This window comes from Suncus etruscus, chromosome 13 (assembly GCF_024139225.1).
Source record: "Suncus etruscus isolate mSunEtr1 chromosome 13, mSunEtr1.pri.cur, whole genome shotgun sequence".
NCBI lineage: Eukaryota > Metazoa > Chordata > Mammalia > Eulipotyphla > Soricidae > Suncus > Suncus etruscus.
Window position 1 is genome coordinate 25,744,856 of NC_064860.1, and position 121,896 is coordinate 25,866,751.

At 42.3% G+C, this 121,896-nt stretch overlaps 3 protein-coding genes, 2 non-coding genes and 1 pseudogene across 5 annotated transcripts; 5 read left to right on the forward strand and 1 right to left on the reverse strand.

Annotated features, from left to right (window-relative positions):
- Positions 1 to 3,346: 3,346 nt before the first annotated feature.
- IQCG (IQ motif containing G) lies at positions 3,347 to 50,243 on the reverse strand. Its single transcript, XM_049785953.1, has 11 exons — positions 50,003 to 50,243; positions 46,244 to 46,269; positions 43,686 to 43,693; positions 42,892 to 43,110; positions 39,076 to 39,204; positions 35,741 to 35,822; positions 20,772 to 20,933; positions 18,855 to 18,929; positions 14,629 to 14,760; positions 13,347 to 13,448; positions 3,347 to 3,481 (listed from the first exon to the last, which is right to left on the reverse strand). Exons 1-11 carry the CDS (start codon positions 50,190 to 50,192, stop codon positions 3,347 to 3,349), a joined length of 1,260 nt encoding a protein of 419 aa, XP_049641910.1. The 5' UTR covers positions 50,193 to 50,243.
- LOC126026268 (HAUS augmin-like complex subunit 2) lies at positions 6,027 to 7,457 on the forward strand (annotated as a pseudogene).
- A 6,409-nt stretch (positions 50,244 to 56,652) lies between the features above and the next one.
- RPL35A (ribosomal protein L35a) lies at positions 56,653 to 61,468 on the forward strand. The gene is made up of 5 exons (XM_049785530.1): positions 56,653 to 56,663; positions 56,846 to 56,902; positions 57,042 to 57,194; positions 59,543 to 59,687; positions 61,381 to 61,468. Exons 1-5 carry the CDS (start codon positions 56,653 to 56,655, stop codon positions 61,402 to 61,404), a joined length of 390 nt encoding a protein of 129 aa, XP_049641487.1. The 3' UTR covers positions 61,405 to 61,468.
- On the forward strand, positions 56,752 to 56,887 carry LOC126026952 (small nucleolar RNA SNORA2/SNORA34 family). The gene has a single exon (XR_007502135.1). It is a non-coding gene; the product is annotated as a small nucleolar RNA SNORA2/SNORA34 family (small nucleolar RNA).
- Positions 61,469 to 67,929: 6,461 nt separating the features above from the next.
- On the forward strand, positions 67,930 to 121,631 carry LMLN (leishmanolysin like peptidase). Its single transcript, XM_049785892.1, has 17 exons — positions 67,930 to 68,151; positions 71,342 to 71,439; positions 72,803 to 72,833; positions 75,121 to 75,203; positions 75,627 to 75,744; positions 76,992 to 77,170; positions 81,924 to 82,029; positions 88,739 to 88,833; positions 92,934 to 93,051; positions 93,546 to 93,653; positions 97,507 to 97,583; positions 101,839 to 101,949; positions 108,416 to 108,548; positions 111,116 to 111,275; positions 115,512 to 115,642; positions 118,914 to 119,124; positions 120,869 to 121,631. Exons 1-17 carry the CDS (start codon positions 67,930 to 67,932, stop codon positions 120,967 to 120,969), a joined length of 2,082 nt encoding a protein of 693 aa, XP_049641849.1. The 3' UTR covers positions 120,970 to 121,631.
- On the forward strand, positions 86,643 to 86,749 carry LOC126026573 (U6 spliceosomal RNA). The gene has a single exon (XR_007501796.1). It is a non-coding gene; the product is annotated as a U6 spliceosomal RNA (small nuclear RNA).
- Positions 121,632 to 121,896: the final 265 nt, after the last annotated feature.

Here is a 121,896-nt window from a genome sequence, read left to right on the forward strand (position 1 = left end):
GAATCTCTAAAACTCAGCAAAGTACAAGACTGTTGTTACATATAACAGGGATCAATCCCAGAAGTTATATAATACAGCATTTGGAATATTTAAAACTGTTCTCATAGAAATTAATGGTCATTTCAGTATTTCAGATTTTACACATAGCATAGAACCTTACTAATGCATTTCTCTTTTAATTCAAAAACATTTACTTGGGTTATTAGGGGAAATTGTGTACACTTTTGACATTGAACAACATCAAATATATAGAATTTCCTTTTCTATGTTAAGATGCAAACACAGGGCCGGAGAGATCGCATGGAGGTAAGGCATTTGCCTTTCATGCAGAAGGTCATTGGTTCAAATCCCGGCATCCCATATGGTCCCCCGAGCCTGCAAGGAGCAATTTCTGAGCATGGAGCCAGGAGTAACCCCTGAGCACTGCCGGGTGTGACCCAAAAACCAAAGGGAAAAAAAGATGTAAACACAAACCACAATGGTTTTATTTGGAAGACTTTTGTATGCAGTGTTTGATGATATGTACCATTCTTAACTAGAAAGAGAATTCTGGTTTAACATTTTGCCTTAATAGACTCCAGTGTAAGATAGAGGTGACTTTGTGACCAGGTAGTTTTTGACTTCTCACCTTAATAGCAACATCCCTGGTGTCAACATAGAGGACAAGTAAAGCCTTAGTACACACACAACCCATCCATGCCGCCTGCCAGCCAGGATCCTGTCAGTCAGCAAGTTCCAGGCTTTCCATTTCCTCTGGTATCCCATGCTCTGAATTCATTCTCTTCTGATCACAGTATTTGGAAACAGCTCAGGGGAAGATGGCTTGGTACTTGGCCAAAACAAAGTTGGAGACTTAGATTTGAATCACTTTTTAAAATAGCTTTTAAAACACAACCTTGCAGGCAATCAAGAGTTTTCTCTTTCTATAGCCCAGCAGTAACTAATGATGTGTGATGAGTGAACTTTTAAAACGTAAGTACTTAAATGGTTAGAGAAATGAAGGAAAATATGACTGTAGAAATCATTTTATATACATATTGCAGTGAGATGGTTTACAGCAAATTGTATTTCTGAAGATGTTGTAAACATGTAATTAAATTTTGTAAAGCATTGTCCTATATTTGTATGTCTGTAAATATGCCTGTTCTAAGTATAAATATGTTGATATCATGTATGTTATTAAACTGCTTGTGTACCACCTTATACATTGATATTCAAATAAAAGTCAACACTTAAAGCATAAAATAAAGGCTGGGTTGAAATTGTCCATACCTAAAACATTGTTTCCTTGACAGGAATATAAGAGTTTGTGGACTAGAGAGATTGTTCAATCTTTAAAACACATGCCAAGCACATTCAGCGTTCAATCCCTGCCACATCACGTTTGCCTCCATTCTCATAAAAAATGAAAGAAGGGAGCTGGAATGGTGGCGCTGAGCGGTAAGGTGTCTGCCTTACCAGCTCTAGCCTAGGACAGACTGAGGTTTGATCCCCAGGTGTCCCATATGGTCCCCCAAGCCAGGAGCGATTTTTGAGCCCATAGCCAGGAGTAACCCCTGAGCGTCACTGGGTAGGGGGGGTGGGGGGGAGGACCATGGAGGTAATACTCAATGGCTGGAGTACATGCATGATACCCTAAGTTTCATCCCTAACATGTGTTTATAGATGTTGCTACATGGTGGTCCAGGCCTGGGCCAAGTGTTAACAGGAAATAGCCCCCACAAGATTGCTGTTATTTGGAATTCATAGGTATAAGACTTAGTTTATTAAATGAATGAAATACATCTGTATAGTGTCTTTCAGATACTGCTAACTGGGTTCACTAGGGCCACTAGGGTCTCAAGACCATTCCAATTGACAAGGTAAGTCTCACCCAGTGGGCATTCTTTTATAGAGGAGGGAGAAAGGTTAATAGCTGCATGTCCAATACTGGTTAGCTTGTCATGAGCTTGTCATGTCTAATGAGATTACACTGAGTAAGCCAGGCAGGTATACACCCCCCCAGGCCTCAGTATTTCCAGACTAATCTATGAGCCTGTGTACTGAAGTGCTTTATGCTTTGGGTTGTAACATCACATTTCTTTTTTGTTATTGTTTTTTGGTTTTTGGGTCACACCCAGCAGCACTCAGGGGTTACTCCTGGCTCTATGCTCAGAAATTGCTCTCCTGGCAGGCTCGGGGGACCATATGGGATGCCGGGATTCGAACCACCGACCTTCTGCGTGCAAGGCAAATGCCTTACCTCCATGCTATCTCTCCGGCCTCACATTATCACGTTTCATTTCACCTTGTTTACACTGTATACCTCTACTTAGTGTAGTGTAGAATAAGATATGTATGCTGTGCATTCTCAGTAGTACCACCACAGACCGCCTCAGTCAAAACACTACAATGATAACATGTATAAATGGTGGAAGGGCATCAGAGAGATGGCTTAATGCCCCTTCTATGCCCAGCACTGCATCATCCCCAATCAACTTGCTATGGAAATGCCCTCTGAGCAACATGCTGACCCCAAAACCAAGTAAAATAAGATGTACAAGAATTAAATTTAGTAGAACCTACTATGTAAAAATTATGCTAGACAATTCAAATACTAAGATACATTTATGGATCATCTGATTTGCTCAGAAAAGAGTTCATTTCACTGCAGTAGAATAAAATGAGAAGCAAAGACATTCCGGAAGTCACGGTCAGGGTTTTTGGTTTGGTTTGGAGGGCCACACCCAGCAGTGCTCAGGGCTTTCTCCTTGGCTCTTTGCTCAAAGAGCACTACTGGCAGTGCTCTTGGATAATTTGCAGTGCTGAGGATGAAACATGCTTTGGCTAAATGCAGATGCACCCGCTTTACCAGCTGAATTATCTCTGGTTCCGTCACTGGTGTTTTCTGAATTTTTTGTTTTGTTTTGTTTTTTGTTTTGGGGCCACACCCTGCGGTGCTCAAGGGTTACTCCTGGCTGTCTGCTCAGAAATAGCTCCTGGCAGGCACGGGGGACCATATGGGACACCAGGATTCGAACCAACCACCTTAGGTTCTGGATCGGCTGCTTGCAAGGCAAACACCGCTGTGCTATCTCTCCGGGCCCCTGAATTTTTTTTTATTTTGTAGTAAATAAAAGCAAGATACACCTTCTCAAGACTCCTGGAAATATTTTTCTTTCTGACAGATTATTTCAAAACACAAAGACATATTGGTGACATAATGCTAATTCAGGATTTGGAAACATGTAACAGGTAAAATGAATTAATCAGGCCTCATCTGCAAAACAACGTACAGGTGAGCTGTCTGGTGGGAAAGGGTACTTCTGTGGTAGTCCTCCCAGTTCCATAGAAAAGACAAGATCAACTATTTCTTGCCTCTTCTTTTGTTCTTTTCTTTGCCTTTACCCTTTTTTTGATTGTTGGCATCTGCCCCCTTTCTAGGCAATCTGAAAGTACCAATCTCCCTCCGGACCATAGTGCCTCGCCACCAGGCTTGAAGCTAGAAGAAAAAAGAAGGAAAGTTAGTATACTTTTTCAACTGTTTTCATGCCACATATAGTCACTGGTTTTTGGTAAAGTGATTTTTGCACAAAAAAGGATCTGGGAGATATGGCAATGGCCACATGCCTACTGGAGAAGCATGGTCCCTTCTGTGCAAAATCCAGAGCAATGCTCAACTAAAAAGGAAGAAGGAAAAACGGGAGTAAAAAGAATTAAAAAAAAAAAAAAAACCTAAGGAGTTAAGAGTTTTCTGTTTAAGTCACGTTTCCCTTTGCATCTAGAACCTTTGTGCCACTGCCCTTCCAGAAGTGCCAGGTTTCCCAAATCTAGTAAGATTTCTATCTAAAAGTCATGTTAGTTACCTGAACCTGGGGGGGGGGGGAAATAAACATACAGGGCCCCAGAGATATGACAGCTGGAAGTGTGTTTTCCTTGCACTTCCCCCACCCACGCTCAATACTTGGCTTTCATACAGGCCTCCATGTCCCACCAAGATAAAGCCTGAGCACAGCAAGGTATGTCCCAAAAACAAAGCAAAAAAAAAAAAAAAAAAAGTAAGCATGGAGCGCAAAGTATATGACAGTCCAGGGAACTTCAGTGGGCATCCAGGGGCGTGCTTTTCGTTTGGTGAAGCATTACTCTTACTTTCAAAAGCATTTATATAAGCCCCATAGAATGTCTTAGTTAGGGGCTGGAGAGATAGCATGGAGGTAAGGCGTTTGCCTTTCATGCAGAAGGACGGTGGTTTGAATCCCGCCATCCCATATGGTCCACTGTGCCAGCAGGGGCGATTTCTGAGCCTAGAGCCAGGAGGAACCCCTGAGCACTGCTGGTGTGACCCAAAAACACAAAAAAGAGTATCTTAGTTAGATGGAACTGCTCAGAAATACAATCAGGTCTACTTTGAAATGAAAGGCATCACAATTGGGATCAGACCCACACAAGAAAAGAAATACTACCTTAGAAACATTCTTTCTGTATATCTAGATATACTTTAAACTTACTTTTTTTTCTTTTTTAGGGGGAAGGGGTTGTGAAATTCTTTTGAACAGAGCTATAATTGACACATAACTATTTTAGTTTCAGGTGTACAACATAATTTGAGGGGCTGGGGCCATTGTACAGCAAATAGGGTGCTTGCCTTGCATGCCGCCAACCGAGGTTCTATTCCAGCAACACATATGATCCAGCAAACACACTAGGAGTAGTCTCTGAGTGCTTGACCTGAGCACTGAGCACTGCTGGGTGTGGCAACACACACACATGCGCACGCACACACACACACCACTGCAAATGATCTGGAAGTAGTTAACAATCATTACAGTTATAAATTTTATTGTGAAATCAAAGTATTGTGCTCTCCTAGCAACTTTTTTTTTTTTTTTGGTTTTTGGGCCCCACCCGGCAGTGCTCAGGGGTTACTCCTGGCTATCTGCTCAGAAATAGCTCCTGGCAGGCACGGGGGACCATATGGGACTCCGGGATTTGAACCAACCACCTTAGGACCTGGATCGGCTGCTTGCAATGCAAACACCGCTGTGCTATCTCTCCGGTCCCACAACTTTCAAATAATAATCAAAACATTACTTTAATCCATCCCTAATAAACATTCCAGAGTACAATTTGCAGGATGGAGACACAGCAGATATTACTCCTGTAGAAAAGGGCAACAATAGTTTCAGTCCAATTGGTGTCACTTTTGTTGTTGTTGTTGTTGTTGTTGTTGTTGTTTTTGGTTTAGCCCAGAGACCCTCAGGAGTTACTACTGGCTCTGTACTCAGAAATTACTCCTGACAGGCTCTGGGGACCATATGGAATGCTGGGGATTGAACCCGGTTCAGCCATGTGCAGGGCAAACAAACACAAATAAAAACACTTCAACATCGTAGTCAGATGGCAAAAGCCAGAGATAGATCAAATTCTAAAAGCAGCAAGGTCACACACACACACACACACACACACACACACACACACACACACACACACAAATCACATACAAAGGAGCATCCTTAAAACTGACAGCAGATTGGACCTTCAGCTTGCTTCTATCTGACATCGTTGGGCGGAAGCCAGGACAGCTGGCATGAGCCTCCCTCTCTTCTTCCTAGGTCCTAGTGAATTTCACACCTGACTTATATAAATGGGTCTACACCACAGTTCTCAAACAAATAAAATTTTGCTCAAAGTTATTTATTTGGTGAAGACGGACAGAAAAGAAAGACCACAACCCTCTCCTAAAACCCTTGCATCTACTAGGGGATCTAGCTACAAAGGCTTATTCCTAGTACAGCATGAACACTAGAAATCCAATGGGGAAACATGTAGAAGCCTACTAAGTGAAAAAAGTATCACAGCAGACATAAATAACATCAGTAAATCCTCAAACAATAATATCTTCATGAGGGTGTTCAACACAGTCAATTGATGGTACAAGTAATCAGAAAAGCTCAAGAAGGTATGAACTGAAATGAGAAAACTACTACAATCAGAAATAAAAGAAATTGATTCAATTTCTGCGCCACCCGGAAAAGCAGGCCGCAGCCATGGCGGTCCTGAACCCCTGGGACACAGTATCGAAGCCAAAGCCAGCTGGGCTGCTACTGAGCCATCTAATGGCATCGGGAATGGTCACCCAGGAGCTGTTTGATATATCTAAGAAACCAGTTGCTTGCTTTAAGAATGTCTCCAGGGGTCGGAGAGATAGCATGGAGATAAGGCATTTGCCTTGCATGCAGAAGGTTGGTGGTTCAAATCCTGGCATATGGTCCTCCAAGCCTGCCAGGAGCGATTTCTGAGCGTAGAGCCAGGAGTAACCCGTGAGCACTGCCAGGTGTGACCCAACCCCCCCCCCAAAATGAATTTCTCCAGGGGCCAGAGCAGAAGTGCAATGGTAGGTAGGTAGGTAGACAGACCTTGGTTCATCCCATATGCGTCCCATATGGTCCCCCAAGCCAGAAGAGATTTCTGAGCACAGAGCCAGGAATAACCCCTGAGCTTCACAGGCGTGCCTCCCCTCAAAAAAAAAAAGAATTTCTCCAGACAACAGTAAATTGCAGATATTGAAGCTGAAATTGACCAGAAAAACCTAGAAATTGAACTACTAAGACTAGAAAAAGACACCATAGATGTTGTTCATCCTTATTTTTGAGCTCAGAAGTGTCATAATTTATAAAGCATGAATAATTATCTGAAAGCAGTACTGAAAGAGAAGAGTCAGGCAAAGACTATTGAAACCCATGTGTCAGGAAAACTTGCCTATTGAAGCTGTTTATCACAGACACATGGTTCATTTATTGGAACTAACAGTAACTTTCATTGAGAGACTGGAATCTCATCTTGAAGCTATTAGAAATATTCCTGGGCCCGGAGAGATAGCACAGCGGCATTGCCTTGCAAGCAGCCGATCCAGGACCAAAGGTGGTTGGTTCGAATCCCGGTGTCCCATATGGTCCCCCGTGCCTGCCAGGAGCTATTTCTGAGCAGACATCCAGGAGTAACCCCTGAGCACCCCGGGTGTGGCCCAAAAAAACAAAAACAAAAAAAAAACACCAAAAAAAAAATTTCCTTATTTTAATAGAAATCTAAAAAAAATAAGCGGGGCTGGCGCAGTGGCGCTAGAGGTAAGGTGTCTGCCTTGCCAGCGCTAGCCTAGGACAGACCGCGGTTCAATCCCTCAGCATCCCATATGGTCCCCCAAGCCAGGAGCGACTTCTGAGCACATAGCCAGGAGTAACCCCTGAGCATTACTGGGTGTGGCCCAAAAACAAACAAACAAAAAAAAGTAAATAAGCAAGGCATTAGCAAAGATAGACATTTTGGTGACTAAAGCAAAAGAGCTGGGAGAGAATATAGTCAAATGGTGAGAACAACAAAATGAAATTTCTTCTTGTATTCCCAACATATTAACTAAAGAGAATCACCCTCATCAATATGTTACAATGACTCCTTTAACATTTACTAAGGTTAATGTTTAAAATATTACTGGGCTTTCCCCCATTCCCCACCCGGCTCCTTAGGGAGGGTGGGGGCTTTGAACTTCCAGCCTCCCAGCTCTTGAAGGTCTCTTTCCTTCCTGGGAGCCTTGAGTCTCTGCCAGCAAGGGGTTTGGCAGGCCTCCGCCATGCCAAAGGCCTTCTTAACCAGGCCTAGGGGAGGTACAGGACGTAGGTGACCTCAGCACCCCTCTACTGCCTTGCTCTGGATCTCCAGGGCTTCCCCTGGGCCACATGCCTGGGCAAGCCAGTGAGGTGGGTCCCTTGGAGGAGCTTGAAGGTTACCCTAGGCTTAACTTGTGGGTGCTGAGAGTTGCTTGGTTGCACTAAAGCAGTCAGTAGTAATTTCTTACCAGTCTGTATGTTCAAAACCACGCGGGGGCTAGTGCCCCCGCACGCACAGGATACATTAATAGTATTCTGTACCCTTGAATTATGTTTTGTTTTTTTTTGTTTTTTTTTTTTTTGTTTTTTTTTTTTTTTTTTTTATTTTGGGCCACACCCGGCGGTGCTCAGGGGTTACTCCTGGCTGTCTGCTCAGAAATAGCTCCTGGCAGGCACGGGGGACCATGTGGGACACCGAGATTCGAACCAACCACCTTTGGTCCTGGATCGGCTGCTTGCAAGGCAAACGCCGCTGTGCTATCTCTCCGGGCCCTGAATTATGTTTTTGTGTATGCAGAATGTCCATTTTGTACTCTGCCCTTTCACACACCCCTACAAAAGCTCATTTTTCTCTTTAACTCTCATACCCCCTACCATCATTACTCCACATTTACCCTTTTTAACTTCAGTACTGCAGAGTCCTAAGTCACAGACCAAAGTGGTGCACTGGAGTTAACACCCCCCAACTATTTCAAAAGGCATAAAATGGACACGTATGTCTTTTCAACATTTTATGTGTGTTTTCTCTAACAGCCATAGCTCTTGCTGAATATTTCCTTATACAGTGATGGTCTTCCCCATTTTTTATCTTTTCTTCTCTTTGTGAACTGTTCAATAGGGAATTTGGTGAAAGATTCCCTCAGTTTAATTCTTTTTTTTTTTTTGGGGGGGGGGGCCACACCCGGCGGTGCTCAGGGGTTATTCTTGGCTGTCTGCTCAGAAATAGCTCCTGGCAGGCACGGGGGACCATATGGGACACCGGGATTCGAACCAACCACCTTTGGTCCTGGATCGGCTGCTTGCAAGGCAAACGCCGCTGTGCTATCTCTCCGGGCCCTCTCTCCGGGCCCTCAGTTTAATTCTTATGTTTGAACCAAGTCACGGGTATTGTTGGAAGTGTTCTTACACCCCCATATGGACCGATAACACCACGTGGCTTTATTTTTTGTTTGCATAGGCACATTAAAACGGGAAAATACTATACATACAAATAAGTTCTTATCTAATAGAGATAGGAACACACAAATCTTGTAGTGCAATGGAACCTCACACCCTGAACATTGACATAATGACCTGGCACAGGCCTCAGAATAATGGGCATTTTCCATTCACCCCTGATCTAGGGAAGCCATCTACAAAACATCCAAGCAATCCTCTACCAGGCAAGACCCTACCGCTGCTCTGACATCAACCTACTCAAAAGAGACTTCCCTTAACACTGAGAAGACTTAACAACAACAACGACCTGCTTACTGGACAGGGCTTTCTGCATTGCCCTTTAATTGTGAGGTGAAATGAGAGGATGCTCCACACCAGCCTGACTTTAATGTAGGATATGCAGATTCCAGGATCATTAATACAGAAACCTGATGCCAACAATAGAGACTGCGTGAAAAATAAAACTGTATTGGCACTACAGACAATGACTTGGATTGAACAAACTAGTTTGCCTGGAGCCTAGAGTTGATCTTACACCAGGAAACTTCAGGGGTAGGGTCTCCTTCAGGGGTAGGCTTTTCCTTTCCATGTCCCCCATATTTTGGTGGGCCTATGCAAACAATATTTGCCACTCTAACACAGTTTTTGCTGTGCTCCTTTGACTCTAAACCTTAAAAAAAAAAGCCACTTAAACTTTTGATGTTAACTTAAACTAATATGCATTTACATGAAAGTGTAAAAAAATACTATGCCTTCAATGTTTAAGGAGTCACATAAATTTCATGGCTTTAGATTACTGTGTGTACTGCCAAGAAATGTTATAATGTATTACAATCTGGGGACTTGTGGACAAAGTAATTGTACATGGGTTCTGTTTTATTTTTCTTAATGTTCTTTGACTGTAAGTTCAAAATTTAGGCGTCAGCAAGGGTATTTCTTCTGAGAACTCTGTTTATGGGTAATTGTCCTTCCACTGTAACTTTACCTTGTCCTCTTTCTTTGCATCATTGTTCTCATAATTAAAAATTTAAAAATTCAGTTAAAAAATAAATAAAATATTAATGACAGGTGATCACAATTGTTTTTGCTTAATTATAATAATAAAATTCATTTCTAAGAGATGAAAAAATAAAAGAAATTAAGAACATGATAGGTGATATAAAAAAATTAGATGCTCTGAACAGCAGAGTAGCAAAAGCTCAGCCATAGACGAAGGGCCTCCAGATAAGGAGGAAATCACTGGGAAATAGCAGAAAGTAGGAAACAGTTTGAAATGAAATAAACAGCATATCAGAGAACTATGGGATGAGTTCAAGAGAAACCATATAAGAATCATCAGAGTCCCTGAAGAACAGAATGACAAATGTGATGAAGAATAGTTAAAGAAAGCATCAATAAGTATTTTGCAGAGTTATAGGAGCTGAGATCCAAGAAACCTTTAGGCCTTTCTTTAGATCCCAGCAAAAATAGACCCAACTAGGAAAACTCCAAGACACACACTATATTCGAAATTGCATAACCCAAAGACATAAAATACAAGATCAAAAAATAACTTACCTACAAAGGAGAGCCTAAAAGATATACAACAGATCAAATGAAATTTTGTGAGCCTGAAGAGTATGGAGGGATATTGTACAAAAACTCAATGAAATGGACACCTCACCAAAAATACTGTATACAGCAAGATATTCATTCATTATGAATTCCACAAGCTGTTGGAATTTATAATCTTGAAACAAATTTGGCAAGAGGCATTAAAAGAGCTTCCCTAATGGACAGGACAAACTTCAAAACTTGTGGCACTGAATATTGCAGTAGTAGTCACATGGTTGCATTCTACTAGATTAAGAAAGATGTATTTACTCTTAGCTTGCTAAGGAATGTTATGCATTTTTATAAATGAATTAACACCTTATTTGTATTAGTTAAAATCACTTGACAATCATCACAAATTAGTTTGTATTGATTTATTTTCTTAAAATGCCATATTCTACTCCTTTGTGTTTTTAGGATCAAGTAAGATGAAATAAATGTTATATTTTTGCCAAGGGGGAGAGGCAGGGAGAAGGGAGGTAATCTGGGGACATTAACAGAGAGAGGGATGATGGTGGTGGGGTTGGTGTTGGAATATTATATGCCTTAAACAACTATTATGAACAACTTTAAAAATCACAGTGTCAGGGCCGGAGAGATAGCATGGAGGTAAGGCCTTCCATGCAGAAGGTCATCAGTTCGAATCCCGGCGTCCCATATGGTCCCCCGTGCCTGGCAGGAGCAATTTCTGAGCATGGAGCCAGGAGTAACCTCTGAGCACTGCCGGGTGTGACCCAAAAACCACAAAAATAAATAAATAAATAAATAAATAAATCACAGTGTTGCCAGAGAGATAGCATGGAGGTAGGGTGTTTGCCTTGCATGCAGAAGGATGGTGGTTTGAATTCCGGTATCTCGTATGGTCCCCTGAGCCTGCCAGGAGCAATTCTGAGTGTAGAGCCAGGAGTAATCCCTGAGCACTGCTGGGTGTGACCCAAAAACAAAACAAAACAAAGAATCACAGTGTCTTAATAAAAATAAAGTAAATAAAAAGAAGATTTATAGGGGGCTGGAGCGATAGCACAGCAATAGGTCGTTTGCCTTGCACTAGCAGTAGGTTGTTTGTCCTGGCTGACCCAGAACGAACCTGGTTCAATCCCTGATGTCCCTGATGTCCCCCAAAGCCAGGAGCAATTTCTGAATGCATAGCCAGGAGTAATCCCTCAGCATCACCGGGTGTGGCCCAAAAACCAAAAAATAAATAAATAAGATGTACAGATTTATCAAACAAAACATCTGAAAGATGAAGACAGTGGTGGGATATAGTAAAAAATAAATATATTAAATGAAGTGAACTCCTCACCAAGTATACCTTACCCAGCCATAGTTGGAATGAGATAAAACTTCAAGAATAAACAACAACTAAGAAATTTCATCCATTTGAAACAAAATTTACAAGAATAATTGAAGGGATTATTCTCAGACATGACAAATCTCACAAACATACCCAGCTTGTACAGAAAGATGGCACAAACTACATTATAACAACCTACTCAATATCAGTGGCATAAAAGCATCAATTTAGAGTGGCAGGATAGATTAAAAATTGAATCCAAATTTCTGTTACCTACAAGAAACATACTTGGCACAGACTCAAAGCCAAAGTTTGAAAGGCAATATTTCAGGCAAATAACCCTCAATAAAAGTCTGGGGTGGGGAAGAAGTACACCAGGTCCAGGGCACTTGCCTTGCATACATCCAACCCAGAGCACTGTCTCTTAGAATTGTTAGGTCTGACTCCAAAATAAAACAAAATAATAGGTGCTCACTTCGCATGAGACAAATCTCAGGCTTAAACACAGCAACACTTATGTATCTGAGTACCACCAAGAGTGATCCCTGATGACTGCTGGATGTTGCCAAAATATCAAGCCAAATAAAATTCCTTTGGCATTGTTTTTATTAAAATAGTTATTGGGAGGCCAGAATGATAGCACAGCAGTAGTACATTTGCCTTGCACATGGCCAACCTGAGACAGACCAGGTTTGATCCCCGGCACCCCATATGGTCCCCCAACCCTGCCAGGAGAGATTTCTGAGCACAGAGCCAGGAGTAATTCCTGAGCACCACAAGGTGTGGCCCAAAAACCAAATGAATAAATAAATAAAATAGTTAACTAAGTTTTTTTTAGCCTACACTTGGCTGTGCTCAGGGATTACTCCTGGCTCTGCATTTAGCTCATTATTAGCAAGGTTTGGAGACTATATGAGGTGCCAAGAATTAAATTCCTGGGCCCGAAGAGATAGCACAGTGGCGTTTGCCTTGCAAGCAGCCGATCCAGGACCAAAGGTGGTTGGTTCGAATCCCGGCGTCCTATATGGTCCCCCGTGCCTGCCAGGAGCTATTTCTGAGCAGACAGCCAGGAGTAACCCCTGAGCAACGCCGGGTGTGGCCCAAAAAACAAAAACAAAAAAAAAAAAAAAAAAAAGAATTAAATTCCTGGTCAACCACATGCAAGGGAATCACTCTACTTACTCTTTCACCCCTAAAATAGTATCTTTAAATTTGATGCAAAAGTGCAAATTGTTTTTGTTTTGGGGCCACATCTGGCAATGCTCAGAGCCTACTCCTGGCTCTGTGCTCTAGGATTGCTTCTGTTGAGGCTCAGAGGGTTCATATGTGGCCCAGAAATGAGCCTGGGCCAGCTGTGATTCAAATTCTATATTTTACTTCAACTGCTGTCTTCACACCACACACACACACACACACACACGCCACTACCACCACCACCACCACACCACACCACACCACACCACACCATGCCCCTAAATTTAAAGTTAAGAACATGTCCTTTTGTATAGTAACTATTTTCCTAGATCACAAACTGGGTTGGCAAATTCCAATAGTAATAGTTCCTGTGCTTTATCACAGAGCTCCCATACTCCATATGTATCTCTCAGTGTTTGGTCAACTGTGGCTCTGAAGAGATCTCAAATTGTAAAATTGAAGTTTACCTTTATGATGCTCTTTAATTCCAGCACATCCCTTTCTCGCTTCTTCCTAAATGTCTCCTTTTCTATACGATCTTCAATGATAACCTGTTCATACTCTCTTATCTTCAATAAGAAGACAGTCACATTAATAATAAGACAGTAGTATCTTGGCTAACCCATGGCCCCATCAGCTCCACACTATTAATATAAAATTATAAAGCATGACAGACTTTAACCAAGGAAAAACTTATTGAGTTCCTATGTAGTAAATATTTATATACTAACTTTATCATTGGTCCCAATTTTTTTCAGGTTTTTTTGTTTGTTGGTTTAGTTTGGTTTGATTTTGGTCACAGCTGACAGTGCTCAGGTGTTACTCCTGGCTCTGCTCTCAGAAATCGCTCCTAACAGGCTCAGGGAACCATAAGGGATGACAAAGATCAAACCCCAGACAGCCATATACAAGGCAAATGCACTGCTGCCGTGCTATTGCTCTGGCCCCCAAGAACCCAGACTTACTTTTAAAATATTTCATGGGGGTGAGGTAGAGATAGTATAGCAGGTAAGGTGCTTGCTTTGTATTCAGCAACCTGAGTTTGATCCCCAGCACCATAGGGTCTCATAAGCACTGCCAGTAGTGGTACCTAAATACCACTAGCATGACCAAAAATCAAAATAAAATAATCTCTCATGGATCAGAGAGATGGCTGAGCACATGCAGAAGCCCAGATTTAATCCCCGGCATGGCTAGGAGTGACCCCTGCCCCTCCCAGCATAAAGCCAGGTGAAACTCCTCAACACCACCAGATGTGCCCCAATTAAGGGAAAAACAAAACCAAACATATATTTTTTTAAATCACTTCAAGGGGTGAGGAAAAAAATTGCTTCAAAATTGTTTTCAAGATCATAAAATAGAAATAATAGTCCAGGGACCAGAGCGATGATAGTACAACAGGTAAAGCATTGTTTGCCTTGCATGCAGCCAACCCAGGTTTGATCCCTGGTATCCCATATGGTCCCCCAAGCCTGCCAGGAGTAACCCCTGAGCACTTCTGGGTTTGGTCCAAAAATAAAAAAAATGAAAACCAAAAAAGCAATAATAGTTTGTATCTCAAGTGCTTGTTTCCAGAGTTTAATAAGACATGAAATTGCAGAGAAGCCCCTGGAGACAATAAGCATCATAGAAGTCATCAGCGTCACTGAAAAAGACACCCCCTCTCAACAGAGACACAACTATTTCTACAACCAAAACAGACTCTAGCATTACCCGGTGCTTGGCTTGCAGAGCCAGCCATGCTCTCACCGTTTTTGCAATTTCCTGAAGGTGTATTAAGTCATTATTCTTTGCCACTTTGAGCGCATTGAGTTCATTTTGTTTCGCTTCTGTGTCCTTATCATATTTCTCCATCCAGAACTCGAGCTTCTCCTCAAGTGTCTATTTGGAGAGAACATTAAAGCATACTTCACTAGGCACACAAAATATCTGCTGGATTAAATCATTAATATACATCGTTCGAAAGCAAGCAACATGTTTCTATAGTGATAGCAATAAGAATCAAGGTTACGTTTGGGGAGGACTAGTATAGTGATGGGAAGCCTGAGGGATTTTCCTAGGGAACCGTACTTGACTCTGTAGTAGAGTGATCACAAATATTCAATAGATCCTCTCTTGGTTTTTTCCTTATAGCCTTTGGGCCATACCCAGCAGAGCACCCAGGACTTCTTGCTGGTTTTGTGTTCAAGGATCACTCTTAGCGGGGCTCAAGGGAGCATATAGGGTGCTGGAAATGGAACACAGGTCAACTGCATGCAAGGCAAGTGCCCTGTCAGCTATATTATCACTCTGGTCCTGTCGGTCTTTATTCTTTGTTTTTTTAATTAAAGAATGTATTTTTTTTAACAAAAAGTCATTGCTGTAAACAGAGAGCATCATCATCATTGTCAACTACCACCACCATAATCACCATTTCTACCATTATCAAAATTGATAAATATGTGTATTTTTAACATCTGAATGCATTTTGTCATTTAAGCCTAGAAACTCTACAAAGATGGGAGCTATCAGGGTCAGAATATATGGGAGAAACTAAAATCCCTGATTCTTAAGTAGAACAGCTGGCAGGGAGAAAAAACTTGGCAAATTCCAGAGGTAGTATTTTAGCTTCATCATGACATTATTTTTGCCCTCAAGGAATTTTATTTATTGTTTAATATTTTGTTACTGAGGTAAGTTTTTTTTTAAATCTTTATTTAATTTTCTTTCTTTCTTTTTTTTTTTTTTTTTTGGTTTTGGGCCACACCCGGCGGTGCTTGGGGGTTACTCCTGGCTATCTGCTCAGAAATAGCTCCTGGCAGGCACGGGGGGACCATATGGGATACCGGGATTCGAACCAACCACCTTTGGTCCTGGATCGGCTGCTTGCAAGGCAAACGCCGCTGTGCTATCTCTCCGGGCCCTTAAATCTTTATTTAAGCACCATGATTACTAGCATGACTGTGGTTGGGTTTTAGTCATAAATAGGCACAACTAGCGGTGCTAGGAAACTATTTGTGGTATCATGGATACAACTGAAGTGGACTATATGCGAGGCAAGTCCCTTACCTTTTACTTTCTTTGGCCCAATGTGTATGTTATTAAGTTAGATCCAAGGGACAGAAAAAGATCTTAACAAGTTTTGCATGCAGGAAGGCTCAGTTTAATCTCTGGTATTATGTGGTCCCGAAGCACCACCAGGAAGCAATCCCAGGTACTGGGCCAGGAGTAATCTCTGAGCATTGCCTACAAACAAACCAAAAAAAAAAAAAAAAAACCACAAGAGGGGGTTCAAAAAATAGTGCAGTGGGTAGGACATTTGTCTCAGACACCATAGCTGACCTAGGTTCAATCTCCCACATCCCATATGGTGTCCCCTGAAAACCGCCAGAAGCCCTGAGCAACACTGGGTGTGGCTCCAAAACAAAAACAAAAACAAAAATAGAAATAAAACAACAAAACACAAAGGGAGGAGAGTCTTCTAGGAATATAGGCAAGTGGGCCGGAGCGATAGCACAGCAGTAGGGCATTTGCCTTGCACGCAGCCAACCCAGGACTGAATTGAATCCTGGCATCCAAATGGTCCCTGAATCTGCCAGGAGCGATTTCTGAGTGCAGAGCCAGGAGTAACCCCTAGGCACTGCTGGGCATGACCCAAAAACCAAAGAAATTATAAAGAAAGGAAGGAAGGAAGGAAGGAAGGAAGGAAGGAAGCAAGGACGGAAGGACGGAAGGAAGGACGGAAGGAAGGAAGGAAGGAAGGAAGGAAGGAAGGAAATATAGGCAGGAAGGAAGGAAATGTAGGGAGGAAAGGAATGGAGATATAGAGAATAAAAGAATAAAGGATAAGTAGAAATTTATGATGAATTGGGTCTGGAGTGTAAGTACTGCAGATAGGCATATATGTACGCATATAAATATACATATATTTGGGTTTGGTGGCCATACCCAGCAATATTCGAGGCGCTGCACTTAGAGAAACTCCTAGCAGAGCTTTGGGGAGCCATATGGGATGTCACGGATCAAATATGAGGCAGTCCTGTACAAGGCCAATGCTCTCCACCTGCTATACTATTGCTCCAGTCTCATTCCAGCCAACATTTAAACAATAAATCATAACCCATAACGATGGTCCCAATTAAGTGGTCATTAAGTGAAAACAGTAGAAAGTCTGAAGGCAAATTGTGTAGGACCAACTCTACACAAACAAATGTGCTAGCATTCTCCAAGCCTCAGTTCCCTCAAGAAATAAAAATAGGGGCCGGGCGGTGGCGCTAAAGGTAAGGTGCCTGCCTTACCTGCGCTAGCCTAGGACGGACCGCGGTTCGATCCCCCGGCGTCCCATATGGTCCCCCAAGCCAGGAGCGACTTCTGAGCACATAGCCAGGAGTAACCCCTGAGCGTCACCGGGTGTGGCCCAAAAACCAAAAAAAAAAAAAAAAAAGAAATAAAAATAGCTAGGGGCTGGAGAGATAGCATGGAGGTAAGGCGTTTGCCTTTCATGCAAGAGGTCATCGGTTCGAATCCCAGCGTCCCATATGGTCCCCCGTGCCTGCCAGGAGCAATTTCTGAGCATGGAGCCAGGAGTAACCCCTGAGCACTGCCGGGAGTGACCCAAAAACCACAAAAAAAAAAAAAAAAAAAAAAAAGAAATAAAAATAGCTATTGATTTCATTGTGGAGCATAGAAGAGAGTTCTATTTTTTTTACGGGGGGGGAGGGGGGAAACCAGTTTGATGTGTGTTACTCCTGGGTTATTCCTGGCTATGCACTCAGAAATCACTCCTAGCTTGGGGGACCGTATGGAACTCCTGGGGATCAAACCGTGACCCGTCCTAGGCTAGTGCTTGCAAGGCAGACAGGACACCTTACCTCTAGTGCCACCACTCTGTCCCGAGAGTTCTCTTCTATGTGTGATTTCCCAAATACAACTGGCTATGGGACCATGGGCCCCAAATCTAAAATCAACAGTGTTATTGAGGATACCTCAGAATTCATGCTCGTATCCATAGCTTATGGCAATGGAAATGGAAAATATTATGAATCTTTTTTTTTTTTTTTTTTTTTTTTTTGGTTTTTGGGCCACACTTGGCGGTGCTCAGGGGTTACTCCTGGCTGTCTGCTCAGAAATAGCTCCTAGCAGGCACGGGGGACCATATGGGACACCGGGATTCGAACCAACCACCTTTGGTCCTGGGTCGGCTGCTTGCAAGGCAAATGCTGCTGTGCTATCTCTCCGGGCCCATATTATGAATCTTTAAAGAATTATAAAATATGTATCTTTCTTTAAAAAAATAGATGTTTTGGGAAGAAATATTTCCTCAGCTGAGAATGTTACTGTAATTTTGAAATTCAGTACATTTGAGCCTGAGAGACAGTGAAGTAGCTTGCCTTGCATGCAGCTGGTCCATGTTCAACATGCCACATGGTCCCTGGAGCCCTACCAGGAGTTGTCCCAGCGCACAGAGCCAGGAGTAAACCCTGTGCACTACTGAGGGTGGCCTTTCAAAACAAAAAACAATACATTTAATTTTAAAATTATGACTATGATGAAATATAAAAAACAAATAGTTTATTAGAAAAGATTATATGATAAAGGCAGGAGACTGAAGTATACCTGTACTCAAATTATACCCTTATATTAATTCTCATGGAGAACTTGGAAAGAAAATATGAGCTTTACCTCATTCATGAGACTGATAGAATTTAGCTTTTCTTTTCTTTATATAAATAATGATCTTTTGATGTCCATGATGTTTTCTAAGTGGAACTTCAAAATCAAAGAATTTTGGCAGGGGCCGGAGAGATATGAAGGTAAGGCGTTTGCCTTGCAATCAGAAGGTCAGTGATTCGAATTCCGGCATCCCATATGGCCCCTCATGCCTGCCAGGAGTGATTTCTGAGCGTAGAGCCAGGAGTAACTCCTGAGCACTGCCAGGTGTGGACCACCCCCCCCCCCCGCAAAAAAAAAAAAAAAAAAGAATTTTGGCAACTGACCTGCTGTTGTTTTCTAAGGAATATTTCAATCTCCTGATGAATCCGGTTCTCTTCTTCAGTTTTCTGCCTCAATTTCTGTGAGAACAATAAACTAGTATCAGGACTTCTTCCCAGTAGGTCTACAGAGTACAGTTGTTGGACACAGTGACAGGAGCCCAGGCTTTCTGCCAGGTGGGACTCCAGCAAGACTAGGCACTTCCCTGGCAGCTCTTCACGAACTAAACCAGAAATCAACCAAGTCGCCAGCATTGTTGGGCCAGTACTGCTCCAGGTGAGACACAAGTAAGAGCCACCCAAAGGGTTATAATCATGGAGCCTCAAAAGTGATTGAAGAGAAGCAATGCTTGAGGTTCTGAGCCTGTGACAGGTCCCCACATACAGAGAAATGTGCCGTCAGAGCTATCCTTGGCAGCAGGCTTTAAAGAAGAGGATCCTGACAGGGGACTTTCCTGTACCCAGACAACATATTCTCTCCCCCAGGTCCTTTGCACCCACCCAGCATCCTTTCAGCATTGACCTTTCCCACCCCCTCCCCCCAGCCAAAAGGTACTCTGTTTCTTTCTCTGAGTCCTTTTCATTGTGACTCTTCTCTGCTCCATAAATTATAGCTGGAATGAATTTCAATTCTCTAGGGCTTTTGTTTGTTTTTCAGTCTCAGGGCCATACTTGTCTGTCCTCGGGTCTAAGTGCTCAGAGGTCACTCACAGTGGTGCTCTTGGAAACTAGGCAGTACTGGGGATCTAACTTAGGTCCCTCTCAAGCTCCAGGCTTTCTTTTTTGTTTGTTTTTTTTTGTTTTGTTTTTGTTTTTTGGGCCACACTCAGTGACACTCAGGGGTTACTCCTGGCTATGCTCTCAGAAATCGCTCTTGGCTTGGGGGACCATATGGGATGCCGGGGGATCAAACCACTGTCTGTCCTAGGTCAGTGTGTGCAAGGAAAACACCCTACCACTTGTGCCACCACTCCAGCCCCATCAAGTTCCAGTCTTTGAACCCTCTTCCTGCCCCTACGTAATGTGAGTTTTGGGTTTTTTTTTGTTTGTTTGTTTGTTTTTTTGGTTTTTGGGTCACACCTGGCAGTGCTCAGGGGTTATTCCTGGCTCCAGGCTCAGAAATTGCTCCTGGCAGGCACAGGGGACCATATGGGGCGCCGGGATTCGAACCGATGACCTCCTGCATGAAAGGCAAATGCCTTACCTCCATGCTATCTCTCCGGCCCCGAGTTTTGGTTTTAAGGTCACGTCCAGGGGTACTCAGGGCTTACTCCCGTTCTGAGCTCAGAGATCAACTTCTGGGGATCAGGAGTTGTGGTACTCAGGATAAAACCAAGATGGGTCATGTGCAAGGAAAGTGCCTTATCTCAGTACTATCTGGTGCAATACTGTCTTTATAAATTGAGGGAAGCAGCAGCAAAGTTTATGGTTACTAAGTACCTTGCTTTGCCCTTTATTTATTAGGAGAAATTAAAAGACGTTTTATCAAACCAGATAAGACCAAAGAAACAAAAGATAAGCAATTTTCAAGTCACTGAAAAAGAAATGGAAGAAACAGCTCATCAGAATCCTTCTTTGCTAATATGCAAGTGTTCAATCTGTTTTATGTTTAAATACATTTTATGTTTAAATTCAAATGTTAAGAGTTTCTGGAGAGAAAAGGAAACAAGAAAACACTCCTTTCTCTCCGCCATTTGCTGTGGCAATAATCAAGAAAGACAGTGCAAAGGCTGTCTACAATGTCCATTTTGGGGCTTGGTTTGTTTTTTGTGTGTGTGTGTTTTCATTTTTTTTTTTTTGATGGGGTGCTGGAGGCCCGGGCCACTCCCAGGAATATTCCAACCAGACAGGCAGTGTGGGCCTCATGATCTCTCTGTGCTCTGCCTTTATAGAGCCTTTTTGGCTCCTAGTAAAGCAGGTTACCTCAATTTCCTCCACTAAGAGCTCCTCAGCTTTGTTACATTTTTTCATTGTTTGGGAAATCTGCAGTTCACTGTTCATTTTCATATAGCGGTTCTCCATGTTGGTTTTTGCCTTCAACTCTTGCAATTGATCCTTGAGGTGAGAAATATATTCATTCTGACTCTGTAGAGAGATGAAGTCAGGATTCTAAATTAAAAACACCTTCGACCTCCTTTTTATTCTGTCAGTGGCTTAAGCATATCTCTATATTATTACATCAGCATGGGACTGAATAATTTTTTCTGCTGTCCCATGACAGAAAAACTGGCCAATGATTACAAAGAGTATAACGAAAACAGGAAATGTAGATTGTTCCGTGATGTTAAGACACTGTCCTAGCATGCTACAGAATTCTCTGTACTCATAGTTTTCCCATCACCATCTCATTTTGGTAGGAGATCACCAGGCTCTAACTTCTCACCCACCCCATCAGCTGCAATGAACTACCCACCAAGCTAGGGAAACTCTCCAAGGATTAACCTAGGAAGGCAGAAACACTAATATCTACTCTACCTGAGACAGCTCCGTTAGTGTTTATAAGATATTAATAAAAAAAGAAAGAAAGAAAGGAAGGAAGGAAGGAAGGAAGGAAGGAAGGAAGGAAGGAAGGAAGGAAGGAAGGAAGGAAGGAAGGAAGGAAGGAAAGAAAGAAAAGAAAAGAAAAGAAAAGAAAAGAAAAGAAAAGAAATTGCTCCTGGTTTGGGGGACCATATGGGACTCCTAGGGAGGGAAGGAAGGAAGGAAGGAAAGAAAGAAAGAAAGAAAGAAAGAAAGAAAGAAAGAAAGAAAGAAAGAAAGAAAGAAAGAAAGAAAGAAAGAAAGAAAGAAAGAAAGAAAGAAAGAAAGAAGAGGAGAGGAGAGGAGAGGAGAGGAGAGGAGAGGAGAGGAGAGGAGAGGAGAGGAGAGGAGAGGAGAGGAGAGGAGAGGAGAGGAGAGGAGAGGAGAGGAGAGGAGAGGAGAGGAGAGGAGAGGAGAGGAGAGGAGAGGAGAGGAGAGGAGAGGAGAGGAGAGGAGAGGAGAGGAGAGGAAGGAAAAGAAATTGCTCCTGGTTTGGGGGACCATATGGGACTCCTAGGGATCAAGCCACTGTTTAAACTAGGTTAGCACTTGCAAGCAAACACCCTACTGGTTGCACCACTGCTCCAGCCCCAGGTTTTATTCTTTTATATCATATTTTTTGTCTAGGACATTTTGATTTACTGCAATTCACATAAACCCCTCTTCCTTCACTGTAGGTTAGAATCAGGTGGCTTAGTCAGGCTGACCTGAAGATATTTCATATGCAATTGCAGTAATATTGGCCCCCCTGTTCCTGTGATATTACAGATGATTATTATCATTATTAAATATAATTAATGGAACTAAGTACTTAGTAATGAAGTTCTAAGCTTTTCAAAGCTAAATTCTCAATATTTGCTTTAACCCACTAACTTAGTAGGCAACTTTATACAGCAGGCCATATTCCAAAGCAATTAATTTTGAATATTTTTTAAAATGTTGTTTTAATGTATAAATATTAATTATCATACCCAAAACAGAAAAAATAGCAAAACTCTAATATTGGTCCTGCTTCTGAATAGCTGAGTAGCAAGAGTAGCTCAAGGTATTCATTCTCCCATAATACAATTTTTTTTTTTTGGGCCACGTCTGGCTGTCTGCTCAGAAATAGCTCCTGGCAGGCACGGGGGACCATATGGGACACCGGGATTCGAACCAACCACCTTTGATCCTGGATCGGCTGCTTGCAAGGCAAACGCCGCTGTGCTATCTCTCCAGTTCCCCATAATACAATTTTTTCCCTTTTGTTTAAACACTTAATTACAAAGTTCTTCATGACTGATGTCGGTATTACAACATACACCACTATTCATACATGCACATTTTCTTACACCAATATCCCCAAGTTCCTTCCCACTCTCCCCCTGTCTGCCTCTGTGTCAGACATTTCACTTCTCTCCTTCTCTTTCTTTTTCTCTTTCACTTTTTCTTTTACTTTCACTTTCTCTTCATCTTTCTTTTTCCTACCCCTGCCTGCCTCTGGGTCAGACATCTCACTTTTCTCTTTCACTTTCTCTTTCTTTTTCCCTTGTAGACATTATGGTTTGCACAATTGATAATGAAGTGGTGCCTATCTCTTTATCACTTTGCAGCACCCAGTTCTTGTCCAAAGTGATAAGTTCCAACTATCATAGACATAGTGGCCCCTTCTCTATCTTTTTTTTTTTTTTTTTTTTGGTTTTTGGGCCACACCCGGTAACGCTCAGGGGTTACTCCTGGCTATGCGCTCAGAAGTTGCTCCTGGCTTGGGGGACCATATGGGACACCGGGGGATCAAACCGCGTTCCGTCCAAGGCTAGCGAAGGCAAGGCAGGCACCTTACCTTTAGCGCCACCACCCGGCCCCCCCCTTCTCTATCTTAAGTGAACTGCTACACTACTTGTGGTGAGCTTCCTATCCTGGACTGGTCCTCCTGGCCCAAATCCTCAAAAAAAAAAAAAAAAAAAAAAAAGAACCAACTGAGATTTTGTTTGCACCTTGCAATACCCAATAGGAGTTCCAGCTCTGAGCTACTGTTTCCAAAGAAAATTTTGTGGGACTTGATATCAACCTTTCTGAGACTGGACTTCATGATCAAAGGAACTTGAACAATGCCACACATTCTGTCTTACTAGAACTAAACAATTTGTCATCTGTAATTTAAAATTCAAGATTCATTTATTTTTTTTAATTAATTAATTTTTTTTGTTTTGATTTTTGGGTCACACCTGGCAGTGCTCAGGGGTTACTCCTGGCTCTATGCTCAGAAATCGCTCCTGGCAGGCTCGGGGGACCATATGGGATGCCTGGATACGAACCACCATCCTTCTGCATGCAAGGCAAATGCCTTACCTCCATGCTATCTCTCCAGCCCCTCAAGATACATTTATTATGTTTTTAAGACATGTACATTATTATCCATCAATTGAGCATACACAATGAATTATAAATGGAGTTATAATTATAAATTAAATTATAACAGTAGAATTAAAAAACTGATTTGGGGCCTAAGAAATAGTACAGGTGTAAGGCACTTGCCTTACATGTACCTGACCCTAATTTGATCTCTGGTACTGTACATGGTTCTCAGCATTGCCAAAAGTGACTCCCTAAGCAGAGAGCTAGAACTTAGCCCTGAGCACCACTGCATGTGACCCAAAACCATGGTCCTCCTCTCTCAACAACAACAAAATAGAATTGAATGTGTGTGAAAACACTTTTCATGTTACAAAGTGCTTGACACTGGGGCCAAAGCAATAGTATAGCAGGTAGGGCACTTGTCTTGCACACAGCTGACCTGGGTTAGATCCTTGGCATCCCATATGGTTTACCATATCAATGCCAGGAATAGTTTCTGAGTGCAGTAGCAGAAGTAATCCACAAACAACTGCCAGGTGTGTAAAAAAAAATGACAAAACAGAACAGAAAATAAAGTACTTGACAATGGTCTATAAATTAATTCATAAAGTATTCAGTACCGGGTGCTTAATCACAGGAGTGGAGTTAGATATTGAATAAAAAGTAAAATATGTCATTCCCCCCTCCCCATACACACACATACTACAATGTATAGTCTTGGAAGTGCAAAGAACAACTAGATGTGGCCCTTCCTGGTGGCCTCCAAGCATTGATGTCATTATGGCTCTTTTGGACCACTGCTGGTTCTGTACTGCACCACATCCAGAGGCCATAGGATGAAACCAGGGCCCAGCTAACCAAGAATCATAGGGAGGGGTCAGAGAAAAAGCACAGTAGGTACAATGTTTACCTTGCAAAAGGCCAACCCAGATTCAATTCCTGGCATTTAGGTTCGATCCCTATTATCCCATATGGCCCCCGAGCATTACCAGGAGTAATTCCTGAGTGCAGAGCCAGGAGTAACTTTGAGCACTGCCAAATGTGACCCAAAAAAAATTTAAAAAAAGAAAAGAAAAAAACCAGGGTTGGAGAGAGATAGCACAGTGGTAGGGTATTTGCCTTGCACGCAGCCAATTCAGGATGAACAGTGGTTTGAATCCCGGGATCCCATATGGTCCCCAGCCAGAAGCAATTTCTGAGTGCAAAGCCAGAAGTAATCCCTGAACGCTGCTGCATGTGGCCCAAAACAAAAACAAAAACAAAAAAAGACCAATGGATCCCCTTGAACATTGCTTGGGATTACTACTCAAAGTTAAAAAAAAAGAAAAATAAATGAAAAGAACTATGTATTGTGTGATTGTGTGTGTGTGTGTGTGTGTGTGTGTGTGTGTGTGTGTTGCTGCTGCTACTACTGATGCCAGGTTTTAAACCCAGGGTTCAAGCATGCTAGATATATGCTTTTCCACCATATGCTGATTCTGTATAATGTAAACAGTTTGAAAGAAAAGGGCAACATGTTATGAGAGAAGATAACAATATTAACCTGCAAATGATATTTTAATATGCACCTGAAGGATGAGCATGTCATCACAAGAGAAGTGAGGTCATGGCCAGGGATGTGGCTCAGCAGGACATTACTTGCCTCACATGTAGGAAGCCCCAGTTCATTTCTGACACTGACACCAAAAAAAAAAAAAAAGTGAGGCCAAGCATATTTCCAAGAAAAAGGAAAAGTCAACACAGTTGAGTCCTGAGACAGCAAAGACCTTGACTATTTGAGGACTGAAAGAAAGCTCTGAGGGCACAGGGGACAGCATATGAGAGGAGAACAAGATAAAGTTAGGAGTGGAGACTAAGAAATAATCGGGCAGAACCCCAGATGCCCTGTTAAGAAGTCCAAGTTGGTATAGTAAGTGACTTGGGAAGATCTGGAAGTATTGAAGTCAGGGTGGAAACATTAGATGATGTGAAAACATTCAAGTGGTCATGTGAACTTCATAGAGGTGATCAGATACAGGCAGACACACAACAAAAATGCCTGGTTTGGGATCCAGGGAGAAAGCTCAGAGGGTAGCAGCACATGCCTAGCAGACACAGCACCAACAGTAAGGCCCCCAAACAAAACAAAAATATCCTTGGCTTCAATTGGAATCTATAATCTCTAAGACTTGCCAATCATATAAGTTGTGTGGAATTAGATCTCAGTAAACATTACAGAAAACAAATGCAGGGGCCAGAGAGATAGCACAGTGGTAGGATGTTTGCCTTGCATGCACCCAACCCAGGAAGGGTAGTGGTTTGAATCCCACCAACCCAGATGGTCCCTGAGCCAGCCACGAGTGATTTCTGAGCACAGAGCACAGAGAGAAAGAAACAAATGCAATAAATCCTACCTAGTATCTAGCATAACCTAAATATTTAATAAATGTTCATTAAGTGAATTTTAAACTGCCTCTTTTGGTTCAATTATATCTTTACTTTTAATGGGTATGTGTTTTTATGTTGTCTGTTTTGGGTGTCTTAATTATATTTTTGTTTGATTTTTTCCAGTTGTACTCATATTTTCATTTTTGGGGGAAAAATAGAGGGTTGCATCACACACCTGGTGGTATCAGCAGCTACTCTTTGTTACTCTTTGCTCAGAGGTCATAACTAGTGGTGTTCAGGGAACCATATGGGGAACTGAACCCAGTTCTCCCATATGCAAGCACATGCTCATCCCTTTGAGTTATTGCTGTCCTTACCCCTAATGTTTTTTGCCAAAATAACGATGAAGTGTTTTGTTTGTTGGGGGAGGGTTTCTTTGTAGTGCACCAAGGATTGAGTTTTGTGTATTAGGGATTAAACCTAGACCTCACATAAGTAAGATAAATGATCTACCATTGGGCTAGATGCTAGGCTGAACCTCAGAAGCTCTGCTTATTAGGTCCAAATATTGATTTTTCTTTTAAAAAATCAGAAATGTGGGGTTAAATTTTTAAAGACTTCTGCAGATGGTGGCTAACATTGGTCTACAATTACACTGTCTCAAGCCAAAGACATCTAATTGTTTTCCCCTTCCTTTGCCTTTGTCATTATGATGACTGGGGATCACACCACCTGTTTGTGATGCCAGCACACAACTGGGTGCTGCATCCTTTCTGTGTATAGTGCTGGCCAGACTTGCCTGTAGTGCTCACACACATGCTTGCAGGGGACACAATCCTGACCTAAGTGCTCACACACCATTAGCTGTGGTGATCAATGAGGGTTTCATACTTTAGTTGCAGTGGAGATCATGCTTTCTATTGAGGGAATAGGAGTGCCAGGTAGAAGTGTGGCTGGGATCATGTTTGAGACATCTGGACAGCAACAGTGATAGAACTTGTGGACTCACACTTGCAAGGCAGGTGTTTCAGCCACTGCAGCCTCTGGTATCTAAGGGTTTTCTGCTGTTGCCATGCTTCTGATGATTCCTATACAGCTGTTCTGCATAAAATTAAGGCTTTCCATGGTTAAAGAGGGCAAAAAAAGAGGAGAATAGAAATACTGATAAGTTAGTGATGATAAGATAGTAAGTCAGGTCAAAATCACAGTCACTGGAGAGATAAAATGCCATTTCATTTTTTATCTTCCCAGCATGCAACAACCAGTCAACCTAGAAGTTAGTGACTTGTAGGCTAAAGGTGTTGAGTTCATACAACACCTTTTAACATTCTCACCAATGCGCCAGAGAGATGGCACAAAGTACTGAACTCAAGTTCTACACTTGTAGGGAAAGAGGGGATGATTTCAATCCCTGGCACCACATGGTCCTCTGCAGAATATTAGGAGTGACTCTGAGCAGAGTGGAAATGGCCTTCTAAGGACCAGCTAGCACATGTCCCAAGGGGAGGTGCCTAATATTAGTGTCTCACTGAGAGAGACCTACCTTCACTGCTGCCCCTTTCAGCACCCTGAGTCCAGAGCTTCCTTCATGATTAAAGCCCAGAGATTGATACAGCACATTTGCAGGCTTCTTTCTTCTTTCTTTCTCTCTTTCTTTCTGCTTTCTTTCTTTCTTTCTTTCTTTCTTTCTTTCTTTCTTTCTTTCTTTCTTTCTTTCTTTCTTTCTTTCTTTCTTTCTTTCTTTCTTTTTCTCTCTTTCTTTCTCTTTCTTTCCTTTCTCTTTCTTTCTCTCTTTCTTTTCTTTTTTCCCTTCTTTCCTTCCTCCCTCCCTCCCCCTCTTCTTTCTTTTTCTTTCTTTCCTTCCTTCCTTCCTTTCTTTCTTTCTTTCTTTCTTTCTTTCTTTCTTTCTTTCTTTCTTTCTTTCTTTCTTTCTTTCTTTCTCTTCTTTCTCTCTCTTTCTTTCTCTTTCTTTCTCTCTCTTTCTTTCTCTTTCTCTTTCTCTCTCTTTCTTTCTTTCTTTCTTTCTTTCTTTCTTTCTTTCTTTCTTTCTTTCTTTCTTTCTTTCTTTCTTTCTTTCTTTCTTTCTTTCTTTCTTTCTTTCTTTCTTTCTTTCTTTCTTTCTTTTCTCTTTCTTTTTCTTTCTTTTTCCTTCCTTCCTTCCCACACCTGGCAGCACACAGGGGTTTCCTGGTTCTGCACTCATAAATCACTCCTAGCAGGCTTTGGGGGGACCATATTCCTTTGGGATGCTGGGAATCAAACCCGGGTCAGTCTTGGATCGGCTGCATGCAAGACAAATTATCCTACCATGGTGCTATCACTCAGGCCCCGGCTTGTTTATTTATGTTTTTATAGTATCACAAACTTATTTTCAAATCCAATATTGCATTGAGATCTGGAGTTCAAGATTTATTTGAATTAATTAAGAATTATTTCATTCAAGAGGAATGATTTAGTCATGGACTGAAGCAGAAGTAGCAGTCTTCCCCACCCCTAAAAATTTGTTTTTAAAAAGAGCAAACCAGGGGCCGGGCGGTGGCGCTGGAGGTAAGGTGCCTGCCTTACCTGCGCTAGCCTAGGAGACGGACCGCGGTTCGATCCCCCGGCGTCCCATATGGTCCCCCAAGCCAGGAGCGACTTCTGAGCGCATATAGCCAGGAGTAACCCCTGAGCGTCACCGGGTGTGGCCCAAAAACCCAAAAAAAAAAAAAAAAAAAAAAAAGAGCAAACCAACAACTATTTGTGATACTATGTCCCTGCTGGTTGCCACAACATTCTTTTTTTTTTTTTTTTTTTTTTTGGTTTTTGGGCCACACCCTGTGACACTCAGGGGTTACTCCTGGCTATGCGCTCAGAAGTTGCTCCTGGCTTCTTGGGGGACCATATGGGACACCGGGGGATCGAACCGCAGTCCGTCCTAGGCTAGCGCAGGCAAGGCAGGCACCTTACCTCCAGCGCCACCGCCCGGCCCCGCCACAACATTCTTGACTGAAAATGGAATGGCAGCAACTGATTTTTATTGTTCCTTAGAGAAGAGTGCTAGTTTGGAATTTGAGGAAGCCACTAGCTGAAGAAACTGAAAATTGTCTTATTACACCTCAGTCTGCCTCTTTGGTTAGATGGAAAAATGAAAATGGAATGTCATCTATGATAAAAGCCACAGGAGAAAAAGAACAGGTCAATGTTGCATTGTCACTTCCCATCTGCAAGTAAGCACACCACTTATCTGCAGCCTGACTAACCTGAGCTCGAGTCTCCCGATCAAACATAAATCTCATCCAGACTTTCAGGCTATAACTTTATTCACTACTTTAATTTCCCCTTTCCTTTTCTCTTCTTCCTTCATTTTTTTGTTTTTTTGTTTGTTTGTTTTGAGTCACACCCGGCAGTGCTCAGGGGTTACTCCTGGCTCTATGCTCAGAAATCGCTCCTGGCAGGCTCGGGGGACCACACAGGATGCCAGGATTTGAACCACCGTCCTTCTGCATGAAAGGCAAACACCCCACCTCCATGCTATCTCTTCTGCCCTATTTTTCCTTCATTTTTTAAAACTATTGTTTTGATTTGGGTTGGATTTCAGGGACCACATCCACATGTGCTCAGGTTTACTCCTGACTGTACACTCAGACATCACTCCTGACAGTTTGGAAGACCATCTGTAGACCCAGGAATCAAACTGTGTGATATACAAGAGTCTTAAAAGATGTACTACTGCTATTTACAATAGCCAGAATCTGGAAACAATCCAAGTGCCCAACAAAAAGAAACGGTGAAATAGGGGCCAGAGAGATAGCATTGAGGTAAGGCATTTGCCTTTCATGCAGAAGGTCATTGGTTCAAATCCCGGCATCCCATATGCCACCCCCCCCCCCCAACCTCGTGCCTGCCAGGAGTGATTTCTGAGCATGGAGCCAGGAATAACCCGAGTGCTGCCAGGTGTGACTCCCAAAACAAACAAACAAACAAAAGAAATGGTGTAATAATGGAACACTATGCAGCTGTTAGGAAAAATAATGTTATGAAATTTGATTATATATGTGTGAATATAAAGATTATTATGTTTAGTGAAATGAGTCAGATGGTGTTGGGTTTTGGCCCCACCCTAATCAATATTCATAACCCACCCTACGGTGTGATCTGGATTATTCCCTACTTGGTATTCCTCTCTCACCCCAGGGTGTGGCCTAGATTTTTCTAAAAGTAGGGGGTCTGAGGAAGGCTCTTATTCTTTCAGTCTTCCTCCATTAAGCTGCTTTCCTTCTTTGGAACAGAAAGCTTGTGTGGTTGGATTCCTGGTTTGAATGTTGGATTTCCTGAACCCGTTCTTGAACCTCTTCACTGTGTGAATTATTTCCTGCGTCAGCATTTGCTTCCAGGCCTGTGTCACACCAGAATCTTGTTTTGGAGCCTAGGACTTTGCTTGTGAGGCCTATTTTAAGATATCAGGCAGTTCCTGGGTAGCAATGCACTGTGTAATAATCGGTAATAGATATGGCCAGAGGTTACTGAATGGAACATCACAGCAGTCCAATGGTGTTGACTGCCCAGATTATAATGGCTACTAAGGTCTTTTGTAGTCTACTCTGGTTGGGGGGGGGGGGGTGTCTGCCTATGCCAGACCTTGCAGTGCCAGAGATCCATCTGGGACACTCTCATGCAAAACATGTGCTCCAGCCCTTTAGCCTTTCTGTTATAGAGTCATCAGTGCTGCTGTCACTCCTTTTCTCTCCAAATGTCAGCAGCTACACTGGCCTTCTTTCAGGTCCTTTTATAGCTGAAATTCTTCAGAAGTTCTGCTTTCACTATCCTGCCAGAATGATCTTCACACATTGAATAAGCTGTGGGTATAGTATAATATAAATCACCCATAAGCCTTGATGAGGAGACAATGTCACCAGAATATAGGGGTATTTTGGGCAGTGCTGGGATTAAACTCAGGCTTCCCACATGCCAAGCATGCTCTCCAGCCCACTGAGTCATCGCTTTGATTTCTTTTATTTTTGTTTCGGAACCACACCCAGCAGTACCCAGGGACTACTCGACTGTGTGCACAGGGGTCACTTTTGGTAGTGGTACTTGGGATACTATGAAGTGCCAGAAATTAAACCAAGGTTGTCTGTGTGGAAGGCAAGAGCTTGACCTGATGGACTATCTCCAGCTCAGTCCTGATTTCTTAATCACTCTTCTGCTATTTGTTAATATAACAGTTATATACTGTTTGTGCTTTACTTAGCCTGAATGCAAGGGCTGAGAATGGTATCCAAGAGGGGTCAGTTTCACAAGATGTTATCACCATGTGGCCACTGCTGTTATCTATAAGAGTTTAAGAAAGTGGAAAGTTGGTGGTGACAAAGGGGAGTGAACAGGCAAAGTGCCAAACCTGAGGTTTCCCCTAATACTGTTTGGTTTGGGAGATTAAAAGATTAAAGAAATATCTGGGGCCAAAGAGATAGCATGGAGGTAAGGCGTTTGTCTTGCATGCAAAAGGTCAGTGGTTCGAATTCTGGCATCCCATAAGGTCCCCTGAGACTGCCAAGAGTGCTTTCTGAGCGTAGAGCCAGGAGTAATCTCTGAGAACTACCAGGTGTGACCCAAAAACAAAAAAAAAAAAAAACAAAAAAAAAACAAAAAAATAAAAAAAAAAATACCTGTTTGAATAGTCAAGGAATTTTTAAACACAGCAGAGTTATTCAGGGAAAAGTGCTAAGAAACTTCCAGAAAAGCTCCTTCATGACTGAGAACACCTATGCACCTCCCAGTAAATGTAAGATTTCTGGAGAAGAAAAATGGCTTTAAAAATATATCTTATGGGGGCCAGAGAGATAGCATGGAGATAAGGCGTTTGCCTTTCATGCAGAAGGTGATCGGTTCAAATCTCGGCATCCCATAGGGTCCCCTGAGCCTGCCAGGAGCGATTTCTGAGCATGGAGCCAGGAGTAACCGCTGAGCACTGCCAGGTGTGACCCCCCCCCAAATATATATATATATATATATATATATATATATATATATATTTATATATATATATTATGGTCACTGGGAAATGGTTGATGGGTAGGGGCTGCCTATGTGAGAGTGTGAGTTGAGCACTCCTGGGAAGCTGGCAGTCAGGGCTGGAAACACATCAGCTCAGCAAGTGGAACTGTTGTCATTGCACCAAAAGGAGGAAAGGGAAATACAAGCATTACATACATATATAAACATTAAGTAAATTGCTAAATAGCAATCAATGTATTGTTTCACATTTGGTTTTTTTTTTTTTTTTTTTTGGTTTTTGGGCCACACCCGGCGATGCTCAGGGGTTACTCCTGGCTGTCTGCTCAGAAATAGCTCCTGGCAGGCACGGGGGACCATATGGGACACCGGGATTCGAACCAACCACCTTTGGTCCTGGATCGGCTGCTTGCAAGGCAAACGCCGCTGTGCTATCTCTCCGGGCCCTCACATTTGTTTTTAAGTCACATCTAGTGAGAGACCTTGAAGTTCTGGGTAGGGATAAAACCCAGGCTTCCCATCATACAAAATGTGTTCCTGCCTTCTGAGCTATCTCTTTGGTCCTAAAATGTTCTGTAAATGTAAGTTACAAGTAGAGGGATAACCAGGACAATGCATTCAAAACCAGTACAAAGGCCCTTTGTTACTGATAAGTAGAGAGGACAGAAAGTAATCTGTTCAAATACCTAAAGAAAAAAATAAAGGCTAGTGACAAATCTACAAATACAGATTCTTCCAACTTTTGTTTTTGTTTGTTTGTTTTGGGGGGGTCACACCCAGCAGCGCTCAGGGGTTACTCCTGGCTCTACACTCAGAAATCACCCCTGGCAGGCACGGGGGACCATATGGGTTGCCGGGATTCAAACCACTGTCCTGCATGAAAGGCAAATGCCTTACTTCCATGCTATCTCGCCGGCCCCCTCTTCCAACTTTTATTTGGGAATCATGAATATTTTCTGAGGCAAAATAAAATAGCAACTTATCCATCTAGACAATGAAAAGCTAATTTTGTAGTTTTTTAAAACTAGTAATACAAAGAGACTATCGAAGGAGGAGGGAGGGGAGAGGTATTAGGAAAGAAGGTGCTTGCCTTGCCCAGGGCCAACCTGGATTCAACACCTATGAACCACATATAGTCTGGAAGCCTTCCAGGAGTGATGTCTAAGCATGGAACCAGATAAAACAGGAAAAAAGGAAGGAAGGAAGGAAGGAAGGAAGGAAGGAAGGAAGGAAGGAAGGAAGGAAGGAAGGAAGGAAGGAAGGAAGGAAGGAAGGAAGGAAGGAAGGGAGGGAGGGAGGGAGGGAGGGAAGGAGGGAGAGAGGGAGGGAGGGAGAAGGGAGGGAGGGAAGGAGGGAGGGAGGGAGTGAAGGAGGGAAGAAAGGAAGAAGGAAGGAGGGAAGGGAGAGAGGGAGGGAAGAAGGAAGAAAGTAAGCAGGAAGGGAGGGAGGGAGGAAGGAAGAAAGAAAGGAAGGGAGGGAGGGAGGAAGGAAGAAAAGAAGGGAGGGAGGGAGGGAGGGAGGAAGGAAGGAAGGAAGGAAGGAAGGAAGGAAGGAAGGAAGGAAGGAAGGAAGGAAGGAAGGAAGGAAGGAAGGAAGGAAGGAAGGAAGGAAGGAAGGAAAAAATGAGGGAGGGAGGGAAGGTCCAGAACGACAGCACAGTGGGTAAGGCATTTGCATGTGGCTAACCTGGCATCCCATATGGTCTCTCGAGCCTGCCAGGAGTAATTTCTGAGTACAGAGCCAGGAGTAACCCCTGAGAGTTGCCAGGTGTGGAGGAGGAGGAGGGAGGTAGAGAAGGAAAAGAAAGAAGAGGAGATGATGATGATGATGATGATGATGATGATGATGATGATGATGATGATGATGATGATGATGATGATGAAATGGAGCTGGGAGTGGAACCCAGGGTATAACAAAGAGAATGTAAGAGCACTGCGCTACCTCTCCAACCTGGAACCTTTCAGTCTTCCCTCCCTTCCCTTCTGCCTGGGGCCTTGCTGTGGGTGTTCAAGTCATATATCACATTCTAAACTTCTAAACTTATCTGTAGAGATAGAATCAGTATTTTGAGTCTGATGATATCACAAGTACATTAAATCTGTTTTATACTAGAAAAAATATATATACATATATGTATATAACACATCTAATCATCAAAGATAAGAACACCATGGTGTTGGAAAAATAGTATAGTGTATAAGACCTTGCACAAGCCAAAACCCGCATCTTATAATGTTCCCTTATCACCACCAGGACTGACTCCTGAGTGTAGAGCCAGGAATAAACCTGGAATATTGCCAGGAAAGTCCCAAAAGACAAAAACAAATTTAAAAATAAGGAGACCTCTCAGTTTTCTTTCTGGAATAATATTAAGAGACTGCTAGTGAAAAGGGAGGAAGGAGTATGTGGTGTGATGTGAACCTCCCTCAGCTTCCTTGGACATGCCTGTACATCTCAGATCAGCTCTCTGGTTACTCTTTTTTAGTCAAGGTACCGCAAGAGAATCAATAATTTAAGGAAAAAAAAAAAAAAGGCCGAAGAGATAGTACAGTACAGCGGGTAGGAGGACGTTTGCCTTGCATGTGGTCAACCCAGGTTCAATCCCTGTATCTCATATGGTCAGAGCCAGGAGTAATCCCTGAGCACTGGTGGGTGTGGCCCCAAAACCCCCTCCAAAAAAGAGAGAGGTAGAGAGAACCAATGATTTTGCATACATAATATTTTTGTTTAAGAAAGATAGCCTCGGGCCTGGAGAGATAGCACAGCAGTGTTTGCCTTGCAAGCAGCCAATCCAGGACCAAAGGTGGTTGGTTCGAATCCCAGTGTCCCATATGGTCCCCCGTGCCTGCCAGGAGCTATTTCTGAGCAGACAGCCAGGAGTAACCCCTGAGCACCACAGGGTGTGGCCCAAAAACCAAAAAAAAAAAAAAAAAAAAAAAAAAGATAGCCTCAGGACGGAGAGATAGTTTGAAGGTAAGGCATTTGCCTTTCATGCTGAAGGATGGCAGTTCAAATACCGGCATCCCATATGGTCCCCTGTGCCTGCCAGGAGCAATTTCTGAGCATAGAGCCAGGAGTAACCCCTGAGCACTGCCAGGTGTGACCCCCCCCCCCAAAAAAAAAAGCCTCAAGAAAGAAAGAAAGAGGGTCCGGAGAGATTGCATGGAGGTAAGGCATTTGCCTTTCATGCAGGAGGTCATCGGTTCGAATCCCGGTGTCCCATATGGTCCCCCGTGCCTGCCAGGAGCAATTTCTGAGCCTGGAGCCAGGAATAACCCCTGAGCACTGCCGGGTGTGACCCAAAACCACAAAAAAGGAAGGAAGGAAGGAAGGAAGGAAGGAAGGAAGGAAGGAAGGAAGGAAGGAAGGAAGGAAGGAAGGAAGGAAGGAAGGAAGGAAGGAAGGAAGGAAGGAAGGAAAGGAAGGAAGGAAGGAAGGAAGGAAGGAAGGAAGGAAGGAAGGAAGGAAGGAAGGAAGGAAGGAAGGAAGGAAGGAAGGAAGGAAGGAAGGAAGGAAGCCTTTATTTAACTGGCTTAGGTCTATGACTTTCAGTATCTCCAAGTAATGGGGTGGGGTGGGGGTGATGGAGGGTGGTGAAGGGGAGATAGGTCCTCCTGGTGGTACTCAGGCTCCACAGTATCAGCAGCACACCAAGGAAGGCAGGTCATTCTTACCTGAATTTCAACCTGCCGCTCTCTTTTGACATTGAGAAGCTGTTTTTGAAGAGATTTTATCTGTTTTCTTCCTTTTTCCTCACTGAGAAAGAGAGAATTTGTGTAGAGTTGTTTATCGAACTTCAGTGTGCACAGGATATTTAAAAGAAATAGATTCCTGAGGTTGGTGAAGTGATAGAGCACCTGCCTTTATTCCCACCCCCCCCTTTTCTTTTTATGAGCCTCCTAAGCAGTGCTTAGGGGATCCTGAAGTCTACTCTGATGATTCTTAGCCAACTAGGTCTACAGTTCAGAGTGACGACCTGAGGATGCAGGGATGACAGAGATGATAGCCCTCAACACCAGTGGTATGAACCCCAAATCAAGAACCTATTCTATTCTGGACATTTTGTACATTCTTTTTCTTTTTTCAAAATTAAGGATCAAATCACATCCCTGGCCTCACTCTGCACAATATTTCCTCACAATGAGGGGGAATCTCCATCAGTATCCCTCTTTCCAGACTAAGAGCTTAGAAAGCCAAAGGAACTTAAGGGAGAAGGCACTTTAGGGAGTGTGACAAGCCAGGAGCCCAGAGCAAGCTCAGAAATCTTTTACCCTGGGACCTCAAGTCTCCCAGTCGGGTCCACTCTTCCCCCCCCCCCCGAGTGTTACAGCCCCCAACATAAAAAAAAAAAGAAATCTTTCACCCTCTGTTTGGAAGATATTTTTATAGATATATTTTTAGATAAGATATTTATTTAAGCACCCTGATTACAAACATGATTGTAGTTGGTTTTCAATCATAGAACACCCCTCTCTTCACCAGTGCAACATTCCCACCACCAATGTCCCCCAACTCTCTCCTCCCCTCACCCCCTGCCTGTATTTGAGACAGGCATTCTACTTCTCTCACTCACTACCATTGTCATGATAGTTGTTAGTACCGTATTTTCCGACGTATAAGACAACTTTTGAAACAAAAAAAAGTCAACCAAAAATCAGGGGTCGTCTTATACACTGAGTATATCCCGAAAAATGTTTCAATATGCTGCTAAATGAAAATTGTCTGAATATTGCCACAAAACGAATTTTCTGACTCGATCCTGCACCAATCATTGCCAGGCTGCTCAGATCCCCTCTCTAACTCAGCCAATCCAAACAGGCTTTTGATGCATGCAAATTAGACAATGTTCTGCCCGAATCTACACTGTAAAAAGCCTGCTCAGATGGGCCAGAGTCAGAGAGGAAGTCTATTACAGTAGAACCTTTGAACCTTTGCTTGTTGTGATTGGCTCACTGTGGTACATACAGTTGCAGCACAGGAACATTCTGTCTTATACAGTGAATATAGGCCTAAAGCTATGTTTTAACTGTAAAATTAGGGGGTCATCTTATACACCGGAAAATACTGTAGTTATTTCTCTAACTGCATTCACCACTCTGTGGTAAGCTTCATATTATGAGCTGATCCTTCCAGCTCTGATCCTTCCTCATCTCTACTGTGCAATACTGCAATAATATAATGTATTTTTCTTTTCTTTTCTTTTCTTTTTTTGGGGGGGCCATACCCATTTGATGGTGAGGGATTACTCCTGGCTATGGTCTATCCTAGGTTAGCGCTTGCAAGGCAGACACCTTACCTCTAGTGCCACCACTCCGGCCCCATCTTTATTTTCCTTAAAACCCACAGATGAGGGGGTAGAGCGGTAGAGCAGCAGTAAGGCGCTTGCCTTGCATGCGGCGGACCCAGGACAGACCTGGGTTCAATCCCAGCGTCCCATATGGTCCCCCTAAGCCAGGATTTCTGAGCACATATCCAGGAGTAACCCCTGAGCGTCACTGGGTGTGGCTCAAAACAAAAAAACACAAAACAAAACAAAACACCACAGATGAGTAAGACTATTCTGTGTCTATCTCTCTCCCTCTGACTTATTTTACTCAGCATAATAGTTCCCAAATCCATGCCGAAAATCCTAACTCGGCTTATACTCAGGTCATACAGGGAGTCTCCAGTCATCTTCTGCCATCTGCTGGAGGGGGCAGTGCTTCAGCTCAGTCTACAAGTCGGGGCTGAGCTGAAATGAACTGTATGCCACTAAACTATTTAACCCACAATATTCTGCGCTTTGTATGAGACTGACAGCAGTGATGATGATATCTGCGAACTCAGTGGTGATGACAATGTCTATGCTGATACCCTCACATCAAATACAGCTGAAGCTCTGTTTGGACATAAAGATGAAGAGAAGGAGGAGGAATCCAGTTTTGAAAGATTTAGCCTTTGTGATTTAGCTTGATTACCTGTTAAGCTACAGTTTTCTACACTTTAAAGTTTTTAAAGTTATTGTTGCTAGTTTACAGTTTTTCTTTAGCAATGAATATTGAAAACCATTTAACCTATTGATTCCTCAATTATTGTAATTGTTTTGGGTATATATTTTTATTTTTGAAGTTTACCAGTGGCTGCTGCATTTTCCACCTTGGCTATACTCAAGTCACTAAGTTTTCCCAGTTTTTAGGATAAAATTAGTCGGGTAGGCTTATACTCGGGTCAGTTTATACTCGAGTATATATGGTAATAATGTCTCAGGGCTGAGAGATGTCTTTTAGAGGGATGAACATATGCTTCGTATGCTAGAGGCTTGGGTTCAGGCCCAGGCACTGCAGTCCCCTAGCACCACCAGAAGCAACTCTCTAAGCACAGATCTGGGAACAGGTCCTAAATAAAAGTGTGTGTGGTCCCCAGTCCCTGCCCCACCCCCAATTACTGTAGGATAGAAAGAACATTGCTATATTGTAGAAATGGATCATTGAGTTCCAGAAATCAAAGTCACTATTCCAACAGAACTAAGTCTAGAACCCAATTTTCTGATTTTTATTTATTGTTACATGAAAGCACAAATTTGATTTTGAAATCAAGGAGTACTGGTAAGAGTTTCATAATATTAAAAAAATAAGGAAGTGGGGCCAGAGCTGTGGCACAGTGGTAGGGCGTTTGCCTTGCATGTGCTAACCTAGGATGGACCAGTGTTTGATTCTCCTGGCATCCCATATGATCCCCTGCTCCTGCCAGGAGTGATTTCTGAGCACAGAGCCAGGAGTAACCCCTGAGAGTCACCAGGTGTGGCCCCCCAAAAAAAGTGGGATCTAAAGTGATAGTATAGCAGGTAGTACCAGATTCTATCCCTGACACCCTGAGACCTATCAGAAGTGTCCACTGAATACAGAGCCAGAAGCAAATTGTAGGCACTGCTGCATATGGTCCCCAAACAAAAGACCATTATATATATATATATATCATTATATATATATGTATGTATATCAAAACAAAGCCAATCTAATATTAGTCTAACCTTGCAATTAAATCATAGAAGTGCACTTTGTTATTCTTTTCTTTGTTCAGTGCCTTCAGGAGACTGGTGAATTGGCCTGAATCATTCAACTCCTGCATGGTGTCATAAACCACATCACTAAAAAATTGCCTAAAAGAAAGAAAAAAAATCATGAGTCAGCAAGCTGTTTACCTATATTCACAAGAGATGGCAGAAGTCACACAAAATTGAGCAGGAAGAGCAAAATTCAGTTGGAATTCTTTCTGAAATGAACAATAGTTGTATATTAGGAAAACTCACTAATAGAATGATAATAAAACTAATGAGGGCAAATACATGTATAAAATAAACACAAGTAGGGGCCGGAGAGATAGCCTGGAGGTAAGGTGTTTGCCTTGCATGAAGAAGGTCGGTTGTTCGAATCCCAGCATCCCATATGGTCCCCCAAGCCTGCCAGGAGCGATTTCTGAGCATAGAGCCAGGAGTAACCCCTGAGCGCTGCCGGGTGTGACTCCCTCTCCCCCCCAAAAAAACAATAAACAAACAAACACAAGTAGAAGAATCTTATTGGTGAATCCAGAGAAACAGCTCTATGGGCTGAGTATAGGCTTTGCATGCAAGATGCTAAATTCAACCTCAGTACTCCTTCAGACCCCCTGAGCACTGCCAGAAGTAAACCTTAAGAACTGCCTGATGTGGTCATCAAACCACAACTAACCCCTCCCCAAATCATATGGCATCACAAAAGGTGGAGAAAAGATACTTTTCAAAATCCAATGCCCACTTTGGTTTGGCAGTGCTCAGGGGTTACTTCTGGCTCTGCACTAGAAATTGCTCCTGGCAGGCTTAAGGTGCCATATGGGATGCCAGGAATCAAACCACCATCTATCCTGGGTTGGCTGCATGCTAGGCAAATGCCCTACCACTATGTTATCTCTCCGGCCCCTCACTTATCATTTTATTTTTTTTATTTTATTTTTTTTTTTTTGGTTTTTGGGTCACACCCGGCAGTGCTCAGGGATTACTCCTGGCTGTCTGCTCAGAAATAGCTCCTGGCAGGCACGGGGGACCATATGGGACACCGGGATTCGAACCAACCACCTTTGGTCCTGGATCGGCTGCTTGCAAGGCAAACACCGCTGTGCTATCTCTCCGGGCCCTCACTTATCATTTTAAAACAAGATAGATAGATAGATAGATAGATAGATAGATAGATAGATAGATAGATAGATAGATAGATAGATAAAGAGAGAGAAGACAAAATAAAAAAAACACACACAACTCAGCAAACTGGAAATAAAATTTGGGGGTGAAGGGGTTGTTCTCAGAAGCTCCTTACTCAGTGCTCAGGAGACCAAGTGGTACCAGAAATAGAACTTGGTCTTCCAATATGCTCTAACCTTTGAACTATCTCTCCAACCTAGAAAAGAACTTCTTTGTATAGAAAGTATACATACTAAGGACTAACAAACATTGAATATACAGCAAGATATTCTGTATCAACATTGAAGAATGTGTAAAACTGTAGTTCATTTAAAAATGCAATGTTTTTGGGGCCGGGCGGTGGCGCTCGAGGTAAGGTGCCTGCCTTACCTGCGCTAGCCTAGGAGACGGACCGCGGTTCGATCCCCCGGCATCCCATATGGTCCCCCAAGCCAGGAGCGACTTCTGAGCGCATAGCCAGGAGTAACCCCTGAGCGTCACCGGGTGTGGCCCAAAAACCAAAAAAAAAAAATAAATAAAAATGCAATGTTTCTGAGCAGACAGCCGGGAGTAACCCCTGAGCACCACTGGGTGTGGCCCAAAAACAAAAACAAACATAAAAATGCAATATAGTGATATTGAAGTGATAGCTGAAGTAGGGCACTTGCTTACACACAGTCGACCTGGGTTCAATTCCCAGCATACAATATGACCCCATACACTCTACCACATGTGTAATTCCTGAACTCAGAGCCAGAAATAGCCCCGATGCATTGCAAGGTGTGCCCTCCAAAAAAAAAGCAACACATAAAATCTAGTAAAAATAGCACAATATGGGGCCCGGAGAGATAGCACAGCGGTGTTTGCCTTGCAAGCAGCCAATCCAGGACCAAAGGTGGTTGGTTCGAATCCCGGTGTCCCATATGGTCCCCGTGCCTGCCAGGAGCTATTTCTGAGCAGACACCCAGGAGTAACCCCTGAGCAACGCTGGGTATGGCCCAAAAACCAAAAAAAAAAAAAAAGAAAGCACAATATGCAAGAAAATAATGAGCATCAAATTAAGAAAATGATTTATTCTGTAGTGAAGAGGGCACTATAATCAGGTTTTTTTTGTTTGGTTGGTTGGTTGGGTTTTTTGTTTATTTGTTTGTTTTTTTGTGGGGTTTTTTTTTTTTTTTTTAGTTTTTGGGTCACACCCAGCGGTGCTCAGGGGTTACTCCTGGCTGTCTGCTCAGAAATAGCTCCTGGCAGGCACGGGGGACCATATGGGACACCGGGATTCGAACCAACCACCTTTGGTCCTGAATTGGCTGCTTGCAAGGCAAACGCCGCTGTGCTATCTCTCCGGGCCCTTTTTTTTTTTTTTTTTTTTTTTTTGCTCTTTGGGCCACACCGGTGATGCTCAGGGGTTACTCCTGGCTATGCACTCAGAAAACGCTACTGGCTTGGGGAGCTCCTGGCTTAGCCATCCTAGGTTTGCACTGTGCAAGGCAAATGCCCTACAGCATGCGCCATTGCTCCAGCCCTGACACAATCAGAAGTTTTAATTATGTATATATTTATTTTTCTCCTAACCTTTTCTTGTTGTGGTTGATATTGTGATTTCTGTGGTTGCACATTTGGCTGTGGAACTTACTCAAAGATTGAATACTCGGCTATAGTACTTGTACCTCCTCGGTTGTGGTGCTCAGGAGACTGCATTTGTGGTGATGAGAACAATAGTCTTGTGAGTGGGTGACTGCACTGACAATGTGGTTAGTGCCAGGGGGGAGTATGGGGTACTAGAGAAATTGAACCTGGGTTGGCCCTGTGCAAGGCAACACCCTACCTGCTCCAGCTCCAAGTCAATCCTCAATTTCTAAGTCTGATCTGTGCCTTTTTAAATATGATCTAAGGCAGGGGTCTCAAACTCAATTTACCTGGGAGCCGCAGGAGGCAAAGTTGGGGTGATCCTTGAGTGCAAAATCAGTAGTAAGCCTTGAACATTGGAGGGTGTGACCCAAACAACTAAAACAAAACAAAACAAAAAAAGATTCCTCTAGGTCAGGGCCACAAAATGTTGTACAGAGGGCCGTTTGTGGCCCATGGACCGCGAGTTTGAGACCCCGGCTCAGAGTAACCCCTGAGCACTGCTGGGTGTGACCCAAAAACAAACAAACAAAAAGACAAAAGCAGGGGCAAGAGAAATAGCACAGCAAGTAGTGTGTTTGCCTTGCACGCAGCCAATTCAGGTTCAAGTTCCAGCATCCCATATGGTCCCCTGAGCCTGACAAGAGTGATTTTTTTTCTTTTTTTTGGGGGGGGGGGGGAAGCAATGTGGATATGCTCCCCCCAAAAGCAAACAAAGACATTACTATTTAATCCTATTATCAATTGGTAATATAATGACCAATCCATTAATAGAACAGTCAGCTACCCTATACCCATTCTTCATTTATATATAAATTATTTGAGCTGAAGTAGGTAATTTCTTTGCATGTGGCCAACTCAGGTTTGATCCCTGGCACCCCATAGTCACTGTACCCACTTTAGGAGTAAGACCTTTTTATGGTGGGATGATCTCCCACAAACAAAAGAAAAAAAAATATATATATATATATATTACTACATCTCCAAATACGTTCTGTTTCTTACCTGTCCATCTGAATTTTCTTAAGTGTTTCCATAGTCAGTATGGCCTGCCTTGTAGGTTTCTTAAAGACAAGCTCTTGCATTTTGTTAACCTCCTTGACAAACTGAACTCCTGCTTTGGTTTCCAACTTAGGTTCTTCTTTAGTGATAAATGGAGTAGCAGGTGTTCTTGAGAATTTTGGAAAAGATGTTTCTGTTCTTTTTTCCTCAAGATTACTTGCTCTGTTTTTTCTCTAAAAGCAATAAAAGTTTTATATAAATATTTTCTCATAAGAAGCTTTAAGTAGTGGCTGGAGTGATAGCATAGCAGGTAGGACACTTGCCTTGCATGCAGCCAACCTGGGTCAATTCCAGCATCACATATGATCCCTGGGCACCATTCCTGAATGCAGAGCTAGGAGAAACCCCTGAGCACTGACAGATGTGGCCCCAAAACAAAACAAAATAAAACTTCAAGTATATATGATAAAAAATATATAGATAGATATATTTTTGGGGGGCCACACCCGGCGCTGCTCAGGGGTTACTCCTGGATGTCTGCTCAGAAATAGCTCCTGGCAGGCACGGGGGACCATATGGGACACCGGGATTCGAACCAACCACCTTTGGTCCTGGATCTGCTGCTTGCAAGGCAAACACCGCTGTGCTATCTCTCCAGACCCCCAAAAATATATTTTATATCAAAGTTTTTTTACATCAAAGTTTTAAAGTAACCAATTGTTTTGTTTTGAGGTCATACAAGGCAGTGTTCAGGGCTTACTCAGGAAATAGATAATGCCTTAGAGGTTTTGGTTCACCTCAAATTCTTTTTGTTTTTTTATACCTACTCCTGCACCCAGCAGTAATTGTTTTTTTTTAATTAATATATTTATTTAAGCATCTTGATTACAAATATGTCTGTATTTGGATTTCAGTCATAAAAAGAACACCCCCTTCACCAGTGCAACCTTCCCACCACAAATGACCCCCATCGACCTCCTCCCTCACCCCCTTCCTCTATTTGAGATGGGCATTCAATTTCTCTCACTTATTACCATTGTCATGATAGTTGTTAGTGAGGTTATTTCTCTAACTGATCTCACCACTCTTTGTGGTAAGCTTCATATTGTGGGCTGGTCCTCCCAGCCTTCATCTCTATTGTTTCTGTATATTACAATAATGTCTCTTATTTTTCTTAAAACCCATAGATGAGGGCTGGAGAGATAGCACAGCAATTGAGTGTTTGCCTTGCAAGCGGCCAACCCAGGATGGACCTGGATTTGATGCCCAGCATCCCATATGGTCCTATGAGCCAGGCAGGAGCAATTTCTGAGCGAAGAGCACTGCTGGGTGTGACCCCAAACCAAAACAAAACAAAACAAAAAAAAAAACAACCGATAGATGAGTGAGACTATTCTGTGTCTATCTCTCTCCCTCTGACTTATTTCACTCAGCACAATAGTTTCTATGTCCATCTGTGTATAGGAAAATTTCATGACTTCATTTTTTTCTGAAGGTTGCAAAGTATTTCATAGTATATATGTACCACCATTTCTCTAGCCAGTCATCTGTTGTTGGGCATCTTGGTTGTGTCCAGATTCTGGCTATTGTGAATAGCGCTGAAATGAATATAGGTATGCAGGATGCATTTATGTATTGTTTTTGTGTTCCTAGCGTATATCCCTCGGAGTGGTATAGCTGGATCATATGGGAGCTCAATTTCCAGTTTTTTGAGGAATCTTCATATTATTTTCCATAAAGGGTGGACTAGAAAGCATTCCCACCAGCAATGAATGAGAGTTCCTTTCTCCCCACATCCCTACCAGCACTCATTGTTTTTGTTGTGATGTGTGCCAGTCTCTGTGGTGTGAGATGGTACCTCATTGTTGGTTTTGTTTGTTTTTGTTTTGGGGTCACACCCAACCTCGATCAGGGGCTACTCTGCACTCAGAAATCACTCCTGGCGGGGCGGAGAGATAGCAGGGAGGCAAGGCATTTGCCTTGCATGCAGAAGGACGGTGGTTCAAATCCCGGTATCCCTGCCTGACAGGAACGATTTCTAAGTGTAGAGCCAGAAGTAGCCCCTGAGCGCTGTCTGGTGTGACCCTCCCCCCACCAAAAAAAAAGAAAACACTCCTGGCAGACTCGGGGGACCATATGGGATGCAGGATTCCAAACACCATCATCCTAGATCGGTTGCATGCAAGGCAAATGCCCTACTGCTGTGCTATCTCTCCGGCCTCCTTATTGTTGTTTTGATTTCTATCTCCCTGATGGTTAGTGATGTGGAGCATTTTTTCTTTTTTTTTTTTTTTTTATGTTTAAAAATCACTCTTTAAAAATAAATCACTCTTGGGTCGAGCGGTGGCGCTAAAGGTAAGGTGCCTGCCTTGCCTGTGCTAGCCTTGGACGGACCGTGGTTCGATCCCCCAGTGTCCCATATGGTCCCCCAAGCCAGGAGCAACTTCTGAGCACATAGCCAGGAGTAACCCCTGAGCGTTACTGGGTGTGGCCCAAAAAAAACAAAATAAATAAATAAATAAATAAATAAATAAATCACTCTTTAATCAATGGACCAGAACATAACAATTAATGTTAGAACTCATGCCTTCTATTAACCCATACAGGTAATCATTTGTTGAAGCAATAGGTCAGACAGAAATTGCCACAATAATGTTTGTTAAAGAGGCTGCTCTTTATAAAATCTCCAGCACCACATTCATCTGAAGGGCAATCTCAGAGAAGGGGACTGATTTTACCATTTTCTTTTTCTTTTCTTTTCTTTTTTTTTGTTTTTGTTTTTGGGCCACACCCAGCGGTGCTCAGGGGTTACTCCTGGCTGTCTGCTCAGAAATAGCTCCTGGCAGGCACGGGGGACCATATGGGACATTGGGGTTCGAACCAACCACCTTAGGTCCTGAATCGGCTGTTTGCAAGGCAAACGCCACTGTGCTATCTCTCCAGTCCCTGATTTTACCATTTTCATCTATCTTGTAATATTTCAGGACAGCTAGTTTAACCTTCTTTCTCTTATGCTTGTTCTTATTGGGAGTGGTGTAAGAATTCTTCCTTTTCTTAGCATCACCCCAAAGTCTCAAAATGAGATGAGTAGACTCATTTTGGATGTTGTAGTCAGATAAAGTACATCCATCTTCAAGTTGTTTGCCAGCAAAGATCAGTCTCTGCTGATCAGGAGGAATTCCTTTCTTGTCCTGGATCTTGGCCTTTACATTTTCTATCATATCTGAAAGCTCAACTTTGAGAGTGATAGTTTTTTGGGTCACACCCGGCAGCGCTCAGGGGTTACTCCTGGCTCTGCTCAGAAATCGCCCCTAGCAGGCTTGGGGACCATATGGGATGGTGGGATTTGAACCACCATCCTTCTGCACGAAAGGCAAACGCCTTACCTCCAGGCTATCTCTCCGCCCCTAAGGGTTTTAACAAAAATGTGCATCTTGGACCTGGGTCCATGATAGATGGTGAAATGGAAAAAAACTGTGGAGCATTTTTTAACGTATCTTTTGGCCATCTGTAGTTCTTCTTTGAGGAATTGTTTGTTCATATCTTCTCCCAATTTTTTGATGGGGTTAAATTTTTTTCTTGTTAAGTTCTATCAGTACCTTGTTTATCTTAGATATTAGCTACTTCTCTGCTGGGTATTGGGCAGATAGTTTCTCCCATTCTGTGGGTAGCCTTTGTATCCTTGTCACTATTTCATTTGAGGTGCAGAAGCTTCTCAGCTTAATATATCTGTTTATATCCACTTCCACTTATTTTTTTGGAAGGTGTCATACCTGGTGAGACTCAGGAGTCACTCCTGGATATGTGCTCAGAAATTGCTCCTGGCTTGGTGAACCATTTGGGATGCTGGGGGATCAAACTGCCACGTACAAGGCAAACACCTTACGATTTATGCCAACACTTCAGCCCCCCTCACTTCCACTTATTTGGACAGTGCTGATTCCTCCTTTAAGATGCCACTGTCATGAAGTATATTGCCTACATTGTTCTTCTATATACCTTATGATTGTGGTTCTGATATAAAGGTCTTTAATCCATTTGGATTTGTCCTTTGAGCTTAGTGTTAGATGAGAGGTCCAAATTTGCTTTTTTGCATGTGGCTGACCAATAGTCCCACCACCACTGGTTGAAGAGGTTTTCTTGCTTCATTTTACATTTCTTGCCCCTTGAATTAAAGATTAATTGTATGTCTGGGGAACATTCTCTGAATACTAAACTCTATTCCACTGATATGAGAGTCTGTCTTTATTCAAATACCATGCTTTTTTAATGACTATTGTTTTGTAGTACAATTTAAAGTTGGGGAAAGTGATGCCTCCCATTTTCTTTATTTTGTTTTTATTGTTGTTGTTGCTGCTGTTTTTGTTTTTGCTTTTTGGGCCACACTTGGTGATGCTCAGGAGTTACTCCTAGCTATATGCTCATAAATTGTTCCTGGCTTCGGGGACGATATGAGATACTGAGGAATCGAACCACAGTTTGTCCTAGGTTAGTGAATGCAAGGCAGACGCCCTACCACTTGTGCCACCACTCCAGCCCCTCTCATCTTCTTTATACTTAGGGTCGCTTTATCTATTCATGGGTGTTTATTGTTCCAAATGAATTTCTATAATGTTTGACCCACTTCTTTGAAGAATGTCATGGGCATCCTTAGAAGAACTGCATTAAATCTGTACAATGCTTTGGGGAATATGGCCATTTTAATGATGTTAACCCTCCCAATCCATGAAAAGGTATGTGTCTCCATTTCCTTGTGTCCTCTTTTATTTCCTAAGCAGTGTTTTGTAGTTTTCTTTGTATAATATAGGTCCTTCACATCCTTAGTTTTGGTGACTCCAAGGTATTTGAGTTTGTGTGGCACTAACTAATGTGAATGTGATAATTTTTTAATGTCCATTTCTTCTCTATCTTATTTCTGTATAAGAAGGCCATTGAGGGGCAGGAATGATAGCTCAGTGACAGGGCATTTGCCTTGCACATGGCCAACCCGGGACAGATCCAGGTTCTACTCCCGACATCCCATATGGTTCGCCTTACCTCCATGCTATCTCTCCAGCCCCAATGTTTACTAATCTTTAATCATAAGTTTTATTCTAAATATTAAATTTGAAAAATATTTATATATAAACAAAAGTTTAAAATACATATTTGTGCATCAGAGAGATATTACAGTGGCTAGAATGCGTGCCTTGGGGCCAGAGACATTAACATTAAAAGGTTTTATTTATTATTATTTTGGGTTTCGGGCCATATCTGATAGTTCTCAGGGGTTATTCTTGATTCTGCCTCAGACATCACTCCTGGAAGAATTCAGAAGACTGTACAGATTGCTGAGGGTAGAACTCAGGTGGATCACATGCAAGGTAAGAGTTCTACCTGCTATATTCTCTCTCTAGCTCCAAATTTGACACACTTTAAGTGTAGTAAAAAATTAACTCTAGGTTTCCAATTTCTTAGCTTTAATTTGTTAATAAGGATATTAATTTGTTACAGAACTTCAATAAAATCCATTAACATCAGTTTAAAAATACCTTCATTTTACAAATAAGAAAACTAAAACCAAGAAAGTAAAATTAATTGCTCAGGGCACATATCTAAATTGAAAAGACCTCATGACTTCAAATTTACTATTTTATTAAAATTTTGTAAAATTAGCAGGCAGTGGGGCCTGAATGATAGTACAGTTGTATGGCATTTGCCTTGCACATGGCTGACTTGGGACAAAACTGCGTTCAGTTCTCATCATCCCATATGATCCCCTGAGTCTGCCAGGAGCAATTTCTGAGCGCAGAGCTAGGAGTAACCCCTGAGTGGCACCAGATGTGGTCCAAAAACAAAGCAAAAAAAAAAAAAAAAAGCAGGTAGTGCACTTGCCTTGCATGCAGCTCAGCTGAGTTTGATCCCCAGAATCCCATATGTTTCTTTGAACACTGCCAGTAGTAATTCCTGAATGTAGAAACAGAAGTAATCTCTCCTAAAATCTGTACCCAAAAAAACCCCCTCCCCAAAACCTGCAAAATTAAATCAGGCATATACTTTGAAACTTTTAATAATAAGATATGATCGCAAACTATGTAATTAATACTACTACTAATAATAAAGTATAAGGAGAGTGAGGCTGGAGAGATAGTAAAAAGGCTAAGGTGGTCAGTCCTGGTCTGATGCTTCAAAACACTATCGAGGATGATCCTTCAACCCCCCCCCCCCAAATTCATATAAAGTAAAATAAAGTTGTAAGGAGATAAAAAATAATTTCTAGTCACAGTAAATATATATTTCTATCAGGGCCAGAGAGAGTATATAGCAGATAAACTGCTTGCATTGCAAGCAAGCTTCTCTGGGTTCAATGACATGTACCCATATAGTCAGTCCTCTAAACCCTGCCAGGAGTGATTCCTGAGCACAGAGTCAGGAGTAAGCCTTGAAATGTTGGGTGTGACCCATAAACCAAGCCAAAAAATAAACAAACAAAAACAAAGAAGCTATCAATAAAGTAATGCTGAAATGGTGTATTGAAAGCCCTGTCCCCACTCACCCTGTGTGACTAGTTTTTAACAAGAGAATAAAATATAGGTGATACAACTCTATGATTGCTGGTCCCCTAAGTATGTATATATTTTTACTTTTCCTTATAAGCTTATATAAATGCCAATTTACCAGAATAAAAGGATACCCTGACTGGTCTTTTCCTTCATCAATTTAGTGTATAGCTTGATAAATTTGCTGCTGTGACCTTGCAGCAAAGATATAAAGGTGTTTTTCCCAAGTTTAATTTAATGGCATAGTTACTATAAATGATGAACAATTAAGAAAGCAAAATTACAAACATGTTTGTAACCATGGTGCTTAAATTATTTTAAAAAATGCAGTGCCTACAAAAACAAAACAAAACAAAATGTGAAGCCAGGGATACAGAGTCAGGTATATATGTCTTGCATTCCGCTAATCCAGTTTGATTCTAGTATCATATATAGTCCTCTCATGCACCTCCAGGAGACCCTGAACAGAGTCAGGAAGTAAATCCTGAGCATTGCCAGGTGTGGCAAAGTCCCACCACTCAAAAAAGAGAAAAGGTGTTAGAGTATATATGAAGAGAGACATACCAAAGGGACACTCTGCCTCTCTTCATAATAAATGGGCATGATGTAGTTCAGAATGGAGAGCTGGTCTGATGTGTCCTCCAGAATGGAGTAGATCCTCTGTAGGTCTGAGAGAGAGAGGGGTTCAGAGTATTCGGGGTCGACCTCTACTTCTGGTTCTTTGGTTGGTTCTTCTCCTCCCACAGAAGCAGGGGGGTTGTCCATTCTTTCCTCTGTTGTGTCAGGATGCCAATCTTCTGGAGTATGATTTGGGTCTTCCATCCAGGCACTAAAGAAAAAGAAAAGAAAAAAAGAAAAAAAGAAAGAAAGAAGGAAAAAGAAAAGGAAAAGAAAATGTTGTCACCCATCAAATATTAAAAAAAGTTCTTAGGATTACAAACTCAGGCAGTCATAGGGTTACACAACAGACCTAAATAAAGAATATAAAGCATGTAAGAGATTTGTAAGCAACTATTTTGTTGTTGTTTTGTTTTGCTTTTTGGGTCACATCTGGCAATTCGCAATTCGCAGGGGTCACTCCTGAATCTACTCCCAGAAATCATTCCTGGCAGTCCTTTGGATCAAACTTAGGTAGGCTATGTGCAAGGTAAGTGCCTTACCTGCTTGATGACCAGGGTCATCAAACTAGGGCTTGTGGGCTACATGTGTCCTACTGAGGACATTAATCTGGCTTGCCGGGTGCTTTTTTTTTTTTTTTTTTTTGTGGTTTTTGGGTCACACCCGGCAGTGCTCAGGGGTTACTCCTGGCTCCATGCTCAGAAATTGCTCCTGGCAGGCACAGGGGACCATATGGGACCCCGGGATTCGAACCGATGACCTTCTGCATGAAAGGCAATCGCCTTACCTCCATGCTATCTCTCCGGCCCCTTGCCGGGTGCTTTTGCCACAGCTGTTTGTCCTGCTTAGCAGCCCACTGGCCCCGGAACACAGTGCACATGTGTGGGATGTGCACCGCACTCTCTGACTCCCCTCCTTTGCCTCTCGACTCCTCTTCAGTCTCTGGAAGGGGTCCTCAAAAGCAGGCCCAACTCCCATCTGAGTACTGGTAAGTTTGCTAATCTAACTTGACTTGTCCTTCATTTTATTTACTAATTTATTTTTTGTTTTTTTTTTTAAGCCACACCCAATGATGCTCAGGGGTTACTCAGAAATCACTCAGTAATCGCTTCTGGCTCAGGGAACCATATTGGACTCTGGGGATTGAACCCAGGTCCATCCTGGGCAGCTACGTGCAAGGCAAACCGCTGTGCTATCACTCTGGGCCCTGTTCTTCATTTCAAATACTGTATTTGTTCCCATTTTGCTTATTTTTACTTCATAATGAGATATGTGCAGTGTGCATAGGAATTTGTTCATAGTTGTTTTTTTTTTTAAATATAGTCTGCCCTCCAATGGTCTGAGGGACAATAAACTTTCTCCCCTGTTGAAAAAGTTTGAAGACTCCTGTGTTATCCTATCACTCCAGGCCCAACTGTTTAATAATGATATATAGTCTGGAACTTCTTTAATTTTCTCCCTGAAGGTCAGAGAAATTCATCAAGGGTGACAACTGCCAGAAACACCTTGGATTTACTAGTGGTTAACTTTGAATTAATTTATGGCTATTTTATTTTATTATTTGTTGTTTTTGTGTTTTATAACTGGCAATGCTTGGGGATTACTGCTGGCACTGCACTCAGGAATTATTCTTGGTGGTGTCCAGGAGACCAGATGAGATGTCGGGGATCAAATTCAGGTTAGCCATGTACAAGGCAAACATCCTACCTGATATACTATTGCTATGGTCCCAGTTTGAATTAATTTCTGGTAGTTGGTCATTCAGTAACCTTTCACTGTTACCTGTTTATTTTTTTTTTGTTGTTGTTGTTTTGTTTTGTTTCGAGCCACAATCAGCAGTACTTGGGTTACTTTTGGTTTGATACTGGGCATATGGTACCCAGAGCCTGGCAGGAGCAATTTCGGAATATAGAGCCAGGAGTATCCCCTGTGTGCCACCCTGGGTGTGGCCCAAAAACAAAAAGCAAAATGAAAAAAAAAAAAAAAAGAAAGAAAGAAAGAAAAAAATGGGGCCGGGCGGTGGCGCTGGAGGTAAGGTGCCTGCCTTGCCTGCGCTAGCCTAGGACGGACCGCGGTTCGATCCCCTGGCGTCCCATATGGTCCCCCAAGAAGCCAGGAGCAACTTCTGAGCGCATAGCCAGGAGTAACCCCTGAGCGTCACAGGGTGTGGCCCAAAAACCAAAAAAAAAAAAAAAAAAAAAAAGAAAGAAAGAAAAAAAAAAAAGAAAAATTCTTAGGTGATGGGTCTGGAAGGTGACTCAGAAGACTGTAAATAAGCCTGTGTTTACACCCCAGAACTTCAGAATGATTATAAGAGTGCCCACATCTTCCAGGTTACACTGTCAGGTGTTACCCAAAATAATAAAATCTGAGAACAAGTTTCTTGGGCTCAGAAGGTATGGCTCATATGCTTTGTACATAGGAGACTCTGAGATTGATCTCCATTCATTCATGCCCCCTCCCACCTCCAGCATTGCTGGTGTGGCCCTAATGATGCCTGAGTTCCTGGAAGTGAATTGATGTCACATGACAAAAAAATTTTTTTGGGGGGCCACACCCGGTAACGCTCAGGGGTTACTCCTGGCTATGCGCTCAGAAGTTGCTCCTAGCTTGGGGGACCATATGGGAAACCGGGGGATCGAACCCCGGTCCGTCCAAGGCTAGCGCAGGCAAGGCAGGCGCACCTTACCTTTAGCGCCACCGCCCGGCCCCGACAAAAATATTTTTGAAAACAAAATGGGGGGGGGGGGCGGAGAGATAGCACAGCAGTGTTTGCCTTGCAAGCAGCCGATCCAGAACCTAAGGTGGTTTGTTCGAATCCCAGTGTCCCATATGGTCCCCCGTGCCTGCCAGGAGCTATTTCTGAGCAGACAGCCAGGAGTAACCCCTGAGCACCGCCGGGTGTGGCCCAAAACCCCACCCCCTAAAAAACAAAAAAACAAAAATGGGACTGGAATATAGTTCAAGTGGTAGAGGCATGAGCAAAGTACTGAGCCTGGTTCCCAGGGCATTGTGACAGTCACTCCAGTGGTCCTCTACTCCCAGTATCCCTGGACAAAACCCCCCAATAAACTAAAATTAGTAACTTGAATTATAGACCCACATGATCTGGCCCCCAATCTGTTCCTCTTCAGACCCACTCGCCTCTGAGATTCTTTTCATTCTCCTGTGGAATCAAGCTCATTTTCAACTCAGAGACCTAGAATATGCAATTTCTTCAGCTTAAACCATTCTTCCCATTATCTTATCACCTGTACAGTCCTATCAATCAATCAATCAAGTAATAACTTCAGCAGCACATTTACTCTACTGAGCCAATTTCCACCATTTTCTGTACCTCAAGAGACTGCAATATATGGAATATATCAAGGGTGATTCCAAAAAGAACTCCAAAATATAAAAGAATGATGTTGGGATTCATTTCCTCAACTTATGCCCTGCCATATTACCTTAGCTATATTCTCTATCCAAGGCCTTGGCTTAGAAAACAAAGGGGGGGGGGCGGAGAGATATCATGGAGGTAAGGCGTTTGCCTTTCATGCAAAAGGTTATCGGTTTGAATCCCGGCGTCCCATATGGTCCCCCGTGCCTGCCAGGAGCAATTTCTGAGCATGGAGCCAGGAGTAACCCCTGAGCACTGCCGAGTGTGACCCACAAACCACACACACACACACAAAAAAAAAAGGAAACAAAGGGGAAAAAAAGACCATGGCTCTTGTCAGACAATCCTCTTCATATTGTTCTCTGGAGGTACAGGTAACTACTTCCCAGGTATCAGAAGCCTACATCACTCTGCCGTAAAGCAGTGTTTTACTCCTGCTTACATCCTTGTAAACTGGCACTTTTATTAAATTCTCCCAACTATGCCAAATGCTTCCTGTCAGAAAAAAAAAGATTAGTAGAATGACTATATGTATACCCTCTCTCTACATAAACTCACAAATAACTGAAGTAAAAGTTTCATAAAATAACTTACCCATAATATATTCAATATAATCAGATCATCTTCAATTCTAATTAAAGAGTATAATAATCATTAGGTATAAATGAGAGATCACCTGTGATTGAAAAGTGACTGTTGGGGCTGGAGAGGTGGCGCTAGAGGTAAGGTGTCTGCCTTGCAAGTGCTAGCCAAGGAAGGACCTCGGTTCGAACCCCCAACCGGGGCAATTTCCGAGCCCTTAGCCAGGAGCAACCCCTGAGCATCAAACGGGGGTGGCCCAAAAAACCAAAAAGAAAAAGAAAAAAAAGAAAAAAAAGTGACTGTTTACACTCCCTTACTTTCCTAAAGAATTCCTTCACAGTTGGTAATGTTTATGTCATCAGTTTCCCTCACCATTGGACTATTAAGTTCCATGAGCATGGAGAAATATTATTCACTACAGTGTACCAAGTTTCAGGCCTGGTGTAATGAGTGAACAAAGAAAGGAAGCTCACATACTTAAAAAATTATTCCTTATCTATGGAATTCTGTAGTTAAGAGGAGATACAAAATTTTTAGCCAACTAGGTTGGTGGTTCAATGTCTGAGGACATGGTACCCATCTGGGTTTCTAATGTCCAAACTCTTGGGACCACCAGTGGGCTTTGTGGTGACCTCTTAGTACTCTTATTGCCACACCTGGTGGTGCTCTGGAGGCCTGTGAATCCAATTTTATTTATTTTTTGAATTCAATTTTAAATGTGATTTCTCTACACACTTCATAATTCTCAGTCATTCATTTTTTTTTCTTTTTTGGGGGGACACATCCAGAAGTGCTCAAAGCTTTACTTCATGACACGCTGTTCATGACACGCATGTTCACATTTGTGTCCATGTGCAAGGAAAGCACACTACCTGCTGCACTATCTCTCCAGTCCTAAATTCACCTTTTAACGTGTAAGATTAATTACACTTGTTTTTTGTAAGTTCGACTAGGATGTCAACTCCCTGATGACAGACATTTAATAATTTGCTAAATAAAAGAATGACTCTAGGGACCAGCGATATAGCACAGCGGTAGGGCGTTTGCCTTGCACACGGTTGGCCCAGGACAGACCTGAGTTCTATCCCCAGCTTCCCATATGGTCCCGAGCCAGGTGCGATTTCTGAGTGTAGAGCCAGGAGTAATCCATGAGCGTCACCAGGTGTGGCCCCAAAACAAACAAACAAAACCAAAAACCAAAAAGAAAGCACTAAGGCCTTTCTTTTTGTTTTCTTTTTCAGAACCTTAGTCACACCAGAGATGCCCAGGACTTACTCCTGGCTCCGTGCTCAGAGATCACTCCTAGGAAGGATGTCAGTGATTAGAACCCAGGTTTTGCTGCATGCAAGGCAAGGTGCAAGCCACCTGCTGTACTTTCCCTCCGGCCCTGCAATAAGACTTTTTCAAGGAGCCTTCCTCACCTTCGAGAGCAATAAAAAGGCAAAAAGTAAGAACTATTTTATCATCCTCTTTTAGGGGATTAAAAAAAAAAAAAAGTAGGCCAAGACTAAGAAAGAAGAAAAAGCTCCTGCTGCTTTTGTGCCACAGGCCTTTCTCTTTCAGGCGAGGACAGAAAGTCTTCACTCTCTCCACTGCAGCGCCTTGAGGGGGAAAGACAACCCGAAGTGGTTGAGACAAATTGCTGGTTGCAGAAGATGAAATAGCCCCTTTAGTACATCTTCCTTTCTCCAACATCAGCACCACTGGACCGGAAACCAAAACTCGGGGTTTCCATGGCAACGCACAACTACCAAGGACCCTGCTTCCTCTTTTAGGTGTCCACAAATTTGCCTTCCTCCGCCTAAAAAAACGCGGTTTTCATTTTACATTGGTGAGAGCAACTTAGTTGTTACTAAGTATGCTCTGACATGTATCTTGCTTATTTATCACAGATGTAAATTCATCACACTTTTATTTTTTCCTTTGGGCGATCGCGGAAGATGCCTAAATTGTGGGCGGGGCCAAGAGGCGCCTCTCCCAGAAGACCGCGCGGCGGGGCCTTCCTGCTCTCTTTCCGCCATCTTGGACTCCCGTGGAGGTGGGTGAAGCCCTGGCGCGGAACTTTGGGTGTAAAATAATGAAGTTAGGAGCGCTTAGATGGTTCAAAGAGGTATCGGTATAGTGCGGAGGCTTTGCCCAGTAAACATTTTTGTGGGTTTTAGTGGTAGGGAAGAGAGGATGGAGGCGATGCGGGGCGGATGGTCCTGGTCCCGAATCCCCGGGAACTGGTGAACCCGGAACCGGGGTTGCGCATGCATCGTGGAACCAGGTAGTGAAATTAATGATTGTTCGCGTGCTGGATCCCTGCGGATATAGTGTCCTCTAGACTGAACTTTTCCCCTTTTTTTGGTTTTTTGGCTTTTGGTTTTTGAGTCACACCTGGAGATGCTTATGGCTTAGCCTGGTTATGACACTAAGTAGGTGTCAGTCATTTCTGGCTGGGCTTGGGACAGGAGTTGGGCTCTCCATCTCTTGCCAGAGCGACTTTATATGAAGTTAAGTGTTCGGATCTAATAACGTGGAAGGATAACAGTATCTTGCCCAACAGATTTGATCAAGAACTATGTGGAAAGTTTGCGTTGCAAAATTTTAAAATGCATTTTTATTTTTTTTTTAAAGGCCCGGACTAATTAGGAGACAGACATGGCTGGAAGGTACGTGGCTTTAAGACTATTTAGTTGCTTTATGCTGGTAGTGATGGTGGTTGAATTTATTAGATAAATAGCTAAATAACTAAGTGTCTTGGCCCTGAATCAAGGCCTGCAGTTTGCTTTCACTGCTGGTTTCAAACAGGAGCCTAAAGAAATCTCTTTCTATGGTCTGTTGACCATTTCAGAATCCGAAAGTGTAATGGTCAATTCGTTAGAAAGAAACATCTGAGATGGGCGCAGAGGTGAGAGGGGGGATTGGATATTCGCTGTCCTGAAGTTTGGTAGAGGTCTTAGCATGTTAAAATACTCTAGCGGTTTCTTGAAGTTAAATTAGATTCTTGAACCAGCTTTATGATCATAATCTGTTTTGTTTGTTTATAGGCTGTGGTCTAAAGCCATTTTTGCTGGCTATAAACGGGGTCTCCGAAACCAGAGGGAACACACAGCTCTTCTTAAAATTGAAGGTGTTTATGCTCGGGATGAAACTGAATTCTATCTGGGCAAGCGATGTGCTTATGTGTACAAAGCAAAGAAGTAAGTTTTTTTTATATTACTAAGCATTTGAGTTTTTGAAAGAATTAAAGATATTTTAATAGGATTGTCACTGGTATTCTATCATGGGTCTTTATGGAACTTAGTGGAAGGCTGCAGTAGGTTGTCACAGAGATTTTGGATTTAGATGTCTTCTGCCTACATGGGAAATTTTGCAGCTAAGATTTGTTTGACAATTGCATGATCTTACGGTTATATGACATAATATGTTCTGAGTGCTTTATGTTTGTTTACTGCAATTATATGTTTCTAACCTGGAGCTGCTCAAGGATTGATTACCCCTAGCTCTACTCTACTTGGGAATCCCTGGTGGATCCAAAGATGGCAGGAACTAGTTAAGACAGTTTGGCCCTACCTGCTGTATCATCTCTTGGGCTCTAATCCTCAATTCATTTTTTGTTGGTTGGGAGGGGTAGGCCATGTCTGGTTATGGTCCCAAAACACTCCTGGCAGCTGGAGTGGGGGGGGAGTATGGAGTACTAGAGAAATTGAACCTGGGTTGGCCTTGTGCAAGGCAAACACCCTACCTGCTCCAGCTCCAAGCCAATCCTCAATTTCTTTTTTTTTTTTTTTTTTTTTGGTTTTTGGGCCACACCCGTTTGATGCTCAGGGGTTACTCCTGGCTATGCGCTCAGAAGTCACTCCTGGCTTGGGGGGACCATATGGGACGCAGGGGGATCGAACCCCGGTCCGTCCTATGCTAGCACTTGCAAGGCAGACACCTTACCTCTAGCGCCACCTTCCCGGCCCCCAATCCTCAATTTCTAAGTCTGATCTGTGCCTTTTTAAATATGATCTAAGGCAGGGGACTCAAACTCAAGATACCTGGGGGCCACAGGAGGCACAATTAGGGTGATCCTTGAGTGTAAAGTCAGTAGTAAGCCTTGAACATTGGGGGGTGTGACCCAAACAACTAAAACAAAACAAAAAAAAGATTCCTTTAGGGCAGGGCCACAAAATGTTGTATGGAGGGCCGCAAACCGCGAGTTTGAGACCCCTGATCTAAGGTTATTTATTTTCAGCTCATGGGGCAGAAATGACTGTTAGCAGGACTCGTTTTGCATACAGGAATCCTGTGTTTGATCCCCAAACACTCCCAGAAACAAAAATAATTGTTACTCATGTGTTCATTTCTCAAGCTCTAACTTACATGTTTGATGAAGTGAAAGCCCAATGCATTGAGGGCTTTTTATACTCTACAACTTGGGTTCTATGTCATCTGCCTTTCTGTAAGCCAGGGACACTATCTGTTAAAGCCAGGGTGTAGGGCCCTGAGCCTGCCAGGAGTGATTGCTGAGCATAGAGCCAGGAGTAACCCCTGACTGAGCTCTGTCGGATGTAAAACCCCCCCCCCCCAAGTTAATGGCTGAGCTTTCGGCATACAATGCTCTGACACCAATCCCTTTGCCAATGTTCATTTCCTGCTGCCAGCTTCTCCAAGGTTATCCTCTCCCATCCTCCTTTCTCCCGACCTCTGCCTCTATGGCACTTTTCTTCACTGCTTTTTTCCTTTTAGGCATGGGATTTCAATACTGGTACTGAAGGTGGGGGGGGTATTATATCATTTTACTTATCAGCATTCTGTTCTTTTCCAGGGTGATCATTTCCAACTATTGTCTTTTTCAGCGTTTTGGGTTTTTGGGTCACACCTGGTGGTGCTCAGAGGTTACTCTTGGTTCTGCGTTCAGAAATAGCTCTCAGTGGGTACTGGGGAAGCATATCGATGCCTGGACTCGAACCACCTGCATCAGCTGCATGCAAGGCAAATGCCCTACTGCTCTGCTATTTCTGTCCTAACTACTCTTCTCTTCATCCTCCATTTCTGTTGTCTTTGGGTATTCTCATTATGATTTTGTTTTTATGTCCTTCGGTGAGTGGGATCATTTTATGTCTGTCTCTCTGACTCACCAGTTTTGATGTGATTATTATCTGACAGTGTGTCTTCAGTTGCTTGTTTTGAGGGAAAAAAATTAAAGAAAAAACTTGGAGGCGTTTAGTATTTGACATGCAGTATATACGTCATTTATTGAACAAAGCACCCTAGACCAAAGTTTAGTGATATTTCCATTTGTGGCCCTCTCCAACTTCTGTTTCCTGTGTCCATCTGTGTCTTCCCCCCCCCTGTTTTTTACTAGTCTCATACTGTGGCCCCCATTTGCATCGTTTTAATTTGGGATATCCTGGGGCTCACCTTGGTGCCCTAGTTGAGATAATTGTCTGCGGGTAACTGGCTTACTGGGTTGAGCACTACTGTTATAGTGATAAGTTGAATCTGTCTACATTGGTTACATTGATTCCCTTGCTTTTTTTCTTAATCTTTTAAAAATCAGCAACACTGTAACTCCTGGTGGCAAACCTAACAAAACCAGAGTGATCTGGGGAAAGGTAACCCGTGCCCATGGAAACAGTGGCATGGTTCGAGCCAAATTCCGAAGCAACCTTCCTGCTAAGGCAATCGGTCATAGAATCCGTGTGGTAAGTACTAGCATTGTGGCTTTATTTTAAAAATCAGCATAAAATATCAGATATAACGGTGCAAACAAAATTAGGGTTGCTCAGACAGTGGGTACAGTGGATAGCCCAAATTCAATCCATGGCATGGAGTAAGCCTTGAAGGCTGTTGGCTGTGAACTTCCAAAACAAACAATCCCCAAAACACTTTGTGTTCAAATGGGGGTTGAGAGATTTTTTAGTGGGGCAAGAATCGATTAGTATAGTCCTGGAGCATTCCTGTGTGGCAAAAGGTTCCAATGAGGGTTTGAGGAGGTAGATCAGATCCTGGTTTCGATTTCTAGTATTGTTTAACCACAATTGCATTAGAGGGTATGTTAAAGGCAGGTGTCATCGTCTTTTTTTTTTTTTTTTAAGTATAGGGAGTACTTTCCTTGTACATGGGCTACCCAGATTTAATCTTTTGCCTCAAACAAGGATGGCGTGCCTTCCCGAACAGTAATTTTTGGGAGGCCTGGGTTCAGTCCCATGGTTTGTTTTGGGCCATACCTAGTGACCTGGCAGGCTTGGGGTGCCAGGGACAGGGTTAGTCCCAGGTAGGCTGTGCATGCAAGGTAAACACTACACTATATTATTTCTTCCACCCAGGTTTAGTCCCATCATGTGCCCCAACCACTGTTGGGTGAAGCACATAAGATTCAGTTTGACTATTCCCATTCTTTTTTGGTTTTTGGGGAACCATATGGGATGCCGGGATTCGAACCATCTTCCTTCTGCATGCAAGGCAAACGTCTTGCCTCCATGCTACCTCTCCGGCCCCTGATTATTCCTATTCTTGTATTTGATGTTTCTAAGAGGGTGTGAAGAGCTAATGGAGGGAGCCTGGGTACTTAAGTGACTGGTTTTCTATAGGAGAAATACTGGACACTAGATCAGTTGCTCGGAAATAATAATTTCCTAGCATCATAAATAATACTTTTATAGACTGTTGTTCAAATAAGTACATTAACCTTAAGTTTGTAAGAAAACCTGATGCCTGTGTTTCTAAGTCAGGAATTTACCCAAATCTGGGCATGGCCATTGTCTCAGGGAAGTAATATACTGTGTAGTCCTGACCAATCTGCAATAGAGGAAGATAATTGGCATTGGGCACAAATTTCAATATACTTTGAAGGTTCCAACTAAGAACATTGCAGCTGAAAACATTGGTTCCTTGTTTGAAAAAAAATTTTCTACTTTAAAAGCTTGTTTAGGTAGAAAAATAGGTTGTTAAAGATGTTTCTTTCCTCACCAGAATATAAGTTGTGTGGCTGAAGAGAGATAGCACAGTGGTAGGATGTTTGCCTTGCACACAGCTGACTCAGAACGAACCTGGGTTCAATTCTAAATATCCCATGTGGTCCCCCTGTCTGCCAGAAGATTTCTGAGCACAGACCAGGAGTAAACCCTGAGTAATACTTGAGTGCTGCCGAGTATGGCCCAAAAACAACAAAAAAGAATACAGAGGTTTAAAGCACTTGTCTTGCATGTATTTGACTCTAGTTCAGTTTGCTTACAGTATACTCTTAAGAGTACCACAGGAAATAAGTAGACCCTAACTTTAAACTCAAATTACGATTTGATGTCTTTTACAGATGAGTTATAGGGACTGTGGGGATTGTATAAATCACTTGTTTGAATAATACATGCTTAATGTATTTATGTATTCTCTTTTCAGATGCTGTACCCCTCAAGGATTTAAGCTTACTGAAAAGTAAATAAATAAAATGTAGATACTTACTTTTCTTGGTTTTTCTTAATGTCTTCAAAAATGCCTTTGTACTTCATTATATGTTTAAAACACTAGTTTGTTACCAAAGAACATTAAAATTACATGTCACGGTCATTACAGAGATCAACTGATAATACATTGATGCTGGCACCTGTCACAGTTTGGTCACGCTTGGCTGTGACTTAGTTAAGACAAATAGGGGCTGGAGTGATGGCACAGTGGAAGGGCATCTGCCTTACATACAGTTGACCTAGGATGACCCAGGACGGACCTCGGTTTGATTCCCAAAGCCAGGAGTGATTTTTGAGTGCATAGCCAGGAGTAATCCTGAGCGCAATCAGGTGTGACCCCAAATTAAAAAAAAAAGACAAATAGTATTGGTAGCCTCCACATATAGAAGAGGTTTTTAAAGCTTAATTATTTGGGTTTTGGCTTTGCTCAGAAATCATTCCTGAGGCTCATAGGGGATGCCAGGGATTGAACCTGTGTCGACTACATGCAAAGCAAACTCCCTACTCACTGCTATCACTCCAGCCCCTTAATTTTATTTTATTTTTGGTTTTTGGGCCACACCCGGTGACGCTCAGGGGTTACTCCTGGCTATGCGCTCAGAAGTCTGCTCCTGGCTTGGGGGACCATATGGGACACCAGGGGATGGAACCACGGTCCGTCCTAGGCAAGGCAGGCACCTTACCTCTAGCGCCACCGCCCGGCCCCCTTAATTTTATTTTTAGTGAAACAAAATGCTTTGGCTTTTATTGAAAGCTTATGCAGGAAGGTGTAGAAGCATAAAAAGGAATACATGTTTAAGAGAAATGCGATTGCTCCAAAGTAGATAAAATAGGAAATATTCAAGGGAGAACACAGGCTTGGGAGAAAGTATCAAAGAAGGCTTTAAGCAAGATGCAATTTGATATTCTAATAGTGCCTTGGAATATTCTGTGCTTGTTCAATATAAATGGCTAGGAAACTGCAACTTTAGTCTTGGAGTTTTAAGACCTGGCTGTGGGGATAAAATGTGCCAAGGAATGAACCTGGATCAGCTAAATTATCATGTGCTTTAAGGAAAGTATTGTGTATGGTTTCATGTTTTATTATTGTATCATGCAGAACATTTTAGCATCACACTAAAGGACTGCAGAATAGCAAGGTGTTTGAACTGAAAACTTACAGGTTTGCAGTATGGCTGTCAGACTGACCCAATATCAAATTGGGGAAGGGGCCTATAAAGGAGATCAAACCCAGGCCTTCATACATGGAAGGCAAGTATTAAAAGTTAAAAAGTTGATAGTTGGGGCTCGAGAGAGGAGAGTGGTAGGGCATTTGCCCTGCATGCAGCTGATCCTGGACAGAAGGTGGTTCAAATCCTGGCATCCCATACGGTCCCCCTTGCCTGCCAGGAGTGTGACCCTGCCAGGCATTGTGCCTGCCAGGTTGTGACCCAAAAACCAAAAAGAAAAAAGATGGTAGTTGAGTTCCAATACCCATCCTTTCACCAGTGTTCATTTCCCAACACTAATTTTCCTGTTCCTGTTCTATTGCTCAACTCCAAGCATACCTTTGGCCGACCTCTTACTCCCCACCCCCATCCTTTTAGCCTTGGTGGTTTACAGTACTGTTGCTGAAGGCATCATACCTATTTCCTTTCAGTTTCCAGTTCTTGTCCAGAGTAATTGCCATCTATTGTCACAGTGACCCCTTATCTGTCCTCCTTGCATTCTCCACTCCCCATCATTTCTGTTTGGGGTAGAGGTATTTTCATACTAAGTTCCAAACAAATGTTACAATTCTATGTCCCTCTAACTCATTTCACTAAGCATGATACTCCATGTCTAAGTATGCAGTCTTATCACTGAACTATGGCAGCTAGCATTCAAACCAATAAAATGACATTGCACAGGAAATAATTTTCTCAAAAGCCCCTTTTACAATATAAAATTCTTAAAGTTGGCTTATGCAGCTGAACTGCATTTGATCCATAGCACAATAAAAATCATCCCAGTACCACCTAGAATGGTCCCCAAATATGGCTAGTTATCACTCAAAGTAAGAGAACTAAAATGGTGTAGGAAAGATGGTACATAATAGTTCCAAGAAAGGTTTTCTTGGACCTGTGGGGGGGTCTCAAGTTTATTTTAAGGACATCAAATTTCATAAAAAAAAAAAAAAACAACCTTGTATTGCCATTTTGGCTAGTAGCAACCCTTTAGAAGTGACCAACATTGACAGTGTGAAAAGGGTTGGAGCTTTGGGTTAACTGGTTCTCTACAAGTTCTGAGTAGTGGCTACATGGCCACAGCAAATAGGAACTTTGGTTTTAGTGTCCTAGGTACATTGATTGGAAAACCAGAGGTCAACAGTAAAGTGCTGATCTCAGTATTTAGAAACAATCACCTGAGTACCCACTTAATTAGCTATTGTGATTAATGAGATATCAAAGCATTTTTGTTTTGGGGCCATATAGAATGCTAGGAATAGCCTGGATAATCAAGCTCTACCTTCTGTACTACTATGTTCCCCCAAATTTTTTTTAATTTTGGGTCACACCTGTTGACGCTCAGGGGTTACTTCTGGTTAAGCGCTCAGAAATTGATTGCCCCTGGCTTGGGGACTGAACCACGGTCCCATCCTAGGTCAGCCATGTGCAAGGCAAGCACCCTTTCACTGCGCCACTGCTTTGGCCCCCGAAAGAAAAATTTTTGGGGGTCACACCCGGCAGCGCTCTGGGGCTACTCCTGGCTCCACGCTCAGAAATCGCCCCTGGCAGGCACAGGGGATCATATGGGATGCCGGGATTCTGCATGAAAGGCAAACACTACCTCCATGCTATCTCTCCGGCCCCAAAAGTAAATATTTTAGCAAAATATTTGAACCTTTGAAGTTTGGGTTAGTGATTGACTTGGGATTTACAAAAATACTTGGAAATGCCATGTGACTAGCATTTTGGTGATGGAGTAAGGGGCTTGCATGTGATTGGCCTGTTTTAACCTTAAACTACTTATGTAGCACTTCCAGGAAAGACTGAACATCACTGAGTGTAGCCCAATTCCAAAATAATTTATTATGAAGCATATAATTTATAGTGGTGCCTTTTACAGTATTTTGGGGTCTAGCGTGGTAGTACAGTGAATAGGGAGTTTGCTTTGCAGGCGGCAGACACAGGTTCAATCAATACCCAGCATCCCATGTGGACCCCAGAGCACAGCCAGGAGTGATCCCCAAGCAGAGCAAGGAGTATGTGAGCACCACGGGTTGAAGCCCAAAAACCAAAACTAGCAAAAAATTCAATGGGCTTTTCAGTAAAACAGATACCATAAGCTTTAGAAATTTTTTTTTTTTTTTTTTTTTTTTTTTTTTTTTTTTTTGGTTTTTGGGCCACACCCGGTGACGCTCAGGGGTTACTCCTGGCTATGCGCTCAGAAGTCGCTCCTGGCTTGGGGGACCATATGGGACGCCGGGGGATCGAACCGCGGTCCGTCTCCTAGGCTAGCGCAGGTAAGGCAGGCACCTTACCTCGAGCGCCACCGCCCGGCCCAGCTTTAGAAATTTTTATCTCAGAACTACCAGGAGTGACCCTCCAACATTCTCCTTACCCATCCACCTCCAAAAAAAATATTGATTATATGCAGGAATGAATCTTCAGTGGTTACCTCTTCCAAAGTTAGGATTCAGGAAATGGTCTCTTGCTTGACTGCAAACACATCCAGAAAGGCAGAATAATCATCCTGGGTAAGGAATAGAGTAAGACCTGATAGTATCTGACACTTAAAGCACATTGTCAATCCAGAAAAGTAGCAGTAGAGTACTTGTCTTCATATTGGAAACGTGGATGTCTGTAACCTGTAACCATCATTGTCACATAAAGTATCATTCAATTGATAAATGATAAGGGTAGTTTATAATGAACAAAAGGAAAAAGTACTGTGAATCCTTAAGATTAAATCCAGTGGCAAAAAAAAAAGGCCCCCCCAAAACCCTAGCCCCTTTGCTATCACTTCAGCACCAATTTACTGATTGTTTTATATATATATTACATATTTATATTTTATTATATTTTTTATATAGCCAGGAATAACCCCTCAGTGTCGCTGGGTGTGGCCCAAAAAGCAAAACAAAAAAATCGATTTGTTTTGGGGCCACATCCATCGCTGCACGGGGGTCACTCCTAGTTCTGTGCTCAGAAATCGTACCTGGCAGGCTCAGGGGACTATGGGATGCCGTGCAAGGCAAATGCCCTACCTCCATGCTATCTCTCTGGCCCTCCCAATATATATATATATTTTTTTATTTATTTATTTTTTGGTTTTTGGGTCACACCCAGCGGTGCTCAGGGGTTACTCCTGGCTGTCTGCTCAGAAATAGCTCCTGGCAGGCACGGGGGACCATGTGGGGCACCGGGATTCGAACCAATCACCTTTGGTCCTGGATCGGCTGCTTGCAAGGCAAACACCGCTGTGCTATCTCTCCGGGCCCCCAATATATTCTTTATTTTTAATTGTATTTGGTTTTGGGGTCACAACGAGCAGGGTTCAGGGCTTACTCCTAGTTCTGCGATCAAGGATCCTTGTCAGTGCTCAGGGGACAATATGCGGTGCAGAAATCCAACCAGGAACTTTTATGCTATCTCTCCTGTTCCTCAATATTTCTTTTATTTCGGGGGGGGGGGGTTGGACCAGGTGTTACTTCTGGTTCTGCACTCAGAAATCGCTCCTGCAGGCTCGAGGGACAATATGGGATGCCGGAAATCGAACCTGGGTCCACCCTGCTGGGGTGGCCGTGTGCAAGGCAAACACCCTACCATTGTGCTATCACTCCGGCTCCTCAATATTCCATTTTAATAGTTTCTCACAGGCTAGTAAATATAAGTAAGTGGGCAAGGCATTATCCAGGCTTTCTTTTTTTCTTTTTTTTTGAGTTTGTTTGATTTTGGGCCACACCCAGTGTGCTCAGGGATCACTCTTGATAGGCTGGGTGGGTGGGGGGTGGGTGGCTAGCTATGTAGAATGCCGGAGATGGAACCAGGGTACTCTGCATGCAAGGCAAGTGCCCTACCCGTTGTGCTATTTCTGTAGCCCACCCTCCCTTCTAGATTAGTATAGCTACAACATTTTTGAGTTTGTCTTTTTGGGTCACACCCTCAAGGGGTTACTCCTGGCTCTGCACTGAGGTATTTATTCCTGAGTACAGCCACAACTTTTTAAAAGAATAAAGGCACGGGCCCGGAGAGATAGGATAGTGGTGTTTGCCTTGCAAGCAGCCCATCCAGGACCAAAGGTGGTTGGTTCGAATCCCGGTGTCCCATATGGTCCCCCGTGCCTGCCAGGAGCCATTTCTGAGTAGACAGCCAGGAGTAACCCCTGAGCAACGCCGGGTGTGGAACAACAACAAAAAAATAAAGGCACATCACTGCCTTTAAATATTTTTTTAAAGTAGTTCATCAGTGGACTTCGAGAGAGTAAAATAAAGCTATATTCCATTCTTCATGCCAAGAAATAGCTCACATCTGTTGTTACCTGATAAGATTGGGAATTCTACATGCACTCCTCTAATGAGGCAGAGACCATGCAAAAAGCAAGGAGTTTTATTATGCAAGCATATGCAGGGCTCTCAATGTGGCCTAACATAAACCAGAGGACGAGAGCCTCGAACCAGATTTAACAAGCCTTTATATATATAGCTTTCAGACAGCGGAAAATAACAGTAGGGTAGTCCATTTCAGGAAGTACTTGACATTTGACATTTGCTCAGTTACATTTTTGCAAGATTTTGCAACAGTTAAAATTTATCTTTTGGTCAAGGGCAAGTTCTTGGGATTTAGGAAGGGGTGGGGTCCAGGGCTTTAAGGGCGAGCCCTCGGGAAGCTGCAGAGAAAAATTATTTTATTTCTTTTACCTTTCCTACCCAGTGGGGGTATCTCTTAGAATCAGGGGTCCTCAAACTTTTTAAACAGGGGGCCAGTTCACTGTCCCTCAGACCATTGGAGGGTCTGACTATAGAAAAAACAAAACTTATGAACGAATTCTTATGCACACTGCATATATCTTATTTTGCAATGAAGAAACAAAACAGATACAAATACAATATGTGGCCCGCGGGCCATAGTTTGAGGACCACTGTTAGATAAACAACACGAATTAAAGGGGTTGATGGATTTGATCCCCAGCATCCCATTTGGTCCCCTGAGCACCGCTGGGTGTGACGCCCCAAACGCAAACCCAAACCCAAAGCACCCCAAAAAACTACTGAAAAGTGGCCTCAGTAAAGATGCCCATTTCCCCATCACCAGCAGCAGCCACTAGTCCCGGGCCTTCCCTCCCAGGACTGCCAAACTAGCTCCCTCCACGCGACGCAGCCGAGTGATGCAACTCTCAAGTTCCGCCTCGCGCGGGTGGCGACGCTGGCCAATCGGAAAGCAGCCCCTGGCGGGCGGCGGCCTCTTATTGGCCCAGCAAGGGTAGGGGCGTGGCTAGTCCGGAGGCGGAGCCTCCGCGCTCCATGGCAACGACGCGGGCCTGGAAGATGGCGGCCGAGTGGGCTGGAGCGGCTGACAGCTGGGCGGCTGCAGGCCCGGGCCCAGGACAGTGGCACTGGAGCGGCTCGTTATGGGTGCGAGGCGTTCTGCTTCTCCTCGGAGGTCTCCGGGCCAGCGCCACACCTATTCCTATCTCCTTGAGCAGTTCTCCTCCTTGCAGGCACCCCGTTCCCTCGGACGCTGAGGTAGGGAGGCAGCAGGCCTGGGGAGGGTCATGCACTTTTATGGAGTGAGAGGATGGTTGGAGGACGCGGGACGGGGCCAGTCTGGACACTCCCCAGGAATGGCATCTGCTTTCCTTTCCGCCTGGATCCAGGAATCGAACCAGGTCCCTTTGGTGTCAGCCATATGCATGGAAAATGCCCCACTGCTGTGTGATCTCTCTGGCCCTGATATCAAGGTTTTAATCCATTTTGATCTGACTTTTGTGCATGGCATTAGAAAGAATTAGTTTATTTCTTTGCATGTGGCTGACCAATTTTCCCAGCATCATTTGTTGAAAAGACTTTGCATGCTCCATGAACCCAGGAAAGCGCACTGACGGACACCCAGGATCACTTCATTTTGCAAAGGTTTGTGCTGAGCTCCAACCCTCAGGCGCTGTTTTTCAAACTTGAGCGTGCCCTGGCGTCACCCACCAGGACTAAATTAAAATGCAGATTGTGGCCAAGTTTCCCAACTCTTGCAATAAATAGGTCTCTCGGTGTTTTCCTCAGAAATTGCCGAGAGCATTCTCAGAGGTCGATGCACCCTGTCCAGTCAAATTCCACCCTGTCAAATTCCAAATTTCCTTTGGGAATCACAGGGCCAAAGACTTGAGCAAGAATGGATAGAGCTGCCCTGCCCTCCCTGAGCGGGTCGGGAGCTTTCCTGGCATGAGACCTATTCAGGTTCTATCCCCAGGACCCCTTATCCTTCTCCAAGCCGTGCCAGGAGTGATTCCTATCCATAGTCAGGAATAAGCTCTGAGCACCGCCAGGTGTGGCTCAAAACCCAAACAAGAAAAATGATAATAATTGCTAGAACTTGGGACCTGAGAGATAGTACAGCTGTTAAGGTATTTGTTAAGTATTTGTAACAGTTAAGGCTGTTAAAGTATGGCAAGCCCGGGTTTGATCCCTGACATCCCATAGGATCCTCTGAGCAAATTCCAGAGTGATTTTTGATTGCAGAGCCAGGAATAACGTGTGAGCATCGCCAGGTAGCCCTCCCCAAGCAGCAGCAACAACAACACCCAAACTTGATAGAACTAAATAAAAAGCATTAGAAGAGTATTGAGTGGTTTTTGAATACAAAATTGAATTCTATTGTCAAGGTACTTCATCACATTACGAAACTTTCCAGGCTCTGAAAGTGCTGAAAGAAGGATTCCAGAAGAGCTGACAAGGCAAGCAGCTTGGGCTTGTCTAGTTCCTTAACCAATAGGTGTCTTACTGAACCCCGCTCTCCCCACAGAATGCTTTCTGCATTCTCACATTGAAGTCTTAGCTCAGTTCTTTTCTGGCACTTAACCAAGTGTTGCTGCCTCGGTTTCAGACCTTTGTAATTGCCTTTGTAATTAAATTGTAATTGTAATTGTAATTGGTGGTGGTTGTGAGATATGGTTTGCGCCTTTGATTTCCTCGATCGCAGGATTTCATTCTTTGAGGATGACAGACACAGTGTGTGTATTCTTGCTTTCATAATTTGAGGTGAGAGACTTGGGCCATCCCAGAAGTGCTGAAGGGCGACCTCTGGTTCTATGCTCAGGGGTCATTCCTGGTGCTGGGGGACCACATGTGGTGCTGGCTTAAATCTGGCAAATTCTTTAACTCCTATATTATTTTGCTTTAACTATAAATTGGCTTTTTTTCGAAACTTTATTTATTGACTGATTCGTTAATTAATTGATTGGTTTCTGGGCCACACACAGCAGCGTTCAGGGGTCATTACTGACTCTGCACTCAGAAATTGCCCCCTGACAGGCTGGGGGACCATATGGGATGCCAGGAATTGAACCAGGTCCCTCTGGGGTCAGCCACGTGCATGAAAAATGTCCCACTGCTGTGTTATCTCTCTGGCCCTGATATCAAGGTCTTAATCCATTTTGATTTGACTTTTGTGCATGCATTAGAAAGAATTAGTTTATTTCTTTCTTTGTTTGTTTGTTTGTTTTTTTTTTTTTTGGTTTTTCGGGCCACACCCGTTTGATGCTCAGGGGCTACTCCTGGCTACTCGCTCAGAAATTGCCCCTGGCTTGGGGGGACCATATGGGACGCCGGGGATCGAACCGTGGTCCTTTCCTTGGCTAGCGCTTGCAAGGCAGACACCTTAACTCTAGCGCCACCTCGCCGGCCCCCGAATTAGTTTATTTCTTTGCATGTGCATGTGGCTGACCAATTTTCTCAGCATCATTTGTTGAAAAGATTTTCCATGCTCCATTTTTTTTTTAAATTTTATTTTTATTTTGGGCAACACCTGGTGGTGCTCAGGGGGTATTCCTGGGTCTGTGCTCAAGAATCATTCCTGGTGGGCTCAGGAGACCATATGGTATGCCATGATAAGCCTGGGTCATCCACAAACAAGGCAAGTGGCCTACCCTCTGTGCTACCACTCTAGCCCCCTTTACACTTTCTTGAATACTATACTTTTGTAGTAAATCTTAAAGTCAGTATTATCAGTTTACCAACTTTATTCTTCTCCTAACATGACTATACTGAATATTTTGCCTCTTTATCTAAACTTGAAAATTAGTATATTGATATCTATCACATATTGCTGGGATTTTAGTTGGGATTGCATTGAATCTATAGATCAAACTGCAAATAAGTGTCTTTTTTGTTTTGTTTTGTTCTTTGGGTCACACCCGGCTGCGCTCAGGGGTTACTCCTGGCTCTATGCTCAGGAATCGCTCCTGGCAGGCTCGGGGGACCATATGGGATGCCAGGATTCGAACCACCAACCTTCTGCATGAAAGGCAAGTGCCTTTACCTAAGTGCTATCTCTTCGGCCTCAGAAGTGTCATTTTGACTGTGTTCATGAATGTGGGCTATATCTCTAGTTATTTGATATTTTTAGAAATATTACTGGAGGGGCCGGAGCAGTGGCACAAGATGTAAGGCGTCTGCCTTGCACGCTAGCCTAGGACAAACTGCAGTCTACCCCCACCCCACCCCACCCCTGCCTCTCATATGGTCCCCAGGCTAGGAGCGATTTCTGAGCGCATAGCCAGGAGTAACCCCTGAGCATCACTGGGTGTGGCCGAAAAACAAAAGCAAAAAAACAACAACAACAACAAAAAAGAAATGTTACTGGAATTTATCTTTTCAGGGTGCAGTTAGGACTGCAAATGACTGCTCTATGTAACATTAAACATTGTTTTCCAAAATATTTTAGGTCATAAATAAAGTTCATCTTAAAGCAAATCATGTTGTGAAGAGAGATGTTGATGACCATTTAAGAATCAAGACTGTCTACGATAAAAGTATTGAAGAGTAAGTATAGTTATTTTGCCACCTGTTTTATTAAGAATTTAGTTATTAAAGATATTGTTATCTTTGGGGCCAGAGTGATAGCACACTGTTAGGGTATTTGCCTTGCATGCGGCCGTCCTGGGACAGACCCGGGTTCAGTTCCCTGTATGCCATATGGTCCCCTGATTCCGCCAGGAGTGATTTTTGAGCACAGAGCCAGGAGTAACCTCAGAGTGCCACCAGGTGTGGCCCAAAAACAAAAACAAAAAAACAAAGAAAAAACAGTTATCTTTCACCTAAGTAAAAAATATTTTTTAGCTTTTTATTTTTTTCATTCAGGGATATATTCATCAAAGCCATGGGATATAATTAAATATATATTATGAATAACTTTTTTGGGGGGCCATACCCAGTGGTGCTCAGGGGTTACTCCTGGCTCTGGGCTCAGAAATCATTCCAGGAAGGCTCAGGGGACCATATGGGATGCTTGGGATCGAATCTGGGTCCTTTCTTGGTCTGCCACATGCAAGGCAAATGCCATACTGTTGTGCTATCACCATGAATAACTTTTAAATTAAATTTTTTTTCTTTTTTTCTTTTGGGTCCCACTCAGCAGTGCTTGCAAACTACTCCAGGCTCAGTGTTTGGTAGGACCATGTTATTTCAGGAATCAGAATCAGGATTTCTGTATACACAACAAGTATTTCAGCTCTCTGAACCACCTTCCCTCCTTAACACTTGAACAAAATATTATCAATAATGATTAATTAGCAAAATAATATGAATCTGCTTGGACGTGATCAAAATACTGTGTGAACTGCTTGGAGAAAAATTAAGAGGAAGTGCTAAGATATACTGTAATAAGAGCATTTATAAAAATTGTTAGGCAAAGGAAGATGTTGTGTTTTGATTTTTAGTTTTGTGTTAGCAGAGTCCAGAAAACAGATAAATTATGAATCTGTATTAGTTTGAGTATCCTATCCTTAAATTTGCAAATGACTTTGATAACATATGATAGATTTTAATATAGTTTAGATATAGAGTAAACTCTTTTTTTTGGGGGGGGGGTCACACCCAGCAGTGCTAAGGGGTTATTCCTGGCTCCATGCTCAGAAATTGCTCCTGGCAAGCACAGGGGACCTTATGGGATGCCAGGATTCAAACCGATGACCTGCATGAAAGGCAAACGCCTTACCTCCATGCTATCTCTCCGGCCCCTAGAGTAAACTCTTAAGTACTCATAGAGATAGGTGAAAATTTTGGTGACTGATATTGAATGTTTCCACCCACATATTCTTGCTCCTTGCCAGATCCATTACAAACAGATAAGCTAAGAAGTGCTCTAGCCCTGCATGGCAATTCTTATGTTTCATGTCACTTTCAGGTTGCTCCCTGAGAAAAGACACCTTGTAAAGGTATGTAACATGTACTCATGACTTGAATTAGAAGATTTCAGTGTGCGCTTTTTATTATGTATTCTATTTTAGTAAATGCAACAACATTGTTTTGTGAATACTTGAAAAGATATATTGAACGAATGTTCAAATGAATATTTCATTTGTCGGGGAGGGGTTTGGGCCACATCCAGCTGTGCTCAGGGTTTACTTCTGCCTTTGTGCTCAGGAATCACTCTGGACTGTATCTAGGAGATCAGAATATTGTGGCAGGGTTCAGACCAAGCTAGACCACATGCATTGCAAGCCCATAAACCCTTGTGTTATCTCTTTCACACTCAGTGCATCATTTTTACCAAAACTTTATTACATACTCATTAAAATTTTGTTTTGTTTTGTTTTTTTTTTTTTGGTTTTTGGGCCACACCCTGTGACACTCAGGGGTTACTCCTGGCTATGCGCTCAGAAGTTGCTCCTGGCTTCTTGGGGGACCATATGGGATGCCGGGGGATCGAACTGCGGTCCGTCCTAGACTAGCGCAGGCAAGGCAGGCACCTTACCTCCAGCGCCACCGCCCGGCCCCTAAAATTTTGTTTTAATATAGTAAATAGGTCTCATTTTCTTTGTTGTTGTTGTTGGTTTTTTTTTTTTTTTTTTTAACTTTTGGACTACATATAGTCAGGTTTAAGAGACTACTTGGGCAGGGATCATTTCTGGTGGTAGTTGGGGAACATTATAGACTTGGGATTAAACCCAGGCCTCCCACATGCACAGCAAGTGCTCCAGTTCGTTGAGCTATTTCTCTGGCCCAAAAGGAAAAATTTTGTGGTTTTGTTTTGTGACTTTTGGGTCACTGCTCACAGTACTCCAGGTCTACTCCCAATTCTGTGCTCCAGGGTCATTTCCGGTAGTGCTTAATAGAACATGTAGTCCAGGCCTTAAACTGGACCTTCTGCATATAAAGTATGGCTTCTACACAGCCTGCAACTAGCTATGCCTCCAACCCTAAAGAAAAAATAATTTATTTATTTATTTATTTATTTTTGGTTTTTGGACCACATCCAGTGGTACTCAGGGATTATTTCTGGCTTTCCACTGAGGAATCACTCCTGACAAGCTTGGAGGACCATATGGGATGCCAGGGATAGAACTTGGGTCTATTGCATGCAATGCAAACTCCCTCTCCACTACGCTATATTTCCAGTCACAAAAAAAAAAAAAAGAAATTTTGAGAGTACTATGCTCACTCTCCTGAACATGAAGTGACTCAATAGTGTGCTAAAGACAAAATTGTTTTATAGAGATGCCACCTCATCAGGTGTTTTTAGTCATTACAAGGCACATACATATTCAGCTAACCTTTCTTTACTTGATTTTTTTTTTTTTTTTTGGTTTTTGGGTCACACCCGGCGGTGCTCAGGGGTTACTCCTGGCTGTCTGCTCAGAAATAGCTCCTGGCAGGCACGGGGGACCATATGGGACACCAGGATTCGAACCAACCACCTTTGGTCCTGGATCGGCTGCTTGCAAGGCAAACGCCGCTGTGCTATCTCTCCGGGCCTACTTGATATTTTTTTAATTCAAAATTCAAATACCTTGGTTATTAAGTTGTTCATGACTGAGTTTCAGTCTTACACTATAGCTCATCCTTGCACATTTCCCACCCCCAATGTCCCAGTTTCCCTTCTGCCTCTCCCTCCCCACTGCCTGCCTCTGAGGCAAGCATTTTACTCCTCTTAACACTTTATCTTCATTAAGCACCAAGTTCTTGTCCAGAGTGATTAGTTCAGTTATCATTGTCCTAAAGGTCCCTTCTCTACCCTAACTGCACTGCTCCACTACATGTGGCAGTTAGCTAACTCTTCATTTACTACATAAATTGGTGAGATTAAAGTAGATGTTCAAAGCATGAGATTTTCTTAAAACTATCTCAATTTGGGAATCATGTAAACCAGTTTCAAATTTGAAGTAACTTAGGCCTCAGCTGCTTAAACTGTAGATCCAGATGACTTCAGTTAAGGGGTTCATGTAATGTGGGTGTGTGCTCAGGAAGCATACTTAGAGAAGTTGGGGGATCATATGGGGTGCCAGGGATGGAATCCAGGTTGGCTTTGTGCAAAACAAGCTCTACTCTGACCCTGACATATACCTGTCACATATATTTATATACCTGGGGTTATGTCAAATTTCTTGAGCAAAAAGAGGTTGCCTCAGTCCTTAATATCCTGGGTTTACTTGTTTTAGTGTAATTTAAATTTTTTCCTTTGATTATAATTTTGATTTTTTTTTTCTTTCAACTTTTGCTTAGAACAAACTTTTTCCACAAGCTATTTCTTACTTAGAGAAGACATTCCAGGTTCGTCGACCAGCTGGCACCATCTTACTGAGCAGGTAGGTCACAATAAACTCGTGGTTTCTTTATCTGTTTAATATTTCACCTTACCTGTCCCACCTGGCACATTTTGAAACTTGCGTAAAGAATATCTTGTTACTATTTTTGTACTTAGAGACCAAACTACAAGGTATTTAAGAATAATTGAAAACCATCTGTTGGTAATAATTCTTTTCTTGATTTTTCATTACAAGGTGACCTTTTTCTTTGTGGTGAAGTTGTCTCCATTTTCCATATCCCCTTTCTCCCTCCATTTTTTGGGGGGCGTTTTAAAACTCTTTTCAGTAAGATTTCCCATGGTACCAAAATTCTAACTGGAAGAGTATGCATTAACAAACTAAAATAGCAGCTACTAAATTTTTGTCTTATTGCCATGAAACTTTATTTTTCTAATTAAAATTTGTTGAATATCTGAACTGAAGGCAGTGTGCAACAAACCAGTATCTCCGGAAAGAAAATGATCCCCACAGATACTGCACTGGGGAGTGTGCCGAGCATACCAAATGTGGCCCAGTTATAGTGCCTGAGGAGCACCTTCAGGTAATACATCCTGCTTACTTTTAGCAATATCTGTGTTCTTTAGGATATACTTAAGTGAAGAGTTTTCCACTCTAGAGAAGCCTATCTTTCTTTCTTTTCTTTCTTTTTCTTTTTCTTTTTTTAGGTTTTAGTTCAGACCTAGCAATGCTCAGGGGTTACTCCTGGCTCTGCTTAAGAATTATTCCTTACGGGGCTCAGGAGACCGTAAGGGATGTCTGGGATTGAACTGAATTGGTAGAAGGCAAGGCAAGTGCCCTACCTGCTGTACTGTATCTCCAGCCCCTATCCTATCTTCTTTCTTAAGTATCTTTCTCATTCTCTCTCTGTCTCTCTCTCTCACTGTCTCTATCTCTCCTTTGATATCTCTTTAAATTTCTTTCAGTGAAACTTTTGTTTCACTGAAAAAAAATGTAAAGGAATCTTAGAGATTTTTAATCTATTAGTGTCCTTTGAATCACCAAGCAATTACAGATTTACAGTTCAAAGACCTCTTTCTTCTATGAAAAATAATCCTAATTTTGTATATTGATTTTATTCTCATTGGTTTTTAAATTAGTGATTTTTTTTGTTTATAATTTATCTGGAGATCCTCAATCAGGAACATCTTTTTAGGGTTTTTTTTTTTTTTTTTTGTGGGGGAGGGTTACACCTGGCGGCGCTCATGGGTTACTCCTGGCTCTGTGCTCAGAAATTGCTCCTGGGGGCCAGAGAGATGGCATGGAGGTGGGCGTTTGCTTTGCGTGCAGAAGGACGGTGGTTCGAATCCCGGCATTCCATATGGTCCCTTGAGCCTGCCAGGAGTGATTTCTGAGTGTAGAGCCAGGAGTAACCCCTGAGCTCTCCTGGGTGTGACCCAAAAAACAAAAAAAAAATTCTCTTCTGGGCCGGAGAGATAGCATGGAGGTAAGGCATTTGCCTTGTATGCAGAAGGACGGTGGTTTGAATCCCGGCATCCCATATGGTCCCCCGAGCCTGCCGGGAGCAATTTCTGAGCATAGAGCCAGGAGTAACTCCTGAGTGCTGCCAGGTGTGACCCAAAGACCAAAAATAAATAAATAAATAAATAAATAAATAAATAAATAAATAAATAAATAAAAGATAGAAACTAAGTAGAGGGAGAGTATTGAATGTTGAGGGATAATAAGGAAAGCTAACTAACGTGTATTTAGAGCCTGGATTCCTCTAATACGAATCACTCACATAACTAATCTTTGGTTTCATTTTCTGCTGCCCCATTCTGGGTGCAGCCATGCAGGGTCTGCCGTGGGGGTAAGTGGCCCTGTCCAGCAGTGGGCGCACAAGACCAAGAGGGCATCCAGGACGCAGACTTTGTTCTTTATGTTGGTGCTCTGGCCACTGAGCGGTGCAACCATGAAAACATCATCTCATATGCAGCTTATTGTCAGCAGGAAGCAAAAATGGACAGGTAAGGTTTTTATTAAGACTTATTTCCGGGGCCGGGCGGTGGCGCTGGAGGTAAGGTGCCTGCCTTACCTGCGCTAGCCTAGGAGACGGACCGCGGTTCGATCCCCCGGCGTCCCATATGGTCCCCCAAGCCAGGAGCGACTTCTGAGCACATAGCCAGGAGTAACCCCTGAGCGTTACCGGGTGTGGCCCAAAAACCAAAAAAAAAAAAAAAAAAAAAGACTTATTTCCCTAGAGCTACTTGTAGGATTCTTAAACCTCATTTAAACCACATTTAAATGTTTTTGTTTTTTTTTTTACTTTCTTTTTTTTTGTTTTTGTTTTTGGGCCACACCAAAACACTTTTGACACTCAGGGGTTACTCCTGGCTATGTGCTCAGAAATTGCTTCTGGCTTGGGGGGACCATATGGGACGCTGGGGGATCGAACCACGGTCCATCCTACGGTAGCGCTTGCAAGGCAGACACCTTACCTCTAGCGCCACCTTCCCGGCCCCTGTTTTTTCTTTCTTTTCCTCTTCACATTTAAATATTTAGAATACAAACTTTTCAGGCCAGATTTCTCCTAGTTGTAAGAAAATAGAATACTTGCCTAGCTTTGGGAGTGGGCCTGGGAAAGTCTAGTGATGGACCTTAAGGTAATGTTAGGATCTACTCCAAAGGAGAAAACTACTGTTAGGAGAGTTTTCTTTTAAAGTGAATTTTGATCTAAGAAAGCAATTTAAACTTTTAATCTGAGTAGTTCTGGGCCAGAGAGATAGTACAAAGATTAACAGCGCTTGCCTTGCAAGCTGTAGAACCTAGTTTAGTCTCCTGTATCATATCCCCTCTGCACATGTAGGAGCAACCTTCCCACCCCCATACACTTGAATAGCCAAATGTACCCAAACAAAAGTTAAACAATAATTTAGTGTTTTTGTGCCAAAACAATAATGCCAGTAAGGTGTTAATAACTTCATCTAATAATTGTTCATTTTATCTATCTATCTATCTATCTATCTATCTATCTATCTATCTATCTATCTATCTATCTATCTATCTATCTACATATACAAAACAAAACTACATATGTATATATGTTTTGTTTTGTTTTTGTTTTGGGGCCATACCCATTGACACTCAGGGGCTACTCCTGGCTACGCTCTCAGAAATCACTCCTGGCTTGGGGGACCTTATGGGACGCCGGGGGGATCGAACTGCTGTCCGTCCTAGGTCAGCCATGTGCAAGGCAAACACCCTACCACTGCGCCACTACCACTGCACTTACCACTGCTCCTACCACTGCTCTGGCCCTCCATTTTATATATATTTAAGTTAGGTAAATCATCACTTGAAAATTTAGTCTACATGGAGTCTGAAGTTGTTTGACTATAGTAAATGTGTAATTCATTTAAAGGGGAAAATGAAATTAAGAAGGTATTGTTCTGAAGGTGGTAAGGATGTCAAAATATTTATAAAAAACATTTTTTTGTTTATTTTGGGGACCACACCCTGTGGTGCTCAGAGTTACTCCTGGCTCTGCACTCAGAAATCATCCCTGACAGGCTCAGGGGACCATATCAGATGCTAGGGATTGAACACAGGTCCGTCCAGGTTGACTGCATGCAAGGCAAATGCCCTATTGCTGTGCTATCGCTCTGGCCTCTAAAAAAATATATTTTGGGTCATAGCTAGCAGTGCTTAATTTACTCCTGACTGCTCAGAGATCATTCCTGGCTAGTTTGGGTCACCTTCTGGGATGCCAGCAGTCGAACCCAGCTTTGCCATGTGCATGACAAATGCTTTACCCACAGTGCTATCTCTTTGACTCCTACTTAGAAATCTGTAACTTAAAATGTTGGAAAGCTTTAGAGTCAAGTTAATTCTTTATTTATTACTGAAGAAGAAAGTGCTATATAGTGATATATATATATATAGTGCTATATAGAAAGTTCTATTTATATAGAACTTACATATATGTAAGTTCAGTTTAATAAAAAGAATATGTGGATGTTTTTATAATTAATATATAAAATGCCATATTTAATGAGTATTTTAAGGATAAGTGAACACTTTTAAATACATATAGATACAAAAGGACACAACAGAGGTTTTCCTAGAGAAGAGGAAGTCTGTCCAGAATGACCTCAGGAGTCTTTGAGTGGGAAGGTTCCGTGATTCATACTGTTGTTTTGACTGAATGGAAACTGAATGGAATTTGTGGTGAGCTAGGTTCACAGATGACAGTATGTGTTACAGAGAAGTATGGAGTGAATAAGTTATGGGGAGTGAGTGAATATAGGGCAGGAGAGTGCCATACAGAGTCCAGAGCATTACTGGATATATCAAATAGAGAAAACAATTCTCTTGAATACATTCAGAAATATATGTGGCACCTTTCACAATAAAACTGAGGCAAATAAACCAGAGATTTACCGTAGGAACTAAGACCATCTCTCATTCCTCTTTGCTCAGGACTTTAGTTGTCCTCATGCTGAAAATCCCACATCCTGAAACACACCTCAGCTTTGGACAAACCAGGGTGACTGGCTGCTCTAAAAATAAAGAGCACACCCAATGAATGAGTTATTAGGTCTGAGAGTGGAATTAGAATAGGATGTGAAATGGACATTTTCACTTTTCTAATTTTCTTTATATAGTTCTATGTTGTTTGAATATCTACCTTTTTTCCCTAAAACAATAAAAAAGCTATTTTAAAATGAACCTGCTCCAAATATATAAGGTTCATTTTAATTTTTTAGAATCAGTGTGGCTTCCTTGGCCAAGAATGGGAAGGAATGTGACATCTCATATTGAGATTCAGGATCTAGACCTGCTAAAAGGACCTAAAATATGTGTGTGTGTGTGTGTGTGTGTGTGTGTGTGTGTGTGTGTGTGTGTGTGTGTGTGTTTTAAATGGCTTTTAGGCATCACCTGATACTCAGTGGTTACTCTTTTTGTTTCATTGTTTAGGGATTTTTTTTGGGGGGGGGGCATACCTGGCAGCGCTCAGGCATTACTCCTGGCTCTGCATTCAGAAATTACTCCTGACAGGCACAGGGGACCATATGGATGCCAGGGATCAAACCTAGGTTGGCTGAGTTCAAAGCAAACACTACCCATTGTGTACTTCAGCCCCATGAGTCTGGCTGTTTGTTTGTTTGTTTGAGTAATTCCCAGTATCCTAGGTTTCTGGAAACATCACTCACACAAGAGTCCCATAATCCAGAAGCATGTTTTAATATCAATGCACTATTATTTTTGTATAAAGCACTTTAATATTTGGTGCACCGTTGGTATTTGATACCAGCAACATTGGTATTGATACCAACAATATTTGGTATTTGATACAAACAACATTTTTTATATCAACAACATTTTTTCTTTCAATGAGAATGAATGAAACTATTCACACATTCTTCTCATACCTGGAAAAAGATTTTGTTTTCTTCAAAGGAGAATGTTCTGGGGCCAGAGCGGTGGCGCAGGGCGTAAGGCATCTGCTACGATGGACCGTGGTTCGATCCCCTGGTGTCCCATATGTTCCCCCAAGCCAGGAGCGACTTCTGAGCACATAGCCAGGGGTAACTCCTGAGCGTCACTGGGTGTGGCCCAAAAGCCAAAGAAACAAATAACAAAAACCAAAAAAGCCTTAATTTTATTTGGTTTGGGAGCCACTGGTGCTACACTCAGGAATATTCCTGATAGTGCTCCTGGGACCACTATTGGATATTGTGAATCAAACCTGGGTTAGAAGCATGCAAGGCCTTACCCACTATGCTGTCTCTTTGGCCCAAGGAATTTGAAACTTTAAGTTCAGGAAAAGATATATCACCATGTAGATAACGGAAGGTGAAAATATGGAAAATAAATGGAAGATAAAAATCTTTATGCAAGAGAAGGCAGTGTTAGGGCAGATTAAAAGTAAGAAATGGATTGAATAGTCTCATTCATCTTTGGGCTTTAAGAAAAATAAAAGACATTATTGTAGTAATATACAGAGACAATAGTGATGAGGGCTGTAAGGACCACAATATGAAGTTTGTAAGGACTCATGATATGAAGTTTACCACAAAGAGTGGTGAGTTCAGTTAGAGAAATAAATACACTGATAACTATCATGACAATGGTAGTGAGTGAGAGAAATAGAATGCCTGTCTTGAATATAGGCAAGGGGCGTGGAGGGAAATGGAGGACATTGGTGGTGGGAAGGTTGCATTGGTGAAGGAAGGTATTCTATTTTATAACTAAAACTCAACTACAAACATGTTTGTAATCATGATGCTTAAAGATTTTATTTTAAAAAGAAACAAAATGGATGGAGATAAATAGGTTTAACAACTTTCAGCAACCTTAGTGATTTACTTATTGTCTTACTGTTGATCTTGTTTCCCTCTTTACCTTGTTGTCTTTTCATGCGCCTGTAAATACAGAGATATGTTGAAGTCAGAGATTGCATATGTGGTGTGAGGGTTTTGGACATTTGATTGATTCTTATTAGTACCTATTGACACATTTTAAAATTTCATATTTAAGTATAATTAACTGATATGTTTTTTGGTGGGAAATGGTGTTGATCAATCATTGCATGAAAAAACACATGTATGCCTTAAAGCTAGTGATAGTGAAAGATTAGTTATGGTAAAAATTGATATTTACTGTTTAGCAAAGATTTTTTCTGACCATGGGCAGTCTTAGTAGAAAAGTATAGACTAGTAAATAAAATTTTTAAATGATTCTGTAATATAATAAAAAATTCAATGTCTGTTTTAACAGGCCAATAGCAGGATATGCTAACCTGTGTCCAAATATGATCTCTACCCAGCCTCAGGAGTTTATTGGGATGCTGTCCACAGTAAAACACGAGATTATTCATGCCCTGGTAAATTTTACTGTTACTAAGTACTATTTTTTTCTTTATAAGGAATTTCTGCTTTTTGTGTCTTCATCTTAATGTATAAAATTAAAGATAATATGGATTTTTGGAATCATATTTCATAGGACCTAGTTCACTAGGTTTCTGCCAGTAAAAAATAGTGATTAGGATAGTGGCTTGTTGAATTATACTATGTTAAATAATTAAAGAAGAAAATCCAAGGGCTGGAAAGGTAGTATAATGGGTAGGGCCTTTGCTATGTACATGGGTGACCCATGTTCAGTTCCCTGCATTCCATATGGTTCCCTAAGCACCTCCAGGAATGATCCCTGAGCTCATAGTCAGGAGTAAGCCATGAGTATCATGAGTGTGACCCCCAAAAAGAAGATAAAATTCATTGATTGAATAGAATTTTGAGGAAAAGGGGCCTGAGAATATGATTCAGTGGTACAACATTTGCCTTCCAATTTCTGAGGCCTCGAATTTGATTTGTGTCACTGCCTCACATATCATGTGCTATCCTGAAGGCTCTGTCTGCTTTTTGTGATCCCTGGCACCTTGTTAAGAGTACAGTCTCGGGCCCGGAGAGATAGCACAGCGCTGTTTGCCTTGCAAGCAGCTGATCCAGGACCAAAGGTGGTTGGTTCGAATCCCGGTGTCCCATCTGGTCCCCTGTGCCTGCCAGGAGCTATTTCTGAGCAGACAGCCAGGAGTAACCTCTGAGCACCGCCGGGTGTGACCTAAAAACCCAAAAAAAAAAAAAGTACAGTCTCTCAAATTCCACAGCTAATGAGCAAGAGCACCCTAACTATAAAGTGTGTGTGTGTCCTGCCAAGCACTGCAGCTAAGTATTTGAGCACCCAATCCAGTGTGCAGCTCCTGATGCACACTGCAACCAAAACCACGTGAGCACCACAGTCAGGAACACTACCTACAGTCATCACAACAGCAGCAAAAGGAAAGGAAGAGGGAAATTGTAAACAAAAATCCAGCAATGGGAAGGGGGAAGAGACACTCCTGGCTCTGTGCTCTGTGATGATTCTTGGGATGCTGGGAATTGACCCAGGATTGGCTGTTCAAGGCAAAAGCCCTACTGTGTATACTATCACTGCAGCCTCAAGATACTGCATTTAGAAAGAAAAGAAAACCAACAGTAATTTAGAAAATTTGTTTTCTTCTAAACTGATTTTTCTTTCCCTCTTTTTTAAAGACATTTAACGGAATTTTTATATTTATTATTTTACTTTATTATTCTAATTTTTAGCATTGGTGTACTAGAATGTAAAGATTTATATGTTTCCAAAGTTTTTTAATCTTAACTCTGTAAGAGTTAACCTTATAAGAGCTCTTTGTTTTTTTGCGGGGAGGGGGGGGTGTCACACCCAGTGGCACTCTGGGGTTAATCCTGGCTATGCACTCAGAAATTGCCCCTGCTGGGCTCTGGGCACCATATGCAATGTTGGATTCGAACCACCATTCATCCTGAATTTGCTGTGTGCAAGACAAATGCCCTATAGCTCTGCTATCTCTCCAGCTCCAACAACTCATTTCTAAAAGTCCTCTCAGAGGGCCAGGGAAAAAGTTTAGTGGTGGGTACATCCTTACCTAGTCAGGCACACAAATTTGATCCCCAGCTTCAGTCTAATGTTAACCCTTAAGCAGCACTGCACTATAAATCTCAAATATTGAACCATCTGAGCCCTAGATCCCTGGATACTAGTTAGGAGTCCCCCCCGCCCCCAAAAAAGAATAAATAATACAGGTACTCAGTCTATTAAGACTTTCTAAAGTTTGTTTATATTAAGAACTTCTATCTTTTCGTTAAATGGCCAAAAATATAGTCATATTTAGGGAATTAGATCAAATCACTTAAGTCTATAGAAAGTGTTTGTTCCAGGAGCGGTGTCGCAGGAGGTAGGGTGTTTGCCTTGTGTGGGCTAACCTAGGACGGACTGTGGTTCAATCCCTAGCAACCCATATGGTCCCACAAACCAGGGGTGATTCCTGAGCACGTAGCCAGGAGTAACCCCTGAGCGTCACCAGATGTGGCCCAAGAAACCAAAAACCAAAGGGGAAAAAAAAAAAAGAAAGTGTTTGTTCCAGGCCAGAGTGATGGTACAACTCCCCGTGCCCCTGCAGGAATGATCCTTGAGTGAAAAACTAGAAATAAGCCCCGAGCACCACATGGTGTGTCCCCATAATCCCCCAAAAGAAAGAAAATGTCTTTTGACAAACATTTTTGTCTTTTGAAAATGTTTTTATAAAATGATTTTGGGGGCTGGAGCCATTGCAGAGTGGGCATTTGCTACGTACACAGCTGACCCATGTTCAATCCCCAGCATCCCATATGGTCTCCCAGCCTGCCAGGCGTGATTTCTCAGTGCAGAGCCAGGAGTAACCCTCAAGTTTTTGGTGTGGCCCCAAAATAAAACCAATCTACAACAAGCTATACACAGTGGGGAGCAGTTACACTAGCAGTCTGAGGGCAAATGAAGGAGATATGCGATGCATGCTGGGAATAGGGGTGGAGGGAGGACAATACTGGTGGTAGAAATGGCCCTGATTCACTGTCACTATGTACCTTAAATATTACTGTAAAAGATTGGTAATTCACTTTGGTCACAATACAAATGATTAAAAAACAATATTTTGACTGAGTAAGATGCATTAACTAAAAAAGTGGGAGAGGCGACCAGAGTGATAGTAGTGGTAGGGCACTTGCCTTTCATATGCCTGACCTGAGTTTGATCCCAGACATCCCATGATTCCCTGAGTACTGCCAGGAGTAACCGATGAGCATTGCCAAGTGTGGCCCAAAACCAAAACCCAAGAAAAATAAAAGCGATCACAATATCTAAGTATGAATCTTCTTTTTTATTTTTTTTTTAATTTGGTTTGATTCCTGGCACTGCAGTAGTGTTGGTGGCCCCAGAACTGCTGTGTCTAAGTAACATGAGGCTGAGTATCGTGAAGTATTGCCTAGACCCCTGAGATCTACTTGGAAGAGCCTCTTGCATAGAGTACACAGTCTAAATAATTTCCAGAAGCCAAGTTTGCATAGTCTGATAACCTAATATGCCTGGCTCTATATGCCACAATGTGTTCTTATGCCTATACTTTAAAAATATATTTTTAGTATTAATATTTTAAAATATAATTTATTCGGGCCCGGAGAGATAGCACAGTGGTGTTTGCCTTGCAAGCAGCCGATCCAGGACCTAAGGTGGTTGGTTCGAATCCTGGTGTTCATATGGTCCCCCGTGCCTGATAGGAGCTATTTCTGAGCAGACAGCCAGGAGTAACCCTTGAGCACTGCCGGGTGTGGCCCAAAAACCAAAAATAAATAAATAAATAAATAAATAAAAATAAATAAAATAAAATATAATTTATTCATTTACTTTTGGGCCTCCCAGTAAGTGTCCTTGGGAGTCAACTCATGGCTGTTCTGTTTTTTTATTTTATTTTTTTTGAGTCACACCCTGCAGTGCTCAGTAGTTACTCCTGGCTCTGCGCTCAGAAATCACTTCTGGCAGGCACTGGGGATCATATGGGATATCGGGATTTGAACCATCATTGATCCTGGGTCGGCCATTTGCAAGGCAAATGCCCTACAGCTGTGCTATCTCTCCAGTCCCTAAGTACGAATCTTCTTAACTCTACCACTAAAATTCTTTCTTAGCTTTTGCAAATTCACATGACTGTCAGCATCCATATCAAGATAATAGTAGAACATGTTACAATGGATTAAAAATACTTTTCAGGTCAAAAAGATATTTTAGGCCAGAGCAGTAGTGCATGATAGGGCATTGCCTTGCATGCAGGCATGGATCCAGGATGAACCTCGGTCCCATCCCCAGCATCCCATATGGTCTCCCAAGCCAGGAGAGATTTCTAAGCGTATAGCCAGGAGTAACTTCTGAGCATCAAGCATCACTGGATGTGGCTCCTTTTTGTTGCCATGACTGGGAATTGTAGACATACTCAGTTGTGGTACTCACACATGTGTTTGCCAGGGGACCCATACTTGCTGCAGGATTCACCCAGTTTTGCTACTGCATTTACTGGGGGTTGTGGCTTGTAGTATTTGCATACACTTGCACAGTGCTCCAGGTATACATGCTCTGTTCTGGTGTTTGTGTGTGTGTTATGGGGTACGTAGTGATGCTGTATAATGTATAGTGATACCTGTACTATTCACTCTAGCCCCTTAATTTAATTTTATTTTTGAGCCACACCCGGTGACACTCGGGTTACTCCTGGCTATGCATTTAGAAATATTTCGTGGCTCAGACTATATGGGATGCCAGGGTTAAAACCTAGGTCCCGGGGCCGGGCGGTGGCGCAAGAGGTAAGGTGCCTGCCTTGCCTGCGCTAGCCTTGGACGGACCGCGGTTCGATCCCCCGGTGTCCCATATGGTCCCCCGAGCCAGGAGCGACTTCTGAGCGCATAGCCAGGAGTAACCCCTGAGCGTTACTGGGTGTGGCCCAAAAACCAAAAAAAAAAAAAAACAAAAAAAAAACCTAGGTCCCTCCTGGTCAGCCACGCGCAAGGCAAATGCTCTACCGCTGTACTATTGCTCTGGCCCCCTAGATTTTATTTTTAATATTAAGTAAAATTTGTGCTTGCTTCGGCAGCACATACACTAAAATTGGAACGATACAGAGAAGATTAGCATGGCCCCTGCGCAAGGATGACACGCAAATTCAAGAAGCGTTCCATATTTTTTTTATTTGCACCCCACCCACATCCCACCCACCCAGCCGAGTTCCATATTTTTTAAATAAAAAAAGAAAATAAGAAAAAAAAATAAAATGTGTAAGTGACTTAGTACTGTATTATAAATCTTAGTATATGATGTACTTCAAGTAGTGCTTATTTACACTATCTGTGATATTAAAATGCAAGCCTCCGGGCGAGAAAGGATAGTACAGTGGGTAGGGCACTTGTCTTGCACACCGCTGACCTGAGTTCAATCCCCAGCATCTTATAAGGTCTCCAAGACTGCCAGGAGTGATTCTAGAGCACAGAGCCAGGAAGTAACTCTTGAGCACCATCGGGTTGTGACCCAAAAAGACAAAAAATAAATAAAAGTAAAAGAAATTTAAGTCTTGGGTTGTTGCTTGTCCTTGTTTGGTTTTGGTTTTTTTTTTTTGGGGGGTGCTATACCCACCAGTATTCAAGAATCATTCCTGGCAGTGCTCAGGGATAGAACACTGGCCAGTTCTTTTCAAGGCAATCACCTTATCTACTATATTATTTCTGTGACCCCTGTTGCTTGTTTCTGGACCATATCTGATAATGCTCAGGGACTACTGTTGGTTCAGTGTTTGGTGAATTAGTTCGGGGAGGCCTACGAAGTTTCAGGGCCTCCTGCATGCAATGCATGTGATGCGATGCCTATTGAGTTATTCTTTTTTTTTTTTTTTTTTGTGGTTTTTGGGTCACACCCGGCAGTGCTCAGGGGTTATTTCTGGCTCCAGGCTCAGAAATTGCTCCTGGCAGGCACAGGGGACCATATGGGGTGCTGGGATTCGAACTGATGACCTCCTGCATGAAAGGCAAACGCCTTACCTCCATGCTATCTCTCTGGCCCCTATTGAGTTATTCTTTCAGCCCTAATTTCTTAAGTAAATAAAAGTATTGTCTAGGTTAGTTTTTCTCAAGTAGGAGCCATGGTGGACTCTCAGGATACTAAAAAGGGGATATAGGTGAAAATTGTGGAAATAGGGAACCCAGCATAAGACTGGGGGCCAAATGGTAGAACAGGTGGCCTCAGGAAGGAAACAAAATAGAAAGAGGCTCTGGTTGAAAGGTTGAGGAACAGTGGTCTGATTCTGATTGACTACTGAAGTATGTTTGTTCCTTTTTGTTCCTTTACTTAAAATACCTCAGCAATTGAAAATATAAAATTCATTAATATGGAATACTTTATTGTCCAATTCCTATATGTGAGAATTGCTTACAGAAGCACCAGCTTTGTATTTGTATGCCACACCCAGTGGCATTTGCTTTTAGAGTTCTCTTTTTATTTTTAAATTAAATCATTTATTTAAGTGTCGGGACCGGCACAGTGGCACTAGAGGTAAGGTGTCTGCCTTGCCAGCGCTAGCCTAGGACAGACCGCGGTTCAATCCCTTGGCGTCCCATATGGTCCCCCAAGCCAGGAGCGACTTCTGAGCGCATAGCCAGGAGTAACCCCTGAGCATTACTGGGTGTGGCCCAAAAACAAACAAATGAAGAACCATTTAAAAAAAAAAACATTTATTTAAGTGCCGTGATTACAGACATGTTTGTAGTTGGATTTTAGTCATAAAAAAGTACACCCCCTTCACCAGTGCAACCTTCCCACCCCACCAATGCCCCCCACCTCCCTCTTCCCTCACCCCCTGCCTGTTTTAGAGATAGGCCTTCTACTTCTCTCACTCACTATAATTGTCATGATAGTTGTTGGTGCAGTTATTTCTCTGACTTCACTCACCAATCTTTGTAGTAAGCTTCATATCATGGGCTGGCCCTTTCAAACCTCATCTCTATTGTCTCTGGATATTATTACCATACTGTCTTTTATTTTTCTTAAATCCTACAGATGAGTAAAGCTATTCTATATCTCTTAGAGTTCTCTTTTGATAGCATATTATGATGTCTATAATCACACTTGTTATTTTTACTTAAGACATTTGGAAGAAAAAAAGTTATTTTGAACTTCTCCTACAGGGTTTTTCTGCTGGTCTGTTTGCATTCTACCGGGATAAAGATGGAAATCCTCTAACATCAAGATTTGCAGATGGTCTCCCACCTTTTAATTATAGGTATTTCACATTTATATTCTTGTTCTTCTCTTTTGGGAAAATACTAATAGCAGAATCTGAGAATCATAGCATGTTAAATACCGTAAATAATAGTGAATTTTGGACTAGCCTTAGAACTTTACAGCTGAGGCTGGAGAGATAGGACAACAAGTATGGTCCTTGCCTTGTATACAGCCAACCTGGATTCAGTCCATAGCATCTTACACGTGTACTAAGTACAATCAGGAGTGATCCCTGAGCACATAGCCAGGAGTAAACCCTGAACACTCTGGGTGTGGCCCCCAAACAAAAAGAACAGAAAATGGAAGAAAATAAAGTTTTATTTTATAACAAGATGAATATGTCACCCTTTCACCCTATAAATGAGGTCTCTGAGAAGGGGAAAGTTTAAGTGACTTCTATGTACAAAAGAAAGGGATTTTCATGCCTAGGTGGGACTCCTTTTCAACACACAGTAATACTGTTACTATACAGCAGTGTTTCCAAGGTAGGCTATACTGTCATTTTTTTTCTACTCCCATGGCAGTAGTACCAGTGAAATTGGGAGGAAACTTTCTGGTTTTTGTTTATTTTTTTTTTGGTTTTTGGGTCACACGCGGCGGTGCTCAGGGGTTACTCCTGGCTGTCTGCTCAGAAATAGCTCCTGGCAGGCATGGGGGACCATATGGGACACTGAGATTCAAACCAGCCACCTTAGGTCCTGGATCTTCTGCTTGCAAGGCAAACACTGCTGTGCTATCTCTCCAGCCCCTCTGTTTGTTTTCTTAAAGAAGATCAATTTATAGAGGCTACTGGTTGATTTTTTTTCTTTGCATCACGGTACATGGCCCCTATAAAAAATCATTTTTTGGTTTGTTTTTGGGGCTACACTCAGCAATGCTCAAGGCTTACTCCTGGCTTTGTGCTCAAGGTTCACTCAAACGAGGGTCAGCTACATGTAAGATAAACACCCAACCTCTTCAGCAATCTCTCTGGTCCCTTCTAAGTTTCTTCTAATACTTAATATTTAAATTTTTATTTTCACAGATAGTTTTAATCCACTTAAAATATAAATTTTCAAAAAAATACATAAATTTGCTATGTGTATTTTAATGTTCTTTTGTAAGATAAACTTTTTTTTTTTTAATTTTTTGGGTCACACCCGGCGGTGCTCAGGGGTTACTCCTGGCTGTCTGCTCAGAAATAGTTCCTGGCAGGCACGGGGGACCATATGGGACACCGGGATTTGAACCAACCACCTTTGGTCCTAGATCGGCTGCTTGCAAGGCAAACACCGCTGTGCTATCTCTCCAGGCCCAAACTTGTACATTTGTGTTTATAATTGTTAAAAATTTAGGAAGGTTTGATCTCTTTGTTTTCTTTTGGGCCATACCTGGTACACTCAGAGGTAAACAGTGCTTACAGAACTTCTGTCTCTGTGCTCAGAAATTAATTCTGGCAGACTCAGGGGACCATATAAAATGTGAAGGATCAAACCCAGGTCTGCCACATGCAAGGCTAATGCTTTACCCACTGTGCTGTGGCTCCAGTTTCGAGGATTAACTCATTTATCATAAAGTATTCTTTTTTTTGTTTGCTTATTTTGTTTTGGGGCCACATCTACTTGTCCTCCCAAGGGTTACTCCTGGCTCTGCACTCAGAAATAACTCTTGGTGGTATGCCAGGGATTCAACTTGAGTTGGCTTCATGCAAGGCAAACCCCCTACCCGCTGCCTGCTGTGCTATTGCTCTGGTTCCTCATAGAGTATTCTTGAAACAATTTTTTTAAGAATAAGTCTTTTCTCTGGTACTGGTTTAACTATTACAGTCTTTTTTTTTTTTTTTTTTTTTTTTAGTTTTTGAGTCACACCCAGCAGTGGCATTCCTGGCTTTGTGCTCAGAAATCACTCCTGGCAGGCTCGGGGGACCATATGGGAAGCTGGAATTCGAACCACCGTTTGTCCTGGGTCAGCTTGTGCAAGGCAAACGCCCTACCGCTGTACTATTTCTCTAGTCCCCAGTCTTTTTTTTAAATATATACCAGCATGCTCAAGATTTACTCCTATCTGTACTCAGAGTCATTCCTGCCATACATACAGGGACTGTATGAGATGCTGAGGATTGAACTGCGGTTCAACTGAAAACACACAAAGCAAGTGCCTAAGTGCCTCATTCCTATACTATTTCTACATTCCCATTCCTACTTTTTTTTTTTTTTTTGTGGTTTTTGGGTCACACCTGGCAGTGCTCAGGAGACACTCCTGGCTCCATGCTCAGAAATTGCTCCTGGCAGGCACGGGGGACCATATGGGAAGCTGGATTTGAACTGATGACCTTCTGCATGAAAGGCAGACGCCGCCTTACCTCCATGCTATCTCTCTGGCCCTACTGTTTTTTTTTTTTTTAATGAGGATGGTTTGCATGGTATATCTTTTTTTTTTTTTTTTTTTTTTGGTGTTTGGGTCGCACCTGTCAGTGCTCAGGGGTTACTCCTGGCTCTAGGCTCAGAAATCGCCACTGGCAGGCTGGGGACCATATGGGATGCCAGAATTCGAACCACCATCCTTCTGCATGAAAGGCAAACGCCATACCTCCATGCTATCTATTGGTGTTGGGGTGTACTACTTTTGGTGTTGCTTAGGCATTGTTTCTGATTTGAGAAGTGGGTGTTATTTCTGGTAGGCTTGAAGAACTATGTAATACTGGGAATCTAACCTGGGACTTTTGCATGGAAAGCCCTTTGAAGGGTATTTCTGGCCCTAGTATGTCATATATATTTTTTGCTTGTTTCTTTTTTGGACCACAAACTCAGGGCTTACTCAAGCTTCTGCTATCAAGGATCACTCTTGGCAGTGCTTTAGGAACCAATTGTAGTGCCAGACATTGAATTGGGTCTGCCATATGTTAAGACAAGTGCCTTAATCTCTGTATTGGCTCTTTGGCCTCTCTAGAATATCTTTTATTTATTTATTTATTTGTTTATTTATTTGTTTATTTATTTATTTATTGGCCACATCCAAAAGCGCTCAGGTGTTACTCCTTGCTAGTTATTACTGGCAAGCTCGGGGGACCATATAGGGATTGAACCCAGGTAAGCCATGTGCAAGGCAAACACCCTACCTGCTGTACTTGGATATATTTCTGGATTTGCTATTGCTTAATATAACCATCAATTTAACTTTAATTTTTTTTGTTGGTTTTTGGTTTTGGGGCCACACCCCAGTGATGCTCAGGGGTTATTCCTGGCTATGAGCTCAGAAATCACGCCTAGCTTGGGGGACCATATGGGACACCGGGGATCGAATCTAAGTCTTTCCTGGGTCAATAGCATATAAGGCAAACACCCTACCACTGTGCTATCACTCCAGTCCCAAGTTAACTATAAATTTATTAAGACATTCTTTTGATAGCATAGTGTTACCTATGTGAACTAGAGCAAGTTATTTCATCTCTCTTTATTTGAAAAACAATCATGGTAATTCATACAGTTATTGAAAAGATTTGTGAAAGGATTACACTAGAAAATGCTGTGATATCCAAGCGGGGACATGGCTCAGTAGTAGAACACAGGTCATTCCAAGTGTAACCCCAAGGTTCACTCTCTAGGAAATTACAAATAGAAAGAAAAAAAAATGGTCTCAAGTTCTTTGCATGGATTTAGTGATTAGTAAACTCATTTTGTATTTGTGTGTTTGTTTGTTTTTGGGGTACACCAACATCACACAGAGGTTATTCTGGCTCTTTACTCAGAAAGGACTCCTGGCAAGCTCAGGGGGCCATGGAATGCTGGGGATCAAATCTGTGTCAGCCGCATGCAAGGCAAACGCCCTAATCACTGTGCTATCATTCCGGCCCTGTAAATTCAATATGTAAGCTCAATATTGATATCATACTTTTACAATTTTTTGGTTGTTTTGGGCCACACTCAGTAGTTAGTTACTCCTGGTTCTGTGCTCAGTGATCACTCCTGGGGTAATGACAGGAAATGCTGGGTATCAAATCTGGGTCAGCTGCATGCAAAGCAAACACCCTACGTGCTGTGCTATCACTCCAGCTCCAACACTTTTATATTTAACGTGGTGGTAAATGTGCACAATCATCTCATTTTTTTTAAATTGCAGTTTAGGATTATATCAGTGGAGTGATAAAGTAGTTCGAAAAGTAGAGCGATTATGGGATGTTCGAGATAACAAGGTGGTTCCTCACACTGTGTATCTTCTAGTAACTCCTCGTGTTGTTGTAAGTATGATTCACTTCTTGTCTCATAAACCACTTGTACTTCCCATAATTATTGTCTGTCATTATTGAGAATTTATAGCTAAATGTCATAGCTATAATAAGAATAATTATATAAATGTAATGCCATAAATTTTAAATCATAAGCAATCAGAAGCAATAGAAAGTTGATAATGGCTACCCATTAAATTAAACCAGTGTTCCTGTATTATGATCATTTCTTCTGATCATTGGCACATTTGTATTATTAGTTGGAATTTTTCAGAGAAACTGTCAGTAGGTTTTCTTTCTCTTTCTCATGTTAGAAGTTTGTAATTTTTTGAAATATATAGCTCAAGACATAATATTTAAATATAGACCTAAATTTTAAGAGAAATACTAATTTACTATCAAAGAAAGGATGACAACATCAAAATATTTTACTAAATTACATTTGATAAAGTGCCATCATATTTTTGTGTTTTTGTAGAGTTCATATGTTTATTTCTGATTCTTAGGAGGAAGCAAGAAAACATTTTGACTGTCCAATTCTAGAAGGAATGGAACTTGAAAATCAAGGTGGTATGGGCACTGAGTTGAACCATTGGGAAAAGCGCTTACTAGAGGTCAGCTTACTTTAAATTTTTTGGGGGGAGGGGGGTAACACCCGGCAGTGCTCATGGGTTACTTCTGGCTCTCTGCTCAGAAATTGCTTCTGGCAGGCATGGGGGACCATATGGGATGCCGGGATTTGAACCACTGTCCTTCTGTGTCTAAGGCAAACGCCTTACCACTGTGCTATTTCTCTGGCCCCACTTTAAATTTTTATTAGAAATATATTCTTTAATAAAAGTACTTTCTATTTAGAGTAAGTTATTCAAATACAATGATAAGTTGTAAAGTTAATATATTTTTTAATTTTTTTATTTTTAATTATGAGAATAAAGATGCAAAGAAAGAGGACAAGGTAAAGTTACAGTGGAAGGACAATCACCCATAACATAATTCTCAGAAGAAGTCCCCTTGCTGATATCTTAACTTTGAACTTTCAGCCAAAGAACATTAAGATAAATAAAACAGAATCCATGTACAATTAGTAAAGTTAATATTTTTGTTTTTGTTTTTGTTTTTGGGCCACACCCAGTGTTGCTCAGGGGTTACTCCTGGCTGTCTGCTCAGAAATAGCTCCTGGCAGGCACAGGGGACCATATGGGACACCGGGATTTGAACCAACCACCTTTGGTCCTGGATCGGCTACATGCAAGGCAAACGCCGCTGTGCTATCTCTCCGGGCCCAGTAAAATTAATATTTTAAAGTTTCCTTTCCTTATAGCTCTCTTTCCAGTTGCAATAAGTCTTTTTTTCTTTTAGTGAAACAAGATAATTTTCTTTTTTTTTTTTTTCTTTTTGTTTTTTTTTGTTTGTTTGTTTTTGGGCCACACCCGGCGGTGCTCAGGGGTTACTCCTGGCTGTCTGCTCAGACATGCTCCTGGCAGGCATGGGGGACCATATGGGACACCAGGATTCGAACCAACCTCCTTTGGTCCTGGATCAGCTGCTTGCAAGGCAAATGCTGCTGTGCTATCTCTCCAGGCCCCAAAACAAGATAATTTTCATGGAAATAAATGTATTTAGATGCGATGTGGTGGCCTAAGAGATAGCACAGCAGGTAGGGTGCTTGCCTAACATTTAGTAGGCCCGGGTTCAATCCCCAGCACCTTCTCTGGTTCACTAAGTACTGCCAGGAGTACTTCCAAAGTGCAGAGCCAGAAGTAAGTCCTGTCTAAAATAAATAAATGTGATGGGAGAGAAAGAGGAATATATGTTCAACAGAGAACATGGGCTTTTACAGGGTGGACAAAACCAAGCAAGCTAAGAGAATTAGAGAAACATGTTCAAAGGAGAACATGAGCTTGAAAGAACAAGCCTCAGTCCTGTTTTTTTCTTCTATAAAAGTTTTATGGGCCGGAGAGATAGCACAGCAGTGTTTGCCTTGCAAGCAGCTCATGCAGGGCCCAAGGTGGTTGGTTCAAATCCCAGTGTCCCGTATGGTCCCCCGTGCCTGCCAGGAGCTATTTCTGAGCAGATAGCCAGGAGTAACCTCTGAGCACAGCTGGGTGTGGCCCAAAAACCAAAAAAAAAAAAAAAAAAAGTTTTATACACATACGTATGACTATATTTATGAAACTCTAAATGATTTATCAATACTGTAAGTTTGCATTGTCTATAAGAAAATTCACACATAAGTGAAAGCATATAGTTCATACCTGTGTTGTTTGTGGATCAATTGTATACTTAGTGTTTTGGTTTTTTTAAGTGGGTTTATATATACATGCAACTTTTTTTAATCTAACAGATCTTAGATCTCTTTTCAAGGCTGTACAGTTACTTCTGGTATGAATTGTATGTTTTCCTGAAACTGCTTTCTTTAAAAAGAAACACTAAAAAGGCTTGGGAGATAAACAAGTATTATAATATTAACAATGCAGTAATTAAGTACTAATTCAGTTTCAAAGAAAATCTCAGGGGATGAGAGATAGTACAGGGGTTCTCTTACAACTGTTTCCACCTCCAACACCTTGAGGTTTGAGCATTACTGATTACTGGAGAGGTACTAAACCAATAATCTCCTGGTGGTCCTTCTCAGGCCTTTGGCATTGAATCTGTGGTTAACAGGGAAGGGCTCCTGAGCATTTAAATGTCTTAAAAGACATTTAATATGTAGATCGCTGAGGTGAGGCCGAGCAATAGCACATCAAGTAGGGTTTACCTTGCATGTGGTCAACACAGGGTTTGTTTTTTTGTTTTTGTTTTTTTTAGTTTTTGGGTCACACCCGAAAGTGCTCAGTGGTTACTCCTGGCTCTACGCTCAGAAATCGCTCCTGGGAGGCTTGGGGAATCATATGGGATGCTGGGATTCGAATCACTGACCTTCTGCATGCAAGGCAAACTCCTTACCTCCTCCATGCTGTCTCTCCGGCCCCAACCCAGGTTTAATCCACATCATCCGATATGATCCTGAGCACTGCCAATAATGACACCTGAGTGCAGAGCCAGGAGTAACGCCTTAGCACTACCAAGTATGCCCCCCCCCAAATGATATATAATCCTTACATTGGTAATATTATGGTTTTAAATGCTTTGGGTACCTAGATGTGTTAGGAATAAATCTGAGCAGGGGCAAATCAGAGCACTGGAGACTAGAAAACAGCAAAGGTTAAAGAACTATGTAATAAGCATCTTCAGGGGCTAGAGAGACTACAGCGGGTAGGAAGTGCTTACATTGCACTAGGCCAACCTGGGCACTCTATATAGTTCCCCAAGCCACCAGGAGTGATTCCTGAGTTAGAGAGCAAGGAAAGAGTAAACTTTGAGCACTGCCCCCCCAAAAAAAACCTCCAAAGAGATAAGCATCTATAGGCCAGAGACTTTGGCTACACTGAACCCCATGAAAAATATGATAAAAGTGACCTCAGGCCTGGTTTTATATTCAATATTTTGCTCTTGCTATGGTTAGTGGTAGTACACTTTATACTTAAAACACCAAAATCCAGGGAACAGTCATTACGAACCAATGTGATTCCCTCTTTTCATTTGATGTCCTTCCTTTATCTACCTGTAGCATTTAAAATTCACACAGTCACAGTTTAAATATATCAGTACCATACTTGGGGAATTATGAAAAAATAAAAGGAGTGCTTGTGTTGTCTGTTCTCATCTAGTTGGTCATAAAAGTTACCATGATGAAGACTTTTTTTTTTTTTTTTGGTTTTTCTGGCCACACCCATTTGATGCTCAGGGTTTACTCCTTGCTACGCACTCAGAAATTGCCCCTGGCTTGGGGGGACCATATGGGACACAGGGGGATCGAATTGCAGTCCTTCCTTGGCTAGCACTTGCAAGGCGCTTACCTCTAGTGCCACCTTGCCGGCCCCAAAATATTCTTGTGATATTAACTCCACTGATTAGTTATGTGAATATACTTTTTTTTTCTTTTTTTGGTTTTTGGGTGACACCCGTTAGCGCTCAGGGGTTCCTCCTTGCTCTATGCTCAGAAATTGCCCCTAGCAGGCACAGGGGACCATATGGGATGCCGTGATTCGAACTACTATCTATCCTGGTTCAGTTGCATGCAAGGCAAATGCATCTTTTACAGCCCCTTCTTTTGTTTTTCTTTTGGACCACGACCAGCAGTGCTCAGAGCTTGTCCTTGGCTCTTCACTGAATGATCACTCTTGGCAGGGTTCATGGAACGATATCTGGTATCAGGTATCAAACCAGGTCAGCTGTGTGCCAAGCAAGTGCCCACTTGCCTTACAATCCTTCCAGTTCCAGTAAATTTCTGTTCACCATTTTAATTTTTGTTTAGTGAGGTTTTTTCACTTGGGACATTTAAAGTATATATCCAAAGAATCACAAATATTGGTAGCTGTAAGGAGTCCAGTAGTCCTCTCATTAAAACCTATTGGTGATTTTCAGAATGAAGCAATGACTGGCTCTCACACTCAGAACCGCGTCCTCTCTCGCATCACTCTGGCATTAATGGAGGACACTGGGTAAGCTCACTGAGAGTGTCTGAATTGTTTATTAAAGTGAAATGAAGGTTAAGATTGCGATATAAGGGCCCGGAGAGATAGCACAGCGGCGTTTGCCTTGCAAGCAGCTGATCCAGGACCTAAGGTGGTTGGTTCGAATCCCGGTGTCCCATATGGTCTCCGGTGCCTGCCAGGAGCTATTTATGAGCAGACATCCAGGAGTAACCCCTGAGCACAGCCAGGTATGGCCCAAAAACCAAAAAAAAAAAAAAAAAAAAAAGATTTTGATAGAACAATTATTAGCTTTAAAAAAGACTGAAGTTTATTAAAATATACTTTAAATTTCTATGTGGTTAGCTATTTGTTGCTTCTTTAGGCACAGAGGAGGCATATCAAGTAGTGCTCAGTGCTTATTCCAGGCTGTATGTTAAGAGATCACTGGGTGGACCATCTGTGGTACAAGGCTTGAAACCCAGGTCAGCTGTCTGCAAGGCAGATGCCTTTCCTGCACTGTCATATCTCTCTAGCCCTTTATTGCTTATACATACTGCATTTAATCGATAAATGCTGGGAATGCTGGGGTAGAGAGTGAATAGAACAAAATTACTGACATAATATTCATTCTCTATTAAAAAAACAGGGGGACTTGCTAATATAAAGGAAAAATTAAACAGTATTTCAAATTGAAATAGGTGATATATAGATTCTTGGTGTATTGTGTGTGTGCGGATGTGGATATGTAAGAGAGAGTGTGGGATAATATCACATGGGAATATATTTTACACCTAGTACATTGTAGTTACTGAAGTTGTTGTCATTTTTGTATTGAAGCACTATTTGTTTCCTTAATACTTTTTTTTGGGGGGTCACACCCAGCAGTGCTCAGGGGTTACTCCTGGCTCCATGCTCAGAAATCACTCCTGGCAGGCTCTGGGGACCATATGGGACACCGGGATTCGAACTAATGACCTTCTGCATGAAAAGCAAATGCCTTACCTCCATGTCATCTCTCCATCTCCATCTTAATACTTATTTTCATTTGTTTTGTTTCCTTTTGGGGCCATACCCAGCCACACTCAGTGGTTACTCTTGGCTCTGCACTCAGAAATTACTCCTGGCAGTCTTGTCTTGGGAGACTATCTGAATGCTGGAGATTGAACTTGGGTTGACTGTGTGCAAGACAAATGTTCTAGCCGCTGTACTATCATTTTGACCCTTGTTTCTTTTCTTTTCTTTTTTTTTTTTTTTTTTTGATTTTTGGGTCACACCTGGAGGTGCTCAGGAGTTGCTTCTGGCTCTGTGCTCAGAAGCCGCTCCTAGCAGGCTCGGGGGACCATATGGGATGCCGGGATTTGAATCTGGGTCCATCCTGTGTTGGTCATGCGCAAGGCAAATGCCTTACCGCTGTGCTATTGCTCTGGCCCTCTTTAATACTCTTTGTTTTGTTTTATTTTTGGCTTTTTGGGTCTCACCTGGCCTCGCTCAGGGGTTACTCCTGGCTCTGTGCTCAGAAATCGCTTCTGGCAGGCACAGGGGACCATATGGGATGCTGGGATTAGGACCACCATCCATTCTGGATCAGGTGCAGCTGTTTGCAAGGCAAATGCCCTACTGCTGTACTCTCTCCAGCCCCTCTTTAATACTCTTATTTTTTTTTTAATTTAATTTTTTTGGGTCACACCCGGCAGTGCTCAGAGGTTACTCCTGGCTCTATGCTCAGAAATAGCTCCTGGCAGGCTCAGGGGACCATATGGGATGCCGGGATTCGAACCACCCACCTGCTTGCAAGGCAAGCGCCTTACCTCCATGCTGTCTCTACGGCCCCTTTAATACTCTTTTTTTTGTTTTTGTTTTTGGGCCACAGCGGCGGTGCTCAGGGGTTACTCCTGGCTGTCTGCTCTGAAATAGCTCCTGGCAGGCACGGGGGAACCATATGGGACACCGGGATTCGAACCAACCACCTTTGGTGGTCCTGGGTCGGCTGCTTGCAAGGCAAACGCCGCTGTGCTATCTCTCCGGTCCCCCCTTTAATACTCTTTTTTTTTTTTGGTCACACCCATTTGACGCTCAGGGGTTACTCCTGGCTATGCGCTCAGAAATTGCCCCTGGCTTGGGGGAACCATATGGGACGCCGGGGGATCGAACCTTGGTCTGTCCTATGCTAGCGCTTGCAAGGCAGACACCTTACCTCTAGCGCCACCTTTCCGGCCCCCCCTTTAATACTCTTTTTTTTTTCCCCCTTTAATACTCTTTTTGTGTGTGTGTGTGTGTGTGTGTGTGTGTGTGTGTGTGTGTGTGTGTGTGTGTGTGTGGTTTTTTTGGGTCACACCCAGCAGCGCTCAGGGGCTATTCCTGGCTCCATGCTCAGAAATTGCTCCTGGCAGGCACGGGGGACCATATGGGACCCCGGGATTTGAACCGATGACCTTCTGCATGAAAGGCAAACGCCTTACCTCCATGCTATCTCTCCGACCCCACCTTTAATACTCTTTTTTTTTTTTTTTTTTTTTTTGGTTTTTGGGTCACACCCGGCAGTGCTCAGGGGTTTCTCCTGGCTGTCTGCTCAGAAATAGCTCCTGGCAGGCATGGGGGACCACATGTGACACCGGGATTCGAACCAACCACCTTTAGTCCTGGATAGGCTGCTCGCAAGGCAAACGTCGCTGTGCTCTCTCTCCAGGCCCCCCCCCTTTAATACTCTTAATTGAGACAAATCTGTTCTTTGAAATGGGAAAAAATTTTAAAGATACTATATCACATATTTATGCTTTTGTTTGAATTTATGAGGAGAGCCAAATTAAATGATTCTTTTCATTCCCTAATCTTTGAACTTGGTTTTATTTACTCTTGGTAATGTTGAAATACCTAAGATCAACTTTTGTAAAATTTTATACTTTTTATAAACCAAACATTTATTAAGACTAAAATTGAATGCTAGAGTGCTTATGGTTCTTGCCTTGCATCCACCTCATATGATTGAGCACCCTTGAGCACCACCAAGAGTGATCCCTGAGTTCAGAGCCAGGAGTAAGCCTTAGGTACAACTAGGTGTGGCTTTAACCATACCCCCAGACCCCACACCCCAAAAAATCGAGTAGAATTGGGAGACCAAGTACATACTAGAGGACTAAGGTACTTTCCTTGATTCATGTTTTACATATGAACCCCTGAACACCACCAGGAGTGATCCTCGAGTACAGAGCCATGAGTATGCTCCGAGTACATTTGGGTGTGTTCCAAAACACAAACAAAAACTATAAATTTACAAGAAAAATGCATTCAGTGTGTTTTTCTTCAAAAGTAGAGCATTTAAAAAGTACTTAAGTAGGGGCCGGAGAGATAGCATGGAGGTAAGGCGTCTGCCTTTCATGCAGGAGGTCATCGGTTTGAATCCCGGCGTCCCATATGGTCCCCCGTGCCTGCCAGGAGCAATTTCTGAGCATGGAGCCAGGAGTAACCCCTGAGCACTGCCGGGTGTGACCCAAAAACCACAGAAAAAAAAAAAAAAGTACTTAAGTATAGCATACATTTGTCTTGTGATGGTAGAGAATGCATTAATAGGCTACCACAAATTTTAGTCAGAACAGCAAATAGAAACAGCAAATAGAACCAGGTGAATCAAATTAGATAAAGGATGGCACACTAGTAATTCTATTTATTCCTCAGTTTATTTCCTTCACTTTCACTGTGTTTCTATGGTGTGATTTTTGAGATGTAAAAGGAATATTTGGTTTGTTTTTGGCTTTTTTTAAATACGAAAGTACCCTCACCATCATACTGTAGTTTTTCAGTTCCTGCTACAGTGACCCTGTCCTGGCCAGTGATTGCTGTGCCTCAGTGACTGCTTGTAAGCAGTTAACTGTGCTGGTGCTTACCAAAGACCTTTTTGAGATTCTAGTTTGTTCCTTGTTGAGATTTGTGATCAATATGTTAAAATATTTAAGATAACAGTAATGAGGGCCCGGAGAGATAGCACAGTGGTGTTTGCCTTGCAAGCAGCCGATCCAGAACCTAAGGTAGTTGGTTTGAATCCCGGTGTCCAATATGGTCCCCCGTGCCTGCCAGGAGTTATTTCTGAGCAGACAGCCAGGAGTAACCCCTGAGCACTGCCGGGTGTGACCAAAAAAAAAAAAAAAAGATAACAGTAATGAGAGCAGAGCTGTGGTTCTGCAGTAGAGCACATGCCTTGAATAGATGAAGCCCTGTTTTGATCCTAGCATCAGAGACTAAGATAAAATCAAGCACTGAAAGTATTTTGACTGAATTATTTCCACAGCTGGTATAAAGCTAATTACAGCATGGCTGAGAAGCTAGACTGGGGCCGAGGAATGGGCTGTGACTTTGTCAGGAAGAGCTGCAAGTTCTGGATTGATCAGCAGAGACAAAAGTAAGTTATAGAGTCTTTTAGTCCCCACAGGATCCCGTATAATACCCAATTCCCCTTTTTCTGATGTGAGGAATTGGTGTCAGAGCTTCATAAATGGAAAGCATGTGTTCCGTGATTTTCTTCATCATGAATCCCTTTTATTTCTTTTATTCTCATGCCTACTTCCCCAGCCCTCCCTTAACTCCTGGGAACCACTAATACAGTCTCTGTTACTATAAATTTATGAGGACTTTTTTGTTTTTGTTTTTGGCCACATCCATTTGATGCTCAGGGGTTACTCCTGGCTATGTGCTCAAAAATTGTCCTTGGCTTGGGAGGACCATATGGGATGCCAGGGGATCAAACCATGGTCCGTCCTAGGCTAGCGCTTGCAAGGGAGACCTAGGACAGACCACAGTTCAATCCCCTGGCGTTCCATATGGTCCCCCAAGCCAGAAATGATTCTGAGCGCAGAGCCAGGAGTGGCCCCAGACACCTTACCTCTAGTGCCACCTCTCTGGTCCCTATAGATTTATGTTTTAAAAAATAGCATATAAATGAATTCATATTGGTGGTTTATTTTTGTTTTTTGGGCCACACCTGGTGATGCTCAGGGGTTACTCCTGGCTCTGCACTCAGAAATCACCCCTGGCTTGGGACGCTGGGGGATCAAACTGCGGTCCGTCCTAGGCTAGCACAGGCAAGGCAGATAGATGCCTTACTACTTGCCTTACCACTTGCACCACCACTCTGGCCCTATTAATACATATTGTATATAACTTGGGTGTTGACTTTTTCTTTCAGCATAATTTTCTGGAGAATTGTCACACTTGTTGTGTTTATTAATAGTTTACTCATTTATGTGGCTGAATAATATAGGATATGGATATATCACAGTGTGTTAAATGAATCACACAATGAAGAATACTTGGATTATTTCCAGTTTGCGTCTATTATGAAAAATGCTGCTACAAACATTTGTGTACAGGTTTTTTGTTAGATATGATCCTTCATTTCTCCAAAAAAATTTAATTAGTTCGGTCATGTGAAAACTGCATGTTTAGTTTCAAGGAAAACTCTTCTCTGGAATGGATGTTCTGTTTTATATTCCTACCAGCAGAGGAGTTTTGGCAGTGAGTTCACTTCCTCATTGTTGCTTGACTTTGTCTCTTTATTCTTACCTGTTCTGAGGAAAGTTAGTGATAACCCATGGTGATCTTCTGTTGCAGGCCAGCAGACTCAGGCAGCACTGAGAGGAGCTTCAGGGTTATTCGATAGGTGGATGGGAACAAGGAGTTGGCAAAGAATAGGTACTCAGAAACCAAACACACTCAAGAGTAGTTGGAACAGAGTCCAATTTATTGGAAGTTCTGCTTCATATTTAAGCAAAACATTATCAATAATAGGAAGTTGGGTAGATCAAGTGTAACATGTTTTTTGCTATAGAATGAACATTGCATGTCAGCATAATCATTATACAACCATCTAAATCAGGGGTCTCAAACTCGCGGCCCGCGGGCCATTTGCAGCCCTCTGTACAACATTTTGTGGCCCGCAGCCAGCCTTCAAATATCGCAGTATTCGCGATTATTCGCTTACTGAATAATCGCAATACAAATAGTATTAGTAAGAAAAAATAGCATTAAACATTCACATATCCCGAGCGGTTCCGTTGGGGTATGCAAATGTTTAATGCGATTTTTTGCGATTTTTTTCTTACTAATGCGATTTTTTTTGTTTGTTTGTTTTTGGGCCACACCTGGTGACGCTCAGGGGTTGCTCCTGGCTTGGGGGACCATATGGGAAGCCGGGGGATCGAAGCGCGGTCCGTCCTAGGCTAGCGCAGGCAAGGCAGGCACCTTACCTCTAGCGCCACTGCCCGGCCCCACTAATGCAATTTTTTATTGCGAATATTTGGTAAGCGAAACCCCTTATGCGGCCCTGCTTCAACCCGACTTTGCCTTCTGCGGCACCCAGGTAAATTGAGTTTGAGACCCCGATCTAAATGTTATAAGTACATTGTAAATTCTTTGTAATAAGGGCCCGAAGAGATAGCACAGCGGCGTTTGCCTTGCAAGCAGCCGATCCAGGACCAAAGGTGGTTGGTTTGAATCCCGGTGTCCCATATGGTCCCCTGTGCCTGCCAGGAGCTATTTCTGAGCAGACAGCCAGGTGTGAGCACCGCCGGGTGTGGCCCAAAAACCAAAAAAAAAAAAAAAAATTCTTTGTAATAAGTTTCATTCACCATAAACACATCAGAAAAGTACTTACTCTTTACTTTTGGATATGATTCTTGGTAGTCAACAGAAATCAGAAAAATACTTATTCTTTCTTCTTGGAAACAATTTTTAAATCAAACAGCTAAAAACTTTTTTTGAAATAATATCTTCTCTAATTTTTCTTTTTTTTATTTTTCTTTTATTTATTTATTTATTTATTTTATTTTATTTTTTGGTTTTTGGGCCACACCCGGCATTGCTCAGGGGTTACTCCTGGCTGTCTGCTCAGAAATAGCTCCTGGCAGGCACGGGGGACCATATGGGACACTGGGATTCGAACTAACCACCTTTTGGTCTGAATTGGCTGCATGCAAGGCAAACGCCGCTGTGCTATCTCTCCGGGCTCTTCTTTTTTCTTTTTTAACATTGTGGTATTGTTCATTCTCATCAGACATGAATGTTTAGTGAATTCATGGTTGCTGTCCTACCAAGTGCTAACCTAAGGCACAACTGCCTTTTCTCAGCAGTGTATACCAGTACCACACCCCCTTTTTTAGGGGGGAGGCTTGGCACCCAGCAGTCCTGCACAGGAACATAAGCCTTGAATTCCCCTGGGTTTGGACCCCCAAGCCAAAAAGCTTAAATAAAAATAAAGTTCACATCATTAAAAAATTTAAAGTGGAGGCTGGAGATATAGCATGGAGGTAAGGCATTTATTTGCCTTGCATGCAGAAGGACAGTGGTTCGAGTCCCAGCATCCCATATGATCCCCGAGCATGCCAGGAGCAATTTCTCATCATAGAGCCAGGAGTAACTCCTGAGCACTGCCAGGTGTGACCCAAAAAACGAACAAAACAATTTAAAGTGGGGCCAGAGAGATAGCACATTGATAGGGCATTTGCCTTGCACATAACTGACCCAGAACAGGCAGTGGTTCAAACCCAAGCATCCCATATGGTCCCCTGAGCCTGCCAGGAGTGATTTCTGAGAGCAGGAACCAGGAGTAACCCCTGAGTGCTGACAGGTGTGAAACCCCCCCAAAAAATTGAAGTGGAGCCAGAATGATAGCACAATGGCTAGGGCATTTGCGTTGTATGTGGCTTGCACATGGGTTTGAACCCCAGCATCCCTTATGGCCCCTTGAACTTGCCAGGAGTGATTTTTAAACTTAGAGTAACCCCTGGGCACTACCGAGTGTAGCCCCCCAAATAAACCCCCAAAATAAATAAAATATGTGAAAGGTTGAATAATACCCATGATCCTATTATAATTTAGCAGATCAGTCTTAATAGGATTTCTGTTATTTAGGAAAGCTGATTTATTACTTTGTTAGTAATTTATAATATAAGGCAAGTGATTAGAAATATAGATTAGGTGGTTTTTTTTTTTGTTTGTTTGTTTTGTTTTTTTTTGTTTTTGGGTCACACCCAGCAGTGTTCAGGTGTTACTCCTGGCTCTACGCTCAGAAATCGCTCCTGGCAGGTGCGGGGGACCATATGGAATGCCGGGATTCTAACTACTGTCCTTCTGCATGGAAGGCAAATGCCTTACCTCCATGCTATCTCTCCGGCCCCACAGTTTTTTTGTTTTTGTTTTTTGTTTTAAACAAGACAGTGCAACATAGTTGTAAAGTATCTGGAGAATGACAGGATTCCTTTCTCGAAAATGTAATTTCCATACTAGATTTTACAGAGAACAAAACAAGTTTTTTTTTTTTTTTTTGCTTTTTGAGTCACACCCGGCAGCACTGAGGGGTTACTCCTGGCTCTACACTCAGAAATCGCTCCTGGCAGGCTCGGGGGACCATATGGGATGCCGGGATTCGAACCACTATCCTTCTGCATGCAAGGCAAACGCCTTACCTCCATGCTATCTCTCTGGCCCCCAAAACAAGTTTTTAACAATTAAAAATATTTACACAATATCCATGTGGCACAAAAGAACAAGATTATTTCATGAATGTTTGCAGTTTAACAAACTCTCAAAGCCTACAAATCTATGAACTGACTGTGGCATACAGAAAAGGATTCTTCTGGGGCCAGCATGATAGCACAATGGATAGGGTGTTTGCCTTGCATGCGACTGACCCAGGTTTGATCTTTGGCAGCCCATATGATCCCCAACCCTGCTACAAGTAATTTCTGAATGCAGAGCTAGGAATAACCCCTAAGAGCCAGTGAGTGTGGTTCAAAACAAACAAACAAACAGCAAGCTATGAAAAGGAAAAAAGGAAAATGGTTTCTTCATTGCTGCTGTAGGCCAGAAGAAATTTCTGAGACCCTATTTGTTAATTATGAAAATCTATATAACTTTTTAGGCAGGTCCTGAAGTTTCACTATTTGTCCCTAAAAGTAAAAGGCATGTCTAAAGAACTCTATGTTACAGGTAAAAATAAAAAGTGTAAATGGGATCTTATTAAGAAGAGTCACATGGTTGGGGCCAGCGCAGTGGTGCAGCAGTAGGGCATTTGCCTTACATGCAGCTGACCTAGCACAGACCACAGTTCAATCCCCCAGCGTCCCATATGGTCCCCCACGTCAGGAACGATTTCTGAGCTCAGAGCTAGGAGTGGCCCCTGAGCATCATCGTTACTGGATGTGGCCCCTCACAAAAATAAAAAAGAAAAGTCAAATGGACCCATGTCCCACAGCTGCCACTGTATAATGGCCCAGCTTCTTGACTAATTTCTTTTTTTTTTTTTTTTTTTTTTTTTTTGCTTTTTTTTGGACCACACCTGGTGATGCTCAGGGGTTACTCCTGGCTGTCTGCTCAGAAATAGCTCCTGGCAGGCACGGGGGACCATATGGGACACCGGGATTTGAACCAACCACCTTAGGTCCTGGATTGGCTGCTTGCAAGGCAAACACCGCTGTGCTATCTCTCCGGGCCCTTGACTAATTTCTTAAGAGCCTCCAAGCTAAGCTAAAGAAATTCATGGGTACACAAGTCTTTAGGCTGGAAACTCTGGGGTCTTCTTGGGTTGGGTGCAGGCAGCTTCCCCAACCCTTGTATTGCTGGAAGCCCCAGAAATCTCACCTAGAACCCATAGCCACTGTCATTTAAGCAACAACCCTGCTTCACAAGAGATGCAAGCTGAGAGACAGACCAGTAGCACAGCAAATTAGATGGGTGAGTAGCAGAGACGTTAACTAAGCAAAAACAGTAACATTGGAGGCTCAACTAGGCATAAACAGTTCAGCTAATCCTCATTGACTTTAGTCAATCAACTGTGAGCTATAATAATTGTCCTAAATCTTCTTTAACTGAACTATTTTTTGTCTGTTTTAGTTTTGGGTCACATCTGGTGATCCTCAGGGGCAACTCCTGGCTCTGCACTTAGGAATCGCTCCCTGGTGCACTGGGGATCACATGGGATGCTAAGTTTAGAACGTAGGTTGTCTGTGTTCAAGGCAAATGCCCTTCCCGCTGTACTGTTGCTCCGGATTCAACTAAACTATTCTTTTATAATTCCACTTACCGCTTTGTTGTAATAAGGAATATAAAATATATTATTTTGTGCCTGCTAATGCAGGCTTATGGCTCAAGAGAAAACTAGGACAATGTTGGAGGGAAGGTCATGGATTGGTTCTGAAACATTGAATGTTGGAACAACTGTATTATGAACAACTTCGTAAACCATGGTGTTTTGTCTGTTGAAAAGTCACATAATTAAAAGTTGCATCATGATGGGGCCAGAGTGATAATACAGAGAGGGAGTAGGGCGCTTACCTTGCATGCTACCTACCCAGGTTCAATTCTGAGCATCCCGTATGGTACCCAAGCCAGGCAGGAGTGATTTCTAACCACAGAGCACTCTCAAGGGTATGACCCCAAAACCAAAAATAAATAAACCCCAAAACAAAAAGTCATATGGTGTTATAATACATCTTGCATTGATCTTTCATATCTCTTTTAAGCATTTCCTTTTATCCTTTGAAGGTTAAGTTTAGAACCTAATTCTAGTTTTTGTTTTTGTTTTTGTTTTGGGGCCACACCCGGTGATGCTCAGGGGTTTACTCCTGACTATGCGCTCGAAATAGCTCCTGGCTTGGGGGACCATATGGAACACCGGGGGATAGAACCGAGGTCTGTCCTAGGATAGCGCACGCAAGGCAGTGCGCCTTAACACTTGCACCATCACTGGGGCCCCCTGATTCTATTTTGAACTCTGAATTCATACTGAATTTTAAACAGGAAGGCAGATTCTAGAATCTACTTACTCTGTATTTTTGAGTGTTTGATAGCTTGGTGTTTGCTTTTCTGTGCAGGATGCAGACGCTTAGCCCCTACTGCAATACACTCAGGAGTAATCCCCTGCACCTGACGTGCCGACAGGACCAGAGAGCAGTTGCTGTGTGTAATTTGCAGAAGTTTCCTAAGCCTTTGCCTCAAGAGTACCAGGTGACATTTTTTGGACACAGTTTTAAAGAAGAAACTATTTAAAAAGGAGTCTTTAGTTTAAATTATAAGTGAATTTCTTTATAGTTTTTTGGTTTGTTTCTGGTTTTGGGTCACACCTGGAGGTATTCAGGGGTTACTCCTGGCTCTGTGCTTAGAAATTGCCCTGGCAGGTTCTGGTGACCATATGGGATGCCGAGGATAAAAGGCCCCAGTCATTTTCTATAAGTAAGGGAGGAAAAAAAAACCAACACAGAATAATTCTATTTCATTATGACCCCTGGTGTTGATTGTGGTTAGTTGAAAGGCAGGTGATTTAGATATTTGTTTTGATCTGTTTCTAAATGGTGTTTTCCTTGTCATTGTTTCCAATGTAATATTTTTAAATTCCTCTAATTGATACAGAAAACAAGATTCTTGGGCCAGAGGGTACAGGGGTAAGACATTTACAAGTTTATAGTAGCATCTGAAAAGTGCAGGAAATGATACCACATGCTGGATGTGAATCATTGGTTGAGATTTTTTTGTCATGCTATTTCTTTTTCTTTTTTTAAATTAATTTATTTATTTAAAGAAAATGCATTACATAGTTGACATAATTGATAATGATACATTTTTTAGGAAGACCAAAAGCAACATTAAAAACAAAACAAAACAAAAAAAAAACCAGAAAATTGCGGGCCCGGAGAGATAGCACAGCGGCGTTTGCCTTGCAAGCAGCCGATCCAGGACCAAAGGTGGTTGGTTTGAATCCCGGTGTCCCATATGGTCCCCCGTGCCTGCCAGGAGCTATTTCTGAGCAGACAGCCAGGAGTAACCCCTGAGTACTGCCGGGTGTGGCCCAAAAACCAAGAAAAAATAACAAAAACAGAAAATTGAAAGAAAAACTAAAGAGATGGAAGAGAAAGGAAAGAATAATTTTTGAAAATTATTGACTCACAATGAATTCATTGAAGCACCAGCAGAAAGTTTAGTAAGCTCTTCTTTTTTTTTTTTTTAAAAGGATGAGTTTAAAAATATACAGTAATAACAGTGTGAGAGTGGCAATTGTTGTTTACATAGGCCCAGCAAAATATGGGTAAAATGGAAGAAAAAAAAAGCTTTGGCCTAAATACAAGGAGACCTTATCCCTGAAGTTTTCTGGCATAAGACTGACTCTGGGTTCCAGGCGTACTAGGTTGTTCTACCCGAGTCATTCTCTGTGGTCACGGTGAAATTTTTTCACACATTAGCTGTTGTTGGTGTCCTGTTTCTGTAGTTAAAGATTCTGGTTTCTGTGTGGTTTCTGTGTTTCTTTTTTTTTTTTTTTTTTTTTTTTTTTTTTTTTTTTTTTTTTTTTTTTGGTTTTTGGGCCACACCCGGTGACGCTCAGGGGTTACTCCTGGCTATGCGCTCAGAAGTCGCTCCTGGCTTGGGGGACCATATGGGACGCCGGGGGATCGAACCGCGGTCCGTCCTATGCTAGCGCAGGCAAGGCAGGCACCTTACCTCCAGCGCCACCGCCCGGCCCGTGGTTTCTGTGTTTCATTGAAGTCAGGATGGTGTGGAGTGTCCTCTAATTTCAAAAAGAAAGAAAAGAAATCACTCCTGGCAGGCTCAGGGGACCATATGGGATACTGGAGATTGAACCCGGGTTGGCAGCATGCAAAGCAAACTGCTATAGCTTTTGCCCCTATGTTTACATTTTTATCAAAGTAATATATAAATTGTGTCCTAAAGATAATTACCGTACATTATATTCTAGACCAGGAATATTGCTGAGATAACTAACACCCATGTTTTGCATGCAAGAGACATTTGATACCTGTCTCCATATGGGACACTGCTGCATATGCCCCTAAATAAAAAAAAATAAAATAAATATTCCTGATTCTATGTAATTTTTTTGTGTGTGATTTATCAACTGTTAAAACTTTTTCTTGGGGCCAGAGCAAGAGCACAGCAGGTAGGGCATTTGCCTTGCATGCAACCAACCTGGGATGGACCCAGGTTCGATCCCTGGCATCCCATATGGTCCCCATAGCCTGCCATGAGTGACCCCTGAGCGTTGCTGGGTATGGCCCCAAAATTAAACTAAACCAAACCAAAACATAAAAGTTTTTCTTATTCATTCTTTTAAAATAGTAGATAGTTTTTTCATCTAATGACAAATTTACTTACCTTTAACTTATTTCTGAAATAATAACATCAAAATCACTCTTGTGGCATATAATTAATATGTATGAAGAGAAGTTACATTAAAAACTGTATTTTTGGGCCCGGAGAGATAGCACAGCGGCGTTTGCCTTGCAAGCAGCTGATCCAGGACCAAAGGTGGTTGGTTCGAATCCCGGTGTCCCATATGGTCCCCCGTGCCTGCCAGGAGCTATTTCTGAGCAGACAGCCAGGAGTACCCCTGAGCACTGCCGGGTGTGGCCCAAAAACCAAAAAAAAACAAAACAAAACGAAACAAAAAACTGTATTTTTATTTGCTATACAGTATGAGTGGCATGCTATACATTTTGTCAACTTCATTTTAATTATGCAGAATGTTTTTTCTCTTACTCTCCCCTCTCCCTCTTTTTTGGCAGTACTTTGATGAGCTCAGTGGAGTACCTAGAGAAGATTTGCCTTATTATGGCGGATCAGTAGAAATTGCTGATTACTGTCCATTTAGCCAAGAATTCAGCTGGCATTTAAGTGGTGAATATCAACGCAGCTCAGATTGTAGAATATTGGAAAATCAGCCAGGTAAGTTGTCTAATGGAATGCAATGTAGATACCTATTAAACTGGCAAATCAGCAATATGTATATTGAAGGGACATTGACCCTAGAACCAGCTGTGTTGGGTTGTGGTCCCCCTGTGTCCATTGCTGAGAATAAGGAAACCTGCACACAGCAGGAAGGGTCAGCTCTTAGAGCCCACTTGCCCATCTACTGTATTTTCATATTGCTTAATATCTGGCACTTATTTATTTTAAATGGAATCACCATGAATTACAAGTTACAAGATACTTAAGCTTGCATATAAGGTGTACATTGTTGCAGCATCCACCAATGTCCCACAGTTTCCCTCCTTATTCCCAACGTGCTGCTGTAGCAAGCAATTTTCCCCTCCTCCATTGTTTCAGTAGGCTCTTAAAAATTTAATTAAGGAATCATGGTTTACAAAATTATTTATAGTTGAGTTTTAGGCACATAATATTTCAACACCAATCTCATCACCATTATCAACTCCCATCTCCAATGCTCCCACACTTCATCATTCCCCAGCTTGCAACCAACTCCTCCTAGCCCCTGCCTGCTACTTTGACAGGCACATTACAGAGTTTGTGGTTGCAGATTAGATCTCCTGTATTCAACATTGTTGAATCTGTTCTTTGAATGTATATGTCTACCACTCTTCCATATCACCAAAATAGCCCAGTCCTGGACCCCTGTCCCCCCACTGTTCCCTTTTTCATCTTATTTCTGCCTTGATTTCTTTTCTTTTATTTATTTTTTTTTTTTGTTTTTTGGGTCATACCCTGCAGCACTCAGGGGTTACTCCTGGCTCTATGTTCAGAAATCGCTCCTGGCAGGCTCAGGGGACCATAGATGCTGGGATTCGAACCACCATCCTTCAGTATGCAAGGCCTTACCTCCATGCTATCTCTCTGGCCCTTTTTTCTTTTCTGTCCTTCCTAGACTCTGTAGTCAAGGGTGATATCGGTATACCTTCTTTATTACATATCCTCATCGATGTATATATACTGTAGATCAGTGAAATTATCCTGTGTTTGTCTTTTATTTTTTTTTGTTTTGTTTTGTTTTGTTTTGTTTTTGGGTCACACCTGGCGGTGCTCAGGGGTTACTCCTGGCTGTCTGCTCAGAAATAGCTCCTGGCAGGCACGGGAGACCATATGGGACACCGGGATTCGAACCAACCACCTTTGGTCCTGGATCGGCTGCTTGCAAGGCAAACGCCGCTGTGCTATCTCTCCGGGCCCGTGTTTGTCTTTCTTTTGGTTTACTTCATTCAACTTGATACCTTCCAGTTCCAACCAGGTTGCACAAATTGCATGATGTTATCGTTCCTTTAAAAACAAACGAGGGCCCAGAGAGATAGCACAGCGGCTTTGCCTTGCAAGCAGCCGATCCAGGACCAAAGGTGGTTGGTTCGAATCCCGGTGTCCCATATGGTCCCCCTTGCCTTCCAGGAGCTATTTCTGAGCAGACAGCCAGGAGTAACCCCTAAGCAACGCCGGTGTGCCCCCCCCCAAAAAAAAAAAACAAACGAGGGGGGGCCTGCGAGGTGGCGCTAGAGGTAAGGTATCTGCCTTGCAAGCGCTAGCCAAGGAAGGACTGCGGTTCGTCCCCCGGCGTCCCATATGGTCCCCTCAAGCCAGAGGCAATTTCTGAGTGCTTAGCCAGGAGTAACTCCTGAGCATCAAACGGTGTGGCCCGAAAAACCAAAACAAACAAACAAACAAACAAATAAATAAATAAATAAATAAAAACGAGGGGCTGGAGAGATAGCACAGTGGTAGGGTGTTTGCCTTGCAAGCAGCCTTTCCAGTATGGACGGTGATTCGAATCCTAGCATCCCATATGGTTCCCCCATGCCTGTCAGGAACAATTTCTGTGCGCAGAGCCAGGAGTAACCCTGAGCACCGCTGGGTGTGACCCTAAAACCAAGACAAACAAACAAACAAACCGGGACAGAGTGATAGCACAGTGGGTAGGACATTTGCATTGCAAGCAGCTCACTCAGGTTCAATCTCCAGCATCCCAAATGGTCCCGAGCCTACCAGGAGTGATTTCTGAGCACCGAGCCCAGAGTAACTCCTGAGTGCTGCCAGATGTGGCCAAAATAAAAAAAAAACAGAAACAAACAGAACAGGCCAAATATCTCCACTCTTTTTTTAGAGTCTAAAAGTTTTGTGCTTACCAGTTTATTAATTTATTACCTGTTTCTTTATTAATGAGTGAAATTATGTAGTGTTTATCTCTCTGATTTATTTAAACATAATTGCCTCAGGGTCCTTGCAAGGTGTCACAAGTAGCAAGACCATCTTTGGTTTGTTTGGTTTTTGTCACACCTAGCAGGGCTCAGGGGTTATTCCTGGCTCTGTACTCAGAAATTACTTTTGATGGTGCTTTGGGGACCACATGAGATGCTGGAAATCAGACCCAGATCAGTCTTGTGCAAGGCAAGATAGTACACCCTACTTGGTAAACTGTTGCTCCAGCTTCACGACTTCATCTTTTTAAAAAAACATCAAAGTAGGAATTGGAGAGATAGTACAGTGGGTAGACATTTGCCTTGCATGTGACTGACCCGGGTTCAATCCCTAGGACCTCAGATGGTCCTGAGCCTACTAGAAGCAATCCCTCAGCACAGAGTCAGGAATAAGTCACACTGCTGGGTGTGGCCCACAAAAGAACAACAAAATCTAACAAAACAAAAAATAACTATTGAGTATATAAGCCACATCTTTATACATTCATCTATATATTCAGGTACTCAGGTTGTTTCCATATTTTGGCTCGTAGGTAAAGAGACAGCAGTTTAAAGCCTACTTTTTCCCCTATTGAGGACTGTGTCTTATGTGAATTAGGAGTCAAGTGCTATTGTCCAAGTTTCACTATACTAATGGTATACTATGGCTAGTAAAATACATTGCCATATAACCTACTCCCTTCTATAACATAAACAGACCACCGAAGGAATAAACTATGAAAAAATTTATATATATAAAAAAAGAATGGAATACCTTTAATTTATTTTGTTCTTTGAGATTCAAAGATTCGTTCCTTCCATTCTTCTCCCATCCACCCTTCCCTCCCGTCATTTCTTCCTTTATTCCTTCTTCCTGGCCCGGAGAGGTGATTGGTTCGAATTCCGGTGTCCCATATGGTCCCCTGTGCCTGCCAGGAGCTATTTCTGAGCAGACAGCCAGGAGGAACCCCTGAGCACCGCCAGGTGTGGCCCAAAAACCAAAAAATAAATAAATAAAAATAAAAAATTCCTTCTTCCCTTCCTTCCTTTTTTTGTGGGGGGGGGGGGTCACACCCAGCAGTGCTCAGGAGTTATTCCTGACTCTGTGCTCAGAATTCGCTCCTGGCAGGTTCAGGGGACCATATGGAATGCCAGGAATTGAACCAGGGTCCATCCTATGTTGGCCTTGTGCAAGGCAAACACCCTACTGCTGTGCTCTCGCTCTAGTCTCTCCTCCCTCCCTTTTTCCTTCTTTCCTTATCTTCCTTCCTTCCTTTCTTTCTCCTTCCCTCTCTCCCACCTGCCCTCCCTTCTTCCTTCCTTTCTTCCTTCCTCCCTCCCTTATTTCCTCCTTCTCTTCTTTTTTTTTTTTTTTTTTTTTTTTGGTTTTTGGGCCACACCCGTTTGATGCTCAGGGGTTACTCCTGGCTATGTGCTCAGAAATCGCCCCTGGCTTGGGTGGACCATATGGGACGCCGGGGGATCGAACCGAGGTCCTTCCTTGGCTAGCGCTTGCAAGGCAGACACCTTACCTCCAGCGCCACCTACCCGGCCCCTCCTCCTTCTCTTCCTTTCTTCCTCCCTCTCTCCCTTCCTTCCCTTCTTTCCTTTCTCCCTCCCTTTTCCTTCCTTCCTTCCTTCCTTCCTTCCTTCCTTCCTTCCTTCCTTCCTTCCTTCCTTCCTTCCTTCCTTCCTTCCTTCCTTCCTTCCTTCCTTCCTCCTTCCCTTCTTTCCTCCTTCTCTCCCTTCCTCTCTTCCTTCTTCCTTCCATTCCTCCCTCAATCCCTCCCTTCTTTTCTCCTCCCTTCTTTGCGTCCTAACTTTTGTACCAGTTCCAAAAGTGCCTACTCAGAACTTAACTCCTGGAATTGCTCAGAAAGATCATACATGGTAGTACAGGGTTTAGACTGTGATTGTACACATGTAAAATGAGCACCGTAATCCCAAGACCACCTCCCCAATCCTCCAAAGTCAGTTTTTGAGAAAACTTTCTTATTTGTTTCAGATCTTTTAAAAAACTATGGTGCTGAAAAGTATGGTCCTCATTCTGTTTGTATAATTCAGAAATCAGCATTTATCATGGAAAAGTGTGAGAGAAAGCTGAGTTATCCAGATTGGGGAAGTGGGTGTTATCAGGTAAATGATATGATTGTTTATTATGGCATATGGTATAATTTTATTTTGTTAGTATATGGATTTTATATTTTAATATACAAGTTCTTTGATGATAACTTACTGATTAAAACTTTGAATAATTTATACAAGTGTAATAAAAACACCTTCCTCTGGTTGTGGCACAGAAACAACTCTGGACAGACAGGTTTTTTTATGAAAGGATTTTTTTTTTTTTTTTTTTTTGGTTTTTGGGTCACACCCAGCAGCGCTCTGGGGTTACTCCTGGCTCTATGCTCAGAAATCACCCCTGGCAGCACAGGGGACCCTTTGGGATGCCGGGATTCGAACCACCATCCTTCTGCATGAAAGGCAAATGCCTTACCTCCATGCTATCTCTCCGGCCCCACTGTGAAAGGATTTAAAGATAGGAAGGGGTCCAGGGTCTTAGAGCAAAACGGTTCAGAAAATTCAGCAATCACCATCAATACCATCACCAATATCAACTGCTGCCTCACCAACCAAACATCCCACAGTATTCCAGTTTGGGTTCTTATGCCCTTCAGGGCAACTGATTCTCAATTTGACCCTGGTCTCTTTGCTCTTAAATGAGAGACCCTTGTTCTGGGATTCATCTCCAAGATACAAGTACTTGTATTTTGTCTTTTATGATGATATCATTTTTTCTTTGACAAATTTTTGAGAAAACTGAGAAATTGCCATCATTTGTTTTTAAATATGCAGGGCCCAAGAGATAATAACTTAAAAGACTCAAAGTATGGGAGGCTTGGGTTCAGTCCCTTATACCACATGGTTTCCTAAGCACCACTGGGAACTGACCCTAAGCACTACAGGGTTTGCTTCCCCTGAAAACAAGAGGTGTTTCAGCTGGAGAGATAATACAGTAGGTAAGGTATTTGGCTTGCATGCAGCTGAACCCTGGCATGCCATGTGCTCTCCTGAGTATCGCCAGGAGTGATTACTGAGTTCAGAGCCAAGAGTAACCCCTAAATATCTCCAGGTATAACCCTAGAAACAAAAGTGTTGGTGGGAGTGGGGGCATGTAGGGAAAGAGAGAGTGAAAGTGAGAGTGAGTGTAAGTGTTAGTAGTCCAGAGCAAGAGTACAGTTTCAATTCTCAGCCTCCCATATAGTCCCTAGCACAAGCCAGAAGTAAAGCCTGATTACAGCTGAGTGTAGCCCCCAAACTAATAATAAATAAAAACCCTACCACTGCACACTATCACTCGGCCCCTGATGGCTATTTTTTAAATGATTCTTTTTTTTTTGTTTTGTTTTTGTTTTTGTTTTTATTTTGTTTTTTGTTTTTGGGTCACACCCGGCAGTGCTCAGGGGTTATTCCTGGCTCCAGGCTCAGAAATTGCTCCTGGCAGGCATGGGGGACCATATGGGGCGCCAGGATTCAAACCGATGACCTCCTGCATGAAAGGCAAACGCCTTACCTCCATGGTATCTCTCCGGCCCCTTTTTAAATGATATTCTATTATTAAAAAATTCTTTGGAATGCCTCACTTGGAAATACTTTTAGGAGCCAGAGCAATAGCACAATGATAGGGTGTTTGCTTTGCATGCATCTAACTCAGGACTGACCTAGGTTCAATCGCCAGTATTCCATATGGTCCCCCGAGCCAGGAGCGATTTCTGAGTACATAGCCAGGAGTAACCCCTGAGTATTACCAAGTGTGGCCCAAAAACCAAAAAAAAGAAAAAAAAGGAAAAAATACTTTTAGCTTAATAGGGGCTTGAGGTACAGAGGTAGGGTGTTTGCCTTGTGCACAGCTGACCCAGTTTCAATTCCTGCCATCTCATATGGCCCCTCGAGCCTGCCAGAAGGAATTTCTGAGTACAGAGTCAGGGGTAACCCCTGAGCATTGCAGGGTGAGACCCAAAAATTAAAAAATAAAAAAGGAAGAAGTAGTAATAGGAAGAAAAAAAAAGAAAGTGATAATATTACTCTAAGGAAACAAAATCACTCTTAGGTTAACTTGTATTAACCTTGCTAGACTTATATGACTTGTTTCTGGACATTGGGGTTGGGGTATTTTTGAACATCAGTTCTATTCACAAAGTGAAAATTTGCCACCAATAGACAGTCAAAATGTATGCTTACTTTGAATATAATTCCAGTAGATACGTTTTAGAAATGTTGAAAGTGAAGTAATATAGTTAATGTGAAGTCTTTGCAGAAAATAATTTTAAAGAGGACATTGTCATCTAAATTATTTTTGGGTGGGGTCACACCCGGCAGCACTCAGGGCTTCCTCCTGGCTCTATGCTTAGAAATTGCTCCTGGCAGGCTCGGGGGACCATATGGGATACCGGAATTCGAACCACCATCCTTCTACATGTGAGGCAAACGTCCTACCTCCATGCTATCTCTCCAACCCTGTCATCTAAATTATTTTAAAGTTAATTATAAGGTGTATTTTCTTTTTTTTTTTTTTTTTTTTGGTTTTTCGGGCCATACTCATTTGATGCTCAGGGGTTATTCCTGGCTACGCGCTCAGAAATTGCCCCTGGCTTGGGGGGACCATGTGGGACGCTGGGGAATTGAACAGCAGTCCTTCCTTGGTTAGCACTTGCAAGGCAGACACCTTACCTCTAGCGCCACTTCGCCAGCCCCAAGCATATATAACTTCTATAATTTAGTGAACTAATAAAAATGTATTGACTTATGGGGAGATTAGCAGCATGGTGAGTTAGATTATTTAATGGATAATAAAGATGAACCAAGTTCAGTCTAGATATTTAATATGATAATACTGGAATACATGAAAATGATTTTTTCTTTTTTGCTTTTGGGGTCACATCCAGCAGCGCTGAGGGGTTACTTCTGGCTCTACACTCAGAAATCGCTCCTGGCAGTCTTGATGGATCATATGGGATGCCAGTATTCAAACCACTGTCCTACATGCAAGGCAAATGCCCTACCTCCATGCTATTTTTCTGGTCCCAGAAATTATTTTTTTGAGAAGTTGGCTTTAGGGGATCATGAACCCAAATTTTATGTAAAACTATATGTCACTTTGTATTTTTCATGGAAAAGTATCTATAGCTTTTTATCAGCTATTTTACAATGTAATGGATTTAAAGTTTATGAACTAATACTACAAAATGAAATTCTTTCAGAACCGAATATAAGCCATTTTATATGAGATTAAAGAAGAGTCACCCAGAATTGGGTTTCATGCCACTATCATTTTCCTGTAGTTAAAGAAGACAGAAGACTTACATGCTAGAATCTTTTTGATCTGATTTTTTTTTCCTATTTTAAGGTTTCTTGTTCTCCTCAAGGCCTAAAGGTTTGGGTTCAGGATACTTCGTATCTATGTAGCAAGGCCGGCCAGGTCCTCCCTGTCAGTATTCAGATGAATGGCTGGATTTATGATGGAAACCTGCTCTGCCCATCATGTTGGGACTTCTGTGAGCTCTGTCCTCCAGAAAGAGATCCTCCAGCTGCTAACCTGACCCGTGTACTCCCTCTGGGTGAGTAGGTTGTGGCTGTCGTAAAGATGGGGAGAATTTCTTCTTGAATGTAGAAAACTCCCTTGGAAGCAGCTATGAAACTGGCTGAATCCCTGCTCTTCTAATGGGAGTTTTACAGGAGCATCTTCTTCCCAACATTGTTAGAAGTTAAAGATTGGCTTACTTGACAGTTCTGTTTATTGAGAGGTGTGAAAAACCACTTTATGTGCCTAACCTGATTTGAGTATAAAATGGTTTTTCACACCTCTCAATAAACAGAGGGTAAGAAAAGTATACAACATAGACATTCTGTATATTGCAAACATAGATCAAACCCTATGATATCTTAGTAAACTATCCTTTACGCTTGGCGCTCCAGTCCTATAACTTTGGTTCCTTGACATACCACCCTGGACAGAAGTGGCATAACCTTGGACTTAGACATCTATTTAAACACATGAATTCTCAAAATGTGTGATTTTGAATCTCATTTGTGATTCTGAAGAGATAGTACAGCAGATAGGGCACTTTTGCATGCAACCCTTTGGGTCTTATTCCTAGCATACGTATTCCATCTCCTTCTCCCCACAAACCCAGTCAAGAAAAATCCCTGAGTGCAGAGCCAGGAGTAGCCCTGAAAATGACTGGTTATGGTATTTTTTTAAAAAGTCATAATTTGAGATGATAAATTTTATGATTAGAGACAAAGAATAGAAAAAGATTTGTTTATCCCATCTAAGTCTCCTTGAATGTTTTGGGACAAAAAAAAAAATAAATACAGGGGCCAGAGTGGTGGCGCAGTGGTAGGGCATTTGCCTTGCATGCGACTAACCTAGGATAGACCTTGGTTCAATCCTCCAAGCCAGGATTGATTTCTGAGCACAGAGCCAGGAGTAACCTGAGCATCACTGAGTGTGGCCCAAAAATAAAAAAATAAAATAAAATAAAGATAATACAGAAGTTAAGGCCTTATCTATAGCTTGTGAGAAAAATTCTGGGGCTCGATATTTGGCTAGTTTCCAAGGAGTTGAAGGCATTCCTTTTATTTTTATTTTTATTTTATTCCTTTTATTTTTGTTCATGCCGACCCTGAAGTAGATGACAGCAAGGAGCCAGACATAAGAAACCAGACAGAGTTATGGGAAAAGGTACAGTTCAGCTAGGGTGTGCTGTGCAGCCTCTTGGATCTTACTGAGCCAGCCAAACTTCTAGCTCTCTGCTGCTTTCCCTGCCACTTTTTATTATCCAGAATTTAACATAAATCACTTGAGTGTCAGGGTTGATGTAATTAAGAGAATTTGTGCTCATTAACTCAGAAAAGGTGGAAGGAAAAATTGATTTTTACAGGTGTATGATAACAGTAACTGACCTTGATTTGATTCTACACACCACATATGGTCCTCCAGCACCGTCAGGAATGATCCCTGAATGCCAAAGATTATGGCCCCTAACGAAACAAAAATTATGGTTTTGCCCACACTTGATAGTGCTCAGGGCTTGCTTACTCCTGACTCTGTGTTCATGGATCACTCCTGACAAGGATGCAGGTGGACATATAGGTTGCTGAATTGAACCCAGGTCAGCAAGGTAAGTGTGCTACCTTCTGTACTATTTTTTTGGCTTACTTCATATAATTTTGAAGAATTCAGTCTTGATTTGTACTGTGTCAGGTGTTCCTTATCCTTTTACTTAGCTGTCATTGTTTAATCAATATGATTTACTATAAAAATGTCTATGGAAATTCATTTTATGTTTTCTACCCTAGATCTCTGTTCCCGATCCTCTAGTCTGGTGGCTACCCTCTGGCTTCTACTGGGTAATCTTTTTCCCCTGCTGGCTGGATTTCTTCTGTGTGTGTGGCACTAGGAATTGAAATGTGAATTCTCAAGACATCCTTTTATGTCATGTTCTTCTGAATAAAGCCAGATTGGAACAAATACCCACCTATGCCAAGAGTGGAATATAATCCTGGCTTAGACTCAACATGGTAATCAAAGTCAGCACTCAATGCTGAGCTCACAGCATTGCATCCTCAGCGACACCTGTAGAGAGAAGGAATTACTCCATTACCCAGTCTCGATTTTTCAGGATATGTGAACTTTAAGATTTCCCCTTAAAAGGGTAACATTTGTTGAAATTTTCAGAACAATGACATACCTCAGTATTTTCATTAATATAAAGAACATCTAATTATTATGAGATTGTAAATTATGAATCCTGTCCTCTGGACTGTAAATTGTTTCAGGACTTACGAGAAAATAATTGAAATTTTTGCATCACTGGCCTGTATATTTTATTTCATTGTATAATGGTATATTTACATTATGGTTACTATTATTCTAAAGGTTTTTTTTAATTTACCTTTTGTTAAATATTATAATTTGACCATGTTTGCTTATTTTTCATTTTTTATTTTCAACTTACAACTGAGTTCTTACATGTTAATAACCTCTTGCAGTTAGATCTGTGTTTACAAGTCTTCAAAACTCAGATTCCACTTTTTTCCGTACATTTAAAAAGGACTTGAAGAACCTTGTGGGTGCAGAGCGTACTTTTCTAAGGAAAAGAGAAGACTTTCATACAGAAGCAAACTTAATTAAATATTTTTAAGTAATAGTTACGAAAACTATAATCCAATAAAAATAGAGCTTCTCCTTTTTGATCAATGAAGATCTAAGGAAATATTGATGAGGTCAGATTGATTTTCAAGGAGCTATCCTGGATTTGAACCCTAGTACCTCACCTGGTCCCCCAAGCATAACTAGGTGTAATCGTTGAGTACAGAGCCAGGAG

What these genes read in the sequence shown, in the direction of transcription:
- RPL35A (XM_049785530.1), top strand. An exon ending in CATCTGAGATGGGCGCAGAG is followed by an intron (nt 56,903 to 57,041) that starts GTGAGAGGGGGG and finishes GTTTGTTTATAG; the next exon opens with GCTGTGGTCTAAAGCCATTT. An exon ending in TCGGTCATAGAATCCGTGTG is followed by an intron (nt 59,688 to 61,380) that starts GTAAGTACTAGC and finishes TTCTCTTTTCAG; the next exon opens with ATGCTGTACCCCTCAAGGAT.
- IQCG (XM_049785953.1), bottom strand. Translation starts at nt 50,192, where the DNA reads ATGGACAACCCCCCTGCTTCTGTGGGAGGAGAAGAACCAACCAAAGAA. An exon ending in TTCTATGATTTAATTGCAAG is followed by an intron (nt 35,823 to 39,075) that starts GTTAGACTAATA and finishes TCTCTTTCTCAG; the next exon opens with TGAGGAAAAAGGAAGAAAAC. An exon ending in TTCAGGAAATTGCAAAAACG is followed by an intron (nt 13,449 to 14,628) that starts GTGAGAGCATGG and finishes TTCTTATTGAAG; the next exon opens with ATAAGAGAGTATGAACAGGT.
- LMLN (XM_049785892.1), top strand. Translation starts at nt 67,930, where the DNA reads ATGGCAACGACGCGGGCCTGGAAGATGGCGGCCGAGTGGGCTGGAGCG. An exon ending in TACGATAAAAGTATTGAAGA is followed by an intron (nt 71,440 to 72,802) that starts GTAAGTATAGTT and finishes TGTCACTTTCAG; the next exon opens with GTTGCTCCCTGAGAAAAGAC. An exon ending in AGAAAAGACACCTTGTAAAG is followed by an intron (nt 72,834 to 75,120) that starts GTATGTAACATG and finishes ACTTTTGCTTAG; the next exon opens with AACAAACTTTTTCCACAAGC.